We start from the raw sequence: 125,201 nt of genomic DNA on the forward strand, positions 1-125,201 counted from the left end.
TGTAACCTGAAAGATGAAAAAAAGAGGTTAGATTATACTCACCTGGTCGGGCGGGCGGTCCGCAGGCACAGGCGCTGGGCCTCTCTGACCTTTCCCGGCGCCTGCGCACTGCAGTACTTTGCTCTGCCCTCAACAGGGGAGACAAAGTACGCCTGCGCCGGAGCCTCAGCGTGAAGACAAGAAGAGGATGTCATCGTAAGAAGATGGGAGGCCCCAAACCAGACCATGATGCCCATCGGATCGGGCCGCCCCTGGGTGAGTATAATCTAACCTCTTTTTCTCATCTTTCAGGATACATCGGGGCTTATCTATGGCATTACAGAATGCTCTAGATAAGCCCCTAATGATGGTGGGCTTAGGTCACCTTCGATTTTGGGGGTGAAAGGTTCCCTTTAACTCTAATGCCAAGCTCTATGTCTCAATTATATGTAGCTGACAAGTGTTGTGCTTTAACTAGTATAACTACCAAGCTATGGGCCTTAACTCTGATGTGTAACCACCAAGCTATATGCCTCAACTTCAATGTGTAACCACCAAGCTATATGCCTCAACTACAATGTGTAACCACCAAGCTATATGCCTCAACTACAATGTGTAACCACCAAGCTATATGCCTCAACTTCAATGTGTAACCACCAAGCTATATGCCTCAACTACAATGTGTAACCACCAAGCTATATGCCTCAACTACAATGTGTAACCAAAAAGCTCTGAGCCTGAACTCTGATGTGTAACCACCAAGCTCTGTGCCTTAATGCTGATTTCTAACCTCCAAATTCTGTCTCAATTCTGATGTTTAACCAGCAAGCTCTGGGCCTCAATTCTGATATTTAACCACATTGCTTCTACACTGTACTTGCCTCATGCTGATGAGATGTCTGTTCCACTTGAACCTTGCTGAATCTGTGTCCCCTAGGGCCATATGCCAAATGTTAGACATGTATTTGTGGAGATCAGTGGCTTCTATTCAGCCATCATGGTAAAATCCTTTAATGATACAATGCCCTATAAATGATGACAACATGGTTGTCTGCAGATACCCCTAGGACCCTATAAGATATGCTTACATACATTAAACCCAGTAATAATTTGTATGCAGTTCTCAGCACCTCTCATAATGACTGCAGGCAGAATTTAATAATTTACTATGTTGACTTGTCAGTGACATTATGGAATAGATCTCAATAAAAGGAGAAAAATGAATTTTCTCTGCTTGGATCTGTTCAAAATATTATAATGCTCAGGAGCTGATCTGACTTTTCCACGCATAATATACCTGAGCAAAATAAATATAATAAAATATTTATTAATATATGTCCACTTGTAGTCATTGAAGGTTTACTGAACCATTTAAAAAGTTGTAGCAAGTTGCAACTGTTTATTAGTTTTGTAGTGCTGATGCACAGCTATGTGTCACACAAGAGATGGGATGATCACATATTCAAGTCCCCTAAGAGGACTATTAAATACAGTGACAAAAAAAAGTTTTTAAAAATCTAAAAACACAAGTTTAAATCACCCCTCTTTTGCCCCATTAAAATGAAAAAAAAAAAAAAAATAAAATGTAATAAATAAAAAATACACATATTTGGTATCACTGCAGTTGTAAAAGTCCTATCTATCAAAATATAAAATAAATTAATCCAATCGGTAAACGGCGTAACAAAAAAAAAATCAAAACTCCAGAATTACATTTTTTTGGCATTCACAACATTGCAATAAAATGCAATAAGAGGCGATCAAAACAACGTTTCTATTCCAAAATAGTATCAGGACACAGAACATAAGCCCTCACACAGCCCCATATTCCAAAATATAAAAATGTTATGAATCTCAGAAAATGGCGACACAAGCCAATTTCTTTCTTCTTTTTTTTTTGTACTTGTACTTGCACTTGTACTGACCTGGATAATCATATTGCCAGGTCAGTTTTACCATATAATAAGCATGGTAAGTAAAAAAAAAAAAAAAAATAAAAAATAAAAATAATTGTGAATTTGCACTTTTTTTGCAATTTCAATGCAATTTTTTTTCCTGCTTTCCAGTGCATCACGTGAGAAAATGTATATTGTAATTCAAAAGCACAACTAGTCCCACAAAAAACAAGCCCTCATATGGCTATGTGGATGGAAAAATAAAAAAAAGTATGGCTCTTGGAAAAAGTAGAGGAAAAAAAGGGAAAATGGCTGCGGAGTGAAGGGGTTAAGAAGAGAAGAAGGAAGCATGACCCCTTCAATAAGCTTTAAAATGCACATTGCTCTTCAATTATGCAAAATAAAAGTGAATAAACAAAACGAAAAAAAACAAACAGTTTGTTCTTTTGAAAATTTAGAAGTGATATAATATCAGAAAACATCTCAATACTGAAAATCGCACCAGCATTATTATTACGCAAAAGGATAAGGACTGAAAAGAAGTAGCTTAAAAATGGCGCAAGAAATAAAAATGGTTAAAACTAAATTTTATTTAAAAAGAAAAAAAAAGGAGCAAAAGGGAGAATGCTGAATTGGGGTGTAAATGTCTCTACACAGCTCAGGGATAAATGCTTCTGTTCCTTCCCTTGAGTGATAGATGGGTGTTAAACCGCCAGCGATCAGAACTACTAAAACCATATCTACGACATGTCTTTTTTTTATGTTACCCTTTATGTCGAGATTTGTAACAATAATCAACTTTGTAAACTGCAAGCGTTGATCCTGTAAGCAGAAATGTAGCACATTACACAGCAAAAACAACAGAAACCCATTTACAGAAGCCGTAAATCTCGCTGTCAGTCACTAAACATAAACAATGTCCACCTGTAATTTGTGGGATCAGGACTGGAATTTACTGTCCTGGGGCTCCTTCCCTGTGACTGACCAGCACTTCCCTTGGCAGTAAATCTCCCACCAGCACCAGCAGGTAAAGATGCTCAAGTGGCTGAATTATAGGTTGTGTGAAAAAAACAATAAAGACTCAGACCTTTGTAGCAAGAAAATCATTTATCATGTAAACGAGTTGGTAATTACAGCAGAGCTCAGATTTCCAAACTGTCATAATAGTCCACTGTGCAAATGGACCCAACACTCTCATTAACTATTTCTCACCTCCATAGGCTGCAATTAGGGAAAAACCAACAGCGAGGAGCATAAAACAATTATTTAGCCACATAGGAACAAGGATCAGACATTGGTGTGACGGACAAGTTTTCTGCTACCAATAAAGTGCAATGCAAAATAATAAAATAATTGGTGACAAAATGTACAATTGGTAGAGAAAGGTTGAATTTGAAGGACCTAGGTCTTTTTTTCAACCTATATAACTACCGTATTTTCCCGACTATAAGACGCACTTTCCCCCCCCCCCAAAAAAAGGGGGGAAAATGGGGAGTGCGTCTTATAGTCGTAATGCAGGCTTACCGGCAGTGGTGTGGCGGCGGCAGAGGTGCGGCGGCGGCAGAGGTGCGGGGATGAGGAGGCCGTATGGCGTGAGCAGGCTCCCTTCCACAGGTTAGGTGATGCAGCAGCCCGGTAAGCAGCAGAGCCGGGTTAATTACCGGTTTATCGGTAGCGGCGGCCATCTTCCTGAGGCCAAGCATGCGCAGATGGAGTGCTCTGCTTCCCGGGGCTTCTGGAAAATGGCCGCGCGTGCGCAGATGGAGATCGCGGCGGCCATTTTCCTGAAGCCGAGTTTGCAGATTTAGATCTCCATCTGCGCACGCGCGGCCTCCCGCAGCCATTTTCCTGAAGCTCCGGGAAGCAGAGCACTCCATCTGCGCACGCACGGCCTCAGGAAGATGGCCGCCGCCACCGATAAACCGGTAATTAACCCAGCTCTGCTGCTTACCGGGCTGCTGCATCACCTAGCCTGTGGAAGGGAGCCTGTTCACGCCATACCGCTCATTATCCATGCATCTCTGCCGTCGCCACACCACTGCTGCAATCCCCCCATGAACACCAGACCGTGGCGTCGCCCACCTAAGCAGGAAGGGACCCTGCTCAGGTGCACGCCGTACCGCATCACTCCACCTCTGCTGACACCATGCCTCCTGTGACCCTGCTCTGCCACCGCCAGCCCTCAGGTAAGATACTGTAAATTCGGACAATAAGATGAACCCCCACCTTATAAAAAATCTTTTTTTCTGCAATTTTCACCCCAAATTTGGGGTGCGTCTTATGGTCCGGTGCAATATAAAGTGACTAGCACACTCCAGGGTGTTGTGATGCAAAAAAGTGGGGATTTATTACATACAGTAAATCACAAACGTTTCGGTCGATACTGGACCTTCATCAGTGTGCTAGGTATAATTGTATACTTGTATGGCCCCAAAAACAATAGAATACTCGGATTTGCATCAATCAGACATGCTGGAAAAAAAGGGCAACAAGCCGGGAGGAAACAGAACCAGGCTGGTCAACTGACGGTGAGTCAGAAAAATAGGTGGCGCTGAGGCTTAAAAGAGCTGTCAGTACGCCGGAACACTAGGGATAAATGCGGTATCCACCGCTAATAGAGTGTATTTCCTCCCGGCTTGTTGCCCTTTTTTTCCAGCATGTCTGATTGATGCAAATCCGAGTATTCTATTGTTTTTGGGGCCATACAAGTATACAATTATACCTAGCACACTGATGAAGGTCCAGTATCGACCAAAACGTTTGTGATTTACTGTATGTAATAAATCCCCACTTTTTTGCATCACAACACCCTGGAGTGTGCTAGTCACTTTATATTGTATACGTTCAGGTTTGGGCACCTATGACTGTGCACCTCCCCTATTTAGGCTGTGCTTAGCATCTTCTATATCACATTATGGTCCGGTGCGTCTTATAGTCTGAAAAATACGGTATGTAAAATGTAACTAAATCACAATAATAATAATAGTAATAAGAATGAAAACAGTACAACTGTGGTTATTAATGTACGTATCATAAATGACATTATGTGCAGTGCCATTATTGTGAATATACATAAGAAGAGGCTGCTCACACTGCTGTCCACCCTGTCTATCTGATCTAATCTTGGAGGTACCAAGGGTGCTGAGGTAAGAAGAGGCTGCTCACACTGCTGTCCACCCTGTCTATCTGATCTAATACTGGATATATCAGGGGTGCTGAGGTAAGAAGAGGCTGCTCACACTGCTGTCCACCCTGTCTATCTGATGTAATACTGGATATATCAAGGGTGCTGAGGTAAGAAGAGGCTGCTCACATTGCTGTCCTCCCTGTCTATCTGATCTAATACTGGATATATCACAGGTACTGAGGTAAGAAGAGGCTGCTCATACTGCTGTCCACCCTGTCTATCTGATCTAATACTGGATATATCAGGGGTGCTGAGGTAAGAAGAGGCTGCTCACACTGCTGTCCACCCTGTCTATCTGATCTAATACTGGATATATCAGGGGTGCTGAGGTAAGAAGAGGCTGCTCACACTGCTGTCCACCCTGTCTATCTGATCTAATACTGGATATATCAGTGGTGCTGAGGTAAGAAGAGGCTGCTCACACTGCTGTCCACCCTGTCTATCTGATCTAATACTGGAGAAATCAGGGGTGCTGAGATAAGAAGAGGCTGCTCACACTGCTGTCCACCCTGTCTATCTGATCTAATCTTGGAGGTACCAAGGGTGCTGAGGTAAGAAGAGGCTGCTCACACTGCTGTCTGCCCTATCTATCTGATCTAATACTGGAGATACCAGGGGTGTTGAGGTAAGAAGAGGCTGCTCACACTGCTGTCCACCCTGTCTATCTGATCTAATCTTGGAGGTACCAAGGGTGCTGAGGTAAGAAGAGGCTGCTCACACTGCTGTCCACCCTGTCTATCTGATCTAATACTGGATATATCAGGGGTGCTGAGGTAAGAAGAGGCTGCTCACACTGCTGTCCACCCTGTCTATCTGATGTAATACTGGATATATCAAGGGTGCTGAGGTAAGAAGAGGCTGCTCACATTGCTGTCCTCCCTGTCTATCTGATCTAATACTGGATATATCACAGGTACTGAGGTAAGAAGAGGCTGCTCATACTGCTGTCCACCCTGTCTATCTGATCTAATACTGGATATATCAGGGGTGCTGAGGTAAGAAGAGGCTGCTCACACTGCTGTCCACCCTGTCTATCTGATCTAATACTGGATATATCAGGGGTGCTGAGGTAAGAAGAGGCTGCTCACACTGCTGTCCACCCTGTCTATCTGATCTAATACTGGATATATCAGTGGTGCTGAGGTAAGAAGAGGCTGCTCACACTGCTGTCCACCCTGACTATCTGATCTAATACTGAATATATCAGGGGTGCTGAGGTAAGAAGAGGCTGCTCACACTGCTGTCCACCCTGTCTATCTGATCTAATACTGAATATATCAGGGGTGCTGAGGTAAGAAGAGGCTGCTCACACTGCTGTCCACCCTGTCTATCTGATTTAATACTGGATATATCAGAAGTGCTGAGGTAATAAGAGGCTGCTCACACTGCTGTCCACCCTGTCTATCAGATCTAATACTGGAGATACCAGGAGTGTTGAGGTAAGAAGATGCTGCACACACTGCTGTCCACCCTGTCTATCTGATCTAATACTGGAGATACCAGGGGTGCTGAGGTAAGAAGAGGCTGCTCACACTGCTGTTCACCCTGTATATTTGATCTAGTACTGGAGATACCAGGAGTGTTGAGGTAAGAAGAATCTGCTCACACTGCTGTTCACCCTGTATATCTGATATAATACTGGAGATACCACGGGATACATTATTAAATGTAATTCAGACATCTTCTTTTCCTAGCCGTAGCCATGAATACATTGCTTAACTTGCATTCCTGTCCTTTCACACACAAAAATGCAGAAAAGCAGCATGGTCATTCCCCACAGGAAGTTCTAGCTTCTTTAGGTGCACATACCCAGCAAGCATGTCTTGGAACTGTCCAGATACCCATGCTCCCTAACTACCTATCCGCTCCTTTTGAGTGGGATTTTACTCTTTATTATCATTCTTCCAGCTGTATAGGTTCTGGAAATCCCTTACTTCCTTGCATACATTGCTTCCATTCATTTGTCTCTGCCACTAGATATGGATTACACTTGTCAACAGAGATACTGAGGTCATTTGCAGATTGTCCATTGATTCACTTTTAAGATATCATATTACTGCACACAGTAGCACTAAGCAGCCCTCTTCTATGGCTTTCAGGTGAGGTTTGGCTTGGATTTTGACTAATGGTAATGCCAACCCTACATTCAGGAAACATTTCTATCATTCATTCAGAGCTACTGTGACTACAGACTTTGCAAGTCCAACCCTGCTCAGATTTTGAGATAAGGGTTAGATTTAAGACCACTGCAGCCAATATCTCAATGCAGCCTATGTGTAGACAAATAACTAAGGAGCAGTCTTGTCTCGGCAGGTCAAGGACCATCTACTACAATTCTCTCAGACAAGGTACATGTTCCTTGACAATGACTTATGAATTCTCTTCTACTCGAAAGAAAGAGTGTAACCGGAATAACATGGACTTCACTTACTTAGGGAAAGTTACTGTGATACAATAAAAAAATAAATCTCAGCAAAGGATTTCTTTCAAAGATGTTAATTTGCTGCTCACAGACTGCCGGGAGCAGATAAATCAGAATGTCGGTAATCGCTCAGAGACTAAAGGCCATCATAAATATTAAAGCTGACTGAACATGATGATTTTGGCATTATCGGCCAAAGATTTAATGTTCATAAGGGGTCCTGACTTTCCCCAACAGAAGTTAGAGGAGTGATAATGCTGTTATACTGACAACTGCTGATCCTTTTGTTTGCAGGAGGAGTTTTGCAGTAGCTCTCTAAAGTGTATTGGAAAGACTGGAGAGATACCTAATGACTGAATGATCGTTTGGCCAACAGGTATCTAGCTTTAAGGCCCCCATACATATTACATTAAAGTTGCCTACACCCATCAATCTAGGTGGTACCAGATGACCATTTGATGTGTATGGGGGCACCCCGATTCTCTCATCACAGATCATGTCGGTGGAGAGAAGGATTGTGGGGTTTCAATTTAAATGCAATTTAAATCCTTTTGATTTAAAGTAAGGTAAGGTGTTGTAGGTGCAGAGGATTCCTCCTCTCTCCCTACTAACAACACATGAACTGAGGGTTCATGTGTGTGGGGGAGGCCGTAGGGACAGCTATCAGCTGAGGTGTCTGCCAGGGGCATTTTCTGATATCTCAGCATTTTGGACCCTTTTAGGTGTGACAAGGAGGAATAATAATAATAATAATCTTTATTTTTATATAGCGCTAACATATTCCGCAGCGCTTTACAGTTTTGCACACATTATCATCACTGTCCCCGATGGGGCTCACAATCTAGAATCCCTATCAGTATGTCTTTGGAATGTGGGAGGAAACCGGAGTGCCCGGAGGAAACCCACGCAAACACGGAGAGAACATACAAACTCTTTGCAGATGTTGTCCTGGATGGGATTAGAACCCAGGACCCCAGCGCTGCAAGGCTGCTGTGCTAACCACTGCGCCACCGTGCCGCCCAGGAAGAGCGGTATTACCCCATATCTGAGGTTTAGAGCTTTAGGTCAGATAGTGCTAATTTAATTCGTAGTACTTTGGTCTATTGGCCAAGTTCAGGAGTATAGCTGGATAAGAATACAGTAATTAACCAGAGCCAGCATGGGTTGTAGCAAATAAGTCATGCCTGACTAATCTAATTTCCTTCTATAATGAAATCACTGACTGGGTGGATCAGGGAAATGCGGTAGATATAGTATATCACAACTTCAGCAAAGTATTTGATAAAGTATCCCATACCATCCGCATTGAAAAAATGACCAAGTATGGGATTGACAAGGCTACATTTTGGTAGATTCATAACTGGCTCAGTGATCGCACTCAAAGAGTGGTAATAAATGGTTGCACATCCAATTAGAAGAGTGTTTCAGGTGGGGTATCACAAGGTTCTGTCCTGGCCCCAGTGTTGTTCAACATGGGGCAATTTTTTACGCTAACTTCCTGATGTTTCTGGAAATCCATAACTACGTTAGCAGCAATGATCAGACTCTGATGCTATTTTTTCTAATAAAGTATCTAACGAGCGTGTGCAAAGGTGATTGTTAAAGGGACACTGTCACCTGAATTTGGAGGGAACAATCTTCAGCCGTGGAGGCGGGGTTTTTGGGTTTTTGATTCACCCTTTCCTTACCCGCTGGCTGCATGCTGGCTGCAATATTGGATTGAAGTTCATTCTCTGTCCTACGTAGTACATGCCTGCACAAGGCTGTGATATGATCATGGATCCTAAGTTATCAGCTGTGTAGGAAAGTGTTGCCTGCCTTTTTAATGCTGTCTTTGATGATAAGGAAGCTGCTGAAAACTCTGCCAAAAAGGACAGGAAGTTAGAATTTCAAGTAGCTCCAGTGGGAAAATTGGAAGATTACTAATTTTATGTTTTAATCAACATTGTGATCTTAAAAAAAAAATAGTTGCCTTTTTTTAAACAGTTGTAAAACCAAAATGTGATTTAAACAGTAGGTAATTTTCCGATGATAGCTTCCCTTTAGGGGAATTCCATTGTAATGTCTAGAATTAATTCATTAGGAAATGTGGCCAGTCCGCACTATATTCCTGCGAGTCGTGGAACCTGCGTCTCCGGTTTCTATGTTAGTTGGATCTCCATCTTGATGTTCATTAAAGTTAATTGTATACAAAATCTGTATCCATTTTGCCTGCCTTGCCTGAAGCTGAGGATTAGACAAAAGGATAAACCTGGAGATACATACGATTATATGAGATTTAAGAGAGTAATTACACCAGAGCCTTTGGTTAGTAAAGAAAAGAATAATGACTTGAAGTTTACATTTTAGACAGAAATACATATTCAGAGACCAGAGTTTACTTTGCTAATGTGTGTAATACCCTCTGGTCATCCATAATGCTCGAGTCTTTGCCTTGTATTCTAAATGAAACAATGTGTGTGATCTGTGGTTACTGATGACAATGTCTCCTGATCCAGGGGAAATGTAGCAGGCGGATAAGTGTTTGTTGAGATCTGAGTGTAAAAACTTTTGAAACTTTTCATTCTTTAAAAAAACGAAACAGGGTAGGAAGTATTTATATAGTAAGTATTCATGGCAAATCCACAGGACCCACCAGATCTTCACTTGTGAGGAGTATTGGGGGCTTTTCCCTTAATGATAGATTATAGGATGGTCCTGGGTGGTAATGTGGTGTCTGGATCCCAAACAAATGTATCCTGGAGACAGTTCAACAAAACTGAACCCCCAAAGAGGCAACAAGCTTGGTGGTTACAGTCTCTTAAAAGGCAATGTGCTTGGTAGTTATAGTCTCTTAAAATGCAATGAGCTTGGTGGTTACAGTCTCTTAAAAGGCACTGTGCTTGGTGGTTACAAATATTCTCAAATGAGGGAACACCCTGAAAATAGGGAAAGATAGTTGACGTATGTAGCCATCAACTGCAGGCTACACGTGCGACACTTTATATGACTTGCTGGCAGTCTCCTCAGGCACAGTCACTACTGTTACAGCAAAGAACTCTCATTCCCAAAGTTTGGTCACCACTTCTGTTGCCAGCAATGCAGTTTAACAGCACGTCTGCCACTTTTGCATATCATAACAGTTATTACGTATCGACTATGTGTGGTATTCAATGTATGAAAAACTTCGGTTCACAAGAATAGCCCTTAGTGCTCCCCTAGAGGTGGATGTCCTCACCCTTCATGAATAAAGTCAGTACTTGCCATCATCTTGGGCAGACTTTATGACAGCCCTATAATCTGGATTCTACTTATATAAAAAGCCAGTACTACTCACCCCCACTTTTTGCTAGCTGTGATGCAGATACTTTCTGTTGGGCTGCACAGCTCTCTTTCTAACTGCCAGACTGTCGGTCGGTGTGTGTCTGACCTCTTATGCCGGGAAACGGGAGATTCTTACAGACTCATTTCCAAGTAAGTGAGGATATATTCTTATGATTATTCCATGCTCTCCCCTGACCCAGTTGTGTCACTAGCAAAAATACAATTACAATGTTTTATAATGCATTGGCAAATGTAGCAGTTGTCTTAAAGGAATTTATTATAAAAACAACTCATTTTAAAATCCATATTTTTTATATCGTGGAGGGCAGTCCCCCATTCAGGACGACCTTTGTGGTCATTCATATAATTATATGAGTAGCTTGCATGTAATACAGCATTTCCAAAAGCTCAGGCCACTGCAGGAAAAGAGTTTATTTGAATGTATGCAGATATAAAAACGTTTATCTTTTTACAAAGAAAAGTAAAAAATAACACATCTAGTTAATTTGCCTGTTTTTAGAGAGGTGCACATAATACAGCTCATTTTAATGGTCCTTTAAGTGTTTTTTTCTGGGAGTCAAAGGTTGATGGCTGTTGATAGGCAATGATCTACAAGGTCCAACTCTTAAGTCATGACCTTTCCTAAGATCTTATCGTGAATCTTTTAGTTGTATTTTACATCCCTCATAAGTTACAGCCTGCACTATGATCCATATTCACAAATCTGCAGCCTTCAGAACTGAAATCTATATTGATTTATTGTCTGCTTAGCGGTTCCTCTGATGATTTGGATTAAGGAAAGAGAAGTCTTTCCATCAGATATTGTAGAAACTGATTCTTTATAGTAGCTCAACAAAGCTTTTAGAAGTGTCTCTTAATTAGCTTGTTAGTTGTTTACAATTCCAGCAAGCAGAATTATGAATGCAGCTACTGGTAAAAATAGATACCAATAAAAGTAAAATTAATTCAGACATCAGTAGATTAAGTGTTTTTGAATATCCATATTAAATCAGGAGCCCCATATAATGCTCCATACAGTTTATGATGGGCCCCATAAAATGCTCCATATTAAAATATGCCTCATATAATCCTGCATAAAGGTTAATAATGGCCCCATAAGATGCTCCATAGACACATTTGCCCAATATAATGCTGCACAAATGTTGATTATAGCCCCATAAGATGCTCCATAAAGATATTTGCCCCACATAATGCTGCACAAACGTTGATTATGGCCCCATACAGACACTTGCCCCATATAGTGCTGCACAAACGTTGATTATGGCCCTATACAGACACTTGCCCCATAATAGTGCTGCACAAACGTTATGGCCCCAGAAGATGCTCCATATAGACACTTGCCCCATTTGCTGTTGCTGCGATAAAAAAAAAAAATCGCATACTCACCTCTCCGTCGCTCAGGCCCCCGGCACTTTCAATATTCACCTGCTCCTTGTTCCGGCGCCGCTCCGTCTTCAGCGTCTTCTGCACTGACGTTCAGGCAGAGGGCGCGCACTAACCACGACATCGCACCCTCTGACCTGAGAGTCACTGCAGAAGACGCTGAAGACGGAGCGGCGCCGCAACGAGGAGCAGGTGAATATCCCGTTATACTCACCTGGCGCGGTGCAGTCCCTGGTTCCCCGGCGCTGCAGCTTCTTCCTGTACTGTATCTTCCTGTATATATACTAGATGGTGGCCCGATTCTAACGCATCGGGTATTCTAGAATATGCATGTCCACGTAGTATATTGCACAGCCCACGCAGTATATTGCCCAGCCACGTAGTATATTGCCCAGTCACGTAGTATATTGCCCAGCCACGTAGTATATTGCCCAGTCACATAGTATATTGCCCAGCCACGTAGTATATTGCACATCCACATAGTATATTGCCCAACCACGTAGTATATTGCCCAGTCACGTAGTATATTGCCCAGCCACGTAGTATATTGCCCAGTCACGTAGTATATTGCACATCCACGTAGTATATTGCCCAACCACGTAGTATATTGTCCAGCCACGTAGTATATTTCCCAGTGACGTAGTATATTGCCCAGTCACATAGTATATTGTCCAGTCACGTAGTATATTGCCCAGCCACGTAGTACATTGTCCAGTCACGTAGTATATTGTCCAGTGACGTAGTATATTGCCCAGCCACGTAGTATATTGTCCAGCCACGTAGTATATTGCCCAGTGACGTAGTATATTGCCCAGCCACGTAGTATATTGCCCAGTGACGTAGTATATTGCCCAGCCACGTAGTATATTGCACAGCCCACGCAGTATATTGCCCAGCCACGTAGTATATTGCCCAGTCACGTAGTATATTGCACATCCACATAGTATATTGCCCAACCACGTAGTATATTGTCCAGCGACGTAGTATATTTCCCAGTGACGTAGTATATTGCCCAGTCACATAGTATATTGCCCAGTCACGTAGTATATTGCCCAGTCATGTAGTATATTGCCCAGTCACGTAGTATATTGTCCAGCGACGTAGTATATTGCCCAGCCACGTAGTATATTGTCCAGTCACGTAGTATATTGCCCAGCCACGTAGTACATTGTCCAGTCACGTAGTATATTGTCCAGTGACGTAGTATATTGCCCAGCCACGTAGTATATTGCCCAGTGACGTAGTATATTGCCCAACCACGTAGTATATTGCCCAGCGACGTAGTATATTTCCCAGTGACGTAGTATATTGCCCAGCCACGTAGTATATTGTCCAGTCACGTAGTATATTGTCCAGTGACGTAGTATATTGCCCAGCCACGTAGTACATTGTCCAGTCACGTAGTATATTGTCCAGTGACGTAGTATATTGCCCAGTCACGTAGTATATTGCCCAGTCACGTAGTATATTGCCCAGCCACGTAGTATATTGCCCAGTCATGTAGTATATTGCACAGCCACGCAGTATATTGCCCAGTCACGTAGTATATTGCCCAGCCACGTAGTATGTTGCTCAGTCACGTAGTATATTGCCCAGTCACATAGTATATTGCCCAGTCATGTAGTATATTGCACAGCGACGTAGTATACAGCACAGACACGTAGTATATTGCCCAGTCACGTAGTATATTGCCCAGCCACGTAGTATATTGCCCAACCACGTAGTATATTGCCCAGTCACGTAGTATATTGCCCAGTCACGTGGTATATTGCCCAGCCACGTAGTATACAGCACAGACACGTAGTATATTGCCCAGTCACGTAGTATATTGCCCAGTCACGTAGTATATTGCCCAGCCACGTAGTATATTGCCCAGTCATGTAGTATATTGCACAGCGACGTAGTATACAGCACAGACACGTAGTATATTGCGCAGTCACGTAGTATATTGCCCAGCCACGTAGTATATTGCCCAGTCATGTAGTATATTGCACAGCGACGTAGTATACAGCACAGACACGTAGTATATTGCCCAGTCACGTAGTATATTGCCCAGTCACGTAGTATATTGCCCAGCCACGTAGTATATTGCCCAGTCATGTAGTATATTGCACAGCGACGTAGTATACAGCACAGACACGTAGTATATTGCGCAGTCACGTAGTATATTGGCCAGTCACGTAGTATATTGCCCAGCTACGTAGTATATTGCCCAGCCACGTATGTCACAGGTTAAAAAATAAAAAAGAAACATATACTCACCCTCTGAAGGCCCCTTGTAGTCCTGTCTCCTGTGTGCGGTGAACGCGGCAGCTTCCGGTCCCAGGGTTAGTATGAGCGCAGGACCTGTGATGACGTTGCGGTCACATGACCGTGACATCATGGAAGGTCCTTCTCGCATACCATCTTTGGAACCGGAACCTGCCGCTTGCACTGCCGAGGACAGCACGCACGTCGGAGGGTGAGAATAACCTTTTTATTATTATTATTATTATTTTTAACATTAGATCTTTTTACTATTGATGCAGCATACGCAGCATCAATAGTAAAATGTTGGTCACACAGGGTTAATAGCTACGTAACCGGAGTGTGTTACACCGTGCTCCGGTAACGCTGGCATTAACCCTGTGTGAGGGCTGACTGGATGACTGGAGAGGAGTATGGAGCGGGCACTGACTGCGGGGAGGAAGGAGCGGCCATATTGCCGCCGGACTGTGGCCACCGCTGATTGGTCGTGGCAATGGTCGTGGGCGTTTTGCCACGACTAATCAGCGACTTGGATTCCATGACAGACAGAGGCCGCGACCAATGAATATCTGTGACAGAAAGAAAGACAGACAGACGGAAGTGACCCTTAGACAATTATATAGTAGATATATATATATATATATATACATATATATATATATATATATATATATATATATATATATATATACAGTATATTGCAAAAAAGTGAACATGTGCCTTTAACACCTTACATTGTAACACTTTTTTCCATTTTTCATTGAGACTTTTTATCTCCATGTGACTTTAGTAAATTCCTGGCTGTCAGGGTGCACATAGGGCTATCTCAAGTGAGAATTAACCATGTAATCTCTCTGGAGATAAAAACTACTTGCAAACTGTAGGTAAATAAGGGTGTCAGTGATTACACAACCAGTGAGAGATTACACAACTCAAATCTGTCCAGAATAATACTTTTACACATTTTTCAGATATAAAGGGAGTGTCTTATCAGACCTCTTGTTTAAACCAGGGATTTTGTTTTACATGTATATTTTTTTTTAAATTTTGCCATTTTTTTTTCATTTCCAAATATACAAAAAACAAAACAAATTACCGTAGTAATCTTTCAATTTTCACATTGGCCACTGGGGCTGATAATTTCTATATTTTCAGGAAGAGTTTACAGCAGTTTCCTTATCATCAGAGGCAGGATTATAATGACTGGTAACACTTCTATACCCAGCTGATAACACAGGATCCATCAATCCGAATAGTCGATGTCACAGCTCCCCTACTCCCCCTTCCTTCACAATGACCTTTGCACCCACTCATTAGATGCTTCAATACAAAAGATAGGGGAGGAGTCTGTTCATTGCTGCTAATGTACATGTGATTTCCTGAAACAACAGGAAGTTATTGTCTTAAAAATCTCCCAGTGGCCGGTGTGAGAATTGCAATATGTCTACTTTTTATTTTTAATAAAGATTGTAATATGTGTGAAAAAAATTCCAATATGAGGTACAGGGATATTTTCAAACTTCTTGTTAGTCATTCTATTGAAGAACACTTTTCCCCAGTTTTTCCCTAGGCTGAAATGACTGATAGTAGGAAGCAATAAACTGTAGGAAGTTGCAGCGAATTTTACACATGACTTTCCTGCAATTTAAAAATCCTGTAGGAGAACGCAATAAAAGTCATTTTAGGTTAGGGTTGGCTATTACATGATAATCTGTGTGCGGAGATATTCACTAAATTCCGATAATGTATGTCAGTGGTGTCAGGACACAATCTATTGCAGCAGACAAGTCAGAGCAGGAAGGTGAAAGACTCGGCCTCATCAAAGGAGAAATTCAAGGTATGCTAGATCGGTATCTCAGGCCATGGATCCAGCATCATATTGGCTTTGCTCTAATGTCAATTCTGCTTTATGTGGATGAATATGGAAAAATATCTGGAACAGAAGCAAAAGTGACCATATGCCCTGGTTATATAGTAAAGGGTAACATTGAGCAAAAATATTCACAGCCCCCTGACCCAATGGCTATGATGGTAGTTCAAGGCCACAAGATCACAACTATGAAATCCTCCTACTACATCCCGGGAGCCTCTTCTACTTTTACCTCCTGCTACCTTCAAACATCCCCAGCTCCTTCAGATTAGTGACGCCAATTGGTAACACAGGCATGCTGTTGCAGTGGCCTTACAGTGCTCTGGTTGGTAGTCCCTGGCCACCAGACAAGAATAATGCTACCCCCTACTATCCACATTATCTCTTCAGTTTAGAACTCAGACAAAACAAAATAATGTATAAGCGGCAAACTACGGTAATCAGAAAAGGCGTCAGGAAGATTGCAGTAAGTTTGCATTGCTCTTGTGGGCAGCCATGGACTACCATTGTGGCCAATGGACCAGGATCCTTCAACACAACAGTTCACTCATTCCTGGAGACTCACCGAAAAGAAAAGAGACTCATCTCTCCCATTTGGATGGAGTAGTATACATTTGCTACTATGTTCAAAGACTATGGGACTGATGGAAAGTGATCCTGAGGGTCTCGGCGCTGGGACTTCCATTAATCATACATTTATAACCTTTCCACACTTGTTTTTAAACTGCCTCCTCTCTTCCCCGATCCTCTGTACTGGTCTTCTGCTCTTCCCCGATCCTCTGTACTGGTCTTCTGTTCTTCCCCGATCCTTTGCACTGGTCTTCTGTTCTTCCCCGATCCTTTGCACTGGTCTTCGGTTCTTCCCCGATCATCTGTACTGGTCTTCTGCTCTTCCCCGATCCTCTGCACTGGTCTTCTGTTCTTCCCCGATCCTCTGTACTGGTCTTCTGTTCTTCCCCAATCCTTTGCACTGCTCTTCTGCTCTTCCCCGATCCTCTGTACTGGTCTTCTGCTCTTTCTCGATCCTCTGCATTGGTCTTCTGTTCCTCTCCGATCCTCTGCACTAGTCTTCTGTTCTTCCCCAATCTTCTGCATTGGTCTTCTGCTATTCTCCGATCCTCTGCACTGGTCTTCTATTCTTTCTCGATCCTCTACACTGGTCTTCTGATCTTCCCTGATCCTCCGCACTTGTCTTCTGTTCTTCCATCTCTACAGTCCGTTGTTGAAGCTTACTCTGACTCCAATGGTGGGGAAATGGGAGATTGCCTCCCGGGTGGCTGGACAAAACTTTTTAGGTGTGTGCCATGAACTTCAGGCTGGTCCCATTGCCCTGAGCATGGAGGTTGATGAGTATGAGACAGTCCCCAGAATGGTCGGGTGGGAGTTCGACTTGGGCAACATGTTCCACCAGCTGGTTCCGCTGCTCAGATCTGGAGAATTGGGGACACCTTCCTGGTTCGCAGTGTAGCAGATCCAGCAAGGCGGCATGCCCTCCCTCTTGGTCCCGCTGCTTTGAATGTGGAAGTGAAGAGCAGAAGGTGGATTTAGAGTGGTCAGACATGAGCCCTGATATGTGACTGTCCGGATTCACTGTCGTATGTCTACAGGGTCTAAATACAAAAATTCTGTTTACCTGCAGCCACCACAAGAGGGTGCTCACTGCATACAGATTTCTACAGCTCCCAATACTTTCAATACTAATTTAGCTATGGAAATTGTATAATTTCTTCCTCATTAGCATACTATAGCTACAGGCAACCACCAGAAATTCACATACTGGAGAGTAAAAATCACTTTTGGCAGAAGAGGTAAAATGTGATTGCAAGCTTTTCTGCAAAGATTAATTCAGAGAGCCAGATGCTCGGCGACAGATTGTTAAACAAAACCAATTTGCTGTGAAATATTATCTGATCCATCAATGTTAGTGTCAGCTCCTTATCTGTGTGGTCTCCTCACGCTTTAGGAAGGTGTGTGGAATTTTACAAAACCCTTTAAAAATTTCACATAAATCTCCCCACACATCAGACCAGATGGATGAAAAGATAAGATTCATCAGAGGATGGAAACTCATCTGCAGGCGACATTTACCGTCTTTTCGTAATGATAAAAAAATCGGAAGAAACATTGTAACATCAGCTAAACGACCTGAATTAAATATCACATCCGCAAATTAGGCGTCCACCTGCCTCCTGCCATGTCTGATTGATAATTAGATGAAATTTGCTTCCTATCCCATTCATTATACCATTAAAGTTCTTAAAGGGATTGTACAGAGTTAGAAAAAAACACGTCTATGTCCTTAGAAAAACAGCGCCATTACTGTCCACAGGTTGTAAGTGGTATTGCACCTCAGCTCCAATCTCGTCAATGAACCTGAATTGCAATTACCAGATAATGCCAGAAAGCAGCCATGTTTTTTCTGATCCTGTGTAACGTTACTTAAATATTAAAATGATTAATTTTCTGTTGTGATAAGATTAGCCCACTTTATCTATGAAGGTTTCAGATAATGAGCTTACAGGTCTGTGAGAAAGTCAAACTATATCAGCTCATCAGCTTGCAAAATAGAGGCTTTCTCTTAGCAACAGCACCACTCTCCTCGGTTGGCCATGTTTGGTATTGCAGTTCAGCCAGATTTCTACATAGGGTGACTGTACTTTAACGTCTTTCAGACGTGCACATTTTTGTCTCTGCTGTTTTTTCCTCGCCTTCGTCCAAAAGCCAAAACTTTTTTTATTTTTCCATAGGCATAACCACACTTGTTTTCTACAGGACAAGTTGTAGTTCTGAACAACATCATATATTTTAAGATTTAATGTACTGGAAAATAGAAATAAAAAGTCCCAAGTGGGGTAAAATGGTGAAGAAAATACAATTCCGATCATTGTTTCTTTTTAGCTTTTACAGCATTTTTTTGTGCGGTAAGAAAGAGATGGCAACAATGATTACTGGGGTCAGTACGAAGACGGTGATAACGCACCTATATAGTTTTTGTTTTAGATTTTAATGGTTAAAAAACTTCAGAATTTTGTAAAAACAAACTCAAAATTTTTGACTTTTTTTATTTTTCCATTGATGGAGTTTTGTGATTTTTTTGTTTCTCTAGGGGGTTGTTTTTTTTTACATAGAAATATTTGATCATTTAGTATTCTCCATTGTCACCATGTGGAGAACAAGGTGATTTAAGCTTTTTTCAAAAAATTTTTAGATTTTCAAAAACTTGGTAGCATCATTTTTCAATACATTTTTACCCCCCCCCCCCTCCCGGAGGGGACTTGAATATACAACCGTCTGATAGCCTGTACAAGGGACAAACATATCATTGGTGAAATCTGTGCACCTGCACAGGGGCCCAAGAGGTAAGGGGCCAATATCACGTCCAAAGCCGGGGGGGATTTGTGCATTACGATGAGGTATTGTACTATATACTTCAATACTTTCAATACTTTAGTAAAAATTGCCACAAGCTGGTGGTAAAAAGTCCACCACTGGGTACAAAGATAGCAGCGATGGGGGGCAAGGGGATGACATGGCAACCCACTGGCATGCTACAATCGCGTTGTTAAGGCAAGGGGAATGATGGGGACTCCACCAGAGAGTGACATCGGCATTTAAGTGGTTAAACAGAAGCCACAGGAGCAAGCCTTGATTGCTGTCTTTAGAAGCAGATGCTGGCTGTATAAGGCTACGTTCACATTTGCGTTGTGTGGTGCTGCGTCTGCGACGCAACGCACAACGCAAACAAGAACGCATGCAAAACGCATCATTTTGTGACGCATGCGTCCTTTTTTGGCATGATTTTGAACGCAAAAAAAATGCAACTTGCTGCGTCCTCTGCGCCCCGACGCTTGCGCCAAAAAAGACGCATGCGTCACAAAACGCAAGACAACGCATGTCCATGCGCCCCCATGTTAAATATAGGGGCGCATGACGCATGCGTCACCGTGGCTGCGCCCAACGCAGCCCCGCAAAACGCTAATGTGAACGTAGCCTAACACAGTCGGCTCATGTCTTGCATGGCATGGGCTTAGCTCATGAGAATGGGGTCCTGAGCCCCTATTCCTTGGAAAGAATGGAGCAGCGGTTGCTCCTGCTTCTTTTTATTCATAGTCTATGGGTTTGATGGAAGTCCGTCTGTTCTGTGGACATGAGTGAAGGGTTTGAGCGGATGCGACACCGTTCTTCTCTATTCCATCCTTACTGCACACAGTGCTAAATGTTTATCACAGTAACATACATAGTAACATAGTTAGTAAGGCCGAAAAAAGACATTTGTCCATCCAGTTCAGCCTATATTCCATCATAATAAATCCCCAGATCTACGTCCTTCTACAGAACCTAATAATTGTATGATACAATATTGTTCTGCTCCAGGAAGACATCCAGGCCTCTCTTGAACCCCTCGACTGAGTTCGCCATCACCACCTCCTCAGGCAAGCAATTCCAGATTCTCACTGCCCTAACAGTAAAGAATCCTCTTCTATGTTGGTGGAAAAACCTTCTCTCCTCCAGACGCAAAGAATGCCCCCTTGTGCCCGTCACCTTCCTTGGTATAAACAGATCCTCGGAGAGATATTTGTATTGTCCCCTTATATACAGTAAAACTCCTTTAAGATGTAATACCAGACACTTCACTCGGAGTGATACTTTCAGGTTACCATCAATGGCATCTTCAGTTCTGCAGAGACCCAGCACTAATATTGCAGGGACCTTAGAAGCCATCATTGGATTGCTACCGTTCCATGGTAAAACTGAGAATGTCGGCAGGAAGAACATCTAAGATGTTCCCAGGACGGCAGGTGATGGAGAAGTGTTAGGAGTCAGGACGTTGGCCCTACCCCAGGCATAAAAGCAAACTTTCATTCATTGCCTGGAGATTTACTTTGAAGGACACATATAAGAATTCAAGGTCATCATCAGAACAAGTGCGGGACACAGATGGCAGAGGGACGAGACAACTCCTGCCAATCTGCGGAGAGCGATATTGCTGGAGGGACGCTGACTGAGTGACTGTTGCCTACAGGAAAATACGGATTTTCTCACTGCAGGAGTAGAGCTTTCTACTGAAGATGGAGACAAAAGACAAGACCAGACAGATAGTTTCCAGCTCTAGGGAGTCTTTAATTTCTTCAAAATTAAAAACCTGGAGGAGATCATAATCACAAAGCAACTTGATGCTTTAACTTGGGAGCACATGGCTGATTTCTTGTAAGTTGGAGGCAAGCAAGGAGTTAATTCAATGATTTGCTCTATAATGCACCATTTCCTACTGCACATGAATCATACAATCATAGAATGTTAGGGTTAGAAGTGACCTCCAGGGTCATTGTGTCCAACCCCCTGCTCAATGCAGGATTCACTAAGCCATCTCAGACAGATGTCTGTCCAGCCTCTGTCTGAAGACTTCCATTGAAGGAGAACTCACCACCTCTCGTATAGAATCACCACCTCTCGTATAGAATCACCACCTCTTGTATATGACTTAGATATTGATTCCTTAGGTCATCAATATCAGATCGGTGAGGTCCAACAACTGACACCCCCAATGATCAACTGTTTGCAGTTCCCATTATCCTAGATGCCTAGAGATAAAACTGCACAGCGCCATACGCTGTGTAGTGGCAGATCTCCGGTATTACAGCTCAACTTCTAGTAGAGTGAATGTTATCCGAGCTGCAGTACCCAAGAATGGCCACTGGGCTGCTCCATTTCTTTACAATGTGTAAATCCAGCTGCAGCGGAAGCTGCAAACAGATGATCAGTGGGGGTGTTGGGTGCTGGGTGCTGCTCCTGCACCGATCTAACATTGATGACCTATCCTCAGGATAGTCCATCCATGCCTAGGTGCTGGACAACCCCTCCACACATGGAGGGTGCTGGCTGTGTTCTACGGCCGGCATCACCATCTAAGGCCTGTCCCACACGTCCAGATAATTCCGGTACCTGAAAAATCGGTACCGGAATTATCCGTGTCCGTGTGTCTGTGTGCTCACGTGGCACATCAGTGTGGCACACATGCGGCATCCGTGTGCTGCCTGAGGACCACACGGACCGTGCAGGAGAGACAGCGCTACACTAAGCGCTGTCCCCCCTGCGTGGTGCTGAAGCCGGCATTCATCTCTTCTCCCCCGCAGGAGAGAAGAGATGAAAGATCAAGTTTTTGTTATTTTTTGTTAAAAATAAAGTTTGCTGGTGAGCTCCGCCTCCCATCCCCCGTGCGCCGCCCGGCCCCTTGCATAGAAATACTCACCTCGCTCCCGCGATGTCTCCTCTCTCCTCTCAGCGCTGGCAGCTCTTCCTGTATGAGCGGTCACGTGGTGCCGCTTATTACTGTGATGAATATGCGGCTCCACCCCTATGGGAGGTGGAGCCGCATATTCATCACTGTAATGTGTGGCACCACGTGAGCGCTCATACAGGAAGAGCTGCGATGCTGAGAGGATGGAAGCACCGAGGGAGCTGGGTAAGTATTTTAATGCCAGCGGGCGGGCGCACAGGAGGAGGGAGGGGGTTGATTACCGGGAACTTTATTTAAAAAAAAAAAAAAAAAACGCTGCTGGAGAGAAGAAATGAATGGGGCTTCAGCACCACAAGCTGGGGGGACAGCGCTTACAGTAGCGCTGTCTCCTGCATGGCACACGGACTGCACACGGACAGCATCTGTGTGCGGTACGTGTTTTACACGGACCCATTGACTTTAATGGGTCCGTGTGATCCGTGCGTTCCCACAAACACTGACATGTCTCCGTGTTTTTCAAACGGACACACGGTCCGTGAAAACACGCTGACATGTGCAGAGACACATTGATTTCAATGTGTCTATGTGAGTCAGTGTCTCCGGTACGTGAGGAAACTGTCACCTCACGTACCGGAGCCACTGACATGTGAAACCGGCCTAACAGCAGCAACCAGAACTCCTGTCAACCCTTTAAATGCCACTGTCAATTTCTGACAGCAGCTATTAAGGTGCACAGTCCAGATGCCGTGCCATTTTGGACATGCATTGGCTGTTGCTTGGCACAATCGTGGGGGGCTGATGTCTTGCTGAAGGCCCCCATTACTGCCATGTTGGTACTCCTGTGAATCCCCGCCATAGGCATCATTTTCCCTATGTACTGCAATATTGTGGTTGCAGGTTCACCTGCCCTAAGGAGACTATATATTTAAACAAATAAATGTTTTTAAAAAATGTAAAAATTGAAAGATCTCACATTGGTCCATTGATGCAAAAGTAAAAAGTTACAGGTCTCAGAAAATGGCAACAAAACAAACTTTTTTTCAGCGGTTAAAGAAAAAGAAAACTTTATAAATGTAATCGTACTTACCTGGAAAACTACGTTACTGAGTCATTTGCACTGAACAATAAACCAAAAAATCAATGATGGATGTGTGTGTTTTTTCACCATTCCACCTCACTTGGATTTTTTTTCCAGTTTTTCAGCACATTGTATGGTAACGTGAATAGGGTTAATTAAAACTACATCTCTTCCTGCCAAAAAAAACTGACCCGTCTTATGGCTACACCGATGCAAAAAAAAAGTTATGACTCTTGGAAAAGGGAAAGAAAAAGACAGAAGTGTGAAAAAAAAAGAAAACTGGCTGCGGAATGAAGGAGATAAGGGTACATTTCCGCATATTAACTAGAATATTTAAAGCATTTTGTGCAAGTTTTTGGTGGAAGCTGATCTGATATGGCAGTGTTTACAAGTAGCATGTTCACTGCAGACATCAGGACCCGGAGAGGGCAAAGATTGCAAAGTGATATCGGCTGAGGCATTGCAAAGTGTGACCGATATCAGCAGCTTGAGCTGACAAGCTGCTGCTATCATTCATTTACTAAAGCTGGACCTAATGATCAGAAATTGTGCAGCGCCCCCACTGCTAAGAGCGTGCACAGACACTGTGCGCTGCCCGCAGTGCCAAGCGCTATTTTATAGTCAGTGGTATCTACTGTCAGCTGAGGAGTCTCTGTCCGTCGCTGATATTCTGTCTCTAAAGGCTCATACCCATTTGCGAGAAAAACAACTGTCCGTAATCTGGACCGAAAAAATTGGATGCAAACAATGCAATTTTTAATCATACTATCTGTTTTACATCTGTATGACATCCGTATGCAATGCATTTTTTTTTCTCTGCAACTATTTTTTAACAATCATTTACAGGACCATTTACAGTGTTCTATGCCACAGAATGGTAAGGTATCTGTAAAAAATGAATGGAATATGGATAGTCCGTATTCCGTGCGTTTTTTTTTTTTCGCACCCATTGACTTGCATTGGCGAGTCTCATCCAAGACTCGCAGCATGCTGCGATTTTTTTCTCAGTTCGATTTCGGCTGAGAAAAAAAATCGCAAATGAGATGTCACCTATTGAATAACATTGGTCCGAGTGCAATCCGATTTTTTTATCAGATTGTACTAGTCCGTTTTGCTCCCAAGTGAGTATGAGCCATAAAGAAGGAAATACGACTAGATGGGATTCCTGCTGTTCTTCAGCGCAATGTTGTGTCAAGAAGGCAGAGCGCTAAGATCTATGTGTCTATGGTCAGAGGTCCCAAGAGATGACAGGATGATCCCCGAGGCTGAAATATAGGGAGGGTGCAGACATGAACTCACCACTCCAGATATAAGAGAACGAAGTCTTGGGAACCTGCACATTAGACACAAAAAAGATGTTCGGTATGATATAGTAATAACTGGAGTCAGGGATAGTCAGCTGTAACAGGGACCTGTAGACTACTGTGCTCCCAGTTACGTCTTTGTTAGCCCCTGATGTTATGCAGTTGTTTTTCTCGCAGATTCATATGGTCCTAAATCCTGCTACTTATTGGTTTGGTCCTTAGAACATTTTGCATGAAATTTCCAGAAACAGATCCACACGGTACATTGTTTGTGCCTGATATTATTATTATTATTTATTATTATAGCACCATTTATAGATAGAGCCCAAATAAGAAAAACAGTCACTTGCCATAAATATGTCATTTTTTTCAGGGTTAAAAGCTGCTGTTCTCCCAAGTCCGGCATTGTTTTTCTTTCGTTCCTGAGCCTCTCTGTTCGTGAGATATGACCTTCTCTTCAATGTATATAAATCTAGTCTTTTTTTTAGCCAAAAAGGCGTGGTCCTCTTGTAGACGCCCACGCAGAAGAGTTGAGGACCATGCCCACTTGGCTAAAAAGAATAAATTTACAGACAGGGAAGAGGAGGCAATATCTCAGGAACAGAAAGGCACAGGGACAAAAGAAAAACAACGCTAGATTCAGGAGAACGGCGGCATTTACACCAAGTAATATATTACATATTTGTTTAGAGTAACAAGTCCTCCTTAAAGGAGACTTATAATATAATTTTTGAAATAATAAAATGAGATGTAGTGATGATGGTGACCACTACAGTGGTCTCCACTGGGATATTGAGTCACAGCATCCCATTTGTTGGTCTTCTGACCATTGTGGCCTGTGATTGGCTGCAGCAGTCAGATGACATCATGTTTTTTGGTCACCTGACCAGTGGGGACTGTGATAGGCTGCAGCATTCTGGTTACTGGAGCAGGACTTCATTCAATGTGCTTCAGATAATGACCAGTTCCTGTTACCTGATAACTGCACCCAATTACAAGCCTCACTGATCAGGTGACCAAAAAATGTGATGTCACCTGACTGCTGCAGCCAATCACAGGTGGTGAGAATCTTGTCGGTTATTATGATGTCACAACACCTAATAAGCCCAAGAGGTAGCCAGAATACTCAGCTGAGGATGCCAGATGCAGAAGTGAACACCGGCTGAACAAAGACTCAGATGCCTTGGTCTGGTGTCTGGTCCTCTGTGGCCACCAGGCATCCTTGACTCCTCTTGCGCTTCATTATTTACGTGAGCAAAAAAAATCACAGAATTGTTCCACAAATTTGCGGGAATGGCGTCATCATTGTGGCAAGAATCATGCAAGACGGTGCAACCGGCTCACCAATCAGAAGAGGCACCATTCATAATGGAACGTAGGAGGACGCTCACAGGCTCTAATCAGGCGGCCAATGACTACCAAAGCGACCACGGACCAGGGTCCTCTGAATCTCCACCTTAAACACACAGCAGCATATACACTACATTACTCTCCTGAATATCAGCCCGACAGCCGGTCCTCCCATGACATGTCCCACAGATCTCCGATTCGACTACTAGTAGAGGAACATTGGAAAACATTAATGTGTATAGAGTTCTCTTATTTACAAGGAATTGGTGGAACTTAAAGACTTTTTATACTCCTGGCCCGTCGCACCTGTCTTGGGTCATTTGGTAGGCGTCTGAGCTTGTGGTGGCCATCTGCTACACTTGAACCAGAATTGCTGCTATGGCCTCTTGTGTTTGTAAAAGGAAAATGTTATTTCTGCAGCAAGTTTCTCAGTGTTTCATTGTAGGATTGAGAAGGCGACAGGTTCTGTGCACTCTATGGACAAAAGTATTGGGCACCTACACCTTCTTACATCTACAGGAGCTTTTCTGACCTCCCACTCTACGTCCATAGACATTAACATGGAGTCGGACCTTTTGCAGATATAACGGCTTCCTCTTTTCTGAGAAGGATTGCCAGAAAAAAAACATTTTGGTTGCGTCTATGGGAATTTTTGACTCTTCCAGAAGAGAATTTGTGGGGTCAGACACCGAGGTTGGTGTGGAGGTCGAGCTCACAATCTCAGCTCCAGTTCATTGCAAAGGTGTTGGATGGAGTTGAGGTCCGGGCTCTGTGTGGGCGGTCATGTTCTTCCCACCAAACTCTCCCCTCCATGTCTGTATGGACCTTGTGCACTGGACACAGTCATGGGGAACAGAAAAGGGTCTTCTCCAAACTGTTCCCATAAAACTGGAATCTACAATTGTCCAAAATGTCTTGTGCTGAAGTATTTAGATTTCCCGTCACTGGAACTAAGGGCCTATACCGACCTCTGGTAACAACTCAAGAGCATTATCCTCCTCCACCATCTGCCATCCAAACCCAGACTCCTCTATCAGATGCCATGGAGAAGTGTGATCCGTCACTGCACAGAACATGTTTCCAATCCACCGGAGTCCAGTGGTAGCAGCTTTACACCACTCCATCCGACGCTCGGCATTGCGCTTGGTGATGTAAGGCTGCATGCAGTTGCTCGGCCTTGGAAACCCATACTATGAAGTTTCCAGAAACTGACAAATTGTAACTTTGACATCCTTTTACAGGACCGCACTTGTATCAGTGAGCTCCTTACCAACAGCTATACTTTAAAAAATGGTAGATTGCATGGCGGTGGTGCCCGATATTAATGGGCCTGAATGTAAAACCCGAATTCAATGATTAAAAGGTTTCAATACTTTAGTCCATGTAGCGTAGCTGTCGGCAGTGCAGAGGTAACAGAAGGATCTTGTTGTCTGATGGTAGCCAAAAGCCTGCTGTGTAGGAAGACCCCAGCCTAATAAGTGGCACATGGAATGTCGGGGGGCCTATGTGAACCTGACTCAGTCTTTGAATGAAGCACTCAGTTCAACAACTAGTTTGCAGACAGCGATGGCTCATCTCCAACTATTCCGTCAAGGGTGTGCCGATTACCCCGCAGGACTGTGATCCAATGGCAGTTTTGAGCCACTGCAATCGTTAACATCCAGGTTGGTAGAAAGATGGAAGCACAGGTAGGAAGCATGGTCGTCAGGCGGTTTTTTTTAATCTAAGGGCCCTTTTTATACGGTATATCTGCCCTTATTTAGGAATTAGTAGGGGTCCCTTGGGTCCAACTCTCAGCGATCAGTACGTTGACAACCATACTACAAACTTGGTAAAAACCCTTTGAATATGAATGAGGACATATAGAGCAGAATATACAAGGTGGCAGTCCTAGATTTGTGTCACCAGAGTGCCGGGGTGTAACTAGGGGGCCAACAAGCTAGTAGGACAGCAAACCAGTACAGGGGTAGAGGAACTTAGTTACGCCCCAGAGGGGGTATGTAGATTTTATCATGTAAAGTAAGGTGCAAAGGGAAATTATCCAAACCTCAGAATGTGGCCGAACACTTTTCAAGAGAAGGGTGGATAATGAGAAGCATAATTGACCTTTAATGACATTAATGTCTGGCTTTAATCTATTGTCTGGTATGGCTGCACACATTTCCCATATGCTGAGAGAAAAAAATACCCAAAGGCGGTTTTCTCATTTTCTCATATCGTCGCATTCATTAGACATCGTCCGGGTCCTGGGATGACATTCACACCCAGCTCCAAGAATTATTTTGGCAGCTAATCCCTCCGTTGGGCCGACTCCTTTCTGATTTTCTGCCTGACTGTGCTGAGAGCCGATTGCCCCTATTTAAAGTCCTCATTAGCTTCCTCATTACTTGTCACTCCGGTAAATAAACCAATGGACTCCACCAGCAGTTAATAATTAGGCAACAAGTCTCCCTTTCATGTCCATCGTGTTTTCTCTTTGATAGGGAGCAGCTTGTGGAAAAATTTCAAAACTCTTTATACTCTTAAATCTGCTGGTAAATCCCCCGCCCGGGGCCCGAGTCTCTTTGTGATTTGTGTTGATCCAGTTGGGCCTGGGCTCAACAAACTTTGCCAGTAATTATCGAAAAACACAAGCCTTCTCTATAACGGCGATGTCTCTTGTTTCCTGGGCATCTGTTCTGTTGTATTTTTGCTGCAAATCCAATTTTTTGGTGGTGGCTATCAGGTCCAGCATTCTTCTACAGGAAAGTGGTGAATTTACGATATTATTCCAGGTGTAGGTTTCATAATTTTGTACAATAAGTATCTATAGAGTCATGTGACTTCGCCTTGTAATTATAGTCTATGGAGCTGATGAAGATAGCCGAGTGCCGAGTCCTGATTTCATCGTCACTCCCATAGTGAGAGACCTGGCAATCACTTTGAGCAGCACTGGGAATAGCCGGCCAGGGGCAGTGGCGAACTAGTCTGGTGTCCTGCTATGGTCCGCTTCCGGATATTCTAACTATATTTTCTATGAAACGCCAGAGCATTTCAGATATAAATATACCTGGCTGCATTGTTGCCCGTGGTTTGGGCAGTATGAATCGAGTGACAGGTTCCCTTTAAATGCCTTATTATAAGGGCTCATTCAGACGTCAGTGATTGTTCTCGTGCACCAAAACTGGACCAATTTTCATTATTTTAGTATGAGTTTTTCCGAGCTTCATCTTCTATCAAACGTGAAAATCGTAGGGCACACTGATGGTACACTAATGGCACATGGATGGCACACGGATGGTACACGGATGGCACATAAAGAGCACACAGATGGCATAAAAATGACACCCAAATGGCAAATGGATGGCACATGAATGCACATGAATGGTACACAACACAATTTGCACACAAATGGGACCTGGATGGCATTTAAGTACTGTCCTATTTTTTTCATGGATCCATAGACTTGCTTTGACGAGTTTGATCCATGGATCGGATTAAAATCGGAGATGTCTCCGTGTTTTGGTGTCGACCACTCAGTTCACAAAAATTCATAGACATGTGTACGAGTTCTATCCAAGAAAAACATAGATGGAACTTGAACGTTAAAACCAGATGTCTGGATGAGCCCTATGAAAGGTTCCACAACGATACGTTAATAACAGGATGAGTCGCTGCTAAGATCCCCAAATATCTGATGTGAAATGTTGAAGAGCCTGGCATCACGGGAAGAATTTCTCAGTAGCGACACCACAGGGAAATAAAGCATTACACAAAACAAATGAAAAGATTTGTGTTGTACAAGATACGGTAGGTCCTTGAGAGTAAGAGACCCTTTATAGCTGCTCAATGACCTGGCCAACAGAGGAAGGGTCAGGATAACTTTATGAAAAGTGTTACATGGAGGTACATGGAGCACCATGGTCCTCTTGTCTTGGGAAGCCTAAGGGTCCAAGTTCATCCATAGAGTCAGATATGTGAATGTGAAAAATGTAGGTGAAATTCCTTTTCTTTGAGGAATACCCTCATCCCCCTTGTGCTATGATCAGATAGGACCTAAAACCTGTATAAATGATGTGATACATTAGTAGACCATGGCAGGACGTTGTCTGTGTAGGTGGTCATCAAATGATGGATCTCAAACTCATCTCTCGGCCTATGTGTTATCTTGCAGACATGAAGTTACCAGACACCTGGAAAGAAACAAAAAGTTGGAAGCTAGACTGCAAGGACAAGACTTGTCATCAGTCTATTAATCAGCTCCGGGACCGTGGCACCCCAGCACAGCACTCATTTACTGACTCCCTATATTCCTCTTTCTTGCTAATTCTTGATACAAGTATCTCTTCAACATGTCAACACTTCCAAATGTCACTTTTCTTTCAGTCCCCGTGCCCTTCCCCTTTAACGATGATTGTTATTATTGTCGTCAACAAAAAGTGACAATAGCTTCACATAGGAGGAATAATGGAGACAGGTGCTGCCACGGATCACTGTCCACAAGTGGATACACCTGCACAGGGTGCGAGACTTGCTCCAAGGGTAGAGCAAGATCCAAGACGGAGCTCGAATTCTACTTCTCACTATGTAAGAAGTAATATCTAGGGGAAGAAACAGCAATGTGAATGAGTCGCATTGTACAATCATGAAACTGCACATCTGATACTTAAACGTAATCTAAAAAACATTGAAATGAAAGGGAGGCATAAAGGGGGTTTCCTGTTCTATATGTATAACATTTAGAAATGTAAAGGGAATGTGTCAAGACTATTTTTCTACTGAAACTAGTGGTACGGCTGTATAGAACCTAGCGCAATGATAAAAATGATACCTGTTGTGTAGTAATCCCATGTGCCAGGGCTGAGAAATTAAGCTTTGAAACCACATGCAAATTAGCCAAGAAGTGCATTTGGGGCGTGTTGAAGCCCTCAGAGTGCGTAGACATGCCCCCTTGTAATGCACTTCCTGGCAAATTTGCATGTGGCTTCAAAGCTTAATTTCTCAGCACTAGCACATTTTTCTTACTACACAACAGGTATCATTTTTATTGTTGTACTAGGACCTATTCAGCCGTACGAGAAGCTTCAGTAGTAATTAATTTGGTCAGGTTCTATTTTATCATTGTATAATGAAAAGATCTCTTGCTTTCTAATATACTTTGTTATTCACGTTCTTCAAAATCTCTGTGTTATGCACCAGTCTTGGCTCCAGGGCCGGACTCCACTCCCTTCCACTATGGCCGGTGTCCTTTGCTGTGCTCCTAGTCGTGTTTCACAAGTTGCCCTGCGTACCTCAGTGACATCATCACCTTGTAAGTATGATTCTGATTGTGTGTCTGAGGATTGACAGTTAATATGTGTTTTGGAGTTTGCCACAATCACAAGTTACTTCAACTGTAATTATCTCTGCAAGCTTCAATGCTTTCTACAGCCTACATCCTGGTTCAGACCTGCTGATCAGCCTATCGTGTGCTGTAAGCATTACAAACTCCTCTCTAGAGAGTGTTCATATTACTGTCGCAACTGTCACGACCAGCTCTACCCTCGCCTACTGTATCCTCACCAATCCCTTGTAGATTGTGAGCCCTCACGGGCAGGGTCCTCTCTCCTACTGTACCAGTCGTGACTTGTATTGTTTAAGATTATTGTACTTGTTTTTTATTATGTATACCCCTCCTCACATGTAAAGCGCCATGGAATAAATGGCGCTATAATAATAAATAATAATAATAAATAACAATAACAACACAGAATGTATCGCCTCCATAAACAAGTTTGCCGCTTCGTCTCTGCTGACAGCGACTATCCATTGTTTGCTTATTAACCCTTCGTCTGCTGAAAGCATGTTGAACTTACCTCTGGACTATTTGACATTGCAAACGCTGCGGATAATTCTGGATTGTTTGTACATATTCAGTTCCTGCGCTTGTCTACAACCCTGGATTTGTGTCTTCTAGTGTGTCCTGCTCCATTTTTCTGCCTGCTGTCTTGGTCCTCACAGTTCAATCCTGTCCGTTGTGCCATCACTATCGGTCCGTGTGTTCACAATGACCTCTAGGTTAGTGAGTCCACTTCACCGGGTGAGACTGGGAGAGATCAAGAAAAGAAACATAAGATACATGAGGCAAATTTAACCAAACCTGATGGAGCAGGGCCTGATTCTAACATTTAATGCTCCATGCCTTTTGTCACACCCCAGGTTTCAACATAGGTAATATGCATTGCTTTGGGTCCACCACCGATACATGAGTATCACTTCATTTACAGCCTACGGGAGAGTAGGCAACGCATGAACACTACCACTCCCGAAGAAGTAAATTAACCCACTACTGCTATACTCACGCTGGAGCAGCAGGACCCCTGCTCCTAGAATTGTTGGAGGTCCAATTGGTCAAACCTCTACCGGGGATTGGTGATAAAGGCTGTTCATGGGACAATCTTTTTAAGTCATGCTTGCCAACATTCTAGGAGATCACTGAAGAGAAGATTACTCAGATTTCTGGGAATGTAGCCAAATCTAAGCTTAGTACTCGCTTTTCCATGTTCCTACTATCTTCTTCACTGCCCAACTCCATCTAAAAAAAACCATGATAGCGTCTGTCCTGGTGCCTGGGATGAAGGGGTTACAAGCTCTAAAAGGCTACAAAAGTTGGCCCAACAGTTTGAAGGTATAGTCCCACAGCCCAACATGAACAGGGGCCTCCTGGCTCTCCCCTGACAGACTATATTGGTGGAGTGAAGGTTCCGGCCATTGGAATTTCAACAGCCGATCCTTTGTCTGGCAGGGAGATAAGTCGCTGTTACATGATTCTGGTAGCGGCTCTCTCATTAAGAATGGAGGAGCGCTTGGCCAAGCCGAGCTTTCCTGTGTATGGGGACTCGAGAGAGGGAACTATCAGCCAAAACAATTGTTTGACCGGCAGCTATCTAATGTGTATGGTGGCCTTAATAACGAGAAGGGGTGAGTGTTTGCAGAATCTGATATTACATCTGCATGTACTCATGGGTCTGTATTTACTTAAAGGGATTGTCTGGGACTTTAAAATGAATGCCCTGTCCTTAGGCTAGGTCATCAATGTCTGATTGATGGGGGTACGTGGCACCCCCACCAATCAGCTGTTCTCGCTGTCAACAGTGGCCGGAACTGCTCAGTTCGCGGCCGGGCACTGCACATCCGCCCCCTATTCAAATAAATACATGGGGGGATGTGTAGTACCTAGCCGAGACCACTATTCCAGGGATAGAGCTGTGCAGCTCGGTAACTGAGCAGTTCCAGCCGCCGACAGCAGGAACAGCTGATTAGCGGGGTACCGAGTGTCGCACCTCCGGGGATCAGACATTGATGAGATATCCTAAGGACAGGCCATCAATGTTAAAGTAGTGGACAACCTCTTTAAGTAAAAATACCTTTGCAGTTTGACATTTTTAAGGATCCTTTTTTCAAGTGTTGGCAAATTTGGGGGTCTAATGATATGAGGGTCTGTGATTCTGGTGTTTCTGGTAAAAGCCTTACAACAACTACTTGATCAGACATGTATGAAATTCCCACCTGTTTGTCTCAAGGATATGACCTATAGGTGTATTGAACCGGCCATATCCTTTATAGCCTATGAATACTCAGGGATTATCTTTTTTTTTTTCTGGACCCAACAGCCGTCACCCGAGTCTCTAATTTCCTCCCCTGTCCATAGAAACATCTATGGAATCTGAGCTTCCTCACACTGACACACTTGTTTCAGGCACCGAGGCCGTTCCCTTCTTCCCTAATGGGGCGAGAGTATTTTCCCTGTGGGCAAATGATACTTAAGTGAGTAACCAAGCAGTCCAGTTTTTTTCTTCATGTCCTTGTATCCTGATTTCCCAGATTATGCAAAGAATCTTTTGCCTTGGCGCCTTTACTTAATCAGTAAGCTTTCACTTTGCTCTTTGTTTTGGGTCTTTCATGAGAAATCTTAACTTATAAAAAGTTTATCTCCTTGCAGATAGAATGATTACTAATAAAAGGACATTAGCCAGTTAAGGAATATGGTCTTATCATGGTTGTAAACATGAGAAGATAAGATTAGCACCTTGTACGGCCAGAGGACACTGACCCCGGTCACAGCAATCAAGAAGTAAAAAAAATTACAAGTAGGGACCAAAAAGAGCCCCATGGCGAAACCAACCCTACGACCACATCATGCACCTGATCAGAAAAAAAAGCCCTATGGTGAAACCAACCCTAAGACCATATAATGTACCTGATCAGAAAAAGCTCTATTGCGAAACCAACCCTAAGACCACATCATGTACCTGATCAGAAAGAGCCCCATGGCGAAACCAACCCTAAGACCACATCATGTACCTGATCAGAAAAAGCTCTATTGCGAAACCAACCCTAAGACCACATCATGTACCTGATCAGAAAAAGCTCTATTGCGAAACCAACCCTAAGACCACATCATGTACCTGATCAGAAAGAGGCCTATGGGAAACCAACCCTAAGACCACATCATGTACCTGATCAGAAAAAGCTCTATTGCGAAACCAACCCTATGACCACATCATGTACCTGATCAGAAAAAGCTCTATTGTGACATCAGAACAGACACATGCCCCCCATTTGTACCCTCTTAAATGCTGCTGTCATGCTGCTAGACTCTGGTGCCAGCTGTACAACACAGCCAGCTCCTGAGCAGGTCCGGAGCCCTCTCTGTATAGTAAGTGATCACATCCTCCGGACAGGTACAGCAGATTACGCCAATGGAAATTTGGGTGGAATCGGAGGGCCATACACAGATGTCCCCGGTCTCTATTCATAGGGGGTCTGGTCTGGGTTGTGTAGTTGTTTATAGAGGGTCTGGGCTTTGTATTACTTTAGGGGTGTAATCATGGGTCTGTATTTGTTTTACGGTGGTCTGTATTTGTTTAGGTTTTTTTTTCTAGGGTCTGTATATTTTTTTAGGGGCTCTAGTGGTTTGGGGGTTTTGGTCTGGAGTCTGTATTATTTTAGGAAGCTTTCTTCTGTATTAGCTTTGTGATTTACTCTAAGGGGTCTAGTCTGGATCTGTCATTTTAGGGGGTCTGCTTTGGATTCAGTATTTGTACAGAGGGCATGGGCTTTGCACTACTTTAGGGGGTCTACTTCTGGGTTTGTATTTGTTTATAGGGTCTGTATTTCTTTTCGATGGTGTGTATATTTTGGGTTTCGTCGGGGGTATCGTGCAGTTTTTGGGATCTGTATTATTTTAGGGGATTTGCTTCTGTAGTAAGTTTGGGGTTACTCTAGATTCTATAATTGTTTAAGGGGCCTGGATTTTAGAGGGTCTGGTATGGATTCAGTATTTGTACAGGGGGTGTGGGCTTTGTGTTACTTTAGGGGGTCTGTATTTTTCTTTGGTCTGTATATTTTGGGTTTTGGGGGTCTGTGGTGGTTTTGGCGTACCAGTTTGCTGCTTGTATTTTGGGCTATCATTAAGGGGGTCATATGCGCTGCTTTTTGACCCAGATTGGGGGTTTCCCTTATAAATGGGCAGACGTCACTTAATGCATCGCTTTTAGGATTCTTTCTGATGCTACTTGGCTACACGACAAGTATGTAATAAAGGGATTACAGCTCGTGTCCCGGTAGCCGTGTTACGACATCGCCGTCATGTCTGTCACCCAGCGGAGGAGCGGGCACCGTGTGCTGCAGAGCTGCACCCAGGCACATCTGTGTAGCTACTCAGGCTCCGCTTTCATCCCTCGGTTGCAACAACAAACTATTTTTTTTAACTTTGTTCATTAATTCTGACACAATGGTTTTCGGATGACAGATTTTCTGTTGTACTTGGCAGAATCCAGCTGCTCTCGCAGGGTGTGACCCAAGTGCTGGTACAAGCCGCACAAGACTTTCTTGCAGAATATCTATAGACAGCAAGTCCCCGACCTGGAATTTCTGGAGTAACAGATGCCAAATTACGAGGATTGTTTTATCATTATGTATTGATGAACATGATTAGTTTGTATCGGCAGCTTTCCTCCATGGAATTCATACAATAAAATTCCGTAAATCTCGAATTGGATGCTGAGTACAGAACTTTGCCCAGATCGGCCCTGGATCTCCTGACCCAAACTCTACGACCTCATAGGCATGTATGAAGCTGCTGAACTGGGATCAGGAGACCCTCAACCGGTCAGTACGTAGCGGTCCGTACTCAGGCCGTGAATGTGAAATCCCTTTGATTAAGGCCGTGTTCAGATGAGAAAACTATGTGTGCTGTCCCAGTGCAAAACAGGTCGTATACGGACAGCGCAAGCACATTAACAATTTTACACATGCATGTAAAAAATTGTAGCGTATTTCGGATTAGATTTTTACAGCTACATTGCAATTCTTATCATATGAAACTGTATTTGGATCTGCACATTTTTTTTACAGTATATGTTGATGTATAAAAATGGATGCCGAAGGGATGTACAAAACGGACAGACGGATGTACAAAACGGATTTAAAGTGTCTGTTTTTTTCATTTCATTTTTCATGCACTCACCTGAACCCGGCCTTAGATCTCGTCTCCAAAGTGATGTTACATATTGTGATAGTGAAAGGACGCAGTGCGGTATCACAAGTACAAAGTCATCCTGCCTGGGTCCTACCGTGTCTCATGGACCCCGTAGACTTTAATCTGATCTGAAAAACAGATGATACTAGGAGCTGCTCTGATTCTCACGGACCGGAGGCACAGACCTGATACTGATGGTTGTGTGGATCAATGAAACTCTATGAGTCAAATAAAAAATGGACATCGCTGGGACTTGTCACACGGACGTGAGGATGTAGCCTTAGAGTACATTCACACATCCGCGTCCAAGTGCATTCACACATCCGCGTCCAAGTGCATTCACACATCTGTGAAAATCATGGATCAGAGAAAAAACTCAGAGCATGTCCAATACTGACCCGACAGAGCATGTCCAATACTGACCCGACAGAGCATGTCCAATACTGACCCGACAGAGCATGTCCAATACTGACCCAACAGAGCATGTCCAATACTGACCCGACAGAGCATGTCCAATACTGACCCGACAGAGCATGTCCAATACTGACCCGACAGAGCATGTCCAATACTGACCCGACAGAGCATGTCCAATACTGACCCGACAGAGCATCTCCAATACTGACCCAACAGAGCATCTCCAATACTGACCCAACAGAGCATGTTCAATACTGACCCGACAGAGCATGTCCTGTACTGACCCAACAGAGCATGCCCAATACTGACCCGACAGAGCATGTCCAATACTGACCTGACAGAGCATGTCCAACACTGACCCGACAGAGCATGCCCAATACTGACCCGACAGAGCATGTACAATACTGACCAGACAGAGCATGTCCAATACTGACCCGACAGAGCATGTCCAATACTGACCCGACAGAGCATCTCCAATACTGACCCAACAGAGCATCTCCAATACTGACCCAACAGAGCATGTTCAATACTGACCCGACAGAGCATGTCCTGTACTGACCCGACAGAGCTTGCCCAATACTGACCCGACAGAGCATGTCCAATACTGACCTGACAGAGCATGTCCAACACTGACCCGACAGAGCATGCCCAATACTGACCCGACAGAGCATGTCCAATACTGACCCGACAGATCATGTCCAATACTGACCCGACAGAGCATGTCCAATACTGACCTGACAGAGCATGTCCAACACTGACCCGACAGAGCATGCCCAATACTGACCCGACAGAGCATGTCCAATACTGACCCGACAGAGCATGTCCAATACTGACCCGACAGAGCATGTCCAATACTGACCCGACAGAGCATGTCCAATACTGACCCGACAGAGCATGTCCAATACTGACCCGACAGAGCATGTCCAATACTGACCCAACAGAGCATGTCCAATACTGACCCGACAGAGCATGTCCAATACTGACCCGACACAGCATGTCCAATACTGACCTGACGGAGCATGTCCAACACTGACCCGACAGAGCATGTCCAATACTGACCCGACAGAGCATGTCCAATACTGACCCGACAGAGCATGTCCAATACTGACCCGACAGAGCATGTCCAATACTGACCTGACAGAGCATGTCCAACACTGACCCGACAGAGCATGTCCAATACTGACCCGACAGAGCATGTCCAATACTGACCCGACAGAGCATGTCCAATACTGACCCGACAGAGCATGTCCAATACTGACCCGACAGAGCATGTCCAATACTGACCCGACAGAGCATCTCCAATACTGACCCAACAGAGCATCTCCAATACTGACCCAACAGAGCATGTCCAATACTGACCCGACAGAGCATGTCCTGTACTGACCCGACAGAGCATGCCCAATACTGACCCGACAGAGCATGTCCAATACTGACCTGACAGAGCATGTCCAACACTGACCCGACAGAGCATGCCCAATACTGACCCGACAGAGCATGTCCAATACTGACCCGACAGAGCATGTCCAACACTGACCCGACAGAGCATGCCCAATACTGACCCGACAGAGCATGTCCAATACTGACCCGACAGAGCATGTCCAATACTGACCCGACAGAGCATGTCCAATACTGACCCGACAGAGCATGTCCAATACTGACCCAACAGAGCATGTCCAATACTGACCCGACAGAGCATGTCCAATACTGACCCGACAGAGCATGTCCAATACTGACCCGACAGAGCATGTCCAATACTGACCCGACAGAGCATGTCCAATACTGACCCGACAGATCATGTCCTGTACTGACCTGACAGAGGATAGATAGATAGATAGATAGATAGATAGATAGATAGATAGATAGATAGATAGATAGATAGATAGATAGATAGATAGATAGATAGACAGAAAAGAAAAAAGGAAACAGCACTCTAATAAATTATGGAAAAAGTGGACTTTATTAGCCCATATGGTGTGACAACGTTTTGGCTGTGACCAGCCTTTTCTTTTTTTTTGTATTATTTATACAAATGGATATTTGTTTAGAGGGCCCTGCACCCTGAATTCATCTATATGGTGCTGTTCTATTTTTTTCTTCTAGATAGATAGATAGATAGATAGATAATAGATAGATAGATAGATAATAGATAGATAATAGAAAGATAACAGATAGATAATAGAGAGATGATAGATAGATAGATAGATAGATAGATAGATAGATAGATACTAGAGAGATGATAGATAGATAATTGATAGATAATAGATAGATAGATAGATAGATAGATAGATAATAGATAGATGATAGATAGATAGATAGATAGATAGATAGATAGATAGATAGATAGATAGATAGATAGATAGATAGATAATAAATAGATAGATAATAGATAGATAATAAATAGATAGATAGATAGATAGATAGATAGATAGATAGATTGATATATAGATATATAGATAGATAGATAATAGATAGATAGATGATAGATAGATAATAGATAGATAGATAGATAATAGATAGATATATAATAGATAGATAGATAATAGATAGATAGATAATAGATAGATAGGTAGATAGATAATAGATAGATAGATAATAGATAGATAGATAGATAGATAATAGATAGATAGATAATAGATAGATAGATAGATAGATAGATAATAGATAGATAGATAATAGATAGATAGATAGATAGATAGATAGATAGGTAGATAGATAATAGATAGATAGATAATAGATAGATAGATAGATAGATAGATAGATAATAGATAGATAGATAATAGATAGATAGATAATAGATAGATAGATAGATAGATATTAGATAGATAGATAGATAGATAATAGATAGATAGATAATAGATAGATAGATAGATAGATAGATAGATAGATAGATAGATAGATAGATAGATATTAGATAGATAGATAGATAGATAATAGATAACAGATAGATAGATAATAGATAGATAGATAGACAGACATAAGGATGGATAGATAGACAGAAGGATGGATAGATAGATGATAGATAGATAGATAGATAATAGATAGATAGGTAGATAGATAATAGATAATAGATAGATAGATAGATAGATAGATATTAGATAGATAGATAGATAGATAGATAATAGATAACAGATAGATAGATAATAGATAGATAGATAGACAGACATAAGGATGGATAGATAGATGATAGATAGATAGATAGATAGATAATAGATAACAGATAGATAGATAATAGATAGATAGACAGACATAAGGATGGATAGATAGATAGATAGATAGATAGATAGATAGATAGATAGATAGATAGATAGATAGATAGATAGATAGATATTAGATAGATAGATAGATAGATAGATAATAGATAACAGATAGATAGATAATAGATAGATAGACAGACATAAGGATGGATAGATAGACAGAAGGATGGATAGATAGATGATAGATAGATAGATAATAGATAGATAGATAGATAGATAGATAGATAGATAGATAGATAGATAGATAGATAGATATTAGATAGATAGATAGATAATAGATAGATAATAGATAGATAGATAGATAGATAGATAGATAGATAGATATTAGATAGATAGATAGATAGATAGATAATAGATAACAGATAGATAGATAATAGATAGATAGATAGACAGACATAAGGATGGATAGATAGACAGAAGGATGGATAGATAGATGATAGATAGATAGATAGATAATAGATAGATAGGTAGATAGATAATAGATAATAGATAGATAGATAGATAGATATTAGATAGATAGATAGATAGATAGATAGATAATAGATAACAGATAGATAGATAATAGATAGATAGATAGACAGACATAAGGATGGATAGATAGATGATAGATAGATAGATAGATAGATAATAGATAACAGATAGATAGATAATAGATAGATAGACAGACATAAGGATGGATAGATAGATAGATAGATAGATAGATAGATAGATAGATAGATATTAGATAGATAGATAGATAGATAGATAGATAATAGATAACAGATAGATAGATAATAGATAGATAGACAGACATAAGGATGGATAGATAGACAGAAGGATGGATAGATAGATGATAGATAGATAGATAATAGATAGATAGATAGATAGATAGATAGATAGATAGATAGATAGATAGATATTAGATAGATAGATAGATAATAGATAGATAATAGATAGATAGATAGATAGATAGATAGATAATAGATAGATAGATATTAGATAGATAATAGATAGATAGATATTAGATAGATAGATAATAGATAACAGATAGATAGATAATAGATAGATAGACAGACATAAGGATGGATAGATAGACAGAAGGATGGATAGATAGATGATAGATAGATAGATAATAGATAGATAGATAATAGATAGATAGATAGACAGACATAAGGATGGATAGATAGACAGAAGGATGGATAGATAGATGATAGATAGATAGATAGATAATAGATAACAGATAGTGTCCGGGCTATGGAGGACACATACAGCCGCACAGAGGTGACGGCAGTCGGTGATGTCTGTGCTGTTGCTGCCGGTGAACATGACTGTGGCCGCGGCCTCCCCCGGTCACACAGGAGTTGTCTCTGGGCCAATGGCGCCGCCATGTTCCCTCGGTGCCTCCCATGGGCGGTGCGGCCGCTGTACCGCAGTCAGGGCTCCCGGTCCGCACAGCGCCCACCGCACAGCTCGGGGGATCGTTCGTGCCGGACACTGGATCGTGCCGGGGCCGCCGCCTATGGAGTAACGAGGTGGGTGAGGGCTGGAGCAGGACGGGCGGCCGCCGCCTCCTCTCCTGACTGAGGAGAAACTTGTCTCCTTGGTGTTTAGCTGTTGGTGTGGGGCTGTGGGCACAGGACTTTCCCGGGGGCACAGTGCCCTCCTGTCCCGGCACTGCACCCTGCAGCTTGTATATACCGCCACTATGGCAGCACTTTTTTCCAGACTTGTGCCCACAGGTAGGCCCGGGGTGTACTGACTTTTCGGACTACATTTATTGCTCGTCCTGATATTTCAGGAGCCTCTGATGACGCAGGATTGTTCACCACTAATGAGATGCTTCCCTTTGATCCAGGACATTTATTGGACATTAATGTTTATTCATCATCCGTGCATTTATTGCAGCATTTAACTGGAGCGGACTCAGTGATGATCCTGCCAGACTGGTACCGCGCGGATCTGTGCCGCCATCATAAGGATTTCCCATTCATGGCGTTCATACATCGGGTCACCAGGCCCTGGCGGCATTGCCAGCCTTGTGGGCAGAGGGTGGGACGGTGTGCGGGCGCCACAGGTCAATGTCCTGAAAGAATAACGCATGAAGAAGGGGTTTTAGGGTCTTAGGTCGCCGATAGTTAATACGGCTTCACCTCAATGTCAGACTGCTGTTCATAAAGTTATTATTTTATGTTTTACCCATTTCTTTGCCTCAATGCCAGGCTGCTGTTTGTAAAGTTATTAATTGCAGTTTGGGTCCTTTACTTTTTATCATCACCCCTATATTCTACTATATGGGCCCTTTACTTCTTATCATCACCCCTATATTCTAATATGTGAGCCCTTTATTTCTTATTAGCACCCCTATAATCTACTATATGGGCCCTTTACTTCTTATCATCACCCCTATATTCTAATATATGGGCCCTTTACTTCTTATCATCACCCCTATATTCTAATATGTGAGCCCTTTATTTCTTATTAGCACCCCTATAATCTACTATATGGGCCCTTTACTTCTTATCATCACCCCTATATTCTAATATATGGGCCCTTTACTTCTTATCAGCACCCCTATATTCTAGTATATGAGCCCTTTATTTCTTATTAGCACCCCTATAATCTACTATATGGGCCCTTTACTTCTTATCATCACCCCTATATTCTAACATGTGAGCCCTTTATTTCTTATTAGCACCCCTATAATCTAGTATATGAGCCCTTTACTTCTTATCATCACCCCTATATTCTAGTATATGGGCCCTTTACTTCTTATCATCACCCCTATATTCTAGTATATGGGCCCTTTACTTCTTATCATAACCCCTGTATTCTAGTATATGAGCCCTTTATTTCTTATTAGCACCCCTATATTCTAATATATGAGCCCTTTATTTCTTATTAGCACCCCTATATTCTAATATATGAGCCCTTTATTTCTTATCATAACCCCTGTATTCTAGTATATGAGCCCTTTATTTCTTATTAGCACCCCTATATTCTAGTATATGAGCCCTTTATTTCTTATCATTACCCCTGTATTCTAGTATATGGGCCCTTTTTTTCTTATCATTACCCCTGTATTCTAGTATATGGGCCCTTTTTTTCTTATCATTACTCCTGTATTCTAGTATATGGGCCCTTTACTTCTTATCAGCACCCCTTAAATTCTAGTATATGGGCCCTTTACTTCTTATCAGCACCCCTATATTCTAGTATATGAGCCCTTTACTTCTTATTAGCACCCCTATATTCTAATATATGGGCCCCTTACTTATTAGCACCCCTATATTCTAGTATATGAGCCCTTTACTTCTTATCAGCACCCCTATATTCTAGTATATGAGCCCTTTACTTCTTATCAGCACCCCTATATTCTAGTATATGAGCCCTTTACTTCCTATTAGCACCCCTATATTCTAATATATGGGCCCCTTACTTATTAGCACCCCTATATTCTAGTATATGAGCCCTTTACTTCTTATTAGCACCCCTATATTCTAATATATGGGCCCCTTACTTATTAGCACCCCTATATTCTAATATATGGGCCCTTTACTTCTTATTAGCACCCCTATATTCTAATGTACGGGGTTCCATGAATTGTAATGAGCGTGGCCCTATATTCTAGTATAGGGGTCCCGCTTATTTTATTGTGTAAATTCACTCTTATGTTCTTATTATCAAACCCCTTGAAGCTTTTTTTTTTTTTACAGAGAGCCCCTTTGTGTTTTAATACAGAGGGCCCCATCTAATGCATAGGGCCAATTGTATTCTAATGTTCAGGGTCCCTAGTATTGCAATAAATTCTTATGCTAAAGTAGAAAGTCCCCAATATCCTAAATATTGAGCCCTTTTGTACCCCAGTATAGAAGACCCCGTTGTGTTCCCGTTTCCCCGGCCCCTTGTGCCCCTGGTATTGTAGCCCAGCCGTGATCATCTTATAACAACACTTACAAAGTGTTTATACGACTCGACTACAGAGTGATATATTCCGGCCTGGGGGGAGGCCCAAAGATTCACGCTCCTGTACGTAGACCTGGGATAAGCTGTGATACTTGTGGAATTTGGAATTTACATTTTGTTGTTCTGTTTTGGTTCTATCTATTGTAATGATACCTTGTATAAAGGCAAAACTGAAAACTATATAACTAAATAAATGTTTTGTTTGAGATTTTTGTACCTAAGTTACACACAGACTAATAATTATGCACAAAGCCTATGAGTTATCTGACGTTTTTATGGAGATTTTGGCTTTTAGATATTTGTTTGATGGCTGTATGATGGGAAGATTCTCCAAGGCTACTAATGTGTATAATCTGAAAAAAAACTATCTGATTGTGGACAATATTAGTGAGGACTGTTTTTAGTACATCTGGTGGCTATTTTGAGGCAATAGAACATTTTTCATCTGACTTTTTTTTCTTAGTACCATAGAGATAATACACTGTGACAATAACACAGTGACAATGAGATACGGCACATCGGTGATGTCTTCCGATTTAGAACTTGACCAGAGTAAAGTCATCCAACTTGCTTAGTCTAATGTTTATCGGGACCTTCCGACACGTATCATGTTGGGTGTCGGGAAAGATCTGACCAGTCGGATTTCCAATGGCCTTTCCTTTTGTTCTCCAGGAGGTAAGTCGGAAAGTGGCTCTTTCATAGAGCGCTCTTACATATGGGGCAGTTGGGAGAGATAGCTTATAGCTGAGCGATTGGGCAACAGCTATCTATTATGTATGGGAGACTTTTGCCATAGGTATCAGTACAGACCTTGAACAAATGGGGTGTAAATGGAACATTTCCTGCTTGTTCTCAATAGATAGAATCCAGCTGTTTTCGCAAACATTTTTGAAAGAATTGATGCAAATTTTTTCATGACCATTGGACTACTCACCAAAAGACCAAATGATCCTCCAGGTGGCCTGATTCTGTTATGGCTCACCTGGTGATGTGGATTCGTTAAGCAGTAGGTCTGGATGAACAGCTCGAACTGGAGGCGTTGGTGGAGTGAGATACAGCAGAACACGGCACATGGAACAGTGGAATATAGTGCATGATACAGTGCCTTGCCAAAGTATTCGGCTCCCTGGAACTTTTCAACCTTTTGCCACATATCATGCTTCAAACATAAAGATACCAAATGTAAATTTTTGGTGAAGAATCAACGATAAGTGGAACACAATTGTGAAGCTGAACAAAATTTATTGGTTATTTTAAATTTTTGTGGAAATTAAAAAACTGAAAAGTGGGGCGTGCAATATTATTCGGCCCCTTTAACTTACCGTAATACTTTGTTGCGCCACCTTTTGCTGCGATTACAGCTGCAAGTCGCTTGGGGTCTGTCTCTATCAGTTTTGTACATCGAGAGACTGAAATTCTCGCCCGTTCTTCTTGGCAAACAGCTCGAGCTCAGTGAGGTTGGATGGAGATCGATTGTGAACAGCAGTTTTCAGCTCTTTCCACAGATTCTCGATTGGATTGCGGTCTGGACTCTGACTTGGCCATTCTAACACCTGGATACGTTTATTTGTGAACCATTCCATTGTAGATTTTGCTTTATGTTTGGGACCATTGTCTTGTTGGTAGACAAATCTCCGTCCCAGTCTCAGGTCTTTTGCAGACTCCAACAGGTTTTCTTCAAGAACGGTCCTGCATTTGGCTCCATCCATTTTCTCATCAATTTTAACCATATTATCTGTCCCTGCTGAAGAAAAGCAGGCCCAAACCATGATGCTGCCACCACCATGTTTGACAGTGGGGATGGTGTGTTCAGGGTGATGAGCTTTGTTGCCTTTACGCCAAACATATCATTTGGCATTGTTGCCAAAAAGTTCGATTTAGGTTTAATCTGACCAGAGCACCTATTCCACATGTTTGGTGTCTCCCAGGTGGCTTGTTGCAAACTTTAAACAACACTTTTTGTGGATATCTTTGAGAAATGGCTTTGTTCTTGCCACTCTTCCATAAAGGTCAGATTTCTGCAGTGTACGACTGATTGTTGTCCTATGGACAGACTGTCCCACCTCAGCTGTAGATCTCTGCAGTTCATCCAGAGTGATCATGGGCCTCTTGTCTGCATCTCTGATCAGTCTTCTCCTTGTTTGAGATGAAAGTTTAGAGGGACGGCCGGGTCTTGGTAGATTTGCAGTGGTATGATACTCCTTCCATTTCAATATGATCGCTTGCACAGTGCTCCTTGGGATGTTCTAAGATTTGGAAATCATTTTGTATCCAAATCCGGCTTTAAACTTATCCACAACAGTATCACGGACCTGCCTGTTGTGTTCCTTGGTCTTCATGATGCTCTCTGTGCTTCACACAGAACCCTGAGACTATCACAGAGCAGGTGCATTTATACGGAGACTTGATTACACACAGGTGGATTATATTTATCATCATTTGCCATTTAGGACAACATTGGATCATTCAGAGATCCACAATGAACTTCTGGAGTGAGTTTGCTGCACTGAAAGTAAAGGGGCCGAATAATATTGCACGCCCCACTTTTCAGTTTTTGAATTTTCACAAAAATTTGAAATAACCAGTAAATTTCTTTCAACTTCACAATTGTGTTCCACTTCCTGTTGATTCTTCACCAAAAATTTACATTTGATAAATTTATGTTTGAATCATAATATGTGGGAAAAGGTTGAAAAGTTCCAGGGAGCCAAATACTTTCGCAAGTCACTGTAAGTTGAAGAGCGTGGAATAGTAGATCTGGATGAAGCAGCAGAGCCATGTAGGTAGTCAGGCACCTTGGTACAGCATTGTAGGGTGTGTGGACAGACACCTTGAAGCAGCAGAGCCATGTAGGTAGTCAGGCACCTTGGTACAGCAGAGTAGGGAGAGCAGACAGGCACAGAGGTGAGTTAGCAGACTGGCATCATGGTATAGCGGAGAGAATTTGACAGGAGGCACACTTAATCCAAACATGTAGTTAGTATATGTTGAACTACATGAATACTCTGGGAGTTTGTAGCTGCCTAAGCCGGTCCTAAAAGGCGTTAAGTGGCATCAGAAGTGTGTGCTGGGTTACCAGGAGAGCAGAGAGAGACGCCAGAGAAGGAGAATGCGAGGATTGGCATTGGAGCCCGGACCGGTGCATAACCGCGGCCACTAATACTACAAGACATCGAAGGTCCAACAGAAGAACCACTAGGTTCACAAAGTGTATCTTACACAGCCCCATCGTGTAGCATGCGTGCGAGGTTCTTCTGTCGTGACTAGAACTCAGAGAACAATGCAGATAGCTGTCACATGTGTTTGATGTGAGCGGAGACTTCCCTAAATATTTCCCATCTCGCTGCGATAAGTTATGTGAAGCGCGCGGTCAGATCTCACCCTGACACTTGTGATCTACGTATCCAGCCTGACAACACATCAGCGAGGATACAGCCTGCCCACGGGACAGGTGACAACGCACATTTCATTCCCTCCAGGCAGGATTCCTGGCCTAGATTACTGCAAGTTTGCAAAAATATTGTTCAACTTTATCCCCTTGATGAACGAGGCTAGAAAACAAATCGGCAACTTGCAATGGACCTTACACGGCCATGGCATATTTATTTGTGTTTTTTGCAAAAAAATTATTTTAATTTCATAGGTTTTTTTTTTTTTAGTTAGAAAGGCTAAATCATTCATGGTGTTATTATTTTATAGGAATTCTAAAATATTCATACACAGATGTATGAGCCACAGAGATATTCATGGTCATATACTGCAAAGAGAGTGTAAATGGCCCACGGGCTGCGGTGGGAAACCACAGTACAGACGGATGTTAGGTCTGCTCTAGTGTGGCGATGCCCGTGTCTGCTACTCGGCGATTTCTAACTGGTGTGAAGACAATTCTGACCATTTTTCAGATAGAAAGAAAAAAGAGGTTTTCACTACTAGGACAACTTCTTCTGGAACTAAATGGTTGGCCCCGATAAAATAAAAAAGCCTATGCTCACCTCCTGAGCCAGCGCCGTTCCCGCGGTGTCGGCACTCCGGCTCCCGGGGCTCTTGTCCGGCTGTTGTGACACATGGTGCCCGGCGCCCAATCAGCGCTGGCGTCACTGTCTCCACCTTCGTACGGATTGAACATGAAGAGGAAGTCAGAGGTCAGCCGCAGCCCGGACGTCCGATTCATGTTCAATCCATAGGAAGGCGGAGACAGTGACGCCAAAGCTGATTGGGCGCCGGGCACCATGTGTCACAACACCGCATGGGAGCTCCAGGACCGCGAGTGCTGACACCACTGGAACGAGAGGGGAGTATAGGCTTTTCTGTTTCATTGGACCAAACATTTAGTTCATGAAGGAGTTGTCCTAGATAATAGCTAGATAACAGATAGATACATTAATAGATAATAGATAGATAATAGAGAGATAATAGATAGATAAATAGATGACAGATAGATAGATGACAGATAATAGATATGAGATATATAATAGAAAGATAATAGAAAGACAATAGATTGAATAGATAGATAATAGATAGACAGATAATAGATGGATAGATAATAGATAGATAATAGATAGATGATAGATAGATAGATAGATAATAGATAGATATAGATAATAGATAGATAGATAGATAGATAGATAGATAGATAGATAATAGATAGATATAGATAATAGATAGATAAATAGATAGATAATAGAGATAGATAGATAATAGAGATAGATAGATAATAGATAGATAGATAATAGATAGATAGATAGATAGATAGATAGATAATAGAGATAGATAGATAATAGAGATAGATAGATAATAGAGATAGATAGATAATAGATAGATAGATAATAGATAGATAGATGACAGATAAAGATAATAGATAGATGGATAGATAGATAGATAGATGAAGATAGATAAATAGAGATAGATAGATAGATAATAGATAGATAATAGATAGTTGATAGATAGATAATAAATAGAGATAGATAGATAATAGATAGATAGATAATAGATAGATAATAGATAGTTGATAGATAGATAATAGAGAGAGATAGATAGATAGATAAATAGAGATAGATAGATAGATAATATATAGATAGATAATAGATAGATAGATAATAGATAGATAGATAGATAGATAGATAGATAGAGATAGATAACTAGAGATAGATAACTAGAGATAGATAGAGATAGATAGATAAATAGAGATAGATAGATAGATAATATATAGATAGATAATAGATAGATAGATAGATAGATAATAGATAGATAGATAGATAATATATAGATAGATAGATAGATAGATAGATAATAGATAGATAATAGATAGATAATAAATAGAGATAGATAATAGATAGATAATAAATAGAGATAGATAGATAGATAGATTGATAATAAATAGAGATAGATAGATAGATAGATAGATAGATAGATAGATAATAAATAGAGATAGATAGATAGATAATAAATAGAGATAGATAGATAGATAATAGATGTTAGATAGATAGATAGATAATATATAGATAGATAATATATAGATAGATAGATAATAGATGTTAGATAGATAATAGCCTCCGTATCTCCTTCTTCCTGTTGCGGAGTATTGTGGCTCAGTATCAGGCGGGGGATAGGATATCATAGAATATGGATGTTTATTTTGGGAGACAACACCTGCTGCTGGGCGAGCAGATGAGAGTGCGGTGCTTATAGGATGATGGCGCACCCCTCCCTCCATGTAACTGAGTAGATGGCTCTGCTGAATGAGGCTTTAGAGGACTGTGTGGAGACATTTTGGACGAGGTCCAGTATTAAACTTACTGAAAACACTTGGACTTGGAAATTCAGAATAAGTTGGAATTTCTCAACAAACTCCACTCACTAGCTGAATCTGAGGAAAACTGCGCCGACCATGGAATCAGGTAATGTGACCGATTTTGTATTTTAAATCTCTTTAGTCATAGTGATTATTTCTATTTCGGAGTTGTCTGAAAGCTTGGGACACATGCAATGTGATACTGTATATAAGAGACGTGACAGTCTAAGAATCTAATAAATGAACTACCGTAATCATTTCCCACAAAACACAAATGATACAACAAGTTGCACTAAATACTGATGTGGAAATTAATAAATCTCAGTTTTTCTTCCGTGCCCTCATACACAGGGTGTGTTGGTGAAAAGCACATATCCCATTCAATGCAAATGAGACATTTGGGAAGAACTGTGATACTTTGACGTTTATATATTTTATTTATTATTTTTTTACCCACAGCTGTTGTTAGCTCGTTATCATGGTGAGCACATAAACAAGTTGGTTTCATACGTTCCTTTTCGATTCTGTTGTTGTTGATGCTTTTTTTTTTCAAGCCAATGTCAAGAGGGGGCTGGTAAAGGCAGGAGAAGTATGTAGAAAACATTCTACTTTTCCCTCCAATATTTTAAATTCATTCCTTTTTTTATCTAAAAAATTGCACTAAAGGTGTGAAGGGTTAATAGCTAATTAGGCCTTAAATTACTAGGCACTATTCTGGAAATTTGCATTTTTGTTAACTTTTCTATAGCAATAAACAAAAACACCAAAACTTCAAAGTCAACAAAGGTTTTTTTGTTGTTGTTGTTTCTTTTAATTAGAACTTGTCAAAACCAAAGTAATTACTTTTCAAACTGTAGTAACTTCTATAGTGTTTTGTGTGCATGTGTTACTGTTGTGGTATCTTGTAAACTGATATTTTTTCTTTATAAAACTTTTGGGCAGCCTTTTAAAAAGCTGAGACCGATTTCTCGCTTCTTTTGTGTCTTTTTCTGGAGAAGAAGTAGTTCTAATAGTGACTTTTCTTATTTATACCTTATTCATTATTTAATTTGTGCCTTTTTTCAAGTTTAGTGGATTACTTAATTTATTGATTGATTCGATTTACTTGTTTACTCATCTGCTCTTTTCAATTTCATTATGCGGAGGGTTTTGGTTATCCAGATGTTTTAGGTTATTTCATAGTTTGCAAGATTTCAAAGTGTCGCAAAATTTTACTCCAGTACCTTATTGGAGCACAAAATCTAATTTTATTTTTTTGCACAGTTGAGGCATTGTAATTCTTATTGATAGGAGAGTGCGACTCTTTTAACGGCGCAAAAGAGGGAAACAAAATAAGTGGCTCTAAATTTGTGACTATTCGTCAAACACTTTTCACTCATTTTGATGGATAGGGTGCAAAATCCATTAGGGCAAAAGGAAAGCCAAGAGGGAAAAAAATAACTTGAAACAAAAACAAATGAGTTTAGACCTTAAGGCTTTGTTCACACTTTGCGTCAATGGGTGAAAAATGCCCAAAAAACGCTTAAAAAGGTGACTGCTGAATTTAGCAAAAACGCAGCTCTTTAACAAAACAGTCAGAAAAAAAGTGTGTGTGCATGAGACTTCTGAAATCTCATAGACTTTACTGGTATTGTGAAAATTTGCATAAAATAAAAAAAAAACACTGCAAAAACACAACGTGTGAACACAGCCTAATTGTTCTGTAAAGTTTGTGGTTTTCTGCCTTTTTTTACCACTGTTAAGTAAGGTTTTGCTTCTACTTTGTGTTCTTAAAATCGTTTACTGCCCACCATTAGTTACTATTTGGCTTCTATTCTTTTTTTATATTTTTTTTGCCAACCATTATTTGTTTTCGTTTTTTTTACATACCGGTAGCTTTTTTTTTTTTTTTTTTAAAGAAAGCTAAAAACTTTTTTGACCACCATTAGTTAATGCTTATTTTTGTTAATCCTATTCCCCATTAATATTTTGCTTCCATTTAGCTTTTTTATCTTTATTTGTCTACCATTAATATTTTGCTTCTATTTAGCTTTTTTTCCATTTTTAATTGACTACTACTAATTCATATTTTGCTTCTATTTAGTTTTTTCGGTTAGCTTTTTTTTACTATTATTAATTACGGTAATAGTTTGCTTTTATTTAGATTTTTTTCATTTTTATTTGACTATTATACATTAAAATTTTGCTTCTATTTAGCTTTTTTTTTCATTTTTGACAACTATTAATTAATTTTTTGCTTCTATTTAGCTTTTTTTAATTACGATTTCTTTTTAGAAAGATTGGGAAACAATGAAGTCAGTGTTTGTATGTCCCGGTCCATCCTACTTATAATAAGCTCATTATACAGTCAGACCACAAGCAGCCCATCACTTATTGCCATTTTAGTAAATCATAGGGCCTCGTCTAGCAGATTACAGAGGAGGCCACTCAAGTAAACATTTAATTTCTGTAAGGCCGGTTTCACACGTCAGTGTCTCCGGTACGTGAGGTGACAGTTTCCTCACGTACCGGAGACACTGACTCACGTAGACACATTGAAATCAATGTGTCACTGCACATTTCAGCGTGTTTTCACGGACCGTGTGTCCGTGTGCAAAACACGGAGATATGTCAGTGTTCGTGGGAGCGCACGGATTACACGGACCCATTAAAGTCAATGGGTCCGTGTAAAACACGTACCGCACACGGACGCTGTCCGTGTGCAGTCCGTGTGCCGTGCAGGAGACAGCGCTACAGTAAGCACTGTCCCCCCCACGTGGTGCTGAAGCCGCCATTCATATCTTCTTTCCAGCCGCGTTCGCTGGCTAGAAGATATGAAAAATCCTTTTTTTTTGTTTTTTTCCATGTTTAAAATAAAGATCCCTGTCCCCAGAACCTGTGCGCCCCGCAGCTGTTACTAAAATACTCACCCGGCTCCCTCGCAGCGTCCTGTCCTCGCCGCACCTTCTCCTGTATGAGCGGTCACGTGGGGCCGCCCATTACAGTCATGAATATGCGGCTCCACCTCCCATAGGGATCACACATGCGAGAAACATGTCCGTGTCTCGCATGTGAAATCCAAGCTCTGGCGCCGGCACTCCAGAGCGGAGCATGCGGCCGCATAGCAACACATGGAGCCGCACGCTCCGCTCTGGAGTGCCGGCGCCGGAGCTTGGATTTCACATGCGAGACACGGACGTGTTTCTCGCATGTGTGATCCCGGCCTTACGGTATAACCGTGCAGGTGGAGAGTGGCGCTAAGTGTGTTGATGGGTGGAATTCCTAATTACTTGCCGTGGCCAACGAAAAAAAATATGGCCTTCGTATAGTCTATGAAATATATTTTCTATGCATTAGTGTAGTGCAGATATGATTTGTGTTCTTTTTTTCCCCCAAAAAAATTAACAAAAATTCCATAAAATTCCAGGAGACCGAGGGTGAAAGGGCAATTGGAAATGAACGATACGGCTCTTAGATATTATGGGGGCCTGAGGGTGTTGGACGAGGTGTGAAGATCGGGTATTTTCTGGAATGTGGCTCAAGGACTTGCGTGTGTTCTGTGTAATGTAATGTCAATGGTGGCTCAATGGCCGGAAAATATGCTTGTTTTGCTTTTTCGACTGGGCCAAAGAAAGAAAATTCTGTGTGGTCTGAACTCCTTGTCTGAAAAACCATCTCTTTAAAGACACGCACAAGTCGGGACGATGTGTCTTCATTGGACCAACGTCCTTCCTGCTTTCATCTAAATGACCTACGGGTTGACCTGTGTGGCCCTGGAGATCTCAATCATTCACATTTTGTGACATTTTTGTATGTTTCGTCAACCAAATTTTACATAAATTCCTTTTGCCAAACTTTAAAGATCAGAAGAGATTTTTTAATTGGTGTAGAATTCATTCATTCATTATTTTTGTTGCTTTTTTATAGTATATGATATTTTTATATGAAATATGAAATTAGTTAGATTTCATTTTATGTTGCTTAGATCTTTAATGTACATATACATATATATACCGTATATATATATATATATAAAAATATATATATATTAGTATTATATGTGTGCAGAATATATTTATTTATTTTACTCACTGATATAGCGCAATTAATTCCTCAGCTCTTTACAGACATTATCATCACTGTCCCAATTGGAACTCACAATCTAGATTCCCTATCGGCATGAGTTTGGAGTGTGGGAGGAAACCGGAGAACCCGGAGGAAACCCACACAAACACGAGGAGGGCATGCAAACTCCTTGCAGATGTTTTCGTTGGTGGGATTTGAACCCAAGACCCCATCGCTGCAAAGCATCAGTGCTAACAACTGAGACACCATACAGTGCTAGCCACTGAGCCACCATGCAGTGCTAACCACTGAGCCACCGTACAGTGCCAACCACTGAGCCACCATGCAGTGCCAACCACTGAGCCACCATACAGTGCTAACCACAGAGCCACCATACAGTGCTAACCACAGCCACCACCCATTGCCAACCACTGAGCCACCATACAGTGCCAACCACTGAGCCACCATACAGTGCTAACCACTGAGCCACCATACAGTGCTAACCACAGAGCCACCATACAGTGCTAACCACAAAGCCACCATGCAGTGCTAACCACTGAGCACCATACAGTGCTAACCACAGAGCCACCATACAGTGCTAACCACAGCCACCACACATTGCCAACCACTGAGCCACCATACAGTGCCAACCACTGAGCCACCATACAGTGCTAACCACTGAGCCACCATTCAGTGCTAACCACTGAGCCACCATACAGTGCTAACCACAGAGCCACCATACAGTGCTAACCACAAAGCCACCATGCAGTGCTAACCACTGAGCACCATACAGTGCTAACCACTGAGCCACCATACAATGCCAACCACTGAGCCACCATACAGTGCCAACGACTGAACCACCATACAGTGCTAACCACAGAGCCACCATACAGTGCCAACCACTGAGCCACCATACAGTGAAAAACCACTGAGCCACCATACAGTGCTAACCACTGAGCCACCATACAGTGCCAACCACTGAGCCACCATACAGTGCCAACCACTGAGCCACCATACAGTGCCAAGCACTGAGCCACCATACAGTGCCAACCACTGAGCACCATACAGTGCCAACCACTGAGCCACCATACAGTGCTAACCACTGAGCCACCATACAGTGCTAACCATGCAGTGCTAACCACTGAGCACCATACAGTGCCAACCACTGAGCCACCATACAGTGCTAACCACAGAGCCACCATACAGCACCAACCACTGAGCCACCATACAGTGCCAACCACTGAGCCACCATACAGTGCTAACCACAGAGCCACCATACAGCACCAACCACTGAGCCACCATACAGTGCCAACCACTGAGCCACCATACAGTGCCAACCACTGAGCCACCATACAGTGCTAACCACAGAGCCACCATACAGTGCTAACCACAAAGCCACCATACAGTGCCAACCACTGAGCCACCATACAGTGCTAACCACTGAGCCACCATACAGTGCTAACCACAAAGCCACCATACAGTGCCAACCACTGAGCCACCATACAGTGCCAACCACTGAGCCACCATACAGTGCTAACCACTGAGCCACCATACAGTGCTAACCACAGAGCCACCATACAGTGCCAAGCACTGAGCCACCATACAGTGCCAACCACTGAGCCACCATACAGTGCCAACCACTGAGCCACCATACAGTGCCAACCACTGAGCCACCATACAGTGCTAACCACTGAGCCACCATACAGTGCCAACCACTGAGCCACCATACAGTGCCAACCACTGAGCCACCATACAGTGAAAAGCACTGAGCCACCATACAGTGCCAACCACTGAGCACCATACAGTGCCAACCACTGAGCCACCATACAGTGCTAACCACTGAGCCACCATACAGTGCTAACCATGCAGTGCTAACCACTGAGCACCATACAGTGCCAACCACTGAGCCACCATACAGTGCTAACCACAGAGCCACCATACAGCACCAACCACTGAGCCACCATACAGTGCCAACCACTGAGCCACCATACAGTGCCAACCACTGAGCCACCATACAGTGCTAACCACAGAGCCACCATACAGTGCCAACCACTGAGCCACCATACAGTGCCAACCACTGAGCCACCACACAATGCTAACCACTGAGCCACCATACAGTGCTAACCACAAAGCCACCATACAGTGCCAACCACTGAGCCACCATACAGTGCCAACCACTGAGCCACCATACAGTGCTAACCACTGAGCCACCATACAGTGCTAACCACTGAGCCACCATACAGTGCCAAGCACTGAGCCACCATACAGTGCCAACCACTGAGCCACCATACAGTGCCAACCACTGAGCCACCATACAGTGCCAACCACTGAGCAACCATACAGTGCTAACCACTGAGCCACCATACAGTGCTAACCACTGAGCCACCATACAGCACCAACCACTGAGCCACCATACAGTGCCAACCACTGAGCCACCATACAGTGCCAACCACTGAGCCACCATACAGTGCTAACCACAGAGCCACCATACAGTGCTAACCACAAAGCCACCATACAGTGCCAACCACTGAGCCACCATACAGTGCCAACCACTGAGCCACCATACAGTGCTAACCACTGAGCCACCATACAGTGCTAACCACAAAGCCACCATACAGTGCCAACCACTGAGCCACCATACAGTGCCAACCACTGAGCCACCATACAGTGCTAACCACTGAGCCACCATACAGTGCTAACCAGTGAGCCACCATACAGTGCCAAATACTGAGCCACCATACAGTGCTAACCACTGAGCCACCATACAGTGTCAACCACTGAGCCATGTGCTGCTTAACAGTACAGTTTATAAAAAACTATTTTGAAAGTCATATCAATGTAATAATCACATGAATGGTTACATGATAACATGTCTTAAAATATTACAATTATATGCATTATATATAGGGTAAAATTATGTTAATTTTCAGAAATACGGGGTAAAAAAGTTCAAGAATAAATTCATAATCACATTAAAGAACCAAAAGATAAAAAAAGCATAAACATATTCAAGTATGATATTAAAAAAAAATCTATCTATCTAGGGGTCTGACAAGGAGTAAGCGTGCCACGCGGCTGTTAGCAGAGACCACCGAATATTTGGGTAATATGCATCTTACCAATTTGTTTAGAATTATGTGGTTTTATGTATCGTGTGTAAGCAACAGTAGTAACCGGATAGACTGCTAGATCACATTGATTTTAGAGGTTTTGTTGATGGTGATACACTTGAGCAGTATATGAACTGCAATTTGCTGTATAATAGCTCAGCTCACTTTATGTATAGAGGATTTCAGCGCTCTTTGAGTGAATAGCATTTTAGCTATAGCACTAAGCTTACTCAATAGTTACTGATAGCAGCTTATATCTCCATACTTGTTTAAGTGCAATTCCGGTGTTTTCCACATGTGCATGACTCTATAAGCTTACCCATAAATTCATTGATCTAGTTGTTAGGGATCTGCTTAAACAATATTTGTTCAAGACGCGTATCTGTCAGTTACTTTGTCTATTGTGGTTCAGAGGTATTGTTTTAAGTATTTTTTTTATGTGTAATGTGTTTTTCAATAAAGTTATGATTTTTTAACAAAAAATGTAAAAGACACTTTTTGACTCAGCGTACGGTTTAATAACCGATCTGGTTGGTCAGTATGTTGATCTATCTATCTATCTATCTATCTATCTATCTATCTATCTATCTATCTATCTATCTATCTATCTATCTATCTATCTATATTGTAGTGAAGGTTTAAATGTATCTTTAGTAATAATACTTTTTCTAGGGAGTTCTAAAGGGGTAAAAAAAATAGATAAAAGTAGAATTTTTTTTTTTTATGTTTTCTATTTTTGTGCTTTTTGTTTTCTATTTTTATATAACATTCTTTCTTTGGTTAATACCACAAAGATTAAAGAGGTGTTTTATGTCACACCTAATTTAAAGAAAGGATTTGCAGCTCTTTGTGTAGCGTCTGGCAGGTGAGGCGCTGAACAATGGGATCTAGTGGTGATTACAGAAGTTTATCTAATCACACGTTTAGCTTTGTGTAGAAAGTCATTTAGATATGTGCATGGGAAACGGCAATGGATTTATTTTTCATGGTAGCGCTGTTGATGTCATTCTTAGGTTTCTTTCCTTTAAGAAAAAGTCAGTATTTTTAGTTATTTTATGTTTTTTTTTTTAATATTTTTTTATTGATTGGTAAGGTATAAGAACAGTGTTCCATCCTTATCCTACCTTTATCTCTTACTTAATGGACACTTAACACTTTGATCAATTCTTCCTCACTAGGATAATAGCCATTAATTAAAAGTTCTAAGGGCCAGTAATTAGAGATCAGTCATTAGGCGTGGTCAAGGTTTTCTTTTATGTGCAAAAACATTAATTAGGACCTAAACGCAGTAAAATACAAAGATTATTGAAATGGCTTCTGGTCAATGGGGCAAATTTTCATCTGTTTGGACTTTTTTTCTCGAGCCTCTTGACTACATTTTGAAAGTTATTCAGTATTTTTTAAAGGAAAGACTGAAGTCTATGGGGTGACGTTTCTCCTTGTGGAGAGTGACAAGCCAAACCTGGTATGTCAGAGTGTTTTGTATTATAAATTAATGCATAAAATCTTTTCTTGGAAGTTATCTGGATTTTTGATGCCAGTAGTTGATATTTTCATCCTTTCATCGCATCGTACTCTATGGGGCAGCTCAGGTCTGCAATAGTTTTCTCATGCCGAATCGGCATGCAAGATCAATCGCAGCATGCTGCAATTGGCAGCGAGACTCAGCTCACTTGTACCCATATAAGTCTATGAGTGCGAGTAACAGAATGCACAGCACTCAGATGTCACCCAAGTGAGGTGCGTTATGCGCCGCCGCAGGCAGAAGAGGAGATGGAGAAATGAATTTGCAGGATCTGTTTTTTGCCCAAAATGACAGATTGCAAAAAACGGAAGTGTGAAAGAGGCCTTAGGGGCAGTCTACATCTGAGTGTCCACATCCAGTAGGCACACATGCTCGAAAATGATGCATGGTAGAGGACACATTCATTTTGCCGGCACCATTATAGTCTGTGGCCCCCGCAGGCGCATACGTCAGAATCCCATTTGGCGGGGGGTTTCAGGCGTAAACCTTAATGGGGTCACTGAACGGGTTCCAGAAAACAATGTGAAAACAGTCTTAGGCCGGTTTCACACGTCCAGATAATTTCGGTACCGGAAAAAATCGGTACCGGAATTATCCGTGTCCGTGTGGCCCTACGTTTCTGTGGCACATCAGTGTGGCACACATGCGGCACACGTGTGCCGCCCATGTGTCCACTGGGTACCACACGCACCGTGCTGGGTACCACACGTACCAGCATCTGGTGCTGAAGCCCCGATTCATATCTTCCCTGCAGCAGTGTTTGCTGCAGAGAAGATATGAATAATAGTGTTTAAAATAAAGATCTATGTGCCCCCCGCCCTCCCACCCCCTGTGCGCCACCCCCCCCCCGCTGTTCTGAAAATACTCACCCCGCTCGCTCCCTCGCCGGCGCTGCTTCCTGTTCTGGCCGCATCTTCTCCTGTATGCGGTCACGTGGGGCCGCTCATTTACAGTAATGAATATGCGGCTCCACCCCTATGGGAGGTGGAGCCGCATATTCATTACTGTAAATGAGCACAGGTGGTTTCACATAGATCTTTATTTTAAACACAATTATTCATATCTTCTCTGCAGCAAACGCTGCTGCAGGGAAGATATGAATCGCGGCTTCAGCACCAGCACCAGTGGGGGGGACAGCGCTTAATGTAGCGCTGTCTCCTGCACGGCCCACGGACTGCACACAGACAACGTCCGTGTGCGGTACGTGTTTTACACGGACCCATTGACTTTAATGGGTCCGTGTAATACGTGCGCTCCCACGAACACTGACATGTCTCCGTGTTTGGCACACGGAGACACGGTCCGCAAAAAATCAATGACATCTGAACAGATGCATTGATTTTTATGTGTCTACGTGTGTCAGTGTCTCCGGTACATGAGGAAACTGTCACCTCACGTACCGGAGACACTGACGTGTGAAACAGGCCTTAGGGTAGGGTCACCCGGTCCTTTTCCTCCACATCCAGGAAAAACAATCAGATTATTCGGATCTGACTTTGATCAGAATGGTATCAGTTTTTCTCAGACGTATAGAGAAAGAAAATCGGTTTCTCCACCTTCTCCATTTGCAGTCTGTGCATTGCCACTTGGATCAAAATTGGACATCTCTCCGTTTGTTTCCGTGGACCACATGGTACGAGGAAAAAAAATCAGACATGTGCTCATCTCCATAGAATGTTATAGGCCAGTGCTATCTGTGAAAACCACGGATAGCACTCCTCTGAGAAAATCAATTATGTGCATGAAACCGAAAACTGGAGATTTATATCGGTACAATAGTACAATATGGCCTCTGAACGATATGTTATGGCTTCAGTTAACTCTAAGCTTTTACAGATTCATGAGATGATGGCCATAGAAATTTTGGCCAATATGAGGGATAAAAATGGTTTGTACTATTACTGTGCGTATAAATATTAGTAGACAGTGTAACGGACGTGTTGATGGAATCACTGTGCTGTGATCCGAGGAGAGCCTGGAAGGGTGTGACTAGGTGCCTCACCAAGTCCAACCTTGGATGCACGGCGGCTGGTGATACCACAATCCAAGGAGGGACGAGATGGAACCAGCTGCTACACCAGGACTGACCTCGGTTAGATAGCAGCTGACCCCCAAGGGTCAGGAGGCAGAAATGGCCAGGAAGTGTGTAATGGGTAGGACAGTAGATGCAGGCAGGCATTGAAGTAACACAGGAGCCATGGATACGGAGTGGTCCTGCTCATGGACAGATAGGCACTGGCAGGTGCAGGATGGTCCAGCTGGTATACAGATGAGCACTGGCAGGTGCGGACTGTACCGGCTGATAGGTGGAACGAAAGAAACAAAGTCCTCTAACACCAATAAACTTAAGTATAAAGAAATTTTATTCAAATACAAATTTTTTTTAAAAATAAAAAAAGTAGGAAATACCAGTAACCCATACATGTGATGGAGAAAACGCAAACGCTGGACGTTAAGTAATAAAATTATGCCTTAAATAAGGCAATGTGTGTGTATATATATATATATATATATATATATATATATATATATATATATATATATATATATATATATATATATATACAGTGGGGCAAAAAAGTATTTAGTCAGTCAGCAATAGTGCAAGTTCCACCACTTAAAAAGATGAGAGGCGTCTGTAATTTACATCATAGGTAGACCTCAACTATGGGAGACAAACTGAGAAAAAAAAAATCCAGAAAATCACATTGTCTGTTTTTTAGCAATTTATTTGCATATTATGGTGGAAAATAAGTATTTGGTCAGAAACAAACAATCAAGATTTCTGGCTCTCACAGACCTGTAACTTCTGCTTTAAGAGTCTCCTCTTTCCTCCACTCATTGCCTGTAGTAATGGCACCTGTTTAAACTTGTTATCAGTATAAAAAGACACCTGTGCACACCCTCAAACAGTCTGACTCCAAACTCCACTATGGTGAAGACCAAAGAGCTGTCAAAGGACACCAGAAACAAAATTGTAGCCCTGCACCAGGCTGGGAAGACTGAATCTGCAATAGCCAACCAGCTTGGAGTGAAGAAATCAACAGTGGGAGCAATAATTAGAAAATGGAAGACATACAAGACCACTGATAATCTCCCTCGATCTGGGGCTCCACGCAAAATCCCACCCCGTGGGGTCAGAATGATCACAAGAACGGTGAGCAAAAATCCCAGAACCACGCGGGGGGACCTAGTGAATGAACTGCAGAGAGCTGGGACCAATGTAACAAGGCCTACCATAAGTAACACACTACGCCACCATGGACTCAGATCCTGCAGTGCCAGACGTGTCCCACTGCTTAAGCCAGTACATGTCCGGGCCCGTCTGAAGATTGCTAGAGAGCATTTGGATGATCCAGAGGAGTTTTGGGAGAATGTCCTATGGTCTGATGAAACCAAACTGGAACTGTTTGGTAGAAACACAACTTGTCGTGTTTGGAGGAAAAAGAATACTGAGTTGCATCCATCAAACAACATACCTACTGTAAAGTATGGTGGTGGAAACATCATGCTTTGGGGCTGTTTCTCTGCAAAGGGGCCAGGACGACTGATCCGGGTACATGAAAGAATGAATGGGGCCATGTATCGTGAGATTTTGAGTGCAAATCTCCTTCCATCAGCAAGGGCATTGAAGATGAAACGTGGCTGGGTCTTTCAACATGACAATAATCCAAAACACACCGCCAGGGCAACGAAGGAGTGGCTTCGTAAGAAGCATTTCAAGGTCCTGGAGTGGCCTAGCCAGTCTCCAGATCTCAACCCTATAGAAAACCTTTGGAGGGAGTTGAAAGTCCGTGTTGCCAAGCGAAAAGCCAAAAACATCACTGCTCTAGAGGAGATCTGCATGGAGGAATGGGCCAACATACCAACAACTGTGTGTGGCAACCTTGTGAAGACTTACAGAAAACGTTTGACCTCTGTCATTGCCAACAAAGGATATATTACAAAGTATTGAGATGAAATTTTGTTTCTGACCAAATACTTATTTTCCACCATAATATGCAAATAAATTGTTAAAAAAACAGACAATGTGATTTTCTGGATTTTTTTTTCTCAGTTTGTCTCCCATACTTGAGGTCTACCTATGATGTAAATTACAGACGCCTCTCATCTTTTTAAGTGGTGGAACTTGCACTATTGCTGACTGACTAAATACTTTTTTGCCCCACTGTATATATATATATAGTATGCCATATATAGGAAACAACAGACCAATATCAATCACAATATAAACAAAACTAAATACAAAACATAAAGTGCATAGTGCAAAGATAATTAAGTTAATTCATGTGGCTATAATATATCCAAAGGCCTAAAGCAATACACATTAAGTAAATACCATTATGACTACAATATCAGGCTAAGTGACCAAAAAATACTAATGTGCACACCATAACTTTAAGGTACCCAAATATAGGAATGAAAGTATCAGTATAAAATGTCCAAAGTTGTTATAATTACCATATATGAGTGCAGGTCCAGCGTACCCCTTGACGCATGTTTCGATCTTATATCTTCCTCAGAAGGGGTGCATAGTACCGGCTGATATGCAGAAGAGCACTTCCAGGTGCGGGCTAGAATGCAGATAGACAAGCAGGTACGGATAGACAGGTACTGAATTAGAATACTGACTAGTGCTACTGGGGACCTAACAACTAGAAAGCGTGCTATGGGCTAACTAATCATGTTACTCAGGCACCTCTATGCTGGAGAAGGCGCCTTAAATAGTAGGTGTCCCTCAGCTATTGGCTGGGGACTCTTTAGGACGAAGCACGTTCCCTGTAAGAAAGAGGGTCCTAAACACAGTGCCCGGGCATCGGGGCACCCAGAGGGGTATCATCAGAGAAGGAGGGAGTGACTGGCTGGTGCCGCAGCAGTGAGTCAGCCGGAATCTGCCGCGGAGGAAAGGCAGCAGGCAGAGACGCCGGTGCTACAGAAAGCCAGATGAATCATACAATTTTGACAGGATCGGATAACTATCTAATGTGTTTGGGAGAATTCTGACTCTTCCTCGATGACTAAAGTTGGGGAACGATGATTTGGGCATGTTGAATTTCTACATAACAATCATTCGTTCCGACAGGTGATGTCAAACGTGCATGTAGTAGTCAGAAGTAATGGTTTTTTAACATGTTCACATAAATCGGCTTCACAAGCGTTCCTTGGAGTGTCCTTTCTCAATCACTATCCATTTACTCATTGGTGGATGATCAGAATATTTACGTCCAAAAATCATTATTGGTCAGTAGCACATGCCCTCTTGTAAAATATTAATATGTAGACCTTATGAAGATTGAACAGTCCTTAATCTGGGATCAGAAGAGACAGATTAACTCTTCTGGGGCGGACTGGATCATGTATTGTGATTGCACAGTCTAATAGCGTTATAGTTCTGCCAAGTGTCCAACCGGTCCTCATAAATGCAAAGTCGTAATTTTGAGGGTGTGTATATTAATGGAAACTAGGTATTAAAATCTTACATATATATTTTTTAATGATGGAAAACTATAAATAGTCTTAAGGAGACAATTAGTGTTAGAAATAATGAAAGTAAATCCACATGTAGCGGCAACAAAAAGTCAGTAAAAAAAATCAAAGACATCCCGCACTGGGTAGTTAAGACATCAGTTTATGTTTATACATGCCGTCATAATCATGTCAAAGTTGTTGTTTTTTTTTTATTCGTCTTCATTATCTAAGTCTGGTCTTGTAAGTGACACCACCCATCTGTTGGCTGTGACCCTGCCCAGCTCAGACCTGACTGACAGCCCTCGACCCCCTGACGTCTAAACAATAACAGCTTTGATATACTGATAAAGTTTTGGAAACACCCGTCATTGTTAGGCGAACACTCGCTGCCTCTCCCAGAAATGTGCATAATTAGCATCAGAAAGCTGAATTTACCTGTCAGATTGCTGTTTTGGATGAAGTTTCGTGCAATGGACTGTTCAGCGAAGGCTCCATGCACATTAGAGGAAGGATGACTGGACCCGCAGAACCTCTCATGTGTTTGTGGACCTCCTGATTTTCCACCAGCACATGTTGTCAGGGAATACAAGTATCGGGCAATTGGAATTTTGAGGGTCGATCCTTTTGTTTTTAGGGGAGATAAGTCCCTGTCATAGGTGTCTTAGCCATGCCGAGTGCTCATGGGTATGGAAAAGTCAGGTAGATGGGTGTCTACAGAACAAATGATACATACATGCTAGCCACCTTAGGGAGAGACCCAAGTTGGGCTAAATGTAGCGGGACGAAAGAGACCGAAAAGCCCTCTACTCAAAGGAAATACATAGTGGATGCTTTCCTGAAACGGAAAGTACTTGCAAGCAGCATAATACAAAGAATAGCAGGTTTACCCAGAATCCTTTGCAGTAGGCGGAGCTATGCAAATCATCTCTTTCCACCCCTGTCTAATCCACAGCGCTTGGAACCGCCAAGCGTGCAATGCTGCGGATTAGTTTCTAAATTTACACAGCCAACCAATTCCTACCTGTGGACACGTATTTCGGGCTTTAGGCCCTCATCAGCACAGGGCTGGAATTGGTTGGCTGTATGGAGTGGGGCTCGGTGAGCAAGCGATACATACATGCTAGCCACCTTAGGGAGAGACCCAAGTTGGGCTAAATGTAGCGGGACGAAAGAGACCGAAAAGCCCTCTACTCAAAGGAAATACATAGTGGATGCTTTCCTGAAACGGAAAGTACTTGCAAGCAGCATAATACAAAGAATAGCAGGTTTACCCAGAATCCTTTGCAGTAGGCGGAGCTATGCAAATCATCTCTTTCCACCCCTGTCTAATCCACAGCGCTTGGAACCGCCAAGCGTGCAATGCTGCGGATTAGTTTCTAAATTTACACAGCCAACCAATTCCTACCTGTGGACACGTATTTCGGGCTTTAGGCCCTCATCAGCACAGGGCTGGAATTGGTTGGCTGTATGGAGTTTGTATTATGCTGCTTGCAAGTACTTTCCGTTTCAGGAAAGCATCCACTATGTATTTCCTTTGAGTAGAGGGCTTTTCGGTCTCTTTCGTCCCGCTACATTTAGCCCAACTTGGGTCTCTCCCTAAGGTGGCTAGCATGTATGTATCGCTTGCTCACCGAGCCCCACTCCATACAGCCAACCAATTCCAGCCCTGTGCTGATGAGGGCCTAAAGCCCGAAATACGTGTCCACAGGTAGGAATTGGTTGGCTGTGTAAATTTAGAAACTAATCCGCAGCATTGCACGCTTGGCGGTTCCAAGCGCTGTGGATTAGACAGGGGTGGAAAGAGATGATTTGCATAGCTCCGCCTACTGCAAAGGATTCTGGGTAAACCTGCTATTCTTTGTATTATGCTGCTTGCAAGTACTTTCCGTTTCAGGAAAGCATCCACTATGTATTTCCTTTGAGTAGAGGGCTTTTCGGTCTCTTTCGTCCCGCTACATTTAGCCCAACTTGGGTCTCTCCCTAAGGTGGCTAGCATGTATGTATCGCTTGCTCACCGAGCCCCACTCCATACAGCCAACCAATTCCAGCCCTGTGCTGATGAGGGCCTAAAGCCCGAAATACGTGTCCACAGGTAGGAATTGGTTGGCTGTGTAAATTTAGAAACTAATCCGCAGCATTGCACGCTTGGCGGTTCCAAGCGCTGTGGATTAGACAGGGGTGGAAAGAGATGATTTGCATAGCTCCGCCTACTGCAAAGGATTCTGGGTAAACCTGCTATTCTTTGTATTATGCTGCTTGCAAGTACTTTCCGTTTCAGGAAAGCATCCACTATACAGAACAAATGTTCATCCAGCCATCATTGTGATCTTTGAACCCTCAGGCCAGCCATAAACATTAGATGACTGTCGGGCGAAAGATCGTTCAGCCGACAGACATCTTAGTTGACTCTCCCGCACACAGGAGGACCCGTTCAGCCAAATACTCCTGTGTTCTCTATGAGTAAGACGCCGACTGACAGGTCGACCTGTAACTTATGGAGAAATTGATCGATATCACTCCCAACCATCATTTGGTCTGTGCTCCCTTACACGTTAGACCATTGGCTGAATGCATCTATATCGATGGGTTTGGCAAATATAAGTCTAATGTATATGGTCTGCTTAAAGATTCTTAAACTGGAATTCTTAGGTTAAGCCACCACTTAATGTTCATTTGTGGGGGCAGAACAATTGGACCACCACCGATCCTGAGAATGAATGGGCCATGGAGTGGCTTCATAGTTTTCCCCTACAGTGCCACTCACAACCATCTGGCTGTCTCCCTTCAATGCAGCGGGAACCAGTGCAAGAAAAACAGTGAAGATGAAGCAGCACTGTAGGCCCTATGTTTTTATCATTAGTGGGGGTTTCCCAGAGGTTAGGCCCCTAGTAATGATGGCAGTAACTAAATAGAAATACCCTTTAGGCTCCCCATACATATACAAAAGCTTCCAGCTGAATGCTCATTCTGCCAATAGCAAGTCCTCCCAATTCCTTGAACCAAGAGTGTATTCTTTGTCTTGTTAACACGAAGAGAGGATAAAAGACCCCAAAACACTTAGGACTAAAGTCAACTGAATCTGACGATTTCACCTGGAGCGGTTAACCGTCTGATGTTTATGGGGACCTCCTGATTCTCCTCAACAGATGATGTCAGGGAAGAGAAGGATCCAGCATGTTGCATTTCCAATTTTGATCCCCGAGAGATGAGCCACTGTCAGAGGAGCGCGGCAGCCGCTCTCTCATAGAGAACACAGACGCGCGGCTGAGAGTTCTTGTGTATTGGGCAGAGAGTTAGCTTTTGACTGTCTAATGTGTATGGGGGAGTTAAGACACTGCCGGATGAACTCTCTATAGTCTGTTTCCTTCTGTGAGTTTCTTAAAGGGGTTTTCTGGTTTTAAAAAATGTGTCCAAAGGCGCAGTTTGTTTTAAAAAAAAGCCTGTCCTTTTCTAACCCTTTCTGGGTCCAGCATGAAGTCTCTGCCATTGCTCCCAGAATCTGCTTTTACATTGACACCATGAACTGCTCAGAAACACTGATATCTGTGATTGACTGCAGCACTGTCGACATGATGTCAGCACTGCAAACAGCAGCAGACATCAGGAGCAGCAGTGGAGCATCAGTGCTGAACTTGGTGAGGGTGAGTAAAGCACGTGTGTGTTTTTTCTTTTAAATTAAGCCTAGGTACATGGGTTTTCTGAACATGCTAAATCTTTTAATGGATAATATAAAAAGATCACTATTTGCACTCCAATCCTGCCGTACAATTCCCCCCCCCCATTTTAAGTACTATATAACAGTTTGAATCAGTGTCCCATAATAATGACAACAATATGCTCATAATAATTAGAAAGTTTGCCTAAAACAGTGACATACGGTCTTAGCAGAGCTAACGACAGTGCCCCATAAAAATGCCATTCATAATGCCGCCATTACAGTACCCCACATACAGTAGCTGAACCAACTCCACAGTATAAAAAGAAATATTGTACAATTTTAGATATTTTTCTTTTTCTTACGAGCCACCAATATTTTTTATTATATATGTATTCTCGGTATCATTAAAGGGACCAATCTGTGTTTTTTTTTTTTTACTATTAAAGAAGCCATCAATTATGGCTCTTCTGTGCTGTCTGTTGCCGGTGGCTTGCGATTCCAGACTAATAAAATCCTCCTTCCTCCTTTGATTTGTCGCAGTTATGCATTTGCCAGTCTATTGTTGGCTTTTACAGTGAACTTGAGCTTGTAGGAAAATGCTTAATTACCTTGCGGAGGGCAGGCAGCTACAGGTCACCTGCAATGATCTGTCATTATGAAACCACAAGAAAACTTTTATCAGTCAGGATTCCTCGCTGAACCTGCTTACATAAGACATTCGTCTTCTCCACCTGTTCTGTAATGGCCCGAGTATGACACAACGTTATCATTACCATCTGTTTATAATACGGCTCGTAATAACACAAGCTGAATGGAAACACCCAAACATCAAGCCGGGTAGCTCATGTGGGATTCTTCGATATTAGGGGGATTTGCTTGTAATACCTCCAGATGGGGTCATTAGCTAGAACGTGGCCACTGATAGCGATCGGCCACACCTGCAACAATCGAGGTCAAATAGTGCAAAGATAAGTCTTATAAAGCCTCAGCAAATATTCGGCAAGACAACATGAGCACAGAAGACTGATGGACTAAGTTATGGCAGATGACTGTATGCTTACTCCTTCGGAGGGACTGTACCCAACAAAAATCTTAAAGCGGTATCCACAAATTGGCAAGTTACCACCCATCATCAGAATAGGGTGGTGCTGCTCACCGGGACCCCCATCAATCTCAAGAACATGTCTTTGAAAAGCTCTACGTGGCTATCTGCGGTAGAACATGAATAAAGCCACTGTTCCTTTCTAACGGGAAATTTCAGCGCCTATAGATAGGTGGTAACTTCCCAAATTGGTAACAACTTTTTACCGTTCCCATAAAGCTTAGTGGTCGGCCAAACACTTGCTTGACTGTCAGTGGTCTGTCCCAATTACCCCATACTCATGCACGCTCGAGCGTGAATAGGTTTTCAATATGAAAAGTGGGGAATGAAAAGTATCAACATGCCCATCATCTGTCAGGGGAGAATCGGGGGTCCTGATGGTCACCTGATTCCAATCTAATGTGTACAGATGGTTTTTGCGTATACTTGTATCTTTTATTATAGCCCATGTGCGGTTTGTATTCATTTTTATTTTTGGATCAATGGAATCTGAACGCAATGTTAGCACTGATCACAATCAAGTACGAATTAAGGGGAGATTTTTGTCCACCATTATGGTAGATTGGGATCCCATATTATCTTTGCTGCACTAAATGGGAGGTCGGCATCCACCGTTATTAGAGAGAATACCTGAGCTGCAGTGAGTGGTACAATATGGCTCTGTATAACTCGGAGGTGGTACGGAATGGAATTACGGCAGACTCAGACATTATCCCAATGGAGCCATTTACTATTCTGAAACCAAAGGACGTGTACAATACTTGGTCTTCCACACTCGGAATCCTGTGTTTCGGTGAATCCGATGGAATCAGTAGAAATCACTGTATAGCTACGTTCACATGACCATATTTTTGGCACGTTTGTCAGATGAGACTTGCCTAATTAAGTCTATTGGTGCACAAAAAAAATTGGATCCCATTCGGATCAACCATACTGCATCCTGATGATATTTTGTCTGCTTGTGTGAACCTAGCCAATATATGCGAATGTTGCCTTACATGTTGTGTTTCCTGGAGGATTGCCTTCACTAATAGACTGTTAGGCTAGGTTCACATTGCGTTAGGGCAGTCCATTTAGCGCATAGCGCTACGGACTGCGCTAACGCAATGTACCAAAAGCGACCGCATTTTTGGCGATCCCGCTAGCGCAGACACCCGATCTGCGCTAGCAAGAAACAGACCTCGGATGCTGCAAGCAGCGTCCGCGGTCCATCCGAAACTAACGGGACATCGCTAGTGCATGCCGAAAATGGCATGCGCTAGCGATGCGCTAGAGATCCGTTAGCACATTGCCGTCAATGGGTGCGCTATCGGATCCGTTGCATGGCGTTAATTGCGACAATTTCGCCATGTAACGGAGTCCGCTAGCATTAACCCATTAACGCAATGTGAACCTAGCCTTACAAAATGGAAACAAAAACCTAAATAGATGAACTGGAAAATAAGTTGGTATGCATGCAATGTGTAGGCACATGTTCACACTGGCCTCTAAACAGACAAGGTTTTGTTATAAAATAGATTTACATGACAGTATTGCTACGTCATGAAGTCTTTTCAGAACGAATGCAAGGATGAATGTGTCTCCCCATTGTCTTGTGTCCTTTACTACTAGTGATGTTTCATCATCTTGTTGTGAGCCCGAGAGACCATTTCACCTCAACATCCCACTGTCTGGACTCGTTTAGTGACTCAGATTCTGCTTTGTGATCATTGACCTTAAATCATTGTGGTCGTCTGTATAATGGTGAAATGTCAAGTTTGTAAAGTGCAGTCATTCACCCATGAAGCCTTAACAAAGATCTCTGTGCTATACGATGTTATCTAGACCATTGCTCTAAAAATATATTTTTTTTTCCAGAAAAAACATTTAGTAGTAAACCTGTTATGGAAGAACTGTCCACCTGAACTGTCGGGCATTTAGACTTTGTGACCTTAAGGCCCTCATTCCCATTAGATTGCACAACCATCTGATGTGTATAGGTGGCTGGGACACAACAGTAGAAAAAGTGGATTTCCAGTTCAAAGCCATGCAGAGAAGTAAGATTGTGAATCCCTCAACCATGTTCAGACAACTCCAGGCAGGTCTCCTCGAGTGAATAATAAAAGTTGCCATCCGGCACCAGTTAAAAAAAAGTATAAAAAAAATAAATTTTGTTTCATTTCCATCTTAATATCAAATTAGAAATTCAGACACATATGGATGCTAACGCGTATCAAATTCACATGAGTTCTAGGAATTGGGGTTGAGCCTAAGTTATATGGGCACCTTAACGTTGACCATCCTCAACAGATAGGTGGCAGCCAGATGACTATTTCTCCTCCAAGTTACCTTTTTGGAACCCCACTTTCCCGGCCAAGTATGCATAAGCTGATGTCAGAAACCTTTGCAGCGTGCATTGGGACCAAAAGGATATAATGTGGAATTGCAACTGCCTGATTCTTCATTCCTCTGACATCCTTTATTGGAGGAGAAAGGGAAAGGCCCACATTAGATAGTTGGCCGTTCCTCCCGAAATAGGTCAACTTAACAATAAACCCACAGAATGCTCTTGACTACACTTTTGAGATTCAGAGATAAAAAGAGGTTCTCTGTAATTCAGGACATGACCGGTCTTCGAGAATGAGACTCTTTAAACCCGCTTTCCACTCTGACCAAGAAGATCCTGAGTGTGGGACCAATCTACTAACTAGAATGGTATATGGGAATGGGCCTTCTAAACTGGACGGGGTTTCCAGTATATCTAGCCCACCAGTATTCATTTTTTTATGCCTCAGCTGATAGCAACCGCTGTCAAAACAGTTGTCATTCCGCTTTTTCACCAGTTTCTTCTGCAAGATGATGTGTCGGATGGCAAAACACAATGTGTAATGTTTTCTGATCTGGCTCCTTGAAGGGTCTTGAATGCGAACGATTTCAAAGCAAACTATGGGATCTACTTTTGAATTAGTTTCCATCTGGTATCTCACAGCGATAGTGAAGGGAAAAAAGTTGGCTTAACCGATATATGGAAACCCCTAGTCATATATGGACAGCATGGTGGCTCAGTCGTTAGCACTGTTGCTTTGCAGCGCAGAGTTCCTGGGTATAAAACACACCAAGGACAACATCTGTAAGGAGTTTGTATGTTCTCCCGGGTTTGTGTGGGTTTCCTCCGGGGTCTCCGGATTCTTTTCCTTGGAAGTGGAGGGTAATTCTGATATCTACAGCCACATACAATTCTCTATTTGTGCAGTTATATTGCGCACAATCTGTCGCCTTCGTACATGGACAATTGACTAATCAGCTAAGTAATGATTTTTTTTTAGTATACACAGCATGCAGTTGTTTTAAATGCATTAACATTATTCATTCTCTGCAAAAGTAAAAAAAACTTGCCCTGAACAGCTTCTTCTCTAGTGCTCACCAAATCAGTGCATACAAGTAAAATACTACAACGGTAACACAAGATAAATTGTTGGAATTCTACTTTAGCAAACATAAAGGTTTGAGATTTGTCTATGAATGCAATTGCTGTAAAGTACAGTGCTTGATCAAATGAGACATTCCCTTATGTCATATTGTTTGGAAGCAGTAAGTGTGAAGGGGCTTTTGAGACTTGGAAGTAAGTTTCCATAAGTACGCCCATGCTTATGATGTTAAGCCGGTGATTACAGATATTTAGTAAGATAAAATATCTTAAAAGTAAGTGATTTTCTTCTTTACATCTATAATCCCTTACAGAGTACCCCACATTTACATTTAAATTAAATAAATTGTGAAGTTTTCCTTTAAGCAAAGATTAAAATCTCACAGTTGTTAATCCTGACCAAAATTTAGTGCAGGGGTGTGAACTATGCCCTCAGCATTCCGAAATTTAACAAGGATATTGCCTAGTATTGTTGGCACTGATTCATTGTCATGAACGTCTGAGTGAGATCTTCAATATTTGATATGTTTTGTAGATTTTGTTGAAAATGAAGAACCATTATATGAGCACCAATTGCGCGGCCATGACATGATTTCCATGCTCCCTCAATGGCATCCTATTGCCATAATATGATTTATTGATATGATTATTAAAATAAAAGATTATAATTTATGTACAATCCCTTTAAGTCTACCATTGGTAATGTCTACATTGCTCAAGCTTTGAACTTTCCTAATTTTTATGGCACCACAATTGGTCAAAGAACATTTTTTGTTTGTTTGGCACATGTACCCTAAGAATTGTTCAACTTTTGGAAATCAGAAATGAAATATTTACTAAAAATACAATTAGGAAAAGTTGACCAATATAAGACCACTAGTAACAGACTCGTGCATTATGCCTGGCTAAAACTTTTTTTTTTTTTTTACTACAGAACTAATTATGGTACCCAAATTTGAAATAGAGAGGAACTGACATTGGATTTCTTTTTTTTATTTAAACTGAGTATCTCCTCCAATTGGTTTGGTATCACTGATTCTAGAACAGTTTTTATTTTTCCTCTGTGCCCCTCTGTTACAAAGTTATGCTTCTATGCCTCCCCGGCAATAAAGGGGCAACTTTCAACTGCAGAACTTATCTTTGTCAAATCTGGTGGGCACTAATGATTTAAAAAAAAAAAAAAAATTTGGAATAAATCAAGCCAGACATGTCACTCGAAGCAAGGATCACCAAGCTACGACTTGTCTACTTTGGACCCATCATACGAAGAGAGCGATCACTGGAGAAGGACATCATGGTCAGAAGAATAGAAGGAACAATCTGAAGAGGAAGACCAGGACCAATAGCTTGATAGAACCAAGGTAGAGAAGACCCTGATGGACCTATCTAGGCTTGCACAAGATCAACCTTCCTACGGAACGTTCATCCATCAAGTTGCCATGGCTCGAGATTGAGCTGAAAGCTGTACAATAACACTAATAATGGTCATCTCAAGATATAAATATATATGTATTTTTTTAAATTCCACAAAACTAAAGATTTATGAATTTCCTCTCGAATAATATTCCGGTTCCCGTACTTTTCCTGGAAAACCGCTGTCATCAGCCAAACAAGCAGTTTAGTAATTTTCATAAACGGTAAAATAATATTTTTCCACGTAAGGTCAGAGTGAGTTTATTTGGTTTCTTGGTTACTAGATGTATGGGCGTCTAATTCAAAAAGGAAATAGTGCTGCAGTCTACAAGGAAATCTGCTAATGACTTCACTTACTCTTAGAAAGTTGCAGTGCGGAGAATTGTAATAGTTTTATTTATGTAGAGGAGCTTTCTGTATGTATTAGATACGTTTGTTATTTTTTTTATTGTACTTTTTGTAAAATAAAAATATTTCAAAGTATGAACATGTGAAGTCTAAAACCGCAAATCGCGTGAAACGTGCAGAAGATCGATCTGTAGGATTTTCTCGATTAGATGCCTAGCTGCTGCACCTCCGCATCGGAGGACCATGATATAAAATTGCCTAGAGACATTATATTTTGTCAGCAGAAAGTTTTTAAGTGATCTACTAACAATCTATGTCTGGAAGGTCAGATTAACCCCATACTGAGTTCTGTCATCAGAGGGAATAAAGGTACCGTCACACATAACGATATCGTTAACGATATCGTTGCAACGTCACGCTTTTGGTGACGTAGCAATGATCCCGCTAACGATCTCGTTATGTGTGACAGCGACCAACGATCAGGCCCCTGCTGGGAGATCGTTGGTCGTTGGGGAATGATCAGGACCATTTTTTGGTCGCTGATCACCCGCTGTCATCGCTGGATCGGCGTGTGTGACGCCGATCCAGCGATGTGTTCACTTGTAACCAGGGTAAATATCGGGTTACTAAGCGCAGGGCCGCGCTTAGTAACCCGATATTTACCCTGGTTACCATTGTAAAAGTAAAAAAAAAAAAACACTACATACTCACATTCTGATGTCTGTCACGTCCCCCGGCGTCCTCTGTGTCAGCGCCGTCCGTAAAGCAGAGCACAGCGGTGACGTCACCGCTGTGCTCTGCTTTACGGCCGGCGCTGACACAGTCAGTGCAGGGAAACTCTCGGCAGCAGCGCGTGCATTAGCAGCGCTCTTGCCGAAAGCAGTTTTAACCCTGTGGACGCCGGCGGGGAACGTGACAGACATCACAATGTGAGTATGTAGTGTTTTTTTTTTTTTACTTTTACAATGGTAACCAGGGTAAATATCGGGTTAGTAAGCGCGGCCCTGCACTTAGTAACCCAATGTTTACCCTGGTTACCTGGGTGCTGCAGGGGGACTTCGGCATCGTTGAAGACAGTTTCAACGATGCCGAAGTCGTTCCCCTGATCGTTGGTCTCTGGAGAGAGCTGTCTGTGTGACAGCTCCCCAGCGACCACACAACGACTTACCAACGATCACGGCCAGGTCGTATCGCTGGTTGTGATCGTTGGTAAGTCGTTTAGTGTAACGGTACCTTAAGATTCCAAAATGAAATTAAACAATCCACGTTTTTGGATAAGTTGGGACCAATAACTGTCCACTAAAGCACCCGTGGCCATATCAAAGCATCATACACATTCAGTTCTGTGCCAGGTGGCATAGCGTGGGTTTCGGTGCATTAGGCAAGGAAAGTATTTTGCACCCCCGAACCCGTAAACCCTCAGCACTCCCCGAGTCCCTTCCACCTGTCTGGTATTGAATCCCTTATCCGCCAAACAAATGTATTGTAATTTGAGGAAAATACTGATGTCATTATAGTTTGCACTTTTGACTTCTTAGCTTTTATCTGTTTTTTTTTAGTTTTTAAAATCAGTCTTTACATTTTTAAAATAAAACATTCAACCTTGTTCTATTTGTCAATCTCTAGCCCTAACCCAAGCCTAAACCTAGGTCTGGTTAGGGTTAGAAAAAGTGTAGAAACGTAAAAACAGCTCTGAGTAATGAATTATTCAATACTGTCTTTATTCATTAATTTCTCGTCAAGTGCAAGCAGTTCAGATGAGTTTTTCATTAATTGCTCTGCATAGGCAGCTACAAAGATGACGAAGCTCACTTAATTATATTGAGCGCTGTCCTCTCGCGTGCTGCCCAGGCAGAGTGCAGCAGCCAAGCACAAACTCATCTTGGCTGCTGCGCTCTGCATAAGCAGCACAAGGCGGCACTCCAAGATGAAGCTGCACTTGCAGGTGCTGATCATTGGACAGGATGGGAGGCGCAGGGCGGGAGTGGAAAATGTTGCACTCCCTTGGACTTTTGTGCTGAGGGCAATCACTCCTCTGCCCTACCCCCTTGCTACGCCATTTCCATGAACCGTCTCCTGTTCCATTTTTTCTCTCCAATTTCATACAATAGTATGTGAAAGTTTTTATGCTTGGATTCAATCTTACTCGGGCAGCACGGTGGCGCAGTGGTTAGCACAGCAGCCTTGCAGCGCTGGAGTCCTGGGTTCAAATGCCACCTTGGACAACATCTGCAAGGAGTTTGTAAGTTCTCTCCGTGTTTGCGTGGGTTTCCTCCGGGTGCTCCGGTTTCCTCCCACATTCCAAAGACATACTGATAGGGAATTTAGATTGTAAGCCCCATCGGGGACAGCGATGATAATGTGTGCGCTGCGGAATATGTTAGCGCTATATAAAAAAAATAAAGATTATTATTATTACTCCTTATGTACAGAGGTATTGTCCCTTAAAAACATCCAACATGAAGGGCAGTGTACGGGGGCTTATGGTTAACCACACGTATATCAAAGTTGGCCACGTGATGGGGGCAAACAATAATCAAATCTGTAGAAATAAACTAAAAGGCGATAACATCCAAACAAAAAGGAAGCAAAGATAAAAGGAACAATTAGTTATAAAATATATTAAAAAAGAAATGCAACATGGATAAAAACAAAAACAAAAAATTAGATTACAAATTCTATTAATGAAGTAACGGGAGATGTCACCTTCCCATATTATGTTACACTGATGCCTCTGCGCTGTGTAATGGCAACAGAATTTCATTAAAACCATCTTCTAAAGTTCTCTCATCTTCGGTGGAATCCCATCTCCCGTTTTGGTAAAAGCCTTGAATATTTTTTTTTTTTACTTTGACCTTCCACCTCCCCTGGGGTGTCGTGCGGCCTCATTATTTGCAGATACCTACGACCGCCTTTTCTTGCAGCTGCTCTTCTTAAATTATTTAAATTTCCTTTGATGAGATTTGAAACTTGAGAAGACTGTGGACTGTACGGAACCCCGGGGTGTTGACCGCAAAAACCTTTTTGGTTCAGGAGGTGGCTGCTAAGTTTACAGGACAGCTGAGAAGGTTACTAAAGTTTTTTAGCACTGAAATGACAAGATAGACATAATGAGAAGGTCAGTCCATGGTGGTGCAGAAATATTTGCCAGGGGATGGGATTAGCTGCAAAACCACCACTAATCCTGAACTGAATATTCCTCACATTCATTGATCACAATTCGCACCTGTCAGTCTGTATTGGTATGTCTACTGCTTCCCTGCTGTATAATTAGCAAAGTCTTCACTTCTGTCTGTTAATTTACTCTATTTCTGTCATTTTCTTACCTGCTGCCTCTTCCCCTCTGGTCTCACCTGGTGTCTTTCATGTGCAGTATAGATTTGGACTAAGAGGTCTCTGGTCCTGGCCTGAGTGCGCTTTCTTAAGTTCAGCTTTTAAGTGCACCTTAGAAATATACCAGAAATCTCTGAGAAGTGACCAGAAGGTAAGAGCTACCACTGCTACCTGTGCTCACCTCTTTGTCTCCCACAGTTACTTTTCACCATGCTGACTTATGCCCGAACAGTTTTTGCTCCACCAATCCTTAAGGTACCGTCACACTAGACGATATCGCTAGCGATCCGTGACGTTGCAGCGTCCTCGCTAGCGATATCGTCCAGTGTGACAGGCAGCAGCGATCAGGCCCCTGCTGTGCTGTCGCTGGTCGGGGAAGAAAGTCCAGAACTTTATTTGGTCGCTGGACTCCCCGCAGACATCGCTGAATCGGCGTGTGTGACACCGATTCAGCGATGTCTTCACTGGTAACCAGGGTAAACATCGGGTAACTAAGCGCAGGGCCGCACTTAGTAACCCGATGTTTACCCTGGTTACCATCCTAAAAGTAAAAAAAAAACAAACACTACATACTTACCTACAGCTGTCTGTTCTCCAGCGCTGTGCTCTGCACTCCTCCTGTACTGGCTGTGAGCGTCGGTCAGCCGGAAAGCACAGCGGTGACGTCACCGCTCTGCTTTCCGGCCGCTGTGCTCACACAGCCAGTACAGGAGGAGTGCAGAGCACAGCGCTGGAGAACAGACGGCTGTAGGTAAGTATGTACTGTTTGTTTTTTTTTACTTTTAGGATGGTAACCAGGGTAAACATCGGGTTACTAAGCGCGGCCCTGCGCTTAGTTACCCGATGTTTACCCTGGTTACCGGCATCGTTGGTCGCTGGAGAGCTGTCTGTGTGACAGCTCTCCAGCGACCAAACAGCGACGCTGCAGCGATCCGGATCGTTGTCGGTATCGCTGCAGCGTCGCTAAGTGTGACGGTACCTTTACTCTCCTTCGCTATCCCCAAACCCCAACACACTCCCAAGAAATGTTTATCTCACCTTCCCTCTTACCTCTCCACCTGACCTCATCTCCAGACCTGCTCCTCAACTTCTACCAAAACAAGCCGGACACTCTCCTTCTCTCACCTCCTCTCTCTCTCCTCACTGTTAGCGATATATCTCCAAATCCGGGACCTCCACAGCTGTTACCCCCCTACTCAGCTCCTGAGTAGGAGAGAAAGCAAAAGAGAGTATACAGACATTACAGCACGAGATCACAAACGATTATTTGAGGTAAAATATTGTTTAAAAACAGGCAGAGAAATGTTTTACCTCACAAAAAGAATCTGCTGCGATCCCATGCTGTGTTGTCTCTTTTGCTTCCCCCCTGTCCAGGAGCTGTGGTATGATCCAGCCATGTTCCTGCACGGTCAGACACGGCCATTACACAGTACACAGCAGGGGCACATTTATAAGATTATCTCAGCACAGGAACATTTTAATTAATCACATCTAATTGTGGACATTATTATTATTCCAAGATCTATTGATTAAAATGAACTTTTCTTCGTGGGAAAACCACTTTAAATAACATTGAAGTCAGTGCCCAATAAGCTGGAGAATGAAGTTAATATTTTGATAAGGCTTTGCATATGGCTTGGTGGGATGTAGAACTATAGTACATAGACTTTGAGATATGTACAGTGACATTTTCCAATAGTCCAAGAATTCGGCAGCAGATAAGGGCTACATCGAGCCAAAATAGCATCAGCATCGGTATATTCATTGCCAGATTTCTAAAAGTTTCTTACCATTTAGAAGTCGGATGATCTCAAAATGCTTGACGGCAGTAAGATTTTTAACAGATCCTGATTTCGGCTATATCCACATCCGTGTATAAAATGGAAGCCACAAAGATGTGCCGGATCTACCATACGACAAACATCAGCAACACCCAACAAACCCCACAGATACTGTATATAATAGGGTCCATCACATTCAGCCCGGACAGTTGTGCACCACTCATGCCAAACAGACCCTCGTATAACTATATGAGCAGAGACTTAGCTGGATTCTTGTGAAACAATATGTTTTCTCCCTTGTATTTAAAGGGATAAGATTAAAGATAAAAGGGTAAAATAGAGAACAGATTGTATTCAGAAGAATTCCTAATAATTTCTTCCTGAAAATAAATTCTATTCAGATTCACTTAAAAAAAGATGAAAAAGATTTCAATTGTCTTTGGATTTGTCACCTGCCCCTAAACCCAAGATCAATTATCTGCACAATTATCTGTAATTATGTACCTTTTGTTAAGGTTTTCATTAAGTTTTAGGGCATTCAGTAGTGATTCATTTCTTAAAATGGTAGTTTCAAATACACTACATATGTCCAGTCACTCTCACTTAAAGCCCACTGGAGATAGCGAAACATTCAAGAACATCTACAACTTTCTAATATTAAGGGGTTTCCACGAATATGTATGGATAAACTGAAGATATGGTACACAAATAATAAGTATAACTATGGTCAACAAAGAAATAATTGTGTAGGATCAGATTTGTTTTCATCCTGACCCAGGTCAACACATGTGTGGTATAGGCAAGTTAAATGAAAAAAAATCTGTAAAGTAAGCTCCTAGAGACACTTATCGGTCTGTCAAGAGAGTGCTGGGTGACAGGTTGTCATTTTAGAACCTAATCCCATTATACTGTCTTGGCTTGTAAGCGCAAACCTGCTGATTCAATAGTTATAAAATAATTATGAGTGTAATGTCAGGATTTTTTTAATGTTGTAATGACCTTGACTACTTGTGTTGCACAGTATCAGGCAATGTTTCTAGAAGTTTTGGCATGTGGCAAACCCCATGGCGGTACCACATTTCTGATTTGGGAATATAGTTTTTATCTGGAATATTTATAACAAATTATTTTCATTCTGAGGTCAACATGGGGAAATGATATGAAACAGAACGTGGTGGAAATCATTATCAAAGGGTTGCTTTTGAATAGTTAGAAAAGATGAGTGATGCTTCACCTATAATTGTGATTGTGGCTGATATGTATATGACCAGCATTAAAAGACATGGATAACTTAACCGCATGCTTAAAGGTAACTTCTAAATGTTCAGTTAAGGTATGAACATTAACAATCCACATGTTTGTGTTTCAGGCTATGGATGGACATTCAGAATTGGGTTGGAAAGTGAAAAATTTGTCATCCAGAGGATTGAACACGTGAAGCACATGCACTAATTACAATTCCACCCATTCTGCATGGTTCTTAGGATTGCCTCTTTATTAGACTGGTAAGTTACACTCACTTCTATTGAGGCTTTTCTATGTTTGTCACATTATGCAGAGTAGAGTTGAGTAAAAAAATTCTCAGGACTCTGGTCCGGTGGCCAGCGACTAACGATGTGGCTTCTGAACCAGGATCCTGACAATCTTTTTGCTCAACTCTAAGGCTAGTGTCACAAGACTGGTTTTTTCTCTCATCTGAAAAAATGGGGCCAATCATGATAATCACACACTGATCAGACTTTGACTCAACATTTTCGGATGTGGAGAATAAAAAAAACATTCTCCATCTTCTCCTTTCCGTCAGTCTGTAAAAATCGGACTATTATCTGAGTGCGATCTGATTTTTTCCCAAGGATCCATAGACCTGAATGGCTGAGTGCGATCCAATAGTTGGATAGTGATAGAAAATCAATGGTGCAAAATCAAGTGCCAATTTGGATGCTTCTTTGACGTAGGTGGGAAAGCAGATTGACAATCAATGTGGCTGTTATTAAAGCTCCCAGTGTGGGTATTCCCAGAAAAGGTCCTTAGTTGCTCAGTCATAGCATTTATTTGGGCATGCGAAAAAAAAATGGAAAAACTTAATGGTATTGTATGGCATTCATACTGCTACATTCTTATTAAGGACCTGAACGAGTCTCTTATGGATATTTACAGAGGGAAGCTACAGAATAATATACACTGTCCCTTTAAGAGAAACCGCATTGATGTCATGGACGTGACAGGCGGATTTCGGTCAGCAAAACATCTCCTCCTGTCTAAATAAACAGCAGGAAGGCATTTTGTGTTTTGTCAGGACTTTTTTGCCATGGATTAAATTTGGAAAAACATCCTGTGAATCTGAGCCAAATACAATAGTCCGGGTGGCTCCGAGATTAAATGTTATTTTTATGACACGTTCTCAGTGGATAATGTGCTTATCCTGGCAGACGGCGAGAATGGATCCAATGGAGGTCACAGGATTGATGAGCGGCGCTGAATGTACACACATAATTATTGCTGGTTCCGTATGTGGCGCCAACATATTCCATAGTGCTCTGCAGAGACTCTGAGCTGATCATCCCCATTCTCTGAGACAAACAGACCTGGCAGATTAAATTCCTGGATTCGACAGTTAGATCCGTTTTCTTCTTGTTGGTACCTGGAAACCGTCAGCAAGCAGGTTATCATTTTCTTGTGTCTCTGTTTAGTAAAGAAGGTGCACAAGGACTTCCCTTTTTTTTATTGGATTGGACCCTTAATTTCTTCTTCTTTTTTAATACATGGTTGAAAAGCTCAAGAATCCTTCTTGCCTTGGATATTCACACGTAGTTAAATAACCAGAATAAAAAAAAAAAAAAGGATCTGTCAGTCGATTGTCAGTGGAACGCAGCCTGCTTGTTGACAGTTTCCACATAACAATGAACTTTTTTAAAAAAAAGTGAGCACAGCAGAAGTCATGACAATAGGTTTAGAATAGGAGTACATACACTGAGGTCAAGACTAATCACCTGACCATTTTAAGGAAACCATCAACAAGCAGGTTATGTGCTTACAATACAAGAACAGGATGGTTTACAGTTCACAGATTGTCTTTTTGGATATTAATAATATTTTCTCCTATTCTCAGGTATTGGGGAGGCTGCACTAATGGCTGCATGAATTGGACCTTTTTCTGCGATGGAATTGTGGCCGGCGGCGGCCTGGTTCCTGCTCTTTAGTCACATTGCTGGCTGGCTGCAAACAGTTCATTGCCGAGACTTCACAGTGCAAGACATCGTCTTCCTCTATCCATCAAGTAAGATTCTGTCCTGAAGTCTATTATTCACCCAATGACCTGTCGTCAGAATCGTGATATGACAGCGACCTGGAGCGACGGAGGAGCGATTCCTGGAGTCTCCTAGGGACCATGACATCACGAGTTTTCCCCTTTTGTCAACTTGTGAGGAATTCTACATTCTTACTTCTGGGTGGAAGTCAGTATGGGCGACACTAAAGATCCTGCTGGACCTTCACCCAGCTTTTTCCATCTCCTGAATGTCACTGAGCTTTCCCAGTCGCCCAGATGTCACTCAGCATTCCCAGATTCCTGAATGTCATCCAACTCCTGCATGTCACTCAGCTTTCCCAAACGTTTGCATATCACCCAGCTTTCCCAAACTCCTGAATGTCACGCAGCTTTTCCAAACTTCCAAATTTTACCCTTCTTTCCCAAACTCCTGTATGTCACACAGCTTTCTCAAACTCCTGAATGTGTTCCAGCTTTCCCAAAATCCTGAATGACACCAACTTTCCCAAGCTCCTGAATCTTACCCAGCTTTCCCAATCTCTTGAATGTCTCCCAGCTTTCCCAAACTCCTGCATGTCACTCAGTTTTACCAAACTCCTCTATAGGAGTATGTATGCAGTAATTTCTACTCACTTGTTTTATGTGCAGACGTAAGCTGGTCATATGCATGGGAAAACGGTCAGCTGCTCACTCAGCCTAAGGCTATGTTTTCTGAGCCGCCAGACACATGCACACTCTGCTCTGCTGAGCGTGCATGTGTGCTCAATTAGGAAAGCGTGCATGTGTGCTCAATTAGGAAAATGGCTAGACAAATTAATGTCTGTCAAAGCTGCAATTTTTGGTGTTGCGTCCAACAATCTAATGTGTATGGTGACTTCCCAACTCTCTTCGAGGGCAGGTGTCTGGGGAGAGCAGGATGGGGCAGATTTACTATCAACATGTTTGATCCTTTTGTTCTCAGGGAGAGATAGGCCCTTCCCATAGCCCATTATGAACACATGCGTTCTAGGCTGAGCTGAGCGGGCACTCATATGTCGGGGGGGTGGTGGGGGGGTGTTACGGGTGGGGTGGGGGGGGGTGTTACGGGGGGGCTTCTGAGTGAACCATCAATCAATATACTTGCTAATTTGGCGGATGGATGCCCCATAGATATGCGCCAGGTTTCTGGTGACCTAGAGGAGCAGCTCCTGTAATGAGCACCTTGGTGACATCGATGTGTTTCCTAACAGTTGGGTGTACTGTCTTTATAGCGACGCCATACCCCGGGGGATTTAAATGTTTCACCTGTGAGAAGGCAAGAGATAATTACGAGTGCAATCGCTGGGCCCCTGATGTCTACTGCCCAAGAGGTGAGTGCTCTCATGCATGAAATCACGCTCTCTAATCCTTTAATGACTGTCACACAGTGAATTTTTGCCCTTGTGATGAAAGTACATAGGTTACACTCGCGCAGCGTTCCGCTTTAGAACTTCGTCTGCGCGTCACTTTACATCTGCGCGCCCCCTCCCCCGACTTTGTGAACCCAGTTAATTGTAAGAATGTGTTTTCCTTTTAAAAGAATGTTAATCTGTTATGTAGAAGGTTTCGAAGTTTGTGTCAGGTTTAATTTTCGGATGAATAGAAAGTTAGGGAATTTCTTACCTTGATCCTATTAATGCGTAATTAAACGAAGGTTAAAGGGAAAAGCACCCAGCAATCCGGCGCTGCGCGTTCGGAGATCTCCTAAGGTGCGGGACACAGTAATAATCCATTATTCATCATGAGTAGTACTATGTGCAGCAATACAGAGTCTGCTCAACACTATGCCGCTGTGTGTGCTCCACGCTGTGCCACCGTACGTGCTCCACACTATGCATGCTCCACACTATGCCGCTGTGTGTGCTCCACGCTGTGCCACCGTACGTGCTCCACGCTGTGCCACCATACAAGCTCCACGCTATGCTCCTGCTCCACACTATACCGCTGTGCGTGCTCCACGCTGTGCCACCATACAAGCTCCACGCTGTACCACCATACAAGCTCCATGCTGTGCCTGCTCCACACTATGCTGCTGTGCATGCTCCACACTATGCCGCTGTGCGCTGCTATGCGTGCTCCACACTATGCCGCTGTGCCTGCTCCACGCTGTGCCACCGTACGTGCTCCACGCTGTGCCACCATACAAGCTCCACGCTGTGCCACCATACAAGCTCCGCGCTGTGCCTGCTCCACACTATGCCGCTGTGCGTGCTCCACACTGTGCCACCATACAGGCTCCGCGCTCTGCTGCCGTGCGTGCTCCACACTATGCCGCTGTGCGTGCTCCACGCTGTGTCACCGTTCGTGCTCCACGCTGTGCGGACACTGTTAAAACGATGAGTTTATTAAGAGGATACTTTCCATCTTTGGGTCGATTTTGGAGGAGGTTTTCATCCCTGAAGTGGTTGTGGAAGGGTTTTTTGGCTGCCTGCTTGTCGGACATTGCCTAGGTTGGGTAATTTTCCATCTGGAGTCACTATAATGAAGGGACATGAACTTTCCCACCAGGCGTTTTCCAAAAGCCGGATATAAAACATTCAGGTGACTGAACGTATAAACAGGAAAGTGGGTTTACAATAGAGATGAATAGGAGGAGTCTTTCAAGTGATTTTTAGGCATTAAAAAAAAAATCCTCAAACTCTGTGCACAACTTTGAGCATGGCTGCCAACAGTCCAGAATTTGCCAGGGATATCCCAATTTTTGCAGTCCTAGGGAATCTGTGACGTGGGTGACCAACAGCACTTTAGGGACATTTCCTGAAGGATCGGTGGCATTCTCGGGAGGGACTGGGGTGGTCCTATTCCTCCGACGCTATTGTTAGTATGAATGGGTCGCATTGGTAGGTCTGAGAGGTGAGAGCGTGGTCCTGCACGTTCTAGGTTTCCCATGTTCACATGTGGGAAATTGGCCCATCCTCATTCTCATCCTGCACCATCCATGTTTTACCTTCGTCTGCGTGAATCAGGGTTAACTCTTGGAGCGACATCAATGCAGGGTTCATGGTGAAACCTAAACTGGAATTTTAGACTAAATAAACCTTCTTCATATCTATGGCGATGGACAATTGTTGGGAAGTCTGGATCTAATCAGAAGATAATCTGTGTAACCCAATATTCCGATATGCACTCAGCGCCTCTGATCAGATAATACATTTCTTAGATTACATGGGATGTAGCCGAGGGGACGGAGGAGAAGATCTGAGGCTGGCACTTACTACACAGTTATAGAGTGTCCTTACTGAAGACGTCTCGCCGCACAGCGGCCCACCGGTCCGTGCAGAAGACGGCGCACAAACACTCCACTCAATGATTTTCTTCCCACGCCCTGAAGACAGGAGTCAACAGCAAAAATCCATTATTAGCATTGCTGCGCCTGGAACACAGGACTCTTCGCCGAGGAACGTCTGCAATTCCAAACTGTTATTGGAGGATGATTTTTGCAATGGGTCGCAGATCAAAAAATATTGCATGCAGTGTTTTTTAGATCCAAGACGCGAGCCTCCGCAAGAGAAATTTCACCCGTACAATGGATTGGACGCGGTGAATCCACACGGTTCATGCGGAATCACATGCATTCAATAGACGGTAGAGCTTTGGACACAGCGCACATTCTCTGCATCCAAAGCGCTGCCGGTTCCTGATTGTCTGCACATACCCCGAGAGACTTACATTCATATTCTCATTTAACCTGATTTTTCCTTTAATATTCTCCAATGCTAGAAGACCCGACCTTGTGAGCAGTAACATTGCAGGCTGTAATCAGCATTGTTATGGCGGAGTTGTACTTAGTTTAGTTTTTTGTTTGTTCCGTGGTTTAGTTCTGTAAAGGGCAGGAATTTGATTGCATTCTTGCTTTCTTACGACTTTCCATTGCTGTCCTGTGAGTTCTCCTCCATCTCTGCACATGTGCGAAACAATAGAAAAGCAGACATACAAAATACAATACAAAAGCATACCCTTCTAAACACAGGCTAGCCATCTGGGGGTATTATTACTCTTCAGGCAAAGTAGACAACAAAATATGTGGAGTCCTTGAAAGGGAACCTGTCAACAGGATCTACCCCTATAAACCTCTGTGACCACTGGTTCCCATCTGAAAACATCATCAGTCAGTTGTAGCACCGCATGTTGTTTAAAAAATACTATCAAACAATTTTTTATCTGCAAGTGAAGGCTGAAGTGTCTGCCGGGTGTATGCCAACCATATAAGTGTCCTGAATAAGTTATCATTTGCTGATTGCTGTGGATCCGACTTCCAGGACCCCTACGATCCCAAGAATAAGGCTTTTGGATCTGGAGAACAAGGTTCTGCAGATTCCTGTCCCGACTGTACAGAGGTGTGCAAGTCCAACCGCCACTCCATTCGTTGTCTATGGAACTGCTAAAGAAACCTGAGTACAGCGCTCAGCTATTTCCGGCAGTCCCATAGACATTGAATAGGGCAAAGGTAGAACATGCACATCTCTGCTCCAATCGGGACAGGGATCTGCAGAATCTCGTTCTCCAGAATATGTCTCATTCTTGGGATTGTAGGGGCACTCAGTGGTCAGACCTACAGCAATCAGCAAGTTATGTTTCTACTGTGGGAATACCCCTTTAACAACCTGTAATGTGCAATTTTGTCACAGGCTGTTAAGGGCTATATGGATCGAGCTAAGGAGCTGAGCCTACTTCATATCAGACAGATTCCAACTCTATTTCCAAGCCGGCATTTGTATGTAACAGCAGCATTCCAGAGCTCCCTCCTACTGCTGCCATTATCCATTTAGCGTCTGCCGTTATCCATTTAGCTGCTGCCCTTATCCATTTAGCTGCTGCCGTTATCCATTTAGCTGCTGCCGTTATCCATTTAGCTGCTGCAATTATCCATTTAGCTGCTGCTGTTATCCATTTAGCTGCTGCCGTTATCCATTTGGCTGCTGCTGTTATCCATTTAGATGCTGCCCTTATCCATTTAGCTGCTGCCATTATCCATTTAGCTGCTGCCGTCCATCACTGGCAGCAGCATATAAATGCCAAGATGAGCTGATGAGCTACCATTGCAGCCATGGACTGGCTGAAGGCCCCAGTAACTGGGCTTCATAGGAGAACTACAATTAAATCCTATAGTGCAATACAATAGTATGTCTGCATGTAGTTTAAGTGATCAACAATTGCAAATTCAAGTCACCTGGGGGACTCAAAACAAAGCATAAAAAAGTCACCCAATTTGGATTTTTTGGGGTTCCAAGTTCAGTATATTATATAATAAAGTGAATGGTGTAACTCAAAACTGCAGCTCCTCCCGCAAAAAGAAAAATCCCCATACGGCTATGTCAATGGAAAAGAAAAAATTATGGCTCTGGGAAGAATAGGAGGAAAAATGAGAGCAAAACAAAACAATATCTAGGTTCTTATAGGGTTAAACTAGTCTCTGGTCTGTTGATTGATGGAGAACTGAAAACCAGCACTTGATTGTTGGCTCTTGTGTGGACAGAGTAATCAGGTTTTACTTTGCGCTTGTGCTGATCCTCTATGTTATTGGGTCCAGCACATGCGCAGACCGAGGCTTAGTACTCTGTCCACACAAGATAAAATACTTTGTGGGTGCAGCGTCTACAGCCACATCCATAGGTTGGGCAAAATCTGATGCATGTAGAGCTGACACCAGCGGTCCTTGGGTGGGCAGAGTCATTCATTGCTGCCTGCACATGCACCAGGCAGGATGATAATTGCTTGCACAGACCAAACTGCGCATGCGTCAGATTTTAGCTGTATGTTAATCAGTGGACAAGGAGCAATATTGACAAAAATCAACTAGGAAATTTAGGCGGGCGGGCTGTTCCAACTGGATACTTGGGCTTTTTCTTACATACAAGACTTTATCAGAGTATTTTTTCTGCCAATTGGCTAAAAAATATAAGGTAAGAATGGTTGATGCCTTAATCAAATATGATCGCACCAGGGTGCAATGGAGGGAGTTCTCTTTATGATTGTGATTTCCGATTGTTGGTCACATAAAAAATACCAGTATTTTAAACGGTGCATTTACTGATTTTGTATTGGGACTCAGGAGCTTAATGTTTTGCCTCTGTGGCATCATATATCACTTCTGTGGCCCCCCTCCTATGTTTTTGCCTCTCTGGCTTTATGCTTCACCTCCTTGGCCCCCATATATTTAACTCTATGACCTCACGTTTTGCCTATGTGGCCCCTGCATATTTTGTATTTATGGCATCACATTTTACCTCTGTGGCCTAAACTCTCACCTCTTTACCCCCTCTAATATTTGCTCTTGTGGCCCCTCTTTGTTTTGCCTCTGTGGCCTGTAGCAAAGCCAGGTAGGCTAGGGTTAAATCCTAGCACTGTAGGTTTTGATTAGATGCGCCTGACTAGCGTTTTACTAGAGCCAGGGCCGTTATTTACTAGGTGTGTCAGTCTGCTGGATGAAGCAGAGCCGAGTGTGCTGCTGGTGAGTGACCAGCCAAAACGTGAGCTGTAGCTGAGACGTGGTGGGGTCACTCTCTGGATGGAGACTGCACGGGTCAGCTAGGAAAGCTGAGCAGTCTGTGTGTTGGAACTGCTGAGAAACATGGGGAAGCTGCAGCCTGTTCTGTGTGAACTGTGCCTGGATTTGGACACTTCTGTTTGGCGCTGGAAGCTGCAGGAGCTCGGGATGAAGGGGATCCCGAGACTGGTGGATCTCGCCTCTTCTGTGTATGAAGTCTGCATTGGGAGAAGTGACTGTAATCTGTTCGGGTGAGCCGCACTGACATATGTTCCTGCTGAATGTACGGCTTATTTGCTGTGATACTTTGTGCCCAGATGAGGCTGTTTTTGGTTTTGAATCCTTTGGAGTTTTATGAAGCAATAAAACTGCACCTGCTTGGACCAAACCGCGTTGCCTGTGTGAACGCTCCCTAATGCCTGCCAGAGAGCATGAATCCCTACAGGCCCATCTACGTATTACTTTTGAAAGCCCCTTGTGTAATACGACATTCTGCTGAGTAACCGTGTGTCTGTGATTTGTTACAATACTTGGGGACATCTGTCAGCTTTGCGTGCACAGGTTTGACAGCTGACCGTGTCATGTTACTGGATATATATGAAGTTTAATGGCTTGGGGCAAAATGTAAGGTCTAAAAGCGCCCATGCTGCGAAAATAAAGTCAAATTACAGCCGCCATTTTTATTTCTGGCATTTCAGAGAAAGTTCAAGATCAGACATTACTGCACCCTCCGGGGCTCCTAACCTTCTGTACACGATATATCCAACTTTCACTGTAAATCTGCTCTAAGTGCTGGTGGGAAGGTACAGCTATGGGGAGATATGTGGCTCCTCAAAGCCGAGAAACAAAAACTTTTCCTTTAGATGCTCTGTTTTATGCTGTTACTAAAATATGTCCGGCAGGTAATTGTAAGGATCGAGATTGTGCAGAAATTCCTGGCGATCTTATCAGTGCGGATCCTTGATTTACAGACACCATTAGTAGATGGAAATCTCTTGGCTAAAGATTAACATAAAGGACTTGTGATCAGTTTGTACGGCTGCTGTTTTTTTGCTTTAGCATTTTCCTTTTAAAAGTTTTTCCATAAAAGACTTTTACAGTTTACAGAAGTTTTTGTGGTTAGATGGATAAATGGCTGCTTGGCACATGTGCCATCCTCTCATCTCCTCCCCCTGTGGTTTCCTGAGAAGCTGCAGCTGCATCTCCCTCCTACCCCTGCTCTTTGCCTACTAATTACTGTTTTACGCTAAGTGTCATTTTAGGTGACTTAGGAGGTTTTTGAACAATTACAGAGATCCTGAAGTCATGGAAAGTGGTCTTTAAGCAAAGTGGGTGGGCTTTTCCTGCTGCGGTGTTGGAGCTGTGCTGTGCTCCCTGTGGACCACTCGGATGTCTCATTCCACTTTCCCTCCCTCATCTCCTTCAAACGATTTTCCATAAACACTGGGAGAAAAGCTGCAGCTGCATCTCCCTCCTTCCCCAACTTCTTGTTTTCTACTTACTGTTTTACACCAAGTAGATTTTTGGGTGACTGAGGGGTTTCTGAACATTTACAGGGATCCTGCAGGCATGGAAAGGGGTATGAAATTTTCTGAAGATGTCTCAGCCCTCTAATAATATGTATTAGTCAGTTTTCTGTTTCCGATTGCACTGATTCTTCACAACAGTCAATCTGTAAGATGCTTTCCATTTTCTCACTGAGAGGCTTGGGGCACCACATGTATTTGATACCACATTTCGGCAGCCTGGCCCAATGGGGGCATCTTATACATGCTCCAGTTTAACGGGGTTTGTCCTGGTCACACTGTTCAGTTATCACTTTTCCCTGGGAGAGTGATTGTGTGCCGTAGCCATGTTTTCGTCCTAGACTCCTGACAGCTCTCATGATTTATACGTTACCTGCTGTGTATCTCTCGGCACCTCACCTGGCGTCTGCGACTAGCGAGGAGGCGGCGTTTCAGCATGCCCTCAAAGTTTTCTTTATTTCCATTAGGAAAGTGGATTTTTTTATTTACCAAACATCAACATCCGCAAAGAATGTGTTTTTGACAAATGATAAAATGCGTCTGGAATCCACACACACTAATTAATCAGCGCACAATGGCGTTCTGTCCAGAGCGGATTAAACCTGTAGCGTATTATAATGCGCAGTTGTTTCATTTTAAGTGAATTTGGCAGGAGATTACCAGGAAGACGAGAGAGAGACGATGGGGAGAAAAATACTGCTGTAGGACTGGGGTCCTGAACTCCAATCCAACCAGTTTATAATCTGGACTGTTGGAAAACTTTAGTCCCCACATTCCAAAAACTGCACTTGACCATTGCTATCATCCTAGAACCCTCTTCAGGAGCATCCCCAGGTGTTGTAGGGAGGTCATACAGGCACGTGGAGGCCACACACACTACTGAGCATCATTTCCTTGTCTTTAGGCATTTCTACTGAAGTTGGGTCAGCCTGCAATCTGATTTTCCACTTTGATTGTGAGTATCGTTCCAAATCCAGACCTCCATGGGATATTAATTTTGATTTACATTGATCCTTTTTATGTTTCATTATTCTCAATGCATTACACTATGCAATGAATAAAGAATTGCAACTGGAATATTTCATTCAGTGACACCTTGGATGTGGGATTTTAGTGTTCCCTTTATTTTTTTGAGCAGTGTATTTTCACCTGTTTTTTTTTAGTTAGTCATTGTGGGAAGTCTGGCGTGGGTTGTAGAGTCCGTCTCATGCTACCACGAGTGTGAAAGCATAACCAACATTCAAAAGTGACCAAAACATCAGCCAGAAAGCATTGGCACTGAGATTTGGTCTGTGGTCCCCACCTGCAGAACCACCCCTTTATTGAGGGTGTCTTGATAATTGCCAATAATTTCCATCTGTTGTCTATTCCATTTGCACAACAGCATGTGGAATTGATTGTCAATCAGTGTTGCTTCCTAAGTGGACAGTTTGATTTCACAGAAGTTTCATTTACTTGGAGTTAGCTTCTGTTGTTTAAGTGTTCCCTTTATTTTTTTGAGCAGTGCATATAAAATAGACTTTAAAAAAGACGTACATTTAAAGATGAATATGGTGCAAATAAAAAGGCACAATCCATTAAAAATTCCACAATAAAAATGCGCAACTGCAATAATGAATCGGCCTTTCGTATTCCGTCATTTGGAAAATTCCGGTACTAGTGGAATAACAGGAGGATTGCTGCTGCTATAAAGCGGGGTGAGGGGTGACCTTTTCCATAACTGGCTGTGGATACCAGAATATGCTCATACCCTCCAATTTTTTTAGGCTTTTCATATCCTATTTACATCAGTTATGACCCTATACTGTGACACATACGGAAAAAGCAAATTATTAAAATTCCAAATTCTACTTTTTTTTTTACATTATTTGAAATTTTTTTGGGCAACAATCCGAATAGATAGGGGCATGGTGGCGTACCTGTGTGAGTGAGCAGTCATGTTGTCTCCATGTAATAAGGCCTTGGATGGCGCACACCATGTTTTTGTCTTAGTGATTCTTTTACAATAACACAACAAATCCTGGTGTTACATGGCACACAGCTATGATCTGGCCCTTATACATTGATAGCATACGGACTTGTAGCCTTAAGGACATCAGATGAAAGTGGTCTGATCCCACCAATTTGATGGGACAGGCTGACCATAAGATGGCTATGGGGGCCTCCTGACTCTTCTAGCAACAGATGATGTTGAGCAAATAGAAGGTTCGGGCCTTGGGGATTTCAATGGCTGATCCATTTTTTTCATGGGAAATAAGACGCTGCCAGGGGAGTTTGGCAGCGCCTTTCACCTCTCTCCCTATAGAAAACACAGGCTAGGCTGAACATTCACATCTGTATATTCTGTAACTGGAGGCAATAGGCCGCTGTGCCCAGGGGGTAGGCGATCGGTAGGTGCCACCATGTTGAATATTGGTGTTTATGTCAGTCATTAGATGGTGAGGCCAGAAAACAAGGTGGACCACCAATATAAATTATGGAGGGATTTATCAAACTCTCAAAACTGTGCTTAATGCCCCTAGCAACCAGTCACAGCGCAGCTTCCATTTTTTTGAACCACTCTGTTGTCCATAGCAACCAATCATAGCACAGCTTTCATTTTTTAAAGCACTCTGGTGAAATGTAAACAGTCCTGTGATTGGTTGCCACAGGCGACAACGACCACTTTTTCTTTCATAATCGCATTTTTGTTCCCCCATATTTTGTGTAATTCACATCCATTATTCCAGCGAAAAAAACCTCACCGCATGCTTTGTAAATCACGTTATCAAATCCATCATCTGTCAGTAATATTATTATTTTATTTATTATTGTTTTTGGCTGAATAAATATTTCTCTTTGCATTGCAGCCTTATGTGTTGGGAATGGAGATGAGAGATTTGTCAGACGACTTGTAAAAACACGGCGCCTTCTGTCAGGAGGTTTTGTTACCTTCTTGTTTTGTTTCGGGGCAGGTTGAGATCATAATTTCTTTGTGAATGTTTGATATGTATTTAACTATTAGGGCCCCGTGGTCATGGCGGCGCCGGCGTGCCACGACCCTATGGGGGAAGAAATGGCACAACGTGGCCTGAATTTGCGTCATTCCGGGGAGTAGTCCCTTTTTGGGCGATCACTGTACCTTGATTGAACCTGTACTTCTTACAACCTCGTTACCACCTTAACGAAGAAGCCATTTTTTTTATTTTTGCACATTTGGCGTTTTCATCCCCTTTTTCCAAGAGACAGAACTTTTTAATATTTTTCCATCATCATAGACATATGATGGCTGTTTTTTTGCTGGACTATAATATATAAGTTTTGACTGTCACCATTTTTTTCCTTTTTTTTTAACCATACTGTAAAATGGGGAAAAAAATTCCGAGTGGGGTGAAATGGTTAAAAAAAAAAAAAAGAAGCAGTTTCATCATTGATTTTTGGATTTCATTTTTATGGTGTTCATGTTGCAGTAAAAATGACTCGGCAATAGGATTTTTCAAGTCAGTACCATAACAGAGATACCGAACTTGTATAGTTGTTTTATTAATTTTTTTAAATTGATTTTGATTTTTGTTTTTTACAAATTTAAGTGGCCATTTTTGAGAGCCAGAACGTTTTTATTCTTCCATGGATGGAGCTTTTGTTTTTCGGTGTACAGAGTTGTAGTTAATGGTGCCATTTTGGGGTATGTATGATGTTTTGATCACTGTTTATTGCATTCTTTGTGGAAGTTGCCGCCATAAGATTTTTTTCTTTACAATGTTTACTGTAGGGCTAAACAAAACAAGTTTATACTTTTAAAGCTTGCACTTGTATGCATGTGACAATACTAAAGATGCTTTATATATTTTTCTATTTATTTTTCTATTTATTTTTGCAGGGTGATTCAATTTATTTTATAAATATTTTTCATAACTTTTAGTTTTTTTTTGGCTTTTTAGCCCTTAAAGGGACTTAAACCTAAAATCATTTGATCACTTATACTATATACCACAAAATGACAGTACTTTATATAATGAAAATCCCAGTCTCTTGTAAAGCCTAGTTATGAGCACCAAAATGCTACCAGCCGGCCCCTTCAGCGGGCCCTTGGCTATCATGCCAATTTATCTGCACCTTGTGTTCATATTTGTTGCATGGTGAAAGATGTGTGTGTGGAAGGAGGAAGAGAGGATTCGGGAGGAGAGTATGCTGATGCCCCCCCAGTCCAAATGGATGCCCCATCAGATATGTGCTTGAATTAAATGGGTATTTTCATCTCCAGGATCCTATCTCGATATGTAGTAGGTGTAGTAATAATAATATTAGCAAATACATCCAATTAGAAATCTAGTATAGTTCTTCTGATTAGCTATGTCGCTTACCCCATGTGCAGGGCATTGCAGTAGCTTGGGTATCCATGGTTATGGTCGTAACCATGGATACCTAAGCTACTGCAATGCCCTGCACATGGAGTTAGCGACATAGCTAATCAGAAGAACTATCCTAGATTTCTAATTGGAGGCATTTGCTGTAATGATTATTATTACACCTACTAAATAATGGGATATGATCTTGGAGATGGAAATGCCACTTTAAATTCTACAATGAGAGATTGACAGCAACATTTAAGGGGTAATCCGGGAATAAATGATCAGGAAGGTAGTTGCTAACCTGTTAGTTCTTAGGCCCTCAGAAAAAGTTAATATAGTCATGGATAACCCCTTTAAATGGTAGCACAGCAGTGATTGTAGCCTGTATGGAGTGGGCTCAGCGCTGGAGACTGCTCCATGTACCTGCACCGTTCCCATTATGTACTATTACATCCTGGAGAGTGAAAGTTTAATTTTTTAAGGGATTTTATAAAACTAAAAAACATCTGCTTTTTTAACCCTTTAACCCCTGGAGCTTTTTGGGGTTTGCGTTTTCGTTTTTTTGCTCCCCTTCTTTCAAGAGCCATAACTTTTTTATTTTCCGTCAATATGGCCATGTGAGGGCTTATTTTTTGCGGGACGAGTTGTACTTTTGAACGATACCATTGGTTTTACCATATCATGTAGCAGAAAATGGGAAAAAAATCATTACGAGTTCATAGACACCAAACATGTCTAGGTTCTTTTTTTATCTAAGTGGTGAAAATAAATTCCAAAATTTGCTTTAAAATAAAAAAGTAAAAAATTGCGCCATTTTCTGAGACCTGTAGAGTCTCCATTTTTCGTGATCTGGGGTTGGGTGAGGGCTTATCTTTTGCGCACCGAGCTGATGTTTTTAATGATACCATTTTTGTGCAGATACGTTCTTTTGATCGCCCGTTATTACATTTTAATGCAATGTAGCGGTGACCAAAAAAAAGCGTAATTCTGGCGTTTTGATTTTTTTCTCTCGCTACGACGTTTGTCGATCAGGTTAATCCTTTTTGTTATTGTTAGATCAGGTGTTTCTGAACTCTGCAATACCAAATATGTCTGTTTGATTTTATTTTTATTGTTTTATTTTGAATGGGGCGAAAGCGGGGGTGATTTGACATTTTTAAAAACTTTTTTTTTTAACTTTTGGCATGCTTCAATAGTCTCCATGGGAGACTAGACGCTGCCACAACTTGATCTGCTCTGCTACATACAGGCGATGCTCAGATCGCTCCTTTGTAGCTGAATTGCAGACTTGCTATGAGCGCCGACCACAGAGTGGCGCTCACAGTAATGCGGCATCAACAACCATAGAGGTCTCAAGGATACCTCTGGTTGTCATGCTGACGCATCGCTGACCCCCGATCACAAGACGCAGGTCACCGCTGTGCGCATTTCCGGCCCTATGGCCGGAAGCGCTTGTTAAATGCCGCTGTCAGAGTTTGACAGCGGCATTTAACTAGTTAATAGCCGCAGGCGGATCGTGATTCAGGCCGCAGCTATTGCAGGCACATGTCAGCTGTTCAAAACAGGTGACATGTCCCAGCTTTGAGGTGGGCTCACCGCCGAAGCCCGCATCAAAGCGGGGGATACTGCCATCGGCGTAATGGTACATCCGATGGCAGTAAGGGGTTAAGGAAACCGCGTAACTTGTCTGCATTCTCTGATATTACAGCTGAGCCTTATTAAAGTGAATAGTGTTGAGCTGCAGTACCACTCACAGGCATTAGACGTCAGTGGCGCTGTGATATTTTTCTTAGGTTGTAGAGATACCTAACGTACAATGTATGTTCCCCCCAGATACCAGATATTGCTATTCTCAGCATCTTATGGATCCATTAGGGGAAAGTTTGTCAGTGACTAAAAGCTGTGCCTCGCTGGGGAAGTGCCTGAACACGGGATGCAGAGAGTCCGATCTTCAGGGACACAGGGTAAGCGATATGCATGCAGTTTTATACAGAGCATGTTTGTTTTTATTGGGACTGGAAAGCCTCTTTAACTTAATCTTTAAGATGCGGTCTCCCCTGACGGAAGTCTGCAGCCCTCAACTCAATTTAGGGCCATTTTATATTGTACCCCCCCCCCCCCCCTTTATACCTCTTTTATATGGAAATAGTGAATGTCATCCCTGTGTTACGTTAGGTTTTAGTCCTACTTTCTGTTATGACTAATTTGTTAGCATTTCTTTATAGCAGCCCCAGCTTTATTTTCCTGATACCAAGCTACAAATCCTTTGTATAGACTGAAGTTAGACGAATATAATATTGGCTGCCTGCGGCCACCACTAGAGAGAAATTAGGTGTTTACTGCATAATGTGTTATTGAGTATAAGGTGTAGACAGTGGAGTGGGCTCCCTCTGGAGGTGACGGCAGTGGGCTCCCTCTGGAGGTGACTGCAGTGGGCTCCCTCTGGAGGTGACGGCAGTGGGCTCCCTCTGAAGGTGACGGCAGTGGGCTCCCTCTGGAGGTGACGGCAGTGGGCTCCCTCTGGAGGTGACGGCAGTGGGCTCCCTCTGGAGGTGACGGCAGTGGGCTCCCTCTGGAGGTGACGGCAGTAGGCTCCCTCTGGAGGTGAAGGCAGTAGGCTACCTCTGGAGGTGATGGCAGTGGGCTCCCTCTGGAGGTGACGGCAGTAGGCTCCCTCTGGAGGTGACGGCAGTAGGCTCCCTCTGGGGGTGATGGCAGTGGGCTCCCTCTGGAGGTGACGGCAGTGGGCTCCCTCTGGAGGTGACGGCAGTAGGCTCCTTCTGGGGGTGATGGCAGTTGGCTCCCTCTGGAGGTGACGCAGTAGGCTCCCTCTGGAGGTGACGGCAGTAGGCTCCTTCTGGGGGTGATGGCAGTGGGCTCCCTCTGGAGGTGACGGCAGTGGGCTCCCTCGGAGGTGACGGCAGTGGGCTCACTCTGGAGGTGATGGCAGTGGGCTTCCTCTGAAGGTGACGGCAATAAGCTGCCTCTAGAGGTGACGGCAGTGGGTTCCCTCTGGAGGTGACGGCAGTGGGCTCCATGTGGAGGTGACGGCAGTGGGCTCCCTCTGAAGATGAGGGCAGTGGGCTCCCTCTGGAGGTGACGGCAGTGGGCTCCCTCTGGAGGTGACGGCAGTAGGCTCCCTCTGGAGGTGAAGGCAGTAGGCTCCCTCTGGAGGTGATGGCAGTGGGCTCCCTCTGGAGGTGACGGCAGTAGGCTCCCTCTGGAGGTGACGGCAGTAGGCTCCCTCTGGGGGTGATGGCAGTGGGCTCCCTCTGGAGGTGACGGCAGTGGGCTCCCTCTGGAGGTGACGGCAGTAGGCTCCTTCTGGGGGTGATGGCAGTTGGCTCCCTCTGGAGGTGACGCAGTAGGCTCCCTCTGGAGGTGACGGCAGTAGGCTCCTTCTGGGGGTGATGGCAGTGGGCTCCCTCTGGAGGTGACGGCAGTGGGCTCCCTCGGAGGTGACGGCAGTGGGCTCACTCTGGAGGTGATGGCAGTGGGCTTCCTCTGAAGGTGACGGCAATAAGCTGCCTCTAGAGGTGACGGCAGTGGGTTCCCTCTGGAGGTGACGGCAGTGGGCTCCATGTGGAGGTGACGGCAGTGGGCTCCCTCTGAAGATGAGGGCAGTGGGCTCCCTCTGGAGGTGACGGCAGTGGGCTCCCTCTGGAGGTGACGGCAGTGGGCTCCCTCTGGAGGTGACGGCAGTGGGCTCCCTATGAAGGTGACGGCAGTTGGGCTCCCTCTGGAGGTGACGGCAGTGGGCTCCCTCTGAAGGTGACGGCAGTGGGCTCCCTCTGAAGGTGACGGCAGTGGGCTCCCTCTGAAGGTGACGGCAGTGGGCTCCCTCTGAAGGTGACGGCAGTGGGCTCCCTCTGGAGGTGATGGCAGTGGGCTCCCTCTAGTGGTAACCACATGCACCCAAGTATTATGTTTCTAACAAATCGGTCATCAGAATACAAGCTGCCATATAGTAGCCAGCATCCTGGTCAAAGCTGCCTAGACAGACAGCTCATCAGCCAGGATTGCCTGTTTTATGACAGACAGGGAACTTGCGTCTATAGGTTTCCTAGTAAAAAGTAATAGCTGCAATAATTATCATATGTAAAGCAATTGTTATTTAGGCAATTCCTTCTTGAGTTTTAACCTTTACTGTCTTGTTCCTCTAGGTCTGCTCTTCATGCTGTGAAGGGAATATCTGTAACATGGCTGTTCCCAGGAACGATACAGATGCCGTTTTTGCGACAACGTCCCCACTCAGTCACTCCCAGAGACATTCTGCCCACAGCGCCACCTACCTGCTATGCTTAGTATTCACTATGCGGCTATTACTAACGTGAGCTTGATCCTCACCATGGATGTGTACATAGGATTTATTTATGTGACCCCCCTGGACTCTGTATATAATTGTATTATATGCCAACACACACATTTTATAATGCTATGCTATAATATATATCAGGATCTGGCTGCAGATCGAGAGGCCTCGGGGCTCAATCAGTAAATGATTATTGGATGCCATGCCTTTTTTTTTCACTTTTCTAGTTTTAGACCTGAAGATGTTTTATGTAATTGAACCTGACTGCATATTAGAAATCATAAAGTTGATCTTGCTGTCAGTGAATAGAAACATTCTAGTTTACATTCAGCAACTGTTACTCTCATCGTTCCCTCCTAATACTTTTCCTGTCTTCTGTTGGGACCTAAAACAAGTCTTTGCAGGTCAGAGAGGCAGTGTGTTGTACTGCAGATACCTATGTGCTGAAATGAAGGTCATCCAGGGTGGCACCTTTTATATAATATGATACATAGATGATTATATTTGTCACCTATAATGTTGTATTTATCCCAGGACTCTCTTTAAATTGAATGACTATTTTGTATCCTAATATTGCGCTGAATTTTTTTTTTCAGATTCCTTTATAGTGTACGGAGCTTTGATTTTTTTTTCAATGCAGAGCTCCAAATCATCTGTGATAAAATGGTCTGCCTTCAGCCACCACTAGGGGGAGCTGACTGCATACTGTGTGGTTATTGAATTCAATGTATATCCAGTATACACAAAACTCCCCCTAGTGGTGGCTGCAAGCATTCACACTGTTATCTCTTAACTCTAAGCCTAAGCAGGGAATTTGGAGCCCTGTATCAGAAAAATGGAGCTCTAACTGCAATGAAGATATATTAGGTAATTAATTGCAGAGAAAAAAAGTGTTAAACCGTACAAAATCACTTTAGATACCAGGTGATATAAACTGGAAAATGTATTTCAAAGTTAATATATAACTATGAAGTATGAAGTGCCAAGTATAGTTATGTCCTAGTGTTTTTGTTAAACTCTGAAGTCCTGTTACCCAACCCAGAAATGATTTTGTGCACTTAAAAATTCCCATTCCTCCTCCTCAAAGACAATTCTGCCAAATGTACTATGATGTTAAGGCTCGTATTCCCACTTGTTTTTTTAAGTCCTGTGCTGATTAACTATATAATATCTATACAGGCGAGTTCTGGGCTTCTGGCTTCATAAGTGGTAGATCTTTTAGGTGCATGGAGCCACCACTAGAGGGCGCCGAGTACGCATTAACACAGCTAGTGTAGCTGTAAAAATCTGTACGCAGTGAGCTCCCCCTAGTGGTGGATAAAGGTAGCACTTATTCCAGGGTCACGGTAAACTGAGGAAGCGATCCAGTTCTTCCCTGATCTACCAACTGGTCTACAAATTGATCTCTATATCATATAAATAAAATAATGGGCTACAATCCTCCCGACGATCAGTTTCAATTAAAAGCTTCATTTGACCAGCGGGGGCGCTGTAGGGAAATTAAACAGTTGCAGTTAGAATCTTCCAATAGTGGGACACCCTGAGATCAGCTTTTTATTGGAGGACCCTTGTAACCTTGTAACAAAATGGGACCATCCAATCCGTGTACCCCCCCCCCCTTCATGGGGGGCACACCATACTGTGTACATATGTGATATTTACAGGATGGACCATGGGGGTATACAGTCCAGACACTATATACCGCCACCGGTCCTGTGCACTGACATATGGGCTCCTGTATTGCACCTATGGCCAGGACAGCGATGTACATACATAGACCGTATTCTTCATGTGATGTACAAATATTTATTGCTGTAGATCTGTATATATTGTACAGTATAGCGTTGTACTTTTGTTACGTCTCCTGTGTATAAACTCGCTGCTGCAATGTAATATATAATAAAATGACCTCTATAATAATAATAATCTTTATTTTTATATAGCGCTAACATATTACGCAGCGCTTTACAGACATTATTATCGCTGTCCCCAATGGGGCTCACAATGTAAATCCCCTATCAGTATGTCTTTAGAATGTGGGAGGAAACCGGAGTACCCGGAGGAAACCCACGCAAACACGGAGAGAACATACAAACTCTTTGCAGATGTTGTCCTTGGTGGGATTTGAACCCAGGACTCTATGATTAATGTAGATGCTGATAATGAATGGGAATGATATATATATATATAATTATCTATGGCGAAGTGATATAAGGTGTATTATATATATCTGCACTACATGGAGGAAAGAATTGGAGCACACATCTTAATCATTGAGTTAAATTCTTTCATTCAGTCCCATTGCCCCCAGTATATAGCCTCCGGTCCCTGCCCTTTACCAACATGTGACAGAATGGCCGGTGGTTTGGAGCTCTCGGATACCGGCACGGTCCTGTAATAAGAGCCACCGGGGTATCAAGTTCGTTCATGAAATCTCTTTCTCCTGTATCTTTCCCCATCACCAGTGAATGATATTATTGAGAAGTGGAAGGAACCACAGTAACTCAGCCATGAAGTGGAGACCCCATAATGTTACAGAGTGAGGGGGCCGAGTACTGAGGAGCAGAGGACAGAAAAGTCACCACCGCTCTGCTGACCCCATAACTGCAGAGTCCAGACCTCCTCTGGTATCAGCACAAACACTGCGCCCCCGCCGGGAGATTCATGGCTGAGCAGCTGCATGCAGCCGTACATCACCAAGCACAATGCCGAGTGTCGGATGGAGGGGTGTAAAGCCGCCACCACCGGACTCTGGAGGAAACGTGTTCTGTGCAGTGATGGATCACACTTTTCTATCTGCGCCTGATGGAGGAGTCTGGGTTTGGTGATTTCAGGAACTGTATTGTGTTCATTGTTCAGTTTGGTGGAGGAGCAATAATACTATGGACTTGTTTTTCAGGCGTTGGCCTCGGCCTCTTAGTTCCAGTGAAGGGAAATCTTAATATCTCAGAACAAGATATTGTAGCTTTTGGCTTTGTGGGAACAGTTTGGGGAATACATTTTTCTGTTCCCCATGACTGTGCCCGGCCACAAGGTCCATACAGACATGGCTGGAGGAGTATGGTGGGAAGAACATGACCGGACGCACAGAGCCCGGACCTCAGCCCCAACCAACACCTTTGGGATGAACAAGAACGGAGATTGTGGCCTCCGGCCTCTCCCCAACATCAGGGTCTGACACCACAAATGATCTTCCCAGAAGAGCAGGAGCCGTTATATTTGCAGAGCGGCGACTCCATATTAAGTCTATGGATGTAGGACGGGAGGTCAGAGAAGCTCCTGGAAGCGGCCATGTTGGGGGCACAGACTTTTGTCCTTATAGTCTATCGGTCTCTTCTTTGACAGGAGGACTTACTCTTCTTTGACAGGAGGACTTACTACGGGACTTGTATACGATTAGCGGCTGAGATTAGTGATGCAATTACTTTAATAAACGTTTTCCTAAGAAATCATGGGGACGTTTTAGTTCTTCTATGAAGGAGGAGATTAAGAAATTTCCATTGTTCATGAAAACCAGAAACGCCACTTTGGCTTTAGAAGTTTACCAGTAAGTGACAGCTAAAAGGCTGCGCAGCGGAAGTCCTCTATTATTGGATTAATGGCGGAGCGGGTTATTTGGAGGATATTATAGTCACTATTTACAGAAGTGAAGTGTTTGATCCAGCGCCATGAGGTGGAAAATAACTCGTCTTTATAGCTGGAGTTAATATTTGTCAATGTGTTTGATGAGACCAACGTGTATCTACATCAGAGGAGCAGCGTCCACAGGTCGGGTGTGCGCCCGTCCATGGCACCATAACAGTATAATACTATAAAGCCCATATAGGTTTCTGCTAGTGATGAGTGAGCGTGCTGAGGTACGCATTGAGAATCATGGGGCTGGAGCGCCATGCTTGAGTCCCCGCCCCTCATGTTTCGCGGTTTTAGACAGCCAATAAACATGTCTACAGCATTACCATGTATGGCAGGCAATCCTTCCGTGTTTATTGGCTGTCTAACATATGGGGTGGGGACTCGAGCATGGCGCTTCAGCCCCGCGATACTCGATGCGTACACGAGCACCCCGATGAGTGGCGAGCACCCCAATGAGTGGCCAGCACCCCGATGAGTGGCCAGCACCCCGATGAGTGGCCAGCACCCCAATGAGTGGCCAGCACCCCGATGAGTGGCCAGCACCCCGATGAGTGGCGAGCACCCCGATGAGTGGCGAGCACCCCGATGAGTGGCGAGCACCCCGATGAGTGGTCAGCACCCCGATGAGTGGCGAGCACCCCGATGAGTGGCGAGCACCCCAATGAGTGGCCAGCACCCCAATGAGTGGCCAGCACCCCTTTGAGTGGCCAGCACCTCAATGAGATGGCAAAAAAGGAAATACATTTTTTTACAACATTTTTCATAAGACTGGGGCTTTAAAAGGAGCTGGGAAAAAAAGTTGCCTGTCAACCTCTGCTGCCTGTAGGCACGAGCATGTGCCGGCCCACTGTACTTTACCAGAGAGGCGGCCATTCTGAACGCGGAGAAGCCGTCAGTCAATGAGAATGCAGTCTGACCTGTCATTGCTTCTCAATGAATCCATAGACAGCAGGAATGTGACTTCTGGGGTCAGGACCTCCTGGAATTTCTGCAAAGATAATCCCGAGTTTCTTCTGAGGAGTTCTCATTGGTTGTCGCCTTTTAAAAGTGTTGTCCCAGAAAAAAACAAAGATCATGTATCCATAAATTAGATGATAAATTTATGATCCCCGAGAGAGCAATCATTGGGACCTCCATAATGGGGAGAATAGGGGTCTCAAAGTTCACTGTGTGAATGGAGTCGTAGTGATCATGTGCCACCACTTCTCCATTGATTGTATAGATTTGGTGGTCACTACTGCTCCATTCACCCCAGACTTTGGGCGTCTTACTCTTACGATCAATAGGTGTCAGACACATTTATCATTTCTCTTGGGGCAGGTAATGTTGTTTATTGGACAAACCCTGTAAAAGTAGGATCCTTGAAAAACCTCATTGCTTCAGATAGGCCAAGAGATGTAAAGCAAAATGCTTTGCTCATGTCTGCTGTTCTCCAGGACCTGTCTGGTGAGTCAGTGCCCCACGCTTCACCCAACTGCTGCAGTCTGTCTATCTTAGGTCCCAATATACATAAAGGGAATTTCACAGCACAAATCTCTCGGTGCACCCTTGGTGTGGCTGAAAAGTGAACCTTCCTACCTACTGTTTTCCATCTATTTGCCTTCATCTGGCTACTCTAAAACCAGAGCTGTCAATCAAGGAAGAGAAGGGTGGAGTTTAGATGCAGAAACAAGTAGGTGGGAAGTTGCACTGAAATGTTTGGTCACGGCAAGGGTGCACCGAGCGCCTGTGCTTGGTTTGAACAGTCATTTTTGTGCTGACAAATTTCCTTTATGGTACATTCTCCCTTCACGCAGCTGGATGGCTTCTTTTAGGATGTGGTTTTGGCGCTGTAGCTGCAGTAAAGCTCCTGGAAGAAGCTGTTACTCCTGTGACCCTCCAACACATGGTCCCCAGGTGGGACCAGCTTGGGCTAGTCAGGAGGGACTAGCAGGAGGAACTAGCTGGGGCTTGTGTAGAACCATCATCTACAAAGTTGAAGACCTCCATCTGGTAGACAACTTCAATCTCAATGTGTGAGACGACTATCTGCCCCTTGAACATCTGCAGATCCGGAGCAAAATCCAAAATACTGGCATCTCACTGTGGATTATAGCAAGTGAATGAGGAAATCTGAGACAGAAGTGAACGTGCTATGGATTTCTGTTACCGTTTCTTCCACTCTCCCAGTATCCCGAAACAGATTGTTATTGACCAATCAGTGCAGGCAGACTATATAGGGGTACACCTCTTTGACAGGGGGAATTGTCAATTCATATATAAATTTCTCGTATGAATATCAGAGGAAGCACAATGCCGAGTACTAAGCAAATATGCCCCACTATTGTTATTTCATGAAGGATACAAGTATTCATTTAAATAGACATGTCAGCGGAGGTGACAGATCTTCTTTAGCTTAAAAGAGCAGAAAGTATAGCAAATATACACAAAAATCCCAGCAATTCAATTAATTTTCTTCTCCTTTTATTTCGATGTGACTTATTCTGCAAATATAACAAAAGAATTTTTCAATAGATGTCCAAATATATAAGCCATTTTCTCTCCTTAGTCCTCACAAACCTGAGATTGGACTAGGGCATATCTGTAATGCGACTAGTGTCAGCAGGAGCCTTTCCCCAATGCACTGACTGCAGCCGGGAACCCTCCCCAATGCACTGACTGCAGCAGGAGCCTTCCCTAATACACTGACTGCAGCAGGAGCCCTCCCCAATACACTGACTGCAGCAGGAGCCCTCCCCAATGCACTGACTGCAGTAGGAGCCTTCCCCAATACACTGACTGCAGCAGAAGCCCTCCCCAATGCACTGACTGCAGCAGGAGCCCTTCCTAATACACTGACTGCAGCCAGGAGCCCTCCCCAATACACTGACTGCAGCAGAAGCCCTCCCCAATGCACTGACTGCAGCAGAAGCCCTCCCCAATACACTGACTGCAGCCAGGAGCCCTCCCCAATACACTGACTGCAGCCAGGAGCCCTCCCCAATGCACTGACTGCTGCAGGAGCTCTCCCCAATGCACTGACTGCAGCAGGAGCCCTCCCTAATACACTGACTGCAGCCAGGAGCCCTCCCCAATACACTGACTGCAGCAGGAGCCCTCCCCAATGCACTGACTGCAGCAGGAGCCCTCCCCAATGCACTGACTGCAGTAGGAGCCTTCCCCAATACACTGACTGCAGCAGAAGCCCTCCCCAATGCACTGACTGCAGCAGGAGCCTTCCCTAATACACTGACTGCAGCCAGGAGCCCTCCCCAATACACTGACTGCAGCAGAAGCCCTCCCCAATGCACTGACTGCAGCAGGAGCCCTCCCTAATACACTGACTGCAGCCAGGAGCCCTCCCCAATACACTGACTGCAGCAGGAGCCTTCCCCAATACACTGACTGCAGCAGGAGCCCTCCCCAATACACTGACTGCAGCAGGAGCCCTCCCCAATACACTGACTGCAGCAGGAGCCCTCCCCAATACACTGACTGCAGCAGGAGCCCTCCCCAATACACTGACTGCAGCAGGAGCCTTCCTCAATACACTGACTGCAGCAGGAGCCCTCCCCAATACACTGACTGCAGCAGGAGCCCTCCCCAATACACTGACTGCAGCAGGAGCCCTCCCCAATACACTGACTGCAGCAGGAGCCCTCCCCAATACACTTACTGCAGCAGGAGCCCTCCCCAATACACTGACTGCAGCAGGAGCCCTCCCCAATACACTGACTGCAGCAGGAGCCCTCCCCAATACACTGACTGCAGCAGGAGCCCTCCCCAATACACTGACTGCAGCAGGAGCCTTCCTCAATACACTGACTGCAGCAGGAGCCCTCCCCAATGCACTGACTGCAGCAGGAGCCCTCCCTAATACACTGACTGCAGCAGGAGCCCTCCCCAATGCACTGACTGCAGCAGGAGCCTTCCCCAATACACTGACTGCAGCCAGGAGCCCTTCCCAATGCACTGACTGCAGCCAGGAACCTTCCCCAATACACTGACTGCAGCCAGGAACCTTCCCTAATGCACTGACTGCAGCAAGGAACCTTCCCCAATGCACTGACTGCAGCCAGGAACCTTCCCCAATACACTGACTGCAGCAGGAGCCTTTCCCCAATGCACTGACTGCAGCCAGCAACTTTCCCCAATGCACTGACTGCAGCCAGGAACCTTCCCCAATACACTGACTACAGCAGAAGCCCATCCCCAGTGCACTGGATGCAGCAGGAACCTTTCCCCAATGCACTGGCTACAGCAGGAACATTTCCCCAATGCAGTGACTGCAGCAGGAACCTTTCCCCAATGCACTGGCTGCAGCAGGAACCTTTCCCCAATGCACTGGCTGCAGCAGGAGCCTTTCCCCCAATGCACTGGCTGCAGCAGGAGCCTTTCCCCAATGTACTGACTGCAGCAGGAACCTTTCCCCAATGCACTGGCTGCAGCAGGAACCTTTCCCCAATGCACTGACTGCATCAGGAGCCTTTCCCCAATGCACTGGCTGCAGCAGGAACCTTTCCCCAATGCACTTGTGGTGCTCCTGGGGTCCAGTCGCCACAGAGTACTGCACCTCATCCAGAGGTGTGGTATTCCACTCTCAGGTAAGGAGGGGGCATGGCACAGAACCCAACACCTGCATCCAGCACTAGACAATTCAGTCAGGGCATCTGGGCATACCCTTAGGGAGGAAGGCCTCATCCCAGGCTGGAGAGGGTTAATAGGTAGAGGGTGTGGGCGGAGAAAGCATAGATGTCATGGAAACAGTAGGGGGAGTCAGGAAAGATCTAGAAAGTTAGATTGTGAGAGAACTGGAGCTGAGCAGAGGTGTGGGTCTGCAGCTACTGAGAAGACAGACTGAAAGGAGTTCCCAGAGAGAGGCAGCTGAAGGAAAGTGAAGCTCCTAGAAAGGCAGAAGGGGTCCTAGGGGCACGGGTAGTGCAGAAGCCACCCATGGGGCCCGCATCCAGAGTGAAGGGACCAGGTCGCATGCAAGGGGACCGGCCCCATTCTAGTGGAGAAACTAAGGACTTGGCTAAATAACTGGAGGCTGTGGCTTTTGCAGGAAGCACAGTCACATCTGCACACATTCGCTGAAAAGGCAGCCATATAGGATCCAGGGGGACTTAGAGCTTGCCGACCAGATCTGAGGCTGCTGGCTTGGGACACTGTGTAGCAGGCGCAGGGCAGGAGAGGCGAAGCCAGCGCAGAGAGATGGCCAGAGAAAAGAACATAGAAAGAGGGTTCTGGAAAGTGCACCCAAATTGCTTGAGAGCTGGCTGGATCACCTACTCGGAGGACACAGCACCCTGGCTGGGGCAACTAAGAACTGTGAGTAAAGCATTGGAAACTGCACCACGCTGTGTCCTCACATTTATTTACTCTGCCATCCACGCTGCACTACATCCACCATCAACATCACCATCATTCACAATATAAGTTCCCTGGGACTAAAGCTCTACCTGTGGAGAGCTGTACCAACTCTGCTGCATCAGCCCCAGCGGATTCTTCAAGCAGCGTCGGCTAACATCTCTTATTTGCCGAGTATCACAGGTGGCGTCACAAACAATTCCACATAAACTTTTTTCTCCTTTTTCATATTTTATTGGACACCCAGGGCCACAAACCGGGTCATTGCTGCCGTGACACGTCCCCTTTAAGAACCAGCCTGGTACCGAGAATCCCAACGGCCCTGACGGGCGCTCCCCACTGACCGCAGCAGGAGCCCTATCCATTGCATTGGCCGCAGCAGCAACCCTCCCCAATGCACTGACTGCAGTAGGGGCCCTTGTCCAATGCACTGGCTGCAGCAGGAGCCCTCCCCAATACACTGACTGCAGCAGGAACCTTCCCCAATGCACTGAATGCAGGAGCCTTCCCCAATGCACTGAATGCAGGAGCCCTCCCCAATGCACTGAATGCAGCAGGAGCCCTCCCCAATGCACTGACTGCAGCAGGAGCCCTCCCCAATGCACTGACTGCAGCAGGAGCCCTCCCCAATGCACTGAATGCAGTAGGAGACCTCCCCAATGCACTGAAAGCAGCAGGAGCCCTCCCCAATACAGTGACTGCAGCAGGAGCCCTCCCCAATGCACTGACTGCAGCAGGAGCCCTCCCCAATGCACTGAATGCAGCAGGAGACCTCCCCAATGCACCGAATGCAGCAGGAGCCCTCCCCAATGTGCTGAATGCAGCAGGAGCCCTCCCCAATGTACTGAATGCAGCAGGAGACCTCCCCAATGCACTGAATGCAGCAGGAGTCCTCCCCATTGCACTGAATGCAGCAGGAGCCCTCCCCAATGCAATGAATGCAGCAGGAACCTTCCCCAATGCACTGAATGCAGGAGCCCTCCCCAATGCACTGAATGCAGGAGCCCTCCCCAATGCACTGAATGCAGCAGGAGCCCTCCCCAATGCACTGAATGCAGCAGGAGCCCTCCCCAATGCACTGACTGCAGCAGGAGCCCTCCCCAATGCACTGACTGCAGCAGGAGCCCTCCCCAATGCACTGAATGCAGTAGGAGACCTCCCCAATGCACTGAAAGCAGCAGGAGACCTCCCCAATGCACCGAATGCAGCAGGAGCCCTCCCCAATGTGCTGAATGCAGCAGGAGACCTCCCCAATGCACTGAATGCAGTAGGAGACCTCCCCAATGCACTGAAAGCAGCAGGAGACCTCCCCAATGCACCGAATGCAGCAGGAGCCCTCCCCAATGTGCTGAATGCAGCAGGAGCCCTCCCCAATGCACTGAATGCAGCAGGAGTCCTCCCTATTGCACTGAAAGCAGCAGGAGACCTCCCCAATGCACCGAATGCAGCAGGAGCCCTCCCCAATGTGCTGAATGCAGCAGGAGACCTCCCCAATGCACTGAATGCAGCAGGAGCCCTCCCCAATGCAATGAATGCAGCAGGAACCTTCTCCAATGCACTGAACGCAGGAGCCCTCCCCAATGCACTGAATGCGGCAGGAGCCCTCCCCAATGCACTGAATGCAGCAGGAGCCCTCCCCAATGCACTGACTGCAGCAGGAGCCCTCCCCAATACACTGACTGCAGCAGGAGCCCTCCCCAATACACTGACTGCAGCAGGAGACCTCCCCAATGCGCTGAATGCAGCAGGAGCCCTCCCCAATGAACTGAATGCAGCAGGAGCCCTCCCCAATGCACTGAATGCAGCAGGAGCCCTCCCCAATGAACTGAATGCAGCAGGAGCCCTCCCCAATGCACTGAATGCAGCATGAGACTAGAAATGCTAAGGTTCACCTACTTGGCCATCTCCAAATGGAAAAGACTGGGAGTAAAGTAACCCTGGCTTTCTACAAGATTTCTATGTGTCTATTTCCAGAATATGCATGCACTAAAATCAATCTGTACCTTTAATATTAATTTCCTGAGGTAGTGTTCCTGTTTCTGTTGCTTCAACATTCTAAGTTGTTTTAGAAATGAAAAACACTAAAAATATGAAAGTGCACTGAACTTAAAGGACATCTGTCAATAGGATTAACCCTCCTAAGCCGTCCATATGGGCATGTAGGTCACAGAAAGCTGAATAATATGAACCCTTGATATCTTTGATCCAATATCTTATTCCAAAGAAATCCAAGTATTTCCTAATATGTAAATGAGCTGTTAAGATCTATGGGCCGGACATAGATCTCCCCAAGAAAATGCCTTCAGAGCTTATCTATATATACAATTGTCTAAGGGTTTGTCTGTCCTGGAAATCCCACGTCGCTGATTGGGCCAGTCGGCCTCGACCAATCAGCGACGGGCGCAGTCTGCCGCGAATTCTGGAATCATCATTGTCCTCCACTGCTGTGAAGTGCCGCCATTGTGTTGTCTAAGGGTCTAATTGTCTGTCTGTCTCGGATATCAGCCAATCAGCGATATTAGTGTGGGATTTAAACACCACTGACAGCGCAACATACATACATACATAGATATTCTAGAATACCCGATGCGTTTGAATCGGGCCAACATCTAGTCTTAAATAAAAGGGGAGGCGTTACCACTGTGAGACATGTAATAACAGATAGTTCGGTCTCATAATCACACACAGCTCCCATGTAGGAAAAAAACATAAATGTCTATGGCCAGAATATCCTTTTAGAAGTGCGGAAGGAAAGATAGAATTGTAATTTTTTGCCTTAGGTACCAAAGCACCCTGGTGGGGGTCATACTGCATTCTGCTCATATTTAGAGTAAAGTCTCTTCCAGAATAGGGGGCACAATGGGTAAATTCTTCTATATGTAGACGTGTATATAGGTCAAAACAGCAGCGCTAAACTATCACATAAAACACGAGTCCTGAGTGATATGAATAGTTACTGGTGGAAAAAATGTCCGAAAACCCAACACCAGTATATCCACCAATCTTCGTATGGATGCAAGTTGCACGCATTTCTTCCCCGCTAGCGTGACGCGTTGCTCTAATTTATGTGTCCTGGAATGTTTCTCCATTGGGGGGAAATATTTATTTCTTATATTACTATTCAATTATTTATTAGGCGCTACGTCACTCTGATACACAAGTTTACATTAGTCATTTCAGTTTACCACTGCTATCTTCCAGTGTGTTTGTCCCATTTCTTACTGGATTTCCTGATATTGATTATGCCTACATAATTAATTATTTTTTTTCCCCCAATTTTTATTATTACGGTAGCTATAAATAATAAAAAATCTTTTTTTTTTTTAATATCTGGACTTACTATTCTTTTTTTAATTGGACATGTTTATAAGTAGGAGAAATCTATATTATAGGGTTAATGCATTTATGGACAGGTTTTTTGGGGGGTGATATAGACATCAATAAATGAATAGCCTATAATGATTAGTAATGAGTTTTATGTTCAGCGCTGCATACACCAAAGCAAAATATGGGACGAGTTTTGTTCAAGAACTCAAGTCAAGACCTTGTAAAGAGGCCTCACAAGAGGATACTTTACCTCAAGTGGTGGAATTGTAGCACCGCTATACCCTTGTCTAGAGAGCAATTATATCAAATGGTCTTTAGTGTTTGCGTTTTTGAGTTTATCGCTTCCTAGATCTGGGCTGATCTAGAGATAGTTTGTGTATGAGGGTCTTCTGTCATTGGGAAAGACAAGGATTGGACGTACTACAACACCCAATGCTTTCACTTCCCTGGAAGAAAAGGTACCGCCAGAGGTGTCAGCCGCAGCTCGCTCCACACTCTTCATAAAAAACACACATGGGAAATCGGCAAAGATGGCAGCACCCTAGATATGTAGAAAAATCGACTATATTTAATGTCTACTCCATTTATGCCATATAGACCTTATTTATAAAATTAACGAACTTAGCGCAAAAATTGTCCAGTTCATGTGTGATTACAAGACAACTTTAGTTTTGATGGCACATTACCTTTTTTTAAAAAAAGACACAACTTTGCAGGGCAAAAAGGACAAGTTGGATTCAGCATTGATTTACAGCAGAAAATTATTTTTTGATGAGTTTTTGCTGCTGATTTTCCTCCATTCCTTATTATTGGTGAGATCTGCAGCAAAAACTATGAAAGAATTGACATGCTGCAGTATTAAATCTGCAAGGAAGCTCATTCACTTTGCTGGTAGTAGACAGAAGGATCCGCACAAGTGACATCCACAGAAGATCTGGGGTCGGTTCTCCCTGATGTTTGGAACAATCTCCTAACGAGTTCCTTCACAAACTGAGTGCGAGAAGAGATGAAGACAAAGTCTGGTGACCAAATACTACATAGTAACATAGTTAGTAAGGCCGAAAAAAGACATTTGTCCATCCAGTTCAGCCTATATTCCATCATAATAAATCCCCAGATCTACGTCCTTCTACGGAACCTAATACTGATACTACTGATGAAATTTAGATTTCCCTTTTGCTCATTCACTTGTAAATTTGTTAATATTAAAAAAAAAAAAAAAAAAAACTATTTCCACTTGTATTCTTGAAAGCTTCTTACTTTGCAGCATTTTTTCCACACCTGCCTAAAACTTTTGCACAGCACTGTAAATACAGTCACCAGATTTCAGTCTTTTGTATAGGCACTGGAGCAATAAGCGCATTCACAAAATACTACATAACCTTTGAACAAAAAAAAAAATTTGGATATCGTGACAAATAATAAAAAAAAAACACCTGCAGATGTAATTTGTCAGAAAGAGAAATATGGCCTCAATAACCTGAAACAACTAAAAAATATCTAAGAAAACATCCTGCCATACCGGTACTAATGACTGGAATCCACCGAATCTACCGGAACACAAACATGACATGGAGGTGCCGCCGTCGCCGCCGCAGGCTCTGGCCTCGTGTCATCCTGTCCCGGTGAGGGTGAGGATGGGGTAATTTGTCCTGGTCTTTATCATGGTGTCGGCTATTCTCTCATTGTCGGGATTTTCTATAAATCGGTGTTTACTTTTGAGAACAAAAAGATTCTTTTTTGTTTGTGAGTAATGAATTTGCGCAGTGAGGAATGTCACCTCTGACCCGACGCAGCTCTAATTCTTGACACCTTTTTTTACGGTCGGTCCCCTGTCAGTGCACTCCCCAGCCCGCAGCACAGCCCGCAGGCCAACATAAATTGCTGATGTTCTTACAAATATCTCTCTTTTATTGTCAGGGCCCCATCCTTCACCGTCCGCCACTCGCTCTGGCAGGCGACACACTTCACGCGCACAATTAACGCACACACACAACACTTCACGGAAAAAAAACAACTCGTTTACAACAACGCACACGCCATGTTCGGAATCTGGAAACTTTTGGAAATAACTCCTTAAAACAAAACAAAAATTCTGAGCTTAGAATATTTTTTTTTTTGGGCTGGGTGAGAAGTCTCCAATAGGGGATCTAAGGGCTCATACTCACTTGCGCGAAACTCGGAAGAGTCTCTCACGGCAATACCCGGCACTGCACCTGGCACAGAGGAGCGTGCGGCTCCATGTATTCCTACGCAGCCGCACGCTCCGATCTGAGTAGCGCCGGGTATTGCCGTGCGAGACTCATCCAAGTTTCGCGCAAGTGAGTATGAGCCCTTAGATCCCCTCTTGCGCGAAACTCGGATGAATCTCGCACGGCAATACCCGGCGCTGCACCTGCACAGAGGAGCGGAGCGAGCGGCTGCACGTATTCCTATGCGGCCGCACGCTCCGATCTGAGTAGCACCGGGTATTGCCGTGCGAGACTCATCCAAGTTTTGCGCAAGTGAGTAGGAGCCCTTAGATCCCCTCTTGCGCGAAACTCGGATGAATCTCGCACGGCAATACCCGGCGCTGCACCTGCACAGAGGAGCGGAGCAAGCGGCTGCACGTATTCCTATGCGGCCGCACGCTCCGATCTGAGTAGCGCCGGGTATTGCTGTGCGAGACTCATCCAAGTTTTGCGCAAGTGGGTAGGAGCCCTTAGATCCCCTCTTGCGCGAAACTCGGATGAATCTCGCACGGCAATACCCGGCGCTGCACCTGGCACAGAGGAGCGGAGCGAGCGGCTGCACGTATTCCTATGCGGCCGCACGCTCCGATCTGAGTAGCGCCGGGTATTGCCGTGCGAGACTCATCCAAGTTTCGCGCAAGTGAGTATGAGCCCTTAGATCCCCTCTTGCGCGAAACTCGGATGAATCTCGCACGGCAATACCCGGCGCTGCACCTGCACAGAGGAGCGGAGCGAGCGGCTGCACGTATTCCTATGCGGCCGCACGCTCCGATCTGAGTAGCACCGGGTATTGCCGTGCGAGACTCATCCAAGTTTTGCGCAAGTGAGTAGGAGCCCTTAGGTCCCCTCTTGCGCGAAACTCGGATGAATCTCGCACGGCAATACCCGGCGCTGCACCTGTCACAGAGGAGCGGAGTGTGCGGCTGCACGTATTCCTATGCGGCCGCACGCTCCGATCTGAGTAGCACCGGGTATTGCCGTGCGAGACTCATCCAAGTTTTGCGCAAGTGAGTATGAGCCCTTAGATCCCCTCTTGCGCGAAACTTGGATGAATCTCGCACGGCAATACCCGGCGCTGCACCTGTCACAGAGGAGCGGAGTGTGCGGCTGCACGTATTCCTATGCGGCCGCACGCTCCGATCTGAGTAGCACCGGGTATTGCCGTGCGAGACTCATCCGAGTTTCGCGCAAGTTAGTATGAGCCTTAAAGAGTAACATTTATCCTTGTGTAGGGTGCCATTAAATAAAAGGGTCATAAATAGTGAGTGCTAACCGATGGTCTTCAAGGCGCTCGAAAAATAAGTCTGAGTCCCCGCGGCTGCATGTCTCACGGCTGTTCGACCGCTACAACACATGCAAGGATCGCCTGTGAACACGCCCTACTAGTGAGAAGACCGCCACTACCTCGGAAAACACCGAACACGTCTCCATTTTTGAGCATATATATTGTTTTCGCTCCCCTTAGTCAGTTCTTGAGCTCCGTACACACAGTATAAGCTGCACGTCACTGAACTCTCCAAACGCAAATGATTAAAAAGCGGCCAAGCGAAACAAATCAGAGTTTCCGTGAAGAATAGGACATATAGAAGTATACGTATATGTATGTGCTTTATCTCAGCGTCATGTTTATTCTGCTCTCCGCTTGTCAAACAACGTGCATAATTAGATGGTCACAGGTTCACAGGGTGAATGTTATTTTTCAGGGTGTGTGAGAGGACGTGAACTTTAACACAAAAAGTGACATAGGTAAATATTAGCTATTTAATGGTAGTGTCAGCTTTAGACAGCGCTAAATGGAGTCACCTTGCTCTAACCTGTTTACTCGTCATAAAGCTCGGTTCTGCTACAGGTACATCAAAGTGATCAAGGGACGCCGGGTGTGATACATCTACAAGTGGAAATAATTCTGAAAATTCACTAAAGTGGTTGTATGAGATTCTAAATTCAGCACCATTTTGATCTCCCCCCCGCAAGAAACAGCGCCACTCTTGTCCACTGGCAGGGTATGGTATTGCAGGTCAACCCTATTTTGGTAAATGTCGTGAGGTTGCCGTATCAGAATCAACCCAATGGCCCAGGATGGAGCAGGTTAGGAAAACACTTGCTTTGTTTTCTCCGATCTCATACAATTAATACATTCCCATAATATTACATAGAAGGGCATCACTGGGAAGAAGAAGCGCCGTCCTGCACTCTGCCGTGTGATTGACAGCTGGCCTCCAGCACTAATGGTCGGATGTGGATCTGGTTCCGGCTGTTCAGCTCCTGCAGTGCAGCGATTAATTAATATTATCAGCGATGACGAAGAGAGTAATTTTCCCGGCATTCATATGCCATCCATTTTTTTTTTTTACTGTGACTTCTTCATTTTTGGTGATCAACATGGATGAAAGTAAGACACGGCTACATCTTATTTTTTTATCGGACTATTTGTTTTCAAAAGAAAAGGATGTGGAAAAGCACAATGATAGTAATGGGTCTGGGATCCAACCATAAAAGGAACAGCTATAACACATATTAAAAAAACGGATGTGTAAAAGAGCCGTTACTACCAAATCAGGACAGTCCTATCTTGATTCTTGTCCCATCCCGATTGGGTCACCTTGTCGCGGTGGGATGACTCTTACGCTTTTTTGATCAAAATAGTGTTAACCAGGTACCCTATATTATTTACATGTATTATTACTATTTACTTATTTTCTCACTGCAGGGTATATACTCATCTTGTTTTTTTTTTCCCCCCTGGGTTTTGTCTGTGAAATGGCCACAGTGTGAACGTGTTCTTACACATGCACCTTATTCCCTCAGCATGTATAACAACTTATGCTGCGGCTCATTTTTTTGGTTTTGCTGTAGTTTCTTGCACTCTGTACAATCTGGGGCATGGCCACCTTTCTAAGCTAGTCATTTCATCTATATAGCTTCCCATGGACGGGTGTCTGAACAGTCGGACCCCTGCCCCTGCTCTGCCCTTATCTACATTAAGGTCGGGTGACACAAGGTGAGGTTTTAATACTAACGAACGTGCTCGGATAAGGGGTTATCTGTCAATGCTCGGGTGCTAACCGAGTGTCTTCGGCGTTAAAAAAATATATTCAAGTCCCTGCGGCTGTCTGACAACCACAACACATGGAGGGATAGTCTAACAAACAGATAATCCCTGCATCTGTTGGGGCTGTTGAACATCCACGGGGCATCAAGCATATTTTTCAAGACACTTGGTTAGCACCCGAGCATTGACAAACACCTTATCCGAACATGTTTGCTCATTACTACTAGAGACAGGTTAGGACCATCCCTACAGGGTCACCTTGACACAGTGGGGTGACTTTTTTGATCAAAATAGTGTTAACCAAGTCCCCTATGTTATTTATATGTACTATTACTATTGGGTATATGCTCATTTTGTTTGTTTTGTTCTTGGGTTTTGCAAGGAATTGATGTAGAAGTTTTAATGGGATTTTATGGCTTTCACTGAACAGGGAATGAGCTTTATTTGCAGAACTTGGAAAAAGTCCCTTCAAGGAGGTATCGTTAGTTGTTTGGATCTTGGGATAACACGGGCAGTCACAGCCCGATGGACGTCTGAAATGTACAGATCACAAATCTGTAATTCCAGCCCTATAATCCCATCCGCATTTCCTTTCTCAGGACATGAAACACACAGCTCGGGGCTAAGCTAGTCACATTATAACTTTCTACAAATTGCCCCATTCTGTAATTCATGTTATGTAAAAAAAAAAAAAATCTAGTAACGTAGGGGATGACCTGAAGAAGGCGCCACCGAAAAACAGAAAATCGAATACGAGAACCATAAAAGCGTAAAACGCCAATATATCATGCCGTACTACACAATGTCCACTACAGTTCTCAGGAAACCTTTAAAATGTCCCATTTAAACAAGCTGTAAAAACTATTTTTCAGATCCCGCTTACGATATGGCTTTTTTTTTTTACCCCCCTAAAAAATGCAGGATTTTACTATCCCAGCAAAGTGAATGAAATTTCTCAAAAAACTCATACACACGCTACTTATTTTTTACTTGCAGATTTAGTCTCAAATTTGCAGCCTGTCAATTCTTTCAGCGTGTTTACAGTGTTTTTCATCTATTGAAATGAATGGGAAAAAAATGTATAAAAATAATGCAGGCAAAACAAGTCAAAAATGTGTTTTTTATGCAGTGTTCTCCCTTCGAAGACACACATTTTTGATGCAGAAACAGACTTTTTCATAATTGTGCTGGATCCGATTTTCAGCCATTTTTGCTCCATTCGTCTGTTTTATATATCCTATTAGGTATTTCAGATCCTTGTTCTGGATCCACATATTTTAGCCAGAGCAATGAGTATTTACAAACAGCGTCTCTCCCTCTGGAGGACCTGCCCTGTGTAATACTTCCTTTGAACTGTAGGGGTGCGGCAGGAAAACTGAACACTTACTATTAGGCTTCTTTATAGTTGCATCCATCCTAGACAATGTTCTGTGCGCTAAACAGCCGTGATGGATCCGAGGCATTTTCGGAAGCTCTGTGGGTCACCTCGTACTGTGAAATAGTGGAGACCTCAGGGGATGGACTTCTATGAGAAAACGCCCAATTGGCTAACAAATCTTGATTTACATCCTGAAATAAGGGGCCATACCTCAGGAACAAAGAGGTGCAGAAACAAAAGAAAAACATTGCCAAATTCTGGAGAACAGCAGCATTTACATCAAGTAAAAATATTAGATTTATTGCAAGGGGCAAAGTCCTTATATACACTGTGTGCAGAATTATTAGGCAAGTTGTATTTTAGAGGATTATTTTTATTATTGATCAACAACTATGTTCTCAATCAACCCAAAAGATTCATAAATATCAAAGCTTAATATTTTTGGAAGTTGGAGTGTTTTTTTTTTTAGATTTGGCTATCTTAGGAGGATATCTGTTTGTGCAGGTAACTATTACTGTGCAGAATTATTAGGCAACTTAATAAAAACCAAATATATTCCCATCTCACTTGTTTATTTTCACCAGGTAAACCAATATAACTGCACAAAATATAGAAATAAACGTTTCTGACATGCAAAAACAAAACCTCCCAAAATTAGTGACCAATATAGCCCCTTTCTTTATGATGACACTCAGCCGCCTCCATCCATAGATTCTGTCAGTTGCTTGATCTGTTTACGATCAACATTGCGTGCAGCAGCCATCACAGCCTCCAGACACTGCTCCGAGAGGTGGACTGTTTTCCCTCCCTGTAGATCTCACATTTTATGAGGGACCACAGGTTCTCAATGGGGCTCAGATCAGGTGAACAAGGGGCCATGTCATTATTTTTTCTTCTTTGAGACCTTTACTGGCCAGCCACGCTGTGGAGTAGTTGGAGGCATGTGATGGAGCATTGTCCTGTATGAAAATCATGTTTTTCTTGAACGATACCGACTTCTTCCTGTACCACTGCTTGAAGTTGTCTTCCAGAAACTGGCAGTAGGTCTGGGAGTTGAGCTTCACTCCATCCTCAACCCGAAAAGGTCCCACAAGTTCATCTTTGATGATCCCGGCCCATACCAGTACCCCACCTCTACTCCGTCTGAGTCGGAGTGGAGCTCTCTGCCCTTTACTGATCCAGCCTCTGGCCCATCCATCTGGCCCATCAAGAGTCACTCTCATTTCATCAGTCCATAAAACCTTTGAAAAGTCAGTCTTAAGATATTTCTTGGCCCAGTCTTGACGTTTTATCTTGTGTTTCTTGTTCAAAGGTGGTCGTTTTTCAGCCTTCCTTACCTTGGCCATGTCCATGAGTATCGCACACCTTGTGCTTTTTGTTACTCCAGTAACGTTGCAGCTCTGAAATATGGCAAAACTGGTGGCAAATGGCATCTTGGCAGCTTCACACTTGATTTTCCTCAATTGATGGGCAGTTATTTTGCACCTTTTTTGCCCAACACGCTTCTTGCGACCCTGTTGGCTATTTGCCATGAAACGTTTGATTGATTGGTGATCACGCTTCAAATATTTGGCAATTGCAAGACTGCTGCATCCCTCTGCAAGACATCTCACAATTTTGGACTTTTCAGAGCCGTCAAATCTCTCTTCTGACCCATTTTGCCAAAGGAAAGGAAGTTGCCTAATAATTAAGCACACCTTATATAGGGTGTTGATGTCATTAGACAACACCCCTCCTCATTACAGAGATGCACATCACCTGATTTACTTAATTGGTAGTTGGCTCTCAAGCCTGAACAGCTCGGAGTAGGACAACATGTATAAAAAGTATCATGTGATCCAAAATACAACTTGGCTAAAAATTTTGCACACAGTGTATACTATTAATATGGGCATACAGGTACTAGAAATATTACACTAGTCCTACCTTTATGCCTCTTATTAAAGGACTTGTTGATAAGAAATCTTACGTTATTTCCTTATGCTAATGAGATTTCTTATCAACAAAACCATTAATATGAGGCAGACAGCTAGGACTAGTGTAACATTTTTATTACCTGTATGCCCATATTAATAGGTCATATACATCCTGAGGGGTGACAGATTCCCTTTAAATATGAAATAGAGTCTTAAAAAGCTTAAAGTTGAAAAACTGTGAAAAATCTGATAAATTAATTTGGAATCTATAATTTTAACAGGACTAACTATAAAGGAATCCACACAACAAAAATGTAAATTAATTGGAATCGACTAGAACGAGTTCTCAAAAATTACAGCGGCCCGACATGAATAAAACATAGTCAAGATCTTCTGCGAGACCTCACCGGTCGTGGGTCAGTTCACCTAAAACTACAAAGCGTGCGATTTAGGGCATTACTGGCGGGAACAGCTCGTGTTGAATGACGCCTCAATTATGGAGAAAAAAAAAATAAAAAAAGGATCTGGAAATCAAGATGGCAGACAAGAAAGAGCGCAGTCTCTCGGAAAAAAGGACCTCTGACCTTGTTTTCTAAGATGCCTTTTTATAGCAGAGTCTACAGGCAGAGGGGAGATAATGGCTCCTTCACAGCTCACGGGCCCTTGAATGACGCCGGCTGCTGCAATCCCGAATACTTAACTCAAAGAACTGTATGAATAGATATTATTTGGAGTTGATCCCCAAGTGTGCGAGCGCGAGATCAGCCCGATAAATCAGAGGTTAAGTTAGTTTATGTAATCTGGGAAATAATCCACTCTGCAGTTTTTTTTTGTTTTTTTTTTTATAGACAGTCTATAGACAATAAAAACATATTAAATGAATCGTTAAATTAACACAATCTACATAAAAATGAAAAACAAAAATTCCTTCTACCATTGTCCAGGCAAAATAATGAAATAAAAACTAATTTTTTTCTTTTTTTTTTTAAATTAAATTAAAAAAAAGAAAAATTATTTATCTGAAACTATGAAATAATTCACTGTGAAGTTTTGCAATGAAGTATAGAAAGTGAAGAAAATTCTCTAAAAAAAAAAAATATTTAAGTTATTAATTTCAGTTAGATGTAGAAATCTTTGGACAGTGACCGATCCTTTGTGATTTCAGCTCTGCAGCTGCTATTTTTTTATTTTTTTATTTAAAATGAAACTGAGATGCAACTGAAGTGGAGATTTCCAGATTTAATAAAAGGGGGTTGAACAAACATCTCCCGTGAAACGATTAGGAATTGAGACGACCATTTTCCTATAAAGCCGCCTCCACATTTCAGGAGCTCAGTAGTCATTGGCCAAAATAACTTTACCATAAATAAAATGTCCATTGTTAAGACTTTGTAGAGAATCCTTTTGCCGCAATGACGTCTGGAAGTCGTGGACGTCACCATCGCTGGCTTTCCTTCTCTGTGAAGCTTTGCTTCCTTTACTGTCGTTGTTTGTGGGTCTTTCTGCCTTAAGTCTTGTCTTCACCCTGTGGAATGCGGCTTGATGGGCTGAGATCTGGTGAGGACTCGGCCATTGAAAACTATTCCACCTCTTTTTCCGGAACGTTTTGGGTCATTGTCCTGTGGAGCGTTGTCCAATCAACCTCGCTGCATTTGGAAGAATCTGAGCAGAAAGTATCTCCCTGTACACACAGGATTCATCCGTCTTCTTCTGTTTTCAGTCACGTCATCAATAACCACTAGTGACTCGGTGCCATTGGAAGCAAAGCATGTCCGCGCCATCACACCGCCTCCACCTTGTGTTACAGAGGATGTGGTGTGCTGGGGATCATGAGATGTTCCAAGCCTTCTCCAGACTTTCTTCTTCCCATCGTTCTGGTACAGGTTGATCTCAGTTTTGCTTTTCCAGGACGGGGCGGCTTCTTTAGATGTTTTTTGGCCAAGTCTAATCTGGCCTTTCTATTTTTCAGGAGGATATGGTTAGCACCTTGTGGTGAGCCTTCTGTATTTGCTCTCATGAAGTCTTCTCTTTATGGGAGACTTGGATACGTGCTGGTGAGTGGTTTTCACTTGGATGGATATGTTGTGAAGGTTTTTCTTCACCATGGAAAGGATTCTGCGATCATCATCCACCATTGTTGTCTCCCGTGGAGGTCCAGGCCTTTCTCAATTCCCAGATCACCAGTGCGCTCTTTCTTTTACAGAATCGACCAAACTGTTGATCTGGCAGCTACTATCAATTCTGCTATTATACACAGACATATACCGTATATATTTCTGCATTAAAAATCCGCATTAAACACTCTCCCCCTAAAAGAAAAGAACCACTGTGCCAAATCCTCAGCGAAAACTCCTGAAAATAAATGTGTTTATACGGTTTGATAAGTTTGGAGCATCTAACATACGCCAAACTGTGGTACAATTTCAGCACAAGATGTCACAAATGAGGCCACACTTATTTATTCTTCCAGTTATTGGATCGGCAACAAGCTTCTTGCCAAACACGTTGTAAAATGTCTCTGACGCCAGGTCATCGTACAAGAGGAGGATGAAGAGAGCTGTGACATCACTTATTGTGAATGGTGGATCCTGCGTTATCTACTGTATATAGAGGTGTTAGCAGTCATTGTACAGGAGGAGGTGAGCTGTGATATCACCTATTGTGAATGGTGGATCCTGTGTTATCTACTTTATATAGAGGTGTTATCATTCATTGTACAGGAGGAGGAGGTGAGCTGTGACCACCTATTGTGAATGGTGGATCCTGTTATCTACTGTATATAGAGGTGTTATCAGTCATTGTACAGGAGGAAGAGGTGAGCTGTGACATCACCTATTGTGAATGGTGGATCCTGTGTTATCTACTGTATATAGAGGTGTTATCATTGTACAGAAGGAGGAGGTGAGCTGTGACATCACCTATTGTGAATGGTGGATCCTGTGTTATCTACTTTATATAGAGGTGTTATCAGTCATTGTACAGGAGGAGGTGAGCTGTGACATCGCCTATTGTGAATGGTGGATCCTGTGTTATCTACTGTATATAGAGGTGTTATCAGTCATTGTATAGGAGGAGGAGGTGAGCTGTGACATCACCTATTGTGAATGGTGGATCTTGTGTTATCTACTGTATATAGAGGTGTTATCAGTCATTGTACAGGAGGAGGTGAGCTGTGACATCACCTATTGTGAATGGTGGATCTTGTGTTATCTACTGTATATAGAGGTGTTATCAGTCATTGTACAGGAGGAGGTGAGCTGTGATATCACCTATTGTGAATGGTGGATCCTGTGTTATCTACTTTATATAGAGGTGTTAGCAGTCATTGTACAGGAGGAGGTGAGCTGTGATATCACCTATTGTGAATGGTGGATCATGTGTTATCTACTTTATATAGAGGTGTTATCAGTCATTGTACAGGAGGAGGAGGTGAGCTGTGACCACCTATTGTGAATGGTGGATCCTGTTATCTACTGTATATAGAAGTGTTATCAGTCATTGTACAGGATGAGGAGGTGAGCTGTGACATCACCTATTGTGAATCGTGGATCCTGTGTTATCTACTGTATATAGAGGTGTTATCAGTCATTGTACAGGAGGAGGAGGTGAGCTGTGACATCACCTATTGTGAATGGTGGATCTTGTGTTATCTACTGTATATAGAGGTGTTATCAGTCATTGTACAGGAGGAGGAGGTGGGCTGTGACATCACCTATTGTAAATGGTGGATCCTGTGTTATCTACTGTATATAGAGGTGTTATCAGTCATTGTACAGGAGGAGGTGAGCTGTGACATCACCTATTGTGAATGGTGGATCCTGTGTTATCTACTTTATATAGAGGTGTTAGCAGTCATTGTACAGGAGGAGGAGGTGAGCTGTGACATCACCTATTGTGAATGGTGGATCCTGTTATCTACTGTATATAGAAGTGTTATCTGTCATTGTACAGGAGGAGGAGGTGAGCTGTGACATCACCTATTGTGAATGTTGGATCCTGTGTTATCTACTGTATATAGAGGTGTTATCAGTCATTGTACAGGAGGAGGAGGTGAGCTGTGACATCACCTATTGTGAATGGTGGATCCTGTGTTATCTACTGTATATAGAGGTATTATCAGTCATTGTACAGGAGGATGAAGTGAGCTGTGACATCACCTATTGTGAATGGTGGATCTTGTGTTATCTACTGTATATAGAGGTGTTATCAGTCATTGTACAGGAGGAGGAGGTGAGCTGTGACATCACCTATTGTGAATGGTGGATCCTGTGTTATCTACTGTATATAGAGGTGTTATCAGTCATTGTACAGGAGGAGGTGAGCTGTGACATCACCTATTGTGAATGGTGGATCCTGTGTTATCTACTGTATATAGAGGTGTTATCAGTCATTGTACAGGAGGAGGAGGTGAGCTGTGATATCACCTATTGTGAATGGTGGATCCTGTGTTATCTACTTTATATAGAGGTGTTATTAGTCATTGTACAGGAGGAGGAGGTGAGCTGTGACCACCTATTGTGAATGGTGGATCCTGTTATCTACTGTATATAGAAGTGTTATCAGTCATTGTACAGGATGAGGAGGTGAGCTGTGACATCACCTATTGTGAATGGTGAATCCTGTGTTATCTACTGTATATAGAGGTGTTATCAGTCATTGTACAGGAGGAGGAGGTGAGCTGTGACATCACCTATTGTGAATGGTGGATCCTGTGTTATCTACTGTATATAGAGGTGTTATCAGTCATTGTACAGGAGGAGGTGAGCTGTGACATCACCTATTGTGAATGGTGGATCCTGTGTTATCTACTGTATATAGAGGTGTTATCAGTCATTGTACAGGAGGAGGAGGTGAGCTGTGATATCACCTATTGTGAATGGTGGATCCTGTGTTATCTACTTTATATAGAGGTGTTATTAGTCATTGTACAGGAGGAGGAGGTGAGCTGTGACCACCTATTGTGAATGGTGGATCCTGTTATCTACTGTATATAGAAGTGTTATCA

The 125,201-nt window shown here is 43.4% G+C and overlaps 1 protein-coding gene across 3 annotated transcripts; it reads left to right on the forward strand.

Annotated features, from left to right (window-relative positions):
* Window positions 1–41,826: 41,826 nt before the first annotated feature.
* LYPD6 (LY6/PLAUR domain containing 6) lies at window positions 41,827–101,236 on the forward strand. Of its 3 annotated transcripts, XM_069732900.1 has the most exons (8): window positions 41,841–41,957; window positions 57,268–57,326; window positions 63,382–63,455; window positions 80,738–80,873; window positions 82,478–82,645; window positions 83,887–83,985; window positions 96,832–96,962; window positions 99,162–101,236. In XM_069732900.1, exons 5-8 carry the CDS (start codon window positions 82,528–82,530, stop codon window positions 99,330–99,332), a joined length of 519 nt encoding a protein of 172 aa, XP_069589001.1. In that variant the 5' UTR covers window positions 41,841–41,957; window positions 57,268–57,326; window positions 63,382–63,455; window positions 80,738–80,873; window positions 82,478–82,527; the 3' UTR covers window positions 99,333–101,236. The 3 variants fall into 3 exon arrangements, with proteins under 3 accessions (XP_069589000.1, XP_069589001.1, XP_069588999.1); XM_069732898.1 differs by lacking the exon at window positions 63,382–63,455; XM_069732899.1 differs by lacking the exons at window positions 57,268–57,326; window positions 63,382–63,455 and having other exon boundaries at window positions 41,827–41,957.
* The last annotated feature ends 23,965 nt before the right edge of the window (window positions 101,237–125,201 follow it).

This window comes from Ranitomeya imitator, chromosome 7 (genome assembly GCF_032444005.1).
Source record: "Ranitomeya imitator isolate aRanImi1 chromosome 7, aRanImi1.pri, whole genome shotgun sequence".
In the NCBI taxonomy this organism is placed as follows: Eukaryota; Metazoa; Chordata; class Amphibia; order Anura; family Dendrobatidae; genus Ranitomeya; species Ranitomeya imitator.

Excerpts from the sequence above, each read along its gene's own strand:
- LYPD6 (XM_069732899.1), top strand. The coding sequence starts at position 82,528 with ATGGAATTGTGGCCGGCGGCGGCCTGGTTCCTGCTCTTTAGTCACATT. Across the intron at positions 82,646-83,886 it reads CGTCTTCCTCTATCCATCAA|CGACGCCATACCCCGGGGGA; the intron begins GTAAGATTCTGT and ends CTGTCTTTATAG. Across the intron at positions 96,963-99,161 it reads CCGATCTTCAGGGACACAGG|GTCTGCTCTTCATGCTGTGA; the intron begins GTAAGCGATATG and ends TTGTTCCTCTAG.